The 139463-nt window shown below is 40.0% G+C and overlaps 6 protein-coding genes and 5 long non-coding RNA genes across 11 annotated transcripts; 4 read left to right on the top strand and 7 right to left on the bottom strand.

The window, feature by feature from the left end:
* Window positions 1-2645: 2645 nt before the first annotated feature.
* On the bottom strand, window positions 2646-5324 carry LOC145456346 (uncharacterized). The gene is made up of 2 exons (XM_080334416.1): window positions 4026-5324; window positions 2646-2852 (listed from the first exon to the last, which is right to left on the bottom strand). Exons 1-2 carry the CDS (start codon window positions 5312-5314, stop codon window positions 2846-2848), a joined length of 1296 nt encoding a protein of 431 aa, XP_080190542.1. The 5' UTR covers window positions 5315-5324; the 3' UTR covers window positions 2646-2845.
* A 7606-nt stretch (window positions 5325-12930) lies between these two features.
* LOC145455140 (dual specificity tyrosine-phosphorylation-regulated kinase 2-like) lies at window positions 12931-25244 on the bottom strand. The gene is made up of 6 exons (XM_080333097.1): window positions 25116-25244; window positions 18168-18987; window positions 17484-17612; window positions 16421-16555; window positions 15734-15859; window positions 12931-15241 (listed from the first exon to the last, which is right to left on the bottom strand). Exons 2-6 carry the CDS (start codon window positions 18843-18845, stop codon window positions 14531-14533), a joined length of 1779 nt encoding a protein of 592 aa, XP_080189223.1. The 5' UTR covers window positions 18846-18987; window positions 25116-25244; the 3' UTR covers window positions 12931-14530.
* A 32760-nt stretch (window positions 25245-58004) lies between these two features.
* Window positions 58005-59341, top strand: LOC145455434 (cell cycle control protein 50A-like). Its single transcript, XM_080333403.1, has one exon. The coding sequence runs from the start codon at window positions 58089-58091 to the stop codon at window positions 59133-59135; it is 1047 nt and encodes a 348-aa protein (XP_080189529.1). The 5' UTR covers window positions 58005-58088; the 3' UTR covers window positions 59136-59341.
* Window positions 59342-59476: 135 nt separating this feature from the next.
* Window positions 59477-59721, top strand: LOC145455437 (uncharacterized). Its single transcript, XR_013920332.1, has 2 exons — window positions 59477-59559; window positions 59618-59721. It is a non-coding gene; the product is annotated as an uncharacterized LOC145455437 (long non-coding RNA).
* Window positions 59722-61255: 1534 nt separating this feature from the next.
* Window positions 61256-68266, bottom strand: LOC145455436 (mitochondrial 2-oxoglutarate/malate carrier protein-like). Its single transcript, XM_080333404.1, has 8 exons — window positions 68068-68266; window positions 67207-67359; window positions 64893-65017; window positions 63958-64127; window positions 63637-63727; window positions 61675-61774; window positions 61562-61613; window positions 61256-61493 (listed from the first exon to the last, which is right to left on the bottom strand). The coding sequence occupies exons 1-8, from the start codon at window positions 68130-68132 to the stop codon at window positions 61341-61343; spliced, it is 909 nt and encodes a 302-aa protein (XP_080189530.1). The 5' UTR covers window positions 68133-68266; the 3' UTR covers window positions 61256-61340.
* Window positions 68267-70188: 1922 nt separating this feature from the next.
* On the bottom strand, window positions 70189-76073 carry LOC145455648 (cyclin-L2-like). The gene is made up of 10 exons (XM_080333632.1): window positions 75701-76073; window positions 74714-74889; window positions 74525-74654; window positions 74154-74218; window positions 72549-72648; window positions 72384-72488; window positions 72176-72323; window positions 71614-71719; window positions 71441-71551; window positions 70189-70836 (listed from the first exon to the last, which is right to left on the bottom strand). The coding sequence occupies exons 1-10, from the start codon at window positions 75926-75928 to the stop codon at window positions 70503-70505; spliced, it is 1503 nt and encodes a 500-aa protein (XP_080189758.1). The 5' UTR covers window positions 75929-76073; the 3' UTR covers window positions 70189-70502.
* A 5226-nt stretch (window positions 76074-81299) lies between these two features.
* On the bottom strand, window positions 81300-91511 carry LOC145455624 (28S rRNA (cytosine-C(5))-methyltransferase-like). The gene is made up of 9 exons (XM_080333605.1): window positions 91226-91511; window positions 88746-88865; window positions 88422-88690; window positions 88265-88360; window positions 85003-85155; window positions 84751-84942; window positions 84212-84317; window positions 82841-83010; window positions 81300-82012 (listed from the first exon to the last, which is right to left on the bottom strand). Exons 1-9 carry the CDS (start codon window positions 91316-91318, stop codon window positions 81943-81945), a joined length of 1269 nt encoding a protein of 422 aa, XP_080189731.1. The 5' UTR covers window positions 91319-91511; the 3' UTR covers window positions 81300-81942.
* Window positions 91512-95633: 4122 nt separating this feature from the next.
* LOC145456270 (uncharacterized) lies at window positions 95634-101498 on the bottom strand. Its single transcript, XR_013920551.1, has 5 exons — window positions 100922-101498; window positions 99657-99827; window positions 99509-99588; window positions 97669-97790; window positions 95634-95887 (listed from the first exon to the last, which is right to left on the bottom strand). It is a non-coding gene; the product is annotated as an uncharacterized LOC145456270 (long non-coding RNA).
* Window positions 101499-113077: 11579 nt separating this feature from the next.
* On the bottom strand, window positions 113078-114090 carry LOC145455951 (uncharacterized). Its single transcript, XR_013920466.1, has 2 exons — window positions 113335-114090; window positions 113078-113278 (listed from the first exon to the last, which is right to left on the bottom strand). It is a non-coding gene; the product is annotated as an uncharacterized LOC145455951 (long non-coding RNA).
* Window positions 114091-127478: 13388 nt separating this feature from the next.
* LOC145455229 (uncharacterized) lies at window positions 127479-130936 on the top strand. Its single transcript, XR_013920302.1, has 4 exons — window positions 127479-127989; window positions 129119-129506; window positions 129856-130048; window positions 130432-130936. It is a non-coding gene; the product is annotated as an uncharacterized LOC145455229 (long non-coding RNA).
* Window positions 130937-133820: 2884 nt separating this feature from the next.
* On the top strand, window positions 133821-135795 carry LOC145455230 (uncharacterized). The gene is made up of 2 exons (XR_013920303.1): window positions 133821-134258; window positions 134626-135795. It is a non-coding gene; the product is annotated as an uncharacterized LOC145455230 (long non-coding RNA).
* The last annotated feature ends 3668 nt before the right edge of the window (window positions 135796-139463 follow it).

Here is a 139463-nt window from a genome sequence, read left to right as displayed (position 1 = left end):
AGGATTGGGACTTGCAGTCTTTCTTAATCATTTGTTCGACCCAAACAGCTAAGCTACACTACAAATATTTTTAATTTTGTCAAATGGGAAGCATCGTTTGGTCATATTTACATATTTTTACAATTTTACAAAACCAGCCGATGCATTTTCTCTGTCACTGTATTATGGTATAATTCCAAAAATTGCATCAATTTTGACTGCATCGCGAAAACGCATCTTGCGATTTTCTTCCCCTCCGCAATTGAGTTGTAATTTGCAAGTCTTTTATCTATATCAGGGGTGGGCAACTTTTTCGGCGAAAGGGACACCTGAGATTTACGAACCATTGCGCGGGCAACGGGAATGTTGATAACCTTTTTTTAGTCGTCGAAAGGAGCGAATGGAATTATGAAACATTGCAAACAAGACTTATATTACTACGCTCTAAAATTGAGAACATTATGTCATCCAACTGTGCAGTGCGCAATCAGGCCCTGGTCGCGCGAAGCGCGAAATTTTTTTGCAAGATAACGACTGAATTAGCTAGCTATAGCTATATCAATAAATATGTCGCTAACATACATTGGGGGTCGCATCTGTATACCACTGGGCTCATTTGGCAAGGACAGGATTATTCGACGTTTGAACATAGCAAAATCGACGGTATCAGTGAACATGCTTCTATCATTTTGTGCAAATGTTTTGTCGACGATCTCGCTGCGAGTGCACAAGCAAAGCCGTATCTCCTAATTGCGAATATAGTTAGACTCAATTCTGTGAAGAATATGTATTTATAATTTTCAAAAGGGGGCTCAAATACTGAATGCAAGAAATCTAGTGACAATGAATCATGCGAAGTACCGAGAAAAATTTCAAGTCAAATAAATCTGCTATGATATATTCTACTTCATGGTCGTATACGAAGATCTGGGATCAATGTGGCTGACCCCTGGATACGTCAATGCCTCAGAACTGTTGTTTTAGTCATCATCAAATTTCTCGGCCATGCTAATCAAATTTTGGTTGGCCTTGCAATTGTACCTGATGTCATAAATAATTTCGAGAATTACCTCGCAGGCCACACCCTAACCTTCTCGTGTGCCAAATTTGGCCTGCGTGCCATGGGCTGGCCGCAGCTGATCTATATGCTTAATAATAACAGTGATTGGTGGTACATAAAAATTATATTGAAAATTCTTTGAGAGCAAATGTTTTCATGATAGAGAAGTTGGAGTCGGAGTCGGAGTCGAAATCATAGTCATTCTCACAAACTCCGACTCCGACTCCAGTCAGTATTTTCCCACCGACTCCGACTCCGACTCCGACTCCAGCTATTACAGTTTTCACGACTCCGACTCCGACTCCGACTCCATCAAGCGAAAATCACCCCGACTCCGACTCCGACTCCACCGACTCCGACTCCGACTCCACAGCCCTGGCAGCAACACAGAAAAAAAAATTGTACAGAAATACGGACGAACAGCTAAGCAACGACAACTAGTGTGAGATTTTAGGATTATACAAAAATTCTTTCTGGCGACAAAGGACCGGGTTGTTTAGTTTGATGAAAGTGGATTCCAAAGCTGTTTAATGAAATATGGATCTACCCTGGATAAAACTGAAAACATGTCGTCTGAATAGTTTGAGGCGCAAGACGGGTTGTCGATCAAATGCTGGCCAATTAAAGAACTGCATGCCAACACTTGGCTGTATGATTGGGATTTTGATGCGTGTTTCTGTTTACATTGCTGAGTGATATTTTAAGAATCAGGAGACTGCGATGCCGATCTTATCCCCTTAGGAACATGCTGTTTGATACGTTCTAGCAAGCGTTGGGATGTGCGTCCCACGTACCGACTGTCACAGTGGCATTTGTATTCATATATGACCATACTTTGATGAAAAGCAGGCAACACATCCTTTCGCGTGTTGGGCAAAATTTGTTTCGTTGTATATACAATCCTCGCATTAACAGTGTTGTAACATGATCCGACGCATGATCTGATTGATTTGGTGAATCTATTGGAAACAGAGCCAAGCCAAGGATTGTTATTATCTTGGATACAAGAATAAAAAATTCAAGTTGAAAACGGGCGGGTACGTGTCTTGACCATAGCCTTTACAAAGCCTTTACAAAGCCTTTGTAAAGGCTATGTCTTGACAGCCAGGCGTAAACGGCGTACGAAGCAAAGGTTCAACACAATACATATTTTCACTTGATAAACATAAAAATTCCTAAAAATCAATCTAAATAACTCGCTAATAATTCGGGATACCATTTCTAGTCTAGCAAGAACTGGCAATGCGTATGCGTATTGCGTACGGGCCTAGTAATTCAGCGAATAGTCCACCAAGCAGATACTATGACGAAGAATAGTTCAGATATAGTTACCATTGTGATATCATAAACATGGAGTCAACACTGGGTAGGGGTCACCAAAATTCGACAGATTATTATGTGAATAAAATATTCATATTTATTCCCGAAGCTTTTCGGCTGACCCTCGTCAAGGGATATCGTCAGCAATATTGCGAGAATTCGAATAACTATGTTCAACAACAATATATATCGCTAATTATGACGTCACACAGAAAATATACAAAGTTAGAAAACGAGAGAACTGAAGCGCTGGCATGGAGATAGCGAAGCAAAACAAGTTGCGCGATTTTCAAATGATACACAAATTCTTTCTGTTGGCATAAACTAGGTTTACTCATAGTGATGATGGTGGACTCAAGAACAGACAAATGAAATAAATTGCGACCCTTAAACAATACACAGAACATGTCCTCGTGGTAGTTAGCAGCACATATATGATTTTCTAGTAAATGTTTGCCGATAGAAGATTTTTGACCCATGGCCTGGTTATGTTCTAGAACAGGGGTTCTCAACCCGCGGCCCGCGGGCCGCATGCGGCCCGCATAGGATTTTTTTGCGGCCCGCGACATCTTTCAATATAATCACTACTGGCCCCGTATTGTTATGGAAGACCGATGTATCACGTTTGTCGAAGAGCAGTTGTTGTAACAAAGCCTAGAAGCTTGAACTGGTAGCACGATAGTTTCATCTGGAGTTATACATATCAAATGTTGCTAGCTTTGTTTCAAGCCCTGCAATCCATATTTTGAATCAGTTTTAAAATTGCCGACGACGTGACGGACGCATAGGTCAAAATTTCTTGGAACATCGCTAACCCCAAGAATCTGCTAGAGAAAGTATATGACTTCAATAAAACTTTAACGTGCTGTGGGAATATTCGCTGTTTCCGGAACTGAGCAGCAAGTCCTACATCACCTGACAAATTTCGAAGCTTCAGTTTTCTGATTCAACAGTCACCAGAAGAGTAACAGCTATCGCATGTTCTGTAACACGTTGCCACATAGATACCTTTAGTCTAGCATTGGACCTATCCATCGATGCACACAGTGCACGCACATTGCATAGCTAATTATACAGTTGCTTTTTATCAGAGTGGACATGGGCATATTTCCAGAGGAAATGCTGACGGGGCAAACGTGGGAAGGGGACCAGGACATCAATTTGACAAAGCTGACCTCTGTAACTACTATTGGTGCAGGGCTCCAGCCATGGAAGGAAAGGAGAAGTGTTGATTGATTTGCTCGGAAATGACTCATAACGTCTCAATTCTTCTTATGTCACGGAGAGCTCAAAGTGATAATGACCTTCGTAACGAAAAAGACACCGTAATTTTATATTGGCTCGCTCACGCATTGAAACAGAAAGTTTGGTTCTCTGGTGGTTGAGGGTTTGAAGGGTGCATATACTATACCGACATGGCAACGAATGGAATGTACGCTCCATGAAGAGATTTACTCGATATTCTCACAAAAAACAGCAACTGCAAACTCACGAACGCTCTCCATTAATGCTTTAGAATGGATAAAAATGTACTAAATGCCCGAATAAGACTGATAAATAGGCCTATATTTAATAGTAGCCCACAAATACATGATGATAATGTCCTGCGGCCCGCAGCGTCTTTTAGTGTGGAAATGCGGCCCGTTATACGAGGGAAGTTGAGAACCCCTGTTCTAGAACAAGCGGATTGTTATGCTGCGATTTCGATATATACGATTTGACAGACGGTGGGATGTGTTCTTTAATACGGCCCTGCAACCGTTTGGAAGTTCTCCCTACGTACCGACAATCGCAGTGGCACTTGAATTCATAAATGACGTTACTTTGTTGTAAAGCCGGGAGAACGTCCTTTCGGACTGCAGGAAACATTGGTATCGTGGTCAAAACAACATTGTTTTTCACCGCTGGATAACAGCGATAGACTGCTGAAGTTGTTTGTTTCTCAAATCGATAAGAAACCAGGCCAATCCATAGTAGATGAATGTACACATCCCTACTTTCACGAGACACTTCTTCAGGGGTTTCATTTGGTTTGGTATCATTCCGATGACTTAACTTATTATATATTGTTCGCTTGATGACATACTCTAAGTATCCGTTGTCAATGAAAATTTTACGGATGTACTCAAGTTCACTATTCAATTTGACCTCGGAACAAATCATCAACGCCCGGTGGACCAAGGTGCCGATTAAATTGATTTTACGACTCTTTGGGCTGAAAGAGCTCCATCGAAGGTAATGGCCCGAAAATGTGGGCTTCCTATAAACGGAGGTAAGGAATTGGCCATCCCGTTTCTCCACAAGAACGTCAAGGAATGCCAGCCGGTTGTTAATTTCTTTTTCCGACGTGAATTGCAATGCTGGATGTAATTTGTTCAAATTTTCCAGGAAACTATCACAGTCAGATTCATTATTGAAGATCACGAACGTGTCATCGACATAGCGATGGTATGATAAGGGCGGTTTACTACAAGAAGAGAAGAGTTTATCTTCATGAAATCCTACAAATATATTGGCTAGAATAGGACCCAATGGTGACCCCATTGCTAAACCGTCAGTTTGTCGGAACATGATATTGTTGAAACTAAATTCAACAGAACACACAGCGTTTCTCATCAATTCGATGAAGGTGGCTCTCGAGAAAGGAGGGGGTATTAGCTTACCGTTATATAGAGCATCAGCGCAAATATTCAACGTCTCATTTAGTGGCACGTTGGTGAAAAGCCTCTTTATGTCAAATGAACATAGGAAATTATCGCGCGCGGATAGCTGTGAGCGACGCATCTCATCAGCGAAGGTAAAAGAATTGCGTACGTAATGCGACACGTAAATTTCGCGAACAGGTTCCAGTATGTTGATCAGCCACTTCGCCAACTTGTGTTGCATTGATCGAGTCATGCTGAGTATCGGTCTGAGAGGCACATCGTCTTTATGCGTCTTCGGTAGTCCGTACATACGCGGTCGTTGGGAGTAGGGGTGGTGTGAACGCGAGGTTCACGTTCGCGTTCTGTGTGTGAACCTCTGAAATTTAGAGGTTCACGTTCACAAACGAACCTTGGTAGGTTCTGCACTGTGAACCTTTTCATATATTACAATTTTCGCGTCAATATAACATCTTTGGCTGAAATTCAACTTCAGATCACTCTGTGCATGACGCTTGCAGCATAAAAAAGTCAACACTAAATGAGCATGTACCGCTACTTTGCCGATCTCAACGATTTTACACGCGTTGTTACAAAAGTTTACTCGAAATATTCAGCTTTACTTTTGTGAATATTTTATGACTCTCTGCTGTGAGCTTGACCCGCAATCATACAACATCAAGAACGAAATACACTACCTCTAGCTAGGTAGTCAACGAATGATGCTTCTTCAACCAGTCAACAAAATTGATATATAATACATGTTTGTTTAATGTAAAAAATCTTGATTTGATATGTATATTGTATCATTAAATTCGAATCCGTGCGATTGGGCTGTTGGCTACTGTACAACTTGTTTATGGGATAATATCGGTAGCTACTATAGAAACCCGTTTTACACTCTGCTCAATATCTATGTAGCAATTTCAAACGGCGAATACATTGTCCGGTCTGGCCTAGACCGTTACGGCGTAAGCTTTTATTCCCTTGCAAGTCCCCGTCGAAATTGTTGGCAAAGCGACGGACGATATTGATTTTATGGAATAAATATAGCATATGATTGCTCCAGTTGATACATTTGGCCAAGTCACCATGTATTTCAGCATTGTGGCTTAATACACCATGTCGCTATAGGTATCGTGTAGGCGTACATTATATGATTTTACTAAAATGTAGGGCTGAAATTAGCAATATGACGTCACGTGACGTCATAATGTTCACGCTCGTGTTCACACAGAACCTTTCAAACAGGTTCGCGTTCACACGAACCTGAACCTTTCAGGGGTTCACACCATCCCTAGTAGGGAGCCAGCAGGCCTGATGGAGTCATATTCTTCAGTGGATATTACGTCATCGTTTTTCAAGTTTCGAAGGCGTCGCTGTAGTCGTCTTTCAGACTTTGCGGTATTGTCGTATTCCGAGACCGGGCCAAGTACGACGAATTTGGTTTTATCCTCGATAATAGTCATCATTTTTGAAACGTAATCTTTCTTGTTTAGAATTACCACGCCTGTACCTCTGGTTTTGTTATGTGGATATCAGGGTTGCTTCGCAGAGATTTTATGACACGGAAGCATTCCTTTGTCATCATGTGTAGTGCAACATGTAAATTCGACTGCCTGGCGTGCGGCAGGTCTAAAGAATATAGGGATCACTTCGAAGCCTTGTTTCGCCATTGCATTGTTTGCATCAGTCATGATATTGCCCTAACACTGGAGTAATCCTATCTGCGAATTAACTACACGTCGGAGAAGAGATAAGCATTAGATCCGTCCTGTTCTTCCTCTGTTCTGGATTCGGGTAAGCTAGGTTTCGTAACCAGAAGAAAATGACAGTGGAAGAGAAAAGTGCCCAAGCCCACTATGCTGCACGCCAGTGCTTTTCAATAGGATGTATCGTACAATCACGGGTGTACCATAATTTTATTGGGTGTAGAAGAATTTACCCGATACCGCATTACAATAGACCGGTGACTAGCTATCACATTACAAGTAGGTTGGTTTCTACATCACAATTTTTCATCATGCGCTTCTTGATATAAGAACCATGCAATGCCCACGCAATCTTGCTTCAGTTGGGATATTGCGGTACGTTGAGCATAACACCATGTCAACCATTTTTTTTATTTGAATGTTTATGATTCACAATGACCAGACAATTGGCCCACGACAACGGTAGGCCTACAAAGGCAACAAGCTGTAAAATGTCGAATGATAAGCTCACCGACAGTGCAAAATCTACGAGATAGAGGAAATGCAGGTTGCAAAAAAGTTTTAATTTTTTAAAAAACTTGGACATTTTTTACTTAACGCTTAAATCTTGACCTAATTTTGACTTTTATTGACATGTCAAAAAAATTGCTCTAGTTATAATACTGTGATAAATTGCTCCTGTCCTGGGTGACTCGTCGGCTTTATTGACTTTGTCATATCGATTGTCTACTTGGCATGTCTTAAATCGCATTTCACCTAGTTGTATTTTTGTTGTGCGTGATGTTGATTAGCAATGTGAACCTGGACAATGAAGACTCTCTCGTAAAATAGCTCCATATCTCTCGCACATGCTCCACGGTTATCAGAGTGTGCATGTTGAGGTACCGAGCTAATCAGTTACCAAGTGACATAAATAACATTAGCAGTTATAAATATTTCAAATGTCCGTACATGGAAGTTGAACTTCATTATAGTGCTCAATGCACCAATAATCTCCAGCACTTCCAGTCAATACTTATGTCCAGTGTAAAGATGATAGTGGAAGTAATCACCGATGTTACTCAGGTAGAATATTGAAATATTTCCTGGAAGAGTGTGGTCTTGCAGCGTTGATAATTTTGCTTTAATATGCACTATCCCGTTGATAAGTTTTACTATGATATTTCTAAATAGACTGGAAATAGTAAATACGCGACCTATGTAAGTGACGATGCTTACGGTCAACGATCGGGTTCCATTTTTGCCCGCCGGTTCTTTCACAGATGTCGTATTTTTTAAGCCGGTTTTGTTGCAAAAAGTCATTGAGAGTATAATTAGTAACCCTAACCCGTTCGCATAGGCTATGTCATAGAATTCTGTGAGGCAGTTCTGTAGAGTCGATGCGAACCGGCTGAATCCGACCACTGGCTATACAATGACCGTGCCGTAAAGGCTAACTGCATCTTTGAAAATACTTTTGCTCATTTCATAGATATAAGTAATGAGGATTGTAATTATGCCGTAATTTTGAAGTGATTCAAATTATACATCGAAATGCCGAAAACCGGACTCGAAATCAACCAGCCGTGAAATGACGAGATAATCATCATCATCATCATTGGTTTATTAGCAATTTTATCAGTTCAATACACCACAAAAAATGCGATACAATGAAAAGAAAGGAAGATGTCGAAGCGACAAGGAGTAGTCTATGGAATCTGGCACCCACCTTGGCCTATGCGATGTAAAGAGGAGGCATGCACACTGAATGAAAGTAAAGAAGATAGTATAGAAAAGGAAAGCGACAAGAAATAGGGCGGCATGTCATGGGAAGCGAGATCGATAGGTCAGTCATGGTCCGGTAATCTTGAGGATGGACTGTATTTATTTAGTAGTAATTGCTTGTATTTCGACTTGAATGTGGACATGCTCGTCGACTGTCGGATGGCCGGCGGGATACTGTTCCACACCTCAGGTCCGGCATATTTGATAGAGCGATGATCTTTTCGGTCGATCATATGATATTTGGACGACGTGGACCCGCGTGTGTTGTACTTGTGCGCTTTTGATTCAGAGGTAAAGAAGTCATTGAAATATTCGGGGCAACGACCGCAGTGAAACTGATACATAAACTTGGCGATTTCTAGTTTCCGCATATATTCTATGTTTAGGACGCCGAATCTCTTCAGCAGCGACTTATTGGATGGGCAGCCAGGCCCCTTTAGGGCCCTAGCTATGATTCGGAGTACTTTATGCTGTAGTTTCTGCAGTGGCTTGAGTGCAGTTTTACTGGCAGCCCCACAACAGAGGATGCCATAATAAGGATGACACGGCCAAATTATAAGTTACTAACCTACGGAGGTCCGGAATTTCACTGTTCAAACTGCGTCCGGGAGGAATTTCTGAAATATGCCTAAATGTCCGGTATTTTGAAGGTAATCAGCTTATCAAATTCTGAGCTGGGCTATGCCAGTGGTTCCAAACGTGGGCGATTTGGCGGTCTAGGGGGGCGAAAATGATGAAGGGGGCGAAAATGGACAAAGGGGGCGACGGGGGGGGGCGAAAATAGCGAAGGGGGCGATAGGGGGGCGATGACGCGTTAAAACGGCTATATTGGAGTCAGGTCGGAGAAATGACCTTTTTTTTTAGTCATCCCACGAAAATTCAGTTGCAAAAGAGTAAAATTCGACATCGAACGGCAAAGTTGACCTTTTTTTATGTATTTTCATTCAACCCGCCGGTGATTACAGTTTGTATACCCAGTGGTGGCTTTTGGGGTGGGCGGTCGTCCGGGCCCCCCTCTTTGGTTTAAGCGCTTTTTTCAAGGATTATAGCAAATAAATGTGTAAATCCGTGTACCAATCAAGAAGATGATTTCGTATATATATGTCAATGATCATCAAATCTCTGCATTTGTTAGAAAAGTCCCATATCCCGATAATCATCACGTCTCTGCATGCGGTAGAATTACTTAGTTTGGATGTAGTCTATAACCTTGCACTCATGCAATAGTAGATATGGCCTAATCCAGCACCTGGCACAAACCTTGACGTGGTGACAGATAAATAATAATACTAATATTATAATCTAAAGGGGGTGTGGGGGCTGGCCCCCCCAGAAGTTACGATTACATACTTATAGGGGGTCCCCGGGAAGTCTCGCCCAGCCCCCCCCCCCCCCATTCGTAGGGCCACCACTGTGTATAGTGTATACCGATTTTTCGGTTCACAAAATTTGGGGGGCGATGATCGGCGTTGAGCTTGAAAAGGGGGCGATGAGTCGAAAAAGGTCGGGAACCACTGCCCTAGGCTATACAAAACATTTTCAAATTGGAAATAGAGTCGCGACCATGAAAGGTTGAAAACCACCGGATGTGCTACCTGCTGGTGCGGATATGCATTTGGGCTCATAAATAGTCTTATCCGTGTGACATGACATGACTTTACGATGTATATAATTCCGTTCCCTGTATTTTCGAAGTCATCATCCTCCACCACCTCACCGCTAACTATAATCATGTAGGCGGAGAAAAGATCCAACCGATTTCATTCACAAAATTTAACGACCAGATGTATATAGTAATGCCTCAGAAGTTGCATCGATTACTCTATGGTGGGCTCAAGATCAGTGTTTATTTGGACGGGCGTGGCTGAAAAAATGTTCCGATCCTATGGTTACGACACACGACCACATAAATGCACCAACCTAACATTATATCGGCTCCTGATTCGGATCGTGAGTCGTGACCACCTATGGCAGCGGTTCTCAACCGGGGGTCCGCGAAGCAATTTCAGGGGGTCCGCGAGACCTCTAAATTTTTAAAATGGCTGATCACGCATAATTTTGTTTTATTTTTTAATTTGAGAAAGCAGTAGGCAGTTTCGCACCACAACTGCTAAAACCTCATGACTCATATCATCATCATAATCGTCTGACATGAACTATCGTAGTGCGGAAATTCATTTTTATTGCCAATTTTCCAATAACCTGCTGATACATACGTATTGCTGTTTAGAGACGTTCTGTTGGGGTTTGTGAAAAAAATAAAAATAGGGAGATAGTAACGTCCATCAGGGTGACTTCTTAGTGTCTGCGAAACCTTCTCGATTTGAAGTTGTCAGTCTCATCAAATTAGTGAACAGTGGTTTGAAATAAAAATTTCCAAAGTATTTCCCTAATTGGTCCCAATGTAGGGATTGAAACCTCGCCACGAAATCCTTTTTATCCTGTGATATACCTAACCACTATTTGAACAGCTTCTTGGAGGTACAGGACTTCAATATAGAATTGTACAGTATAGTCATATTGAAATGAATCCGATTATTTTCAGCTGACACTCGTCGTTAATCGGACAATGATATACTTGTTCTTAAAGCTCGGCTATCAGATTTGGCGCATTCTTCTTGCGGATGCCCTATCTTCAAGGCAAATTTTTTGATGCGCAAGGAGTGTTTCGTTGCTATCAAAGCATTACGCCCCAACCCTGAAATTCATATCACCAGTTATATTGGTACGCAGCCTTGTCTTGTTAATGTTCAATTGTTCATGGTCGAAAATGTTTGCTCGTAAATATATAAGTAAACCCGAACAGAACAAGTCGTTTCATGACAGTCCTTCTCAGGTTGGAAAACTTGGATCCATTCTTTGGCGCATAAAATTTGTAGATTAGATTAGATTAGGATTTCACTTTGACGGTAGAAACTCTCTGCAAATCGATCAAAATGCCATCGCGGACCGAATCCGGCCTGTGGTCCGAATGTTGCCCGTCCCTGCGCTAGATGCTGGACGTGATATGTTCATAAAATATACGTTTCTTCATTTTGTTGCCATAAATGTTGCGATCCCACCAAAAGTATCGTCGGAAGCGTCATGCGTTAATATTGCATTAGCCTCCATCTACCTTTGCGGAAATTGTTTCCGGCACTCCTCGTTCATATCAAAACAAAGACGCGGATTTTCAAGACACGACCACGTACTTCAAGAAACACAGCAGCAAAATTAGATTTGAAATAATAAAAGTCTACCAATTTCTACATAAATAGTATGATGTTATTTTCAAGAAAAATGAATATTTTGCTGTTTATCACAAGCCTATACAGTTCATAATTGCACAAAACAAATGAAGGTCGCACCATAATAGAGCTAAAATTGAACTAAATCTTGAGGGGGTCCGCGAGGGTCCGTGACGGTCAAAAGGGGTCCGCGAAGCCAAAAAGGTTGAGAACCACTGACCTATGGTCAATAGGCAAAGCTTAGCTAGTGTGACGTCATATTGACATACAATGTGTCATAGATTGGTAATCGGGAAAGGAGGACACTTTGTCAAAATTTTCAAACATAGAATACCGGAGGAAAATCCTGAAAAATTGATCAATTTTTCCCACTGCGTAGTCGGTTGACTAAAAAAAAAGGTCAACTTTCGCTCAGCTCCCGAAATATCCCTATACTTCGCCGGACTATGTTGAATCTGCTCGCCGTTTGCGACTTTCACAAATTCTGGCGAGTCTAGGTGTCGGCGGTACCCTACAATCTCCCTACAGAAGTACCACATCAATATGTCGCACTTCTTGTGGTTTTCGGTGTTAATGTGACTTGAAGTAGCCTGTACTGTCTTCCATACGACTTCTATAGATATACATCGCTTCTTGTAGTGTGTGAGACACCTCAACCCTGAAGTTGCGTTTAGTGCCAATGTATTCCTGTGACTCATGACATCACATACCTCTGTGTGTCTGAACTTTGTGCCGTATATCTTGCCCTTTGCGTTCACATAAATGCTCTACAGCGGCACAGAATATGTAATGTGCTCTGAACAGGATATCCTCTGGCACGAGGAGTCGACGTACATCATACAAAGATACAGATGGGCTACAAAGTACATATAATACGGAAAGATAGGGGTTTCAAACTTGTTCAAAACATCAATAAGTACTCCCAAAAGAGAAGTCAAAAATAAGTGTACAAGTCGTAAAAATAGGGACGACAAATTCTTCCACGACTTCGAAATAAGACAAATCTTCTAAAAATCTAAACGACAATGATATGGCGATCCTGGACGGAGTCTTCCAAGCCACGGTTTTGCAACTAACAGCGCGTGAAGCAGAATTTTCAGCAGCGCCGTTGGGGGAATTGACCTCCGTTTGATACAGATACGTCGATTCATTATCGGAGAGCTACAATCTCAGAAGTACAACTCACGGCAGCTGTTGTCGTACGACTCTAGACACACGCGACACGATTCATCGGCAATTGCTAATTTATTTCATCTCGCCGCGACGCGTGGCGCGGTTACAGAAAAATCAACGGTACATCGAAATTATACTCTTACACGGACTACAAACACTGATTTAATCCCAAGGTACTAAAGTACAGCAAAAGACGAAGGAAATATAGTTATGAACATGGCTTGTATGGGCACGCGCCGCGCCGAGACACGCCACGTCGAGGGCGAGCCCGATGTCCGCGACTGCCGCACGTACCTCAAATCATCACAGTGGAGGGTGTTTTTATTTCAAGGGTAAATTTGCGTCGCGCAGCGCGAGTGCTGCTAATGCTTGCGTTCTTCGCAAGACTAACCTTCAGCAACTAGTAAGAGCAGAAGTCACGTGACTATTGCAGTCCGAAAATAGACGACAGCATAATTCGGGATTGTTCGGTCACTTTAGGCTGACGAAGCTCATGTAACGGCCATAGTTACATCCCAGTCGCCACACAAATTCTACACGAGTATCATCATCATCACCCGCATACGACTGTTCGCTTGGACAATCTCGACACAAGCGTAAACCTACACCGGAAAAGGTAACAATGGCCGCGCATAAGAGTCCAGTACAATAGTCGAAATATATTAACATCTCCGCCCATCTTATAGAAAACGAATCGGCGCTGTTTGAATGGGCTAGATTTGAAAAGACGGTCGTCTTGCGCGTTGCGAAACGCGTTTGGTAACGCCGGTTTGACATATAATAAAAAACTCGCGCCCGTGTGACGAATATCCGTCGGCAAGTAACAAAGAGAATGTAATATGGCTATTCCGGTACCGTTACGTACCGTGGGGACCGAAGTAGTAGCAATATGTCGACTTGTCGAGTACCGCACGTTCGGCTGCTACAGAGGCCTCGATTTTGTTAAGTATAGTAATGGCGCTAGCGACGAGAAACAGACTTAAGATACAAGGCTACATCGCCACTGTTGGGACATATCTTTCTTTCTATCTCATTTGGGAATATGCATCCAGGGATCATTAATAACAAGGAGAAAAACCTATCATGACAGATGAATGCATCAATACGACATGTTCAATTGGTGGTTGGGGTTTGGCGACACGGTCGCACGCTTCTTGAAAATCGAGTCAAAACACATTTTCAAAACAGGGATGACCGCCGACTCGAGTACTTACACACAGCTGGTGAGCGAGTAAATATATCGTTTTGACAGTGGGGGTAGAATTACCAACTAGGTTCAACGTCATCTTTCAATCAGCCCCTTACTCTCAAATAAAACCGAGCTACGAAACACGGACCGAATTGCGACCAGTTTCGCACCTTTTACAATTATATACCATCAATTGCAGAATATTTTCAATAAAACCGCATTCAATTCAACAGCTTGGCTTAGCGAGCCTCAATAAAATAATTGCTAATCGGTACATTCATCTTAGCTTATGACTCGTACAAGAGAGTCTGTGCATAATATCACAGCGGATGATGTCGGTGATCCGAGATAAAATAGGCCAACGCCAGCCGACGAAGTAGCGTTTTCGAGACAAAGTCACTCGCTCGAAATGGCGACAATTAATATCCAACGCTAAACCGACAGAATACAAAAAGGGTGCGCGTTCAACTTACAATTTTAGGTAAAACCGTACGATTCGACGACTCCACGTCTTTGGCGGTAATGATGGGCTTACTCGTTGGACCGGGGGCATGGTGAAGGTGGTGACCGGGGTTATGGTGGACGGACCCGGTTTTACCGATATGATGAGAACTAGAGTTTGTCCCGACCCGAGTGGCGGTAGGCGGTTTCGGCAAACGCCTACGCAGCCAACCGTGCCGTAACGCTTGTCCCGGCGTCATACGCAGGGCCGGGTCCCATTCCAGGCACCTCTTCAAAAAGTCGATAAACTGGGCATCGTCGCACGCCTTCAGTGCCACGGTCCACTCCTTTGTCCCTGGCGGGCCGCGGAGTTTCCCGCGTCTGGACCGGCCCGCGTTCAGCACCGTGCGCCCGTCCGAAGTCGAAGTCACTTGACAGTATCTCGGGTGGCCTTTGGAACTCACGAAATTTTTCGCACGCTTGGACTGCTCGATAAGCCGCGCCGGAGGCATGCCCAAAAGCTCGATCGTGCAAGCCAGCTGGTCCCCCTCATCCTCACCAGGTAGCAACGGGTACCCGGTGAGCAGTTCGGCCAGGATGCAGCCGAAACTCCACATATCGATTGGCATTCCGTACTTGGCGCCTAGGATAACCTCCGGGGCGCGATAGAACCTCGACTGGATGTAGGTGTAAACGCGCTGATGCTCGTAACACGAAGATCCAAAGTCGATTACCTGAAAACAAAGCGGCACTTGAACGACATAGCCAGAGGCTGATTTCACACAGAAACGCATTGCATTAAAAGAACAATTATCCTATCAATGTCTGCGACTTGCGTCATGGCATTATTGTAGCTGTAAAATCTGTAGAGGCTGTAAAATTACACCAATTAGCACAGCATGGCAAGAAGTCATTAAATAAAATGCGTCCTTACTCCTCACCAGAAGGGTTGCTATCGACATAGACCAAATAAGGTGCAGTCAAAACTGAGTGGAGGAAAATTCTTATTATTAAGGAAAATGTAATTTTACAAGACATCGCTATTATAAATAAGGAATATCTTAGATATAAGGACAGTGCGGCAACCCGGCATGTAACAGATAAGGCGATCAATGTCATGATTGAAGACACCTGTATAAAAAGATATAATACATCGCTTCAGTGTATGATTTTAAAAGGTCACATTTCAATGCTTCTATAAACACCGCAGACACTGGCTTATTTACCTTTATGCCACTTCTTCCTTGCTGCTTCAACAATATATTTTCTGGTTTTAAATCACAGTGTATAATACGGTTTCGAAACAAAGCGTCAAGGCACTGAAGAATGGAGTGGGCGAATTTACGGACAAGCTGTAAAAAAAGACGGGTAGAGTTCAATGCATCTGTCGAATAAAGAGCGGTTTATAGCGACATGTTCCGCAGGCATAGTAAAATTACACAAGCGTACAGGGTCATCAACAGTTGTCGATAGATAACGAATGAGGTACTTGAATCACAATTCAACGAGACCATTAAAAACTGACAAAAGAGCTTGGATGATAAACCACCACTTGGTGGGCGCCAACACACAATTACAAAGAGCCAGTTGTATTCAACTTGTGGTCATGGAAAAGTCTTAAAATCGAATTGTAAGTGGAAAACTTTAAAATCACAGTACTATATTGGTACTAGTTTTATCGTTGATTCAATATTTAAGACACGTGCTTTGTATACACATCTCACTGCCAAGTTCCTTATGTTTGTATTTAACGAGTTGAAACATAGGCCTTTGTATTTATCACTTCACCATGGTTACTCCCGACTTAAAGTGAAGTTTCATTGAGTAGCACATAAAAGACGAACCGTTTCATAGCAGCAAAACACGCAGGATCAGTCGGGCGGAAAATATTCAGAATGCGCTTTAACGCTCACCTGAAGAGAGAATCCGTGAAACTTGTTCTTCTTAATAAGTTCATATAAATTTATACTAAGCAACTCAAACGTCATGCAGATATGATTCCGGAATGTAAAATTTTCCATCATATGAATCACGTTCATATTGTTTTCCTGGAAATGATGACAAAAACATATAATTCGGAAACGGCAATATTTGACCATTCGGTCATGACAAATAACATCATTGATATTGTTTGATTTGATGATGAGGAACAATTCTCCAATGCCCAGGATCACCGTTCTCAGGAAAACTAGAGTAGCTCATTTCCACGAAAGGCAACATAAAAAAGTACCGATTCATTGTCGTTTCCGATGACAATGCAGTAGTGAAACGCTTTTCCTCTGGCTTACGATAAATATTTGCTAGCCTATATTTGTATGGCAAATTACATAAAAAACAGGTGTACAGGGATCATAACTACAGAGCTTGGATGCCTGCAATTAAACAACTTAATGATACCGTCCGTATATGAAAACGAAAATAATTATATTGGTTTCAACTTCTAAAACTTACGATCCAATAAACTAGCTCAACTCAAGTCCATTAATAACACTGCATAAGTCAAAATTCTAGACTAACATATTATCTTGTGTATTTTAAAATATTGGTATATAAAAAAAGTATTCATTGGTAATTTTATACGGGTAAAAGAATGAGCATATCGTACACCTACGATGCAAAAGGTCGATATTATGGCTGAAGGATGAAACCACTCAAATAAGTTACGGTACCAGTAACAGGCAATATTAATTTTACACAGTCTAGGAAAAGGTCTTGATCTAATAAGCATGATACATCAGGAAAACTGCTGAATTTCATTGAGAATTGCAAATGGTGCACTGTCATGAATAATGCATTGGTCTATATTGAGAATACATACTCCGAGGAACTGTGAATGGACCAACAGCTCGCCAAATCGATGCAATGAAATTATAAGAACACGATCGGCGTCACGCATATCTGAGCAGTTGGTGGGATCACACTACCAAATCTTACAAGAAATTAACAAATCCCCGAAAAGAATCTGCACATAAATACCTTGTCCTGTTTCCTCAAATGTTCCAGAATTCTAATCTCTTCGGCAGCTTGTCTGTGAAATCGCTTTTCGTTTCTGACAATCTTCAAAGCGATGTGTTGCTGCGTTTTGTGATCGTAGGCTTTCAGAACCTGCGTACGAAAATGGAAACAAATTTCTCCTCCAGACGATTGGCGTTAAAGGGGCACTGCGCTCCGAACATGTGGCTCAAAAATGTGAAAAATTTCTGACTGTACAGTACATTAGCCTTTTCCTCAGAAAGACCCATATTTGAAATGCAGTTTAAAGACTTTCACAAGTGGTCCCATATCTCATTCCAATTCAATCTCTATGGCATCGCCGTCACGTACCATCGCTTCTTAACCATTTGCAAAATTTATGGAGAATATCATCTGACCACTATCGACTGATGACCCTTCATAGCGCCAGCTGACAACTATCGGAATGTTTTAGTCTGGGTGATGAGAATGTGCAACAATGGAGAAATGCGTGCCAGAAGCAATGACGCATGACCCCGATACCACAGAGATTGATGACATGCAATAGGACCGCTCATTAAAATCTTTAGCTGCAGTGCATGCAGCGACTTTCCGAGGAAAATGACTACTGACAAATTCAACTTTCATTTCCGACTCTGATTTGAGACATCATATCTAGAGCGCAGTGCCCCTTCAAAATATCAATACCTGTCCAAAACTTCCTTTACCGATAATCTTCAAGACCTCGTAACGATAGCATATATGATCGTGCGCGACTGGGATATAAGATCCTTGTTCATCATCAAAGCCGCTATTATTCGATCCGCCCACCATCCCCTGCCGTTTTTTGGCTGTGGGGCCGGTGTAAAACACTTGCGGATAACTGAATATCTCATGGTGCTCGAATGAGGTTAGTTTATGCATGTACTGCTTCATGGCTTGTTCCGGACTCAGATAATTGAGTTGGGTTTTCGACTTTGCCGAGCCGCTTGCCACCGAGCCGTTTTCGTTCGGAGGCGAACCGGCCGGGCCTTTTCTTTGTAACGCGGCATGAAGTGCTCTTCGGCTGGGAGACACGTACTGCCCGGCATGTTCGAATGTTTCGTGACCACGCGTATCTTTAACAATCGGCAGAGACGGTCGCCGTCCCGCGCTACCGTACGCTTGTTTTGCTTGCCGCGACCCGGACGCTTTGGCTCCGTCGCCGTGTTCCTCGTATAATTGCTGTACTTTCAACGCGCCGAGGCCAGATGTGATTTCAGTCATGCCGCCGACGTTCTGGCTTTTGATAGGAGGCAGGCCAACGCGGTTCCCATCCGGAACTGTCCTCGGATGGTGGTTGTGGTGATGGCCGTACATGCTCGAAAAAATGTTCTTCGTCAGCATGGTTCAACAAACTTGTCGGTTCGACTTGGTAAAGGTAGCCATCGTGAGTTGTTTGATAAGTGTTAAAAAATAACTTAAACGGAATAAACTCCACCTCCACGCCGAGCTCTTATTCTTTTCAGACGTGTTCCTTTATTTACATCTACAATAGAAAAATCACATTGTGACACACAACAAAGCAACAGAGACGCTACTTGGCTATTTCCAAATCGCTCATGAACGAGCGACCGGTTTTCTTAATGTCATCGGCCTTCTGACCTAAGGCGAAGAGTTCGATTGTAACGAAACAACAGCTGCCATAGTAAGCTCTTTGGAATATAAACTGTAACTGGATCGCCGCTGTCACGGCCTAGGCGAGGTTCGTAATGTAACAAACATTACTCTTATTTCACTGTCTCGGTTTCCTGGCGTATCATTATTGCATCTGTGGACGATGACCGAATGGCATCTTTTAAACGACAGCGAGTTCCCACAAGGAATTGAGATATTCAATCACGTCACTCAGGCTCTGTCATACAGAATAACATGTATTAGTAGTTTCCGCATGGCGCCGTGCGTTGAGTCGATTGAAGTGGGAGGCCACGAAGTTTCATATGAATAAATCTAATAACGGAGGAGGCGTCACGACAGAAATCAGTTGATGACCTGTCGCATTGAGATAATGTATATTCTAGTGACCTTTCCTGACATGCAAACCGCTGGTGTAACTCATGGCATGCGTCAACGAGACGCCGAAAGCTGCGGCCGACCATGCTATTCGTTCCGATGGGTAGGCCTATACGGCAGTAGAAACTTAGCTACAGAAAACAGTCTCGACGAAACTGTGAACGAGTTACTAAAGATATTCATCACTCCTAAGATGGTTTCCCTGAACTGCACACGATATAAAGTCGCAGTCGCTGTCTATGCAAATATCCGACTATACGTATAAACGCATCGGTGCCACTGCTATCCAAAGATATACAGGCCATATATAAACAATTAAACACGGCTGCCTATACGCTCTGGGCTTTAACGGTCTGCCTTCACGCGTCGCAGCGTTACCTGTGTGACATTCAATCAAACGCTATCGGCAATATCTATTGTGCAACGAGTTTACCAACGCGCAACGGAACCTCTTTGCTCTGTTAAACAAGGCGATATAATATTACGACATGTCTACACGACACGGCGATCTTCCCGGCTATCGATGTAAGGTACTTCGTCTAATGGCCTACTGTATACGAATCCTCTGTTCATTGCCCGCAGCAATTTGCGCATTTAATACGAGCCTTCCGAAATAGGAACGCTACTACACGTAGTTGCAGCTAATCCTGAACTTCTCGGGACTGTCACTGTATGTTTTCTTCTTGATATGTCGCGACATCGGCCGTATACCACGAAGCAACGTATCAAAGCTCATCGATAAAGCGTCGATCAAACCATAACTGCATCGGGCAGTTTGCCAGGACGTTGTTACTAAATATGGTAAGCCATAACACGCGCTGGACGTATCCATCAGAAGGTTACGAGTTGACAATATTTCGGTGTGAAGGCTAACATTGTCGCGTACCGGACGGGCGATAATTAGGACGCTTCATGTCGTTAAATAAGGACGCTGTCAATACTATACTGTGTGTTAATACAGACGATGACGGGTTTTCTGCGTCTTTGTGGCATTTCGAAAGTAACGAGCAAACATTTAGCCTGTCCGCGAAATCCGTTACACAATACACTGCGCAACACAGACTGATGGCAGTTCAAGGTACAAAGCTTTGTTATATTTCCGTAGTTTCGAAAATTTACATAGCCACGCGACAAAGGAACGGGTCTCTAAGCTTTTGGATACCATTCAATCTTTAAAAACAGTAGCTAGTGCTACCGCACATTACTGATAATTAGTTAAGATACAACCTATTACGCAGGCTGGGAAGAGGCAATATCAACAAATATCCATAATTCGTACGAACTACGAAGTAATGAAAATTTGTATGACGAACAATCGAATTCTATCCAAGCGCCTATGCAGGACACAGGGACGTAGCCAGAAAAAAATTGGGCGACCGAGTTATTTTCAGTAACGTGATCGCGTCGCGGGTTCATGGCATCACAAACAAGACAATATACTAATTCGGAATTTCTCAGTGGTCCAGTCCAGACAACCAAGCAATGCCAAAAGGTCATGCATGATCAATCGCTTTTAGGGTTCCCAAGGACGATAATACCAAACTGTGCGGTAGTTATTGAAAATTCAACAGTCGAAAGCCATAGTTATCACTATGTCACTATAACATTTAGTGGCCTGCGAAAAAACAGTCACAATATACAATATACTCCGTTTAAGCCACTCACGAATAATACCAACATCTCAAGCTGAAATGTCGGCACAACGGCAAAGCAGTCAAGGAAGTACGTACGTACAATAATATCACACACAAGTAGGCAAATGCCAATGCAATTACTCGACACCGAATACCGTCACACGAGCAAGTAAAGACCAGGTGCGGTTTCGTGACCTTCCAGACCCGAAAACAGGAAACTCAAACGCATTAGCAACCAGGCAATTATACTCTAGCCGCCGTCATATTAGAATATGAAATCGAAATAATTACACGCTTCTATATCAAGCGCACCAAAGAAAAATTAGCTATGCACATTGTACATAACACCGTACTGTGCGAAATGGCCGACCGACAACGGCCAAACGAGTCGAAAAATATCAAGTGCCCGGAACTGTCCGCTATATCCACGGGTCAATACCGTTCCCAACATAAGAGTCGCACAGTCAATTAGCGTGAGAGTGCCTCGCAAACAAGATCATTGCAACAATCATACTCGCGCATCGCCTCAAGTTCACAACGATTATGTAAAGAGAGCTGTCAAGATATAAACAGGAAACGGGTCAGCGCTCTGCTGTGTCGCGACCGCAACACAACGCCAAAAATCACAGCGCGAATGTGATACAAAACACTCCGAAATCACAGACCCGGGATAGTCTTTCCGGAATCCAAAGAGTACTGCGACCTGCAACATAAGATAATGCAGAGAACGCACGATCCAAAGCCCAAATGACACGCGATCGATAAAATATTCTGACACTCTCCGCTGTCCCGCCCACGAATATGACATAATATTACAATATTAACATCGACGCCGGAACAGATTTTGAAAGTGGTCAAGCCAGAGAGCGGCAACGCAACGCGATAAAGCTCATTTCACATCCGCGACGCACTTTCCTCGACGGAAATAACGCTCTTATTACCACGAAATTTACGCCGATTCGATCCATGATAAAAATCAACACTGAACCTCAGAACGCCAGCCGACAATAATCCTAAGGAAAGCCGAAATCGTTAGCGGTGGAATATATTGAGATCGCCGATGGATTGCCGACAACCGAGAAAATTTTATATGCTGTTGTTACAAATCAAGCCATTCAGAATCATTTTTATAAGTCACCAGCCACAAACGATGAGATATAGGTCAGAACAGGTAATTTCCACGACCCTGTGCTTTAGTTTCATAGCCCTGTCAGACAGTTACCGGTTACTGCATACAGACTACACACAATGCATTGAACGAATATCATGCGCCGTTGAACTGATATCTTTAAAAATCGATTATTCCCCCGATAGATTGTCACCGCACGAAACCGAATTGGACATAGCGTTCGAACGCGAATCTTGACGATCATTCGTCTTCGCACGCACGATTTGAAGACGCGTATAGATTAAGTGCCAGCAGCAATGCAGCTAAAAGCTTCCGTGCCATTACAATTTGCATTGCTCTACCTCCACACCGCCCTCACATCTAACACAATACAATGACTGGATAGTGGATACTTGACAGCATATTTTAAATTCAATCTCCAATCACGGCGAAACATCCACAACCCACTCCTAAACCAACACCACTCACCGCGTAATAACTAGAAATACGTAAAACGCAGCTACGCACAGAGCTAAATACCGACGAGCTAATGGTCCCGCGAACCTGCACGCCGTAAAACCCAATGAGCGTTCGAGTGCAAAAGGCACCACTTAATACTTCAAACTCGTGACACTTTGGTGAAAATGGCATTCGTCTGGAATGAATCTTAGTTAAACAAGGCAGCTGATAGTGATAATTGAGAGCAAATTGGAAATAATACCTAGCCGACCGCGATTGACTCGTGAATTATTAAGGATTCAATTCGATGTGACGCCGTCGCCGAACTTGGCATTGACAGACCTGCCGAAGCCAAACATAGTCGCGCCAACGACTTTGCATTTTCAATATCTTATATGAATATCTGTAGAAATACAGACTTTGCCCGATTACTATGATCAGTAATAAGCTTCATGAAATCACAATTTCACAGACATAGGTTCTAGGTAGGCAAAGTAAAGCAGTCAATGAAAAATTGCAAAATACAAGATTTAAACAGAGTCACTGTGAGATTGCTTGAATAATCATGACAAAATAATTGCCGGTTCAAGTGTGCCTTTACTCCCTGGCCTAGATTAAGCACATTCTGACAGGATACTGACGACAGCATTGTCAAAAGGGAAAGTAAGATGACAGCATATGAAAGTACTTGATCTACTCGCTCGTGTTTCTCGAGTGTAATTAGAAGCATAACTGCTTAAGTATTCTCCAGGAAGACCGACAATAGAAAATGGAAGGTCTGAGAAGTTCTGGAAACTGAATAGATTTGCCAAATAATTTGGGGCGATGAGCCAGATTTGTAAGCCATAGCCAGCGATGCTATAAATATAACAAGACCAATCTTGGTGGCTAATGTACGATTTTTATAGGTGATTGAACTAGGCGAAAGTTGGGCAAAATAAATTGCCACCCATCAGTGGTGGAAAATATTTCGACAATAACATGATTCCATATATATATCAACCAATTACCCATGTAAGGTGTAGGACTTGCGCACCTGGAGATACTACCGCAGAAACATGCTGTATAATAATATATTTAACAACAAATTGGTAAACCGATAACCTGAAGCAGTTTGCTTGCACTTGAAGTAGTTTGAAAATCCTCCCCATTAAATTCATTTTTGGCGATAAATTCGAGCACAAGTTGGTTTGTTGGAAACTAGAGATCAATAAAATGAAGGAAATCTGATACAAGCTTTGATGAATAATGCATTCAAAAATGGGTTTGCCAATAGATATCTGCAATCACAATTCCCAGCTTGAAATATCACCAAAGAAGACAGCGGATCAATAATTTCAAGCAATGACCCTGGTGTGTCTAATGAAATCAATATGAAGCAGTGAATTGATTGAGGTTCTGAGTCGGAAATCAATGCATAAAATCCCAGGTGGCAGGTTCAGACAATGCCAGATTTAGGTAGCTGATAGCAGCCATCAAAACTGAGTGGGGCTCAATTATATACCATAGTCACATTCCATTATGCCAGCTAGCTTTTATGTGATAGGAAGAATGATATTAGATGATTTGGAGATGTTTCACTAAAAAGGTACCGCAATCCTAGCGCTACTGGAATCTCGATACGTTTTGCCTGATATATCAGGTGAGCAGCGATGATTCTCTATGTTAAAGTAATTTATTAAAAACTGATAAAAAAATAAAACATAGTGTGATCACAGGACGATTCCATACAGAAATCCTAGTAGACAGGCTGCATCCGGCTACGTAGTTTTCTTTGTTGACTACACAGTACACATCCTGATCAATTTCCAGTCAAATTTCTCGCTATCATTGGATAATAAACACCTATAATATGATAATCACCTATTGCTGCCATATTGTTAGTTTTCGAATTACCCCCCATTGTGGCCATATTAGTTGCCACACCAATCATTCACTTTATAGTAGCGATAAATTTGTGGGGAAAATATATTTTATTAATAATAATGAGAATGACTGCATAAATAATGACCATCGTAAAAAGTTACCATAACTAAAAACATTATCAAAAAAATAATTCGCAAAGCATAACGTGACTAGCGTCTCAAGAGTTGCGAATGAGAATGAACCTATTATCATCCTCCTATATACACTGAGGCTCGACTAATCGCGGAGCACTTATGATTATTAATCATAATTACGGCACTGATGGCTAAGAAATGTTGGTGAATGGTGAATCTGACGGGAACTTCGGCAACAATTGAGACTTTTTCCATCTGAATATATTATTATACATGACCTGGCAGCTGGCACTAATCCTCATAATATATTATCAACGACATCAAACATGTCACTCCACACTGAAGTTGCTATACCGATATTCCTTAACGACACCCTCGTACCTTTCGTAATACTTATCTTTACCTGGTGTTTAGTAACTCTGTTCAACTAGATTGCAGATTGCAGAAACCTTGGGTTAATGCACAAGTAAACAAGCACGAAGTCAGGAAGCCATAATGAAAATATGTACCACTCCCGTATACCACAACCTACGCTACGATTTGTGAATACTGGATAGTACAGAAATCAATGAAGTGAAACGAAAGCACGAACGCCGTTCCTATGATAAACGTCACAAAACACTTCACTAATGTCTTAGCAACAGCCAACCGAAATGTTGCCCCAAGCTTGAATCTGCTAACGTCTTTTAAACACGGCTTTTGTCAGTACAGTATCTCCTGAGCTCCCGGTCTATGAAAAATGAAATTAATGACCCAAAATATTGAAGAGCACTTTAGAAGTGTAATATTTGAGATATTCAGATATTCAGAGTAAAATTTAATTTCAGAATTCACCCGTGCGGAACATTTCGCGACCATGGATGCAAGTGGTCCTTCGAATATAGCTCAGTGTTTGAATACCACTGAGCTATATAAACTTGCAAACAATACAAACGCCAAACATTTGTATCAACGTGAATCTGAAGACTTTGCGAACACGCACATGATCCTCCAGACTTTACTTGAGAACTTGTGGAACGATATTTCGAAAGCAATCCGACAGTGGACGAGCATGCACGATAGTGCAAAGTGTCAGGTGTCCCGTCCACATTCAAATCAAAATACAAGCATACTCAACTGAATAATTACTAGTTAGCGCTCTAGATTACTGAAACACCAGGGTTGTAATGACTCGAGTCATGACTCGACTCGAGTCAGACTCGAGTCACGATATTTTTGTGACTCGACTTGACTCGAGTCATTTTCTTGAAATGGGAAAATGACTCGACTCGACTCGAGTCAATATTTGGATTGACTCGACTTGTACTCGAGTCATTACGCATGACTCGACCCAAGTCATTGACTCGGCTTATTTTAGATGACTTGAAGATGAAGAAATTTACGAATCGTAATGGCTAGATCAACGCATCTGACGAATGCTGCCGACATCGCTCGCCACTGCTTTCGTTGCACTCGTCTGATATCAGATATGCCGCCGTAAAAACAACAGACGATGGTACACAGTAGCAATGCATTGTACAAAATCCTCCTGTAGTCCTGTGATGAAGAGGTAATAGATCATCCGCAATCAAAGTACTCAAGACTTTTCAATTATACAAACAATCGAAGCAAAGTTCAATTAGAGCCAATGAAATGACTCAGATGGTCAAGTACTTGGAATGACTGCGATAAGATAAGCTCATGTGTAGATTTGAAGGCGATGATTCTTTGCATTTTTGGGCGACTAAAGAATGAGTATCCGATGCTCTTCGATGTGGTTCAAAAATGCTTGTCAATTCCTGTATCTAGTGAACCAGTGGGACGTGAATTGAGTAGATGTGGATTTATTCCAAGGCCATGCCGCTATAACTTTCCACTTTAGTATTTTTGAAGTGTAACTCAATGATTTGATCTGCTGTCTGTGAAAACACACAATACTTTCCGTCCATTTGACGTTTTGTTAGGTAGGCCTATGTGCATTGAGCACGTGAGTAATAACGAATGGCTAATGTTATGTAATGTTTGTACAATAGGGCTGTTAAAAAATAACTTCTTTTTTATTTTACTGGGTGCGCTACTTGATAAAATTGTTATGGTGCATAAAAAGAACACTGAATCTGGCTTAATTTTAAAAAGTTGAATCAATGATATGAGAGGAGAAAATTTTATTTTTGAAAATAAATGGAGTGTTTTTAGTGAGAAATTCTTTCATATAATATAATTACATACTAGTAGTAAGCCGACTATTTTTTCATATCCAAAATATTCTACTCTAATAAATTCGCTTTTTCTAGTTGGAATTGAGCAAATTTTACTATGAATCATATTTTTACATAATATAACAATATCATGAGGTAGCCGATAAAATTCGAAAATCTCTATTTGTAATTAATCCAAAATTTTCTCTCATAGTACTAACGCTGCGGCGGCTATTTCGGGAGCTGAGCAGGAAAGCTGACCTTTTTGTTTAGTCAACCACCTGATAATGCAAATGAAAAACTGTACCTCTACATCAACATTCATCTGTTGATTCTCTATCAGCTGGTATCTAGACGTGAATTCGTTGATTCTCTATAAGCTATAAGCTAATTCGGGATTGAAAACATGAGTTGAACATGACTTCAATGCTGTGACTTGGACTCGGACTCGAGTCATAACACTATGACTCGGACTTGAGCCTTTAAACGGTGACTTGGACTCGACTCGGTGATGAATTGAAAATGACTCGACTCGACTCGAGTCAATACCACAAAAGTAAGATTGACTCGTCACTCGGAACCATGTGACTTGGTTACAACCCTGTGAAACACCATCCGATATGTCGACCTCGTCTTCCATCATATGCCTCCTTTTTTCGCTTGTCCTTTTTCATGTTATCTTCTATTACTTTTCATTCAGTGTGCTGTGCATGCCCCCTCTTTACATCGCCAAGGCCAGGAATTTCAATATTTTTTGGCCGTTGTCCATTTTCCAGATTGAATATGTTCTGTGACCCACCTTTTAGCCTGGATTCAAAGTTTTGCACAATGCGTGGTAGTTGCCGGCGCCGATGATATGCATATTTCTCTCATATTATGCGCCTTTTTTTTACTAATCGTCACAGTAAATAGCAGAGGTGGTCAAAGTAGTCAAGAAAGCTACTCAAGTAGAAGTAGAAGTAGCGACGAAATAATCTACTCAAGTACGAGTAGAAGTACTTCTTCCATAAGCAACCTAAAACTACTTGAAGTAGAAGTAGAATTTACTGACTTTAAAAGTACTCAAGTAAGTAAGTAGTTGTGAAAACGATCCTAATTCGTTCACATGGATTGTAAAAAGGTGCTAATTGAGCTATGCGAAAGGTGACGAGCTTGATTCATATTGATGCATACCAGCAGGTATCCAGTTTTCGATAGCATAAGCATTCGTCCACATCATAGGATGAAAATGATAGTATTGTTATGGAAATGCGATACTTATCCTCTGTTTTCTTGAACAGTACGTTTTAGAAAATAGCATGGTATGGCGCCATCCCCCATATTATAAGGCCCGTAGTTTGGTCGAAGAACAATACGGAGAAGTTGTATAGGATACGGTGTGAACACTTTGCGTGATTAGTAAACATTGATAAAAATATGGGGGACCGTAAAAAAGCTGTATTGTGTAGCTTTATTTCCGGAAATTAAAGGCATTACTACACTTGCTTTTATACTTCAACATGTATTTTATCCAGACAAAAGAACTGATAATTATAACTCAAAGTATATGATACTGGGAATTGAAAATAAAACAATACTACTTCAAAAAGCGAAACACGTTTTTCATGCCTTTAGTCCAGAAAGTTTCAAAGGCGGTATGCTAAAGCAGCACTAAAACTAACAAAAATGTCAGAGTTCACTTTTCCAGGTTATGACGTGCCATGGACATTGGACATGCTAGATTACGATATGGCAAGTAAATGATAGATTGCGAAACATCAGTTTCAAACGATATGATGAGCCATATATACTGTGCTGAATTATTTCATATGGGCGAAGGGCGACAATGTGGTGTGAACGCAGGGATATCTAGTTCTAGATATCCCTGTGTGAACGGAATCACGCCAACCCGCTACCTAAATTATATTCATCGATACTTTCGTGAAATCATACTGTTAACCCCGCATCCACTGCGCGCGAAGCGCGACGAAAATTCTGGGCTTTACTCAACTTTTATGAAAATTAAATGTGGATGCTCCATGAAAACAGCCCCAAAATTCCTCAGGCTATATTCCTGATTGGAAGATTGAACTACTTCTACTTGACAAACTGAAAATAGCGAAAAGTAAGTAAGTAGATCACAAAATATTACGAAGTAGAAGTAGAAGTAGCGAAAATCAGCTCTACTTGAGTAAGTACCAGAAGTAGAGGAAAACTACTTGAGTACTTCGAAAAAGTAGAAGTACTTCGTTACTGACCACCTCTGGTAAACAGACTAAAACAAAGAATTTTGGCACCCACCAACTCTGTTTTCGTGATTGGGGTTTTAGTTCCACTGTGGCGGGAACAGGGTCGTACCTCGTAACTGCTAATGAACTCAAAATGAGACCCAAACTTATTTCGCAAATCAATATAAATTATGGAACATTTTGTGGGAGATTTCCTGCAACTTCGACGCTGTTTTCCTCCCAAAACGTAAGAGTTTGGACGCTATTCTCCGTTGATTAGAGAAATGAAACATCACATTTGAAATTGATTTAGAAATTTGGATCATATTTTGTGCATGGTGTCCTAATATATCGAGCGCATGGTTGACTTTGGACTTAGCGTAGCCTACGTCACAATAATACTACAAGTGTTGTAGCCTACCACATGACATAGAAGATGACTTTTTAAACAAAATCGTTAATTTTAGAAGGTACGATTGGCAGTGTAGCGGGCAGCAAACAGCAGTCGTATTTCTTTAAAAAAATTCTGAGCAATCAAAATCAAGTTAGTGTTTTTAAGATGATTTCACCTTACAGTAGGGTTATAGTGCGGAGTGGATCGACAAATTTTCTGATCCGGCCCCAATCCGGTTGTTCAATTCTCTGGTCCGGCTCCGGCCGTATCAGGAAAAAGTACTGATCCGGCTCCGGCCAAAAATGAAAAAGTCCGGCCAGAAATCCGGCCCTACATGGTACTAGGGTTCCGTGAATTTATAAATATGCCTCTTTTATTTTCGCACTGGCTTACCGGTTGCTTGCGTGTTGTTGGTTGATACTTATTTAGTTATAAAAGTCATGCTTATCTATAAAGATCGTGGCCGTATTAAAAAAGTGGTGATCCGGCTCCGATCCGGCTCCGGCCGTAACAAAAAAGGTAGTGATCCGGCTCCAATCCGGTCCGGCCAAAATTGAAAAAATCTGTCCGGATATCCAATCCGGCTCCGGTCCATGCTCCGCACTATAGGGTTACCATACGTCCTCCTTTAGGAGGATTTGTTCTCCTTTTTCGGGTTTTTGAAAATGTCCTCTGAGGACGCCTAAATTATGCCCTCCTTTTTGGCAATTCGTTCTCCTTTACGCATTATAGTGGACAGATTGCAGTGAGAATGGGCATAAATAGTAAATTCGTGGTTCGAACGAAAGTGACGACCTTTTTTTTGGTCAACCAACTCAAAGTGATAAAGAAAAACTATATTTCTGTAGTTGAGCCGGATAGTTGACCTTTTATTTTAGTCAACCGACCGCAAAGTGAGAAAAATTTACCATTTTCCAAGATTTTTCTCCGGTATTCTAAGTTTGAAATTTTGAAAAGGTGTCCTCCTTTCCCGATTCCAAAATATGGTACCCCTACCTTACAGGAACTGCAATAGAGCCACCTATTTGACGCGTCTAATATGAAGAAGGCAGTATTAAATTACCACTTTGACTGCCAACAATCCTAAATATAGGATTTTACCCAGTCCCATAAAGTGCCAGCGATCCTTTATTTAGGATATTTTTGAAATGAGTACAGTAAAGTCCGGAATTGGTTCTATCCCCGGATTACGGCTGTATCCGAGGCTACTGAATAGGCTTGTTGTCATAAACCACCATTATCGGTGCCGGAAGTATTTTTTTTTAAATCACATTTGCATACAATAGGTCAACTTTTTTTTGATTTGGCCACTAGGTGGCTTTTCATAAAATGAGCAGCAAAAAAATGAATTATTTTTATAATTCCTTGATGTTGAAAACATTTTTTTTTTTCATAAGTTGTGCAAGGTTTTCTCTTATCAGCACGCCCGATTCCAGCCAAATATCCAGCTATGCGAAAATTCATTGTTTGCTGGCGTTTACTGGCAATTTCCATAATAGGCCTTGGCAGCTAAAGTGTTAAGCGTCTAATGCAGTGGTTCCCAAAGTCGGCGCCAGCGCCCCCTGGGGGCGTTCGCGAGCGTGAAGGGGGCGCTGGCCTTGAAATGGGCGATAGGGCACGCTGGATTACAAAATTGGGCGGTAGGGGGCACTGAGAGCAAGTGGAAGCGGTGTATGTTGAAAAGGCAACTGCTGTGTAGTGTTGAAACGATTGATAAATAAAGCAGCTAAATTCGCGGTAAAAATGAAGAAGGGATTCGGTCGGGGCAATTTATTGTCGTCCGTCTATTTTGTTCAGGTGTATCGCAAAAGTCCATTGTTACTTGACAATGCTGATCCTCAATGCTGACCCTCAATGAACTAATTTAGCACTAGGCAATATCCCTGAAAAGCGTATTTCATTGTGGGCTGTTAGAACTGCGAAGTATTTGAGCAATTGCTCACTGCAAGATGTGATGGCTTTTTACGAGAAACTGTCTTGCGTGATTTTATTCTCTATTTCAAGCGATCTTGGATTTTCAACAGTGCTGCGATCGTGGCCTTCGACACGGCGTTCTGGTTGCGAGAAACGATATCGCTTCATACATGACGGACATATTTTCCAGAATTTATGAGTAGAATATATCCGTTACTTAGTAATGATGAAACCTTATAAAAGTGAAAATGACACTGTCAGCATTCAGTGATAAGCCCGTGATATTTCACCAAAATTTTGCGACAAGTGAACTGTTCCACTTCTCAAGCTTGCATGAGCTACCGATCCAGATCGAATACCCGATTCTGAAGGAGAAACATGAATCAATCATTTCAGCTGACAATTGCACAAGGATATGGTGAATTTATAACTCCTAACGACACTAGACTGTGCACTTGTGCAGTAATGAGCACGTCGTTTCGAGTAGGCTACTTCTATATTTTTCATTGTGTCGTAATCCTGTGGTGTTTTTAACTGATGAAGATCGTAATAGATATAACGACAACGACGTCGTAATAGATATAACGACAACGACGGACGATACCGTCGCTTCTTCGGTAATTGCTAATTAGCTAACTCGACTGAGGAAACTATATAGATAGCTGATATCCGCAGTTTAGTTATCTACGGAGAAGTAGGCTATACGCATATCGCCCAGCGCCGAAAATCTCGATAAATTCGTTACTGGATAATTATAATCAATCCATTCAGTGAAGTTCCCGAGCATGAAATGATTGAGGAGCTGATGACATTGTAGTGTAGAACCATTTTGAGTTCAACCCAAAGTTCTATGTCTCCAATCATTCGTTCTGGATTCACAATTGAATCAATAGAAATACTCTCATTGAAATCTGGTTGACTTTTTCGTCGTTGCCCTTGCCAGCTCATATTTGATAGAGCGTGTTTTCAATGCCGTGACCAAGTTTCTGACTCAAAGCAGATACCTACTTGACAGTTCGGGACGTGGACACTGTAAATTTTAGAAAGATATTGTATCAAAACTCAAACCCAAAATGACGAGGATGATGATAATAATGCACCAGCTTTATCCGTCTCATTATTAGCTGTATACTAAAGGTAGAACAACTTTCGTTTTATGATTTAGGCGTGGTGAGAGGATTCGGGGGGCGCTGGAACTTCATCCGTTGTCCAAGGGCGGTAGCTCGAAAAAGTTTGGAAACACTGGTCTAATGTGCACTTTTGAGCTGGATATTTGTCGTAATTACATTTAGGTTTAATTTTGAAGTGTTCGAGGTTCCGCTATTCACAACATTTATTTTGAAGTTTTGTCGGTCCGCAAGATCAAGAAGTTTGAGAACGACTGATTTAGCTTACACAGACACAGTTGTACAAATTCAGCGACATATATAGAACTTATACATGTACTGTACAAACTGCTCATTTAGTTAGTTGATGGTCAACTAACTAACGTTTTTTTTTTGATTAGTTCTAGTTCTAGTTCTAGTTGCAGATTTTGAAAATTGAGTAATTCTAGCTCTAGCTCACATTTGAAAAAAAGTATTAGTTGCCGAACAACTAGAAAGCATCGTGTCGTCGTTCTGCGTGAATCGCGATGTGTTCTGTTGTTGTTGCTGTTGGTTGGGGGAGTGTTTGTCGACTACTATAGTCATTTACACCAGGCAGATATTTCTTATTTTTTGTTTCCGTATCTGCCGACTCGTAGCACGGCTCACTTCTAGGCTTTTAGTAACACACCGTTTACGCGGATGAGATGGCGAGGAGGTGCCCAGATAAACCTCCAACACTCGAGAAGGAATTCCGAAGTCGACCTCGGTCAGACTCGAACGCACAACCCCTTGGTGTTGTAGCTGTGAGAGAGACAGTTTTTATTGGGTAAAAAATTACATTCAAAAATAAAATGCAAGTTGCAGCGATACGATCCTTAGAGATCATCTAGTCAGCTGCATTTATAGAGTACAAAATCGTCTTTTAATAGAGTCTCGCGTCAAGAATAAATTAAAAACAGGTAGAACAGTGGTAAGATGGAATAACACCAGAGTAACAGGCAACGATAATATAGAAGTAACGAAAGAATGAAATAAACGAAAACAAAAGATAAATAGAAGATGAATAAATGTACAGAGTTGTCATTTCAAATTCTAGAGAGAAAAAAAATGGCGACAGATTATCAAATCCAATAAATGGCAATTACAATGAAACTAACTTCGATAAGACATGAGTAAATGAGATTTAAATTCGCGACCAAGGCTGAAAAGGGCATTTCCTTCATGGCTAATGAAATGCCATTCCATATTTTTGGTCCGTGATATATGATTGATCTCCGGCACTTACTATTCATGATTCGAGAAATAAATAAATTCTTGGAAGTCGAAGACCGAGTACGGCGTGTATGTACGACACTAGATAGTGCGAACATTTCACTAAACAAACTTGGGAGATCACATCGATCATTATACCATTACCAGGGGCCGGCAACCTTTTGTGTGCAACGTGCCAAAATGTCAAAAAATGTCAATCTTTGCCAGCTTGCGTGCCAACCATTCATTTTAGTTATATTTACGTTTCAAGGAATACCACCAACCGTTTTTCTGCAGCTGGCAACGCCATCCGCTTCGCCAGTGATTCTTGAATTATTATTGGTCGCGAATAGTTTGGTCGCTACCGCACCCGACCTATCGCTTAGGCTTCATGTACGTAATACTTACAAAATTTATTTCCAATCGAGCAATGATGGATTTTCTGTGGTCCATTTGGTCGTTTCCAAGTCTACTGTGTTCGGTACCATATCCAAAAGTGACAGGCCGATCAGTGTTGTTACGATGATATGATCTGATGATCATGGAAAATGTCCCCACCCCTGTATCACTCAAGTCGGTTTGGTGTCACAGTAAAGTTAGTGTGACACTGGTCTGCAAAGGTCGCCGTAAAAGCGCTGGATATTGTCGTTGCTCCAGATATATTGGAATCGTTTGCCCACCAGAGTTGGATCAATTACAATAATTCAGTTAAAATACAATTACAATTACAATTACTCCCTTGCATGTTTCAATTACATTACAATTACAATTACTCAATGCTAAAAATATCAAATTACAATTACAATTACAATTACTGTTAAACATGTAATTGATTCGGTAGAAATGTATTCTTTGACAACCGTAGCGACGTAATTAGCAACAATCTCAAGCTATTCAGTATCCACGTTTCATTCGTGTTACGTAAAATGCCCTTTAATTAAAAAAAACTTGAACGTATTCGAACTATTCCTCATCATAAGTACTGAAAACTACAAACACAGTAAAATATTTCAAGCGACTGTTAACAACTAACAGTTTGAGCGACTAACAGCGAATAGGCTACAGGACAGTCAAGGAAATGTAATCAAACGATTAAGCTACTCGGAGCTGAATGAGGATAATGAAATGTAATTGGCAAGGCGTCAGCGATAAGGATGATACCGATAAAATTTGAAAAATTAAAATAAATGCCAAAGGAAAGAACCTCCTGATAACTACGAATTACAACATTTTGGTTCGCATTTACATTTTCACTTGCTCGGAAACTGTTAGATTGCATTTCATGAACATTAATTGTGTGCGAAAATTTCTGTCCCCGTAAATTTGGCCAAGATTGGAGGTAAGATTGGGATAACATCTCAACAAATGCGTGATCAAGTTTGATGAAGCCTTTGGTTGGAAACTTGAATTTATTTTTGCAATTGTTGCAGCAAGCCTCGGTACTGGCCAGAGATTTAAAAATAAAACTCTGACTGTGGTGTAGGAAATGGTTCAGAACAGGTTTCAGAAGAGTTTATTTGCTGTTTATCCATTTTTGAAATATTAAGATTTAGTTTAGCTCAATGGTTCTCCAACTTTTTTAGACACGCCCCCCTTTATGACAGTGAAATATTTCGTGCCCACTTATCGTCATATCACACAATGAAACCAGAATTTTAGCAATCCTTACAGATAGTTTGATGGTGTGGAAGGTATGCAAGGTCAAGACTGTTGATAAGAAAATTCTCCAATATGAAATTCGGACTATACACAGAGCAATAACTATGAAATGGAGGTGAATCGCGCCAAACGTGGAAAAAATTTTAGTTTACCGGAGCTTCGCGCCCCCCTTCAGATGCTTTCACGCCGTCCAAGGGGGCACGCTCCCCAGTTTGAGAACCACTGGTTTAGCCTATAATGTAATTCGCATAGTTTTTTGTTGCTACTGAAGTATGGGAAACAGTTTAGCGTGGCTGAATTATCTAGTTATAACGCGGCACGCATAGAACACCGAAGTAAAGGCTAATAATTACAAGTGGCGACTGTGTACTAAGCCTTAAGGCCTTAAGGCCCCTCTTCGTCATCATGGTCCGTACCGGATTTTCACTGGTGTGATGAATAAATGATTGATTGATTGATTATTTTATGTTGTGATTGTTAGGTTTCTGTAACAATGTAATTGAAATTGTAATTGAGCAAAATTTTTATCAAATCACAATTACAATTACAATTACACAAAATAGGAATGCTTCAATTACAATTACAATTACAATTACATTAAGAAATGTGATTAATTACATTCAGCTCAATTATAAATTTCAATTGATCCAACTCTGTTGCACACCAGACGAAACTAAAAGAATATCTCATTCCGACAGACGAACACGATTCCAAATTCAAATTTCGCCACGGGGCTCAATATTATCCTCGACAGATCTCATTTGATGCGTGCGGCTCAAGCTGCGGGCGTTTGACTATTCGGCGCTGCATGGTCACTTCGGCGCCTTGATAGTGGGCATTAACATCTAGCGTTTTGGCCAGCATGCGGTTGTTTTGTTTCAAGGCCAATCATTTTGGCAACGCATACACCGCACGGTAGTCGCATGTTGCCCAAAACTTTATGTCTAGGTCGTGTCTTCTATACCGTGAAAATTCCACGCGCCGGAATGCAGGTTCATAAGTTGCTCTCTCGTAGGCTGCACAGAGAACACTCCTATACTAAAGCATCCAAATGGATTCATACGATATTCGGCTGGCGATTTTTCATAACTGCTAATACGGTTGACTCATTTCTGTATAAATTATGCATAGCTTTTAAAAACATTTTCTATGCACAGCAATATTTATTTATTGGTGGTTTCCACGTTGTAATCAAGACATCAGGCTCCAAAAAATCGCGCGAAGCGAGGAAGAAAATTTCAAGGTAAGTAAAATCTGCCATAAAAGACTCTATTTAAAGTTGATTTGCGAAATACTTTTGGATCGCATACGAGCTTTGTACATTTTAAAAACTTCCGTTTCACTTTTTGCAAAAACGTGGTCTCAATATGTCGTTTGCGCGAAGTCATTTGGCGTGCCATGAAAAATCATACTGCGCTCCACAAATGGTACGCGTGCCGGGGTTTGTCGACCCCTGCGACTACGCTATGTCGCCGCCTTGGTGTTCCATTGAATGATGTTAGTGCACTGTGCAGTGCAGCTATTCCTAGCTCAGAGTCATCACAACTAACAGTGGCGTATCCAGCGGGTAGGTTTTTACTTTTTGAGGTCGAAATCTCTCTCATTTCAAACTCGTAACTCCGTCCTTTTGAAATGTCTATTCTATGTCTTACATATCGGACATAGAATAGACATTTCAGGGATATATAGATAAAATAAAAGTTAATGTGCTGCCTACGAATGAAATCCAGTTGAGTACGGTCCTTAACATTTAATGACTTGGGAACCCCTACGCCAGAGGTGGACAATTATTTTTCTGAGAATGAGAATCAGGAAATACGTTGGCGGTCTAAGTCAAAAGTTTTCACTATATTCTAGGGTGTATAATTTTTATATGTCGTTAGTTCTAGTTTTAGTTCCAGTTGGGGTATTTGAAAAGTGAATTGGCCTATAATTCAATTTTTAGTAGTTTCAGTTGGGAGTTTTAAAAGTGAGTATAGTTCTAGTTCTGGCTCAGTTCGGTATATTAACAATTTTTATCCGTTCAATACACCCAAAAATGCGATACAAAGAAAATTTAGGAAGGTGTCGAAACGACTTGGAGTAGTCTTTGAAATCAGACACCCACCTTGGCCTAGGCTATGCAAAGAGGAGGCATGCACACTGAATGAAAAGTATAATAAAGATAGTGTAGTATAATAAAAAGCAAGCGACAAAAAAGACGGGGTGGCACGTTACGGGAGGCGAGATCGATGGGTCAGGTCGTGGTCAGGTAATCCTGAGGGCGAGCTAGTATATATTTTGTAAAAATTGCTTGTATTTCGACTTGAATGTGGACATGCTCGTCGACTGTCGGATGGCCTGCGGGATACTGTTCCACATGTCAGGTCCGGCATATTTGATAGAGCAATGATCTTTTCGGTCGATTATATGGTATTTGGACGACATTGACGCGATTTGTTGTAGCCTACTTGTGCGCTTTTGATTCCGAGGTAAAAAAGTCATTGAAATATTCGGGTAATGACTGCAGTGGAACTGATACCTAAACTTGGTGTTTCCAGTTTCCGCATATCATCTATGTTTAGGACACCGAATCTCTTCAGCAGTGACTTGTTGGGTGGACAACCAGGCCCCTTTGGGGCCCAAGCTGATAGGGAGTACGTTATGTTGTAGCTTTTGCAGTGGCTCGAGTGCAGTTTTACTAGTTTTTCTAGTTGCGGATTTTGAAAAATGAGTAATTCAAGTTTTTAGTTCTACTTGCGAGTTTTAAGAATTGAGTAGCTATAGTTCTAATAGCGCTTTTTGAAAATCCAGTAGCCGGCACAAGTCTCTATACGTAGGCTTATATTTCGATATGAATTTTGAGCGAATATCACAACAAATATACCTAAACTGTCACTAAATCTACAATTTTCCAAATAGCTCTGGGGCCCACCACCGCGTACTGGTTGAAAGCCCTTGGTCTAGCCCAGGGGTTCTCAACCCGCGGCCCGCAGACGTTTACTTTGCGGCCCGCGACATCTTTCATTACGGAAGCAATTACTATACTGGCACAAAATTGTTACATATTAATTTAGCTCCTTAGCTTTCTTATCGCACTGTCTATTTCGTTTGATTACTCATTCTTTGATGTGTTCTGGTTTCTTGATATAGGCCTGTGCTGAAGTTTAGATTGTTATTGTTTTGAATCGGTATTCGGCTTCACTCTGCTTCAAGAGAATCCCGCTGCGTAGAACACTTTTGAAAAGTGTTTCACACATACCGTGAATGGTTTGAGCAGAAACAAGTAGGCTACTAGAAACGAGTAGGCCTACGTCGAAAGCTGGGTTTGTAACTCTGCGTCGAGCAATGAATTTGCTTTCCCAGATATAAATGGAAAATCGATATGTCATATTTGTCAAAGAACAGTTGTCGTAAGTAGTATATACGATCGCTCGCATGACGCAATGGGGTTCTTATGGGTGCACCCGACCGGTGCCGCGAAAACTCGTCCTGAACCGGTGACCCTTTCAGACCCCCCTTCCACCCGACCGGTGCCTGGGTTGGTATAGGCATCTCTCGACCGGTAACCCTTTTCGGTATAGGGATCACTCGACCGGTGCCTCGAAACTCGTCTTGAACCGGTAACCCTTTTCGGTATAGGGATCACTCAACCGGTGCCTCGAAACTCGTCTTGAACCGGTGACCATTTTCGGTATAGGGATCGCTCAACCGGTGTCGTAGTGGTGATTCGTACTTTCGGGTGTAGGCATCTCTCGCACGTCGTACTTTCGCATGTCGTGCTTTCGCGTATAGGTTGTGTTGGTGATTCGCCGTGTGTTCTTATGGGTGTGGCGGTGATTCGTACTTTCAACCATCTCTCGCGTGGTGTTGAATAGTCACCAACAATAACCGCACAAACGGAAACGTGGCTTGTTGTGAGGATTAAGCAGTGCGACCTATATTCCGAATGACCTGCGCGCTGAATTATTTCCCGTCCAGCTGTGTGCTACTATCGATTATTACACTAGGTCAGTCAGTGCGAAATAGTTTGCTAAATCTAGGAATCACTTCCAAGGTAATATTTTGGTAATTGGTTTACTGCAGAGCCGGCGTAGACGGCGATTCGAATATCGACAATAACCGCGTTCGCATACTAACACTCTAAAAAGGTGTGAAATATTTGTAAAAATCCTACGACCACTCACAAGATAACACATCAGAATAGTCATCTCTCGTGGTTTGGTGTTACAAAGGTAGGAATTACGCATAAGTAATATTTTGGACGACAATGATATATCGTTATTCTTATGGACGCGACGACATGATAACGTTACAGGTATAGGCTGTGGTGGTGATTCGCCGTGTGTTCTTATGGGTGCGCTCGCACGTCGTACTTTCAAGTATAGGTATCTCTCGCATGTCGTATTGGAAACTCGTGTTGGCTCGCTCACGCGGTGAAATTTTAGTAATCAGTTTGTCGCAGAACTTGATTTCACTCGTAAGATTTAATAAGTAACGAATAACAGACCGCGGTAACTTGAATAGCGACAAATTGTCACTTATTTCCGCTCTAACTCTAATCCTTTGTGAAGTGAACGCTTATTCAAAAGGGTGTGATATAATTTTAAAATCCAACGACCACTCACCGGATAATACTTCAGACATAGCAATTCCGCATACCCGCCTACAAGGTAATATTTCGGTAATTAGTTTGTCACAGAACCGTCGCAGGCGGTGATTGGAAAACCGACAATTTGTCACTCGCCCGCGATCGCTATATGTTTTGACACTTCAGAAGAGTGGTTGACTTTAGTTGCGTGATACAAATCATGAGAATATTCAATCAATGCGTCAATTTGTCAACTCGAAATGAAACTCACTACACAGTTCAAGTTGATTCGTATCTGAATGTTTTAAATCGACACAACTCAAATCCTTTGACAAATCCCTTAACGCGTTTTTGTTGAATCGAACGTAACCCGAATATTACTGACGCCGACTTTCAGCCGCATCGAATTATTCGCACATTCCGAGTCGCTGTTTCACGCCTATAGAATCAATACCAACTATAACTCTACAAGAATCAAGAATCATAAGTATGTGCATTATACAGTTATTGTCTTTATTAACTTGAAATCAAACACTTAACAAAACACGCAACTAATCATTTGGCAACTCTAGCATTACCAAAAAATTCCAGTATTGTTGATTGAAAATCCTTGAGTCGTTATTATCAAAAATGTTAAGTACCGCATCGGAATCCATTCGCGGGATGTACTAAAGGTAAATCCAGATAATCCAAAATGAAATATTTGGACTTTGACAAACATGACTACCAACTTTGATCCAGTCACCTTTCAAGATACTGTGAAACAATCCTTGAAACTTACAACTGTATTCACGACTGAGTTTTCCATTTGTCAAATAGAGTTTCAGTAAATACTATCGCGATATTTTAATGTGTTACTACACACAATAGAATCAATCAATGAAATAGCACCTGTTGTAAATATTTCTAACTTGACAACCACTTGTGCATACCGCGATCGACTTGTGACGCGATGAGTTAAATCGGAATATTTCAATCTATTTGTCGAAACCTTGAACAAACTATCAGGTTATTTTTTGTTGTAATCGAGTGAACGGAAATAGTATTACGTCTCAACATTTTACCATCTTACCATACACAAAAGAGTAAAATACAAAAACCTTGTCAATTCAATCCGTTTTTAACTTACCCAACCAACTCAACAGTATCCTTACGAAAAGTAGACAAGACTACGCCAGTAATCACTACAATCCAAAATCCATAACAAGCTCGGTTGTATTCATATCCCTACGACGCGTCTTTTGTTTTTCAACTGTAAAAGTCGTTACTATTTTACAAGACAAAGTAATTACTACTTGATATATTTTATAAACCAAAGTAAATACTACTCGGTGTGTGGTTTGAGATTAACATATTACATTTGAGTATACCGGATTTGAATGCCTGACCAACGTAGTTGAGAATTCATTTCTTACAATCAAACGCCGGTTTTACATTGAAAGGTATCATACTGTAGACATAAGGATTGACACATTGATTTGATATATGAGATTTTGTAATGCTCGACCACGACTTGATTATTAAATCATTCACGATAATTAGACCCGATGTTGTGGTAAAGGTTATTAGAAAATATCACTTTTGGCATCGAGTACCAATCGAAGTGGTGAACAATAACACCGAAAATGATAAATGCGTTTCGTGCTACTATTGATACAAGTTCATTTCTATCAGGTGAAATAAACGCCATCATAAAACTCAGAGCATGCAAAGGTCTTGATTGATATGAATTTCGATTTGTGTCTTATGATACCAGCAAGCGTTTTAGAAATATTATGATTCGTTAAACCAAAGTCGTATGTCCGATTAATAATTGATTGGAAACTTGATCATGTACCTCGATAATTACAGAAGATTATAACGCCATTGTCCGACAATCTTTTACAAAAGGATCGAAACCAAGTAACCCAAAGTCGTTGCCGTCGCATAAACAATTTGTACGACGTTTGATAAATGTACCCTATACTTTGGTGTACTAGAAATATTTGTAAAACACACTCTGGTAAAGAAATCGAAAAGATATCCTACACCTAAATCTGATAAAACCATTTTGCACTTTTTGTTCGTCAGTAGTATCCATTTGAATTTTTCCATTTCCTCTCGTCAAAGTAGATGTAATCATAGTCGCTAAAGAAATTACTTGGATGTGTTTGAATTCTAGACATAGTTCTAATTTACTCGACGCAAGACCCAAGAACAACCGTAGTTTACAACCGTGCACACATATCCAAAATATCGCACACTATGCTATTCCTAAAGTACAAACACCCGATACAAAATATTACTTGTTGTGTTGTTGCGGCATCATCTTCACAATATCACCCTCAATACAAATGATGTTTATGTGTAACATGCTATTGATTTGAATCACACCCACCTGACGGAGGAGGATTTACTCAATCTTTACAAAATGGATATTGACCAACATCACATCATCGGATTGTATCTGTTTTGTTGGATATGAGTTATGTTAGTTTAACAGTAAACAAATTTCACCCTCTTGGATTATGAATTCAATGCGTTAGCAGTCATTCAATATTTTGTTTGTGTCAACTAGTTACTTTGTATGTTACTCCACAACTCTTACAAAAGTACGAAGGATATTAACATCGCACTAAGTAATTAACTTTACTCGATATTCTCGCATTACGAAACTAAAGAATGGTTGGTTAGACTCTACAAACTGTTTCGATATCACAAGACCTTTATTGTCTGAATGGGTGTTCATGTATCTTAATAATCAAATCGTTCAACACAGAACTAGTACTAACAGAAACATCAGAGTTGTTTACACAAAAGTTTGTATATGTGCACAGTATGCGAATACCATGTGTAAGTCCAGCACAATTGCGGTATCCATCCGAGTTTAGTTAACACAAATTTATTTCAACGGAGTCACGTAAACTTTCGTGAAAGAAAAGCATACTCACTCCCAGAAGGTTATGTCAATGCCATAGCAGTACCCCAACAGCAAAGTACATATGTTTTCTAGTCACGGTCCTTACATCTTTCACATAGATCAATCTACTTTGCTAACGAAAAGTGCTGAGTCATCACATGATCGCCCTCACAACAAAACAGCTAGTAGATATTATCATTCAAAAAATTTCTAACCCTTTACACACCAGTGACAAATCATACAACGAATATGTTTTGTGGGTCGAATTGTTGTTCAGCGTCAAGTCTCCATGTTGGAGCGTACATTAAAACAGCGCAGTCACAATCCAATTAAAACCACGAATCCATTTTCATTTCGTCACATACAGAAAAATAAATTTAATTTCCCAAAACATACTTGTAACCAATCGCTTTTATTAAACATACAACACCATAAAAGTATTTACTTTCTACGACATAGACATTCCGATGTAGTCAAGAAATATTTTTATTAATCAAAATCATCGACTTCTGTTTACGGCGTTAGTGTGTGCATGTCATATATGTGGGATCCGTATTAAAATGGACACGACGCGACTGAATGTAAGGAGATAGAAGTCTATCGCATAGATTTACATGCGGTCTTCGCTACGGTTTCAAAAAACTAATCATCTCTTTTGCATTGATCGAGACCGAGCAAGTTAGTTAATGGCCATGATTGTGTTTGTCATATGCGAATGATAGGGTTACTGTCAAATCTACATACAACAATCTTCTGACGATCATAATAGCAATTTCATTTTCCGCCCCTTCATAATTGTACAACTCGGTAACTACGTTTAACAAGACCAATCACACTACCGGCGCTGAACACAAGATACCTACCCAAGTAAAAATATCATTCTGGTTTGGACAACTGACGTTTACCTGTGTAAAATTATCATTTTCACTTGGAGGTCCACCGTTACCTAACTAAAATACCATTGTCCTTTGGAGATTTATCGTTTACCCAGTGTAACAATCCCATTTTCACTTGGAAATCTATTTTTGGCCTCAATAACAAACCCCTTTTCACTTGGAAATCTATTTTTGCCCGTGATAACAAACCTTTTTCATTTGGAAATATATTTTTTCTCTTGGTAACAAACCTTTTTCACTTGGAAATATATTTTTTCTCTTGATAATAAACCTTTTTCACTTGGAAATATATTTTTTCTCTTGATAATAAACCTTTTTCACTTGGAAATATATTTTTTCTCTTGGTAATAAACCTTTTTCACTTGGAAATATATTTTTTTTCTCTGAGTAACAAACCTTTTTCACTTGGGAATTTATTTTTTCTCTGGTTAACAAACCTTTTTCACTTGGAAATATATTTTTTCTCTGGGTAACAAACCTTTTTCACTTGGAAATATATTTTTTCCCCGGGTAACAAACCTTTTTCCCTGAGCAACAAACCTTTTTCACTTGCAAATATATTTTTTCCTGGGTAACAAACCTTTTTCACTTGGAAATACATTTTTTTCCCTGGGTAACAAACCTTTTTCGCTTGGAAATATATTTTTCCCTGGGTTACAAACCTTTTTCACTTGGTGATCCGTCGTTTACCTGAGTAAAAATATCATTTTCCTTTGGGGATCTGGCGTTTACCCAGTGTAACAATACATTTTCTCTTGGTCATCTAGCTTTTCCTAGAGTAACAAAACCATTTTCATTTTGAAATCTGACAACCACACCGACAATTTGATATTTTTGTATTTTCTTACAGCGAACAGCGACAAAATATACACCAACAACGACTCCGATACATTTGTCTAATCAAATATTCACTTGTGTTGGTGCATCCCATCAAAATCGTCAGTTACCCACATGCAATGCGCTCTTGTACACAGAAATACATGTTTTGGAAAATTGGACAATAGGCTTCGATAGTTCTGTGATGTCCGGGTTCGTGCTTTGGATTTTCCAGAGTCAAAATGTCTGAATAAAACACCTCCTTGACGATGTTTGGTATGTGGATAACGGTGTTCGGAAAACGGTTGGATTTATGTCACCCATCGCGATAACAATTCCAGGTCGAGTTTTCCCCCGCGCGTTTACTATATTGTGTCTTCATTGGTCAATGTATGTCTCGACATTCAGTTTGAAATCGGAAACCCTGATAAGTATGTAACCGGATCCGGATATCAACTCTGAATCGATAAGCCAATGAACAATATTCAAAGTAAACATGTTACATTCCACGAAAAAATACCATCCAGACATACGTCGCGCTTGTTTGCCCACACCAGTATACGCGTAAATGGAGGTGTGCGATATTGCATGCAATGTGTTGGTATACAAACATCGATCCACAGACATTATCATAGCCGGTAATTTTGATGCAGATCGAATGTCATCACACCCGATAACAATGTCATACCAATAAGCCACATTGCAATGACTCTGAGTCCGCGCTATTACATCGATATTTCGACACCGTTCACTGATTTACTCGATGGTGTTATCGTGTTGTAACATTACAAGATAGTCATGGCCCTATCTCCGGACAGACCACCCAGACCAATTGGATACATCGATCAATGTGTTGTCCACACCGAAGTTTTCTGCTGCAGCGTTTGACCATGGTGAACTATCGAAGTGGTGCTCGAAATGATTGCGATCAGTCTTTCAGTCACGATGCATGGATGTCGCTACTCCCACATAACGACTCCAGACAAATATCGTGAACAGTGATTATGCAAATCTCGGATGATACTGTGATCCAATAAGGTGTGTTTCTGTGAAGACTGCAATCGTACACCACAATAGAACACTACCTCGCGATTTCACACGCAATCATAAAACACATCATCGTAAGGATTCAGTTCGTCCGGTGACATTTCGAAACGGTCATCGCCACAAGAGATCGGTATCATTTTGAAAAGACATCGTCACAAGGCTATTGACGTCGATTCTGTTGGTCATGTCAATCCGTTTCACAATCTGCCGTTTTTCAACTCCCCGCACCATAGTGTTACGACACAGACAAGAAGCGTCGGTGGAAATAATAAAACACGGAAAGCACACTTTGGTGTTATTTGACATGGATTTTACACCAGACGAACCTCACATTCGAGTGATGCATTTGAATGACGCTTGTATTATTGACGTAGAAGGAACAGAAATGTATCGATTTATTGGTTTCGTACATATCCAACAAAAACCAGGGTATGCGATTGTGCTTGGTTCGCATATTCGACTGTGAACGCTCTATTGGTATATGCTGTATAGTTCACTTTCACCGTCGTGCGAATAACCCATGTTACGGTTCGATGTTTGTGTGTCTGTATGTCACGCTTCAGATTGACTCAGAGGCATTGCAATGTGGCTTATTGGTATGACATTGTTATCGGGTGTGATGACATTCGATCTGCATCAAAATTACCGGCTATGATAATGTCTGTGGATCGATGTTTGTATACCAACACATTGCATGCAATGTCGCACACCTCCATTTACGCGTATACTGGTGTGGGCAAACAAGCGCGACGTATGTCTGGATGGTATTTTTTCGTGGAATGTAACATGTTTACTTTGAATATTGTTCATTGGTTTATCGATTCAGAGTTGATATCCGGATCCGGTTACATACTTATCAGGGTTTCCGATTTCAAACTGAATGTCGAGACATACATTGACCAATGAAGACACAATATAGTAAACGCGCGGGGGAAAACTCGACCTGGAATTGTTATCGCGATGGGTGACATAAATCCAACCGTTTTCCGAACACCGTTATCCACATACCAAACATCGTCATGGAGGTGTTTTATTCAGACATTTTGACTCTGGAAAATCCAGAGCACGAACCCGGACATCACAGAACTATCGAAGCCTATTGTCCAATTTTCCAAAACATGTATTTCTGTGTACAAGAGCGCATTGCATGTGGGTAACTGACGATTTTGATGGGATGCACCAACACAAGTGAATATTTGATTAGACAAATGTATCGGAGTCGTTGTTGGTGTATATTTTGTCGCTGTTCGCTGTAAGAAAATACAAAAATATCAAATTGTCGGTGTGGTTGTCAGATTTCAAAATGAAAATGGTTTTGTTACTCTAGGAAAAGCTAGATTACCAAGAGAAAATGTATTGTTACACTGGGTAAACGCCAGATCCCCAAAGGAAAATGATATTTTTACTCAGGTAAACGACGGATCACCAAGTGAAAAAGGTTTGTAACCCAGGGAAAAATATATTTCCAAGCGAAAAAGGTTTGTTACCCAGGGAAAAAAATGTATTTCCAAGTGAAAAAGGTTTGTTACCCAGGAAAAAATATATTTGCAAGTGAAAAAGGTTTGTTGCTCAGGGAAAAAGGTTTGTTACCCGGGGAAAAAATATATTTCCAAGTGAAAAAGGTTTGTTACCCAGAGAAAAAATAAATTCCCAAGTGAAAAAGGTTTGTTACTCAGAGAAAAAAAATATATTTCCAAGTGAAAAAGGTTTATTACCAAGAGAAAAAATATATTTCCAAGTGAAAAAGGTTTATTATCAAGAGAAAAAATATATTTCCAAGTGAAAAAGGTTTATTATCAAGAGAAAAAATATATTTCCAAGTGAAAAAGGTTTGTTACCAAGAGAAAAAATATATTTCCAAATGAAAAAGGTTTGTTATCACGGGCAAAAATAGATTTCCAAGTGAAAAGGGGTTTGTTATTGAGGCCAAAAATAGATTTCCAAGTGAAAATGGGATTGTTACACTGGGTAAACGATAAATCTCCAAAGGACAATGGTATTTTAGTTAGGTAACGGTGGACCTCCAAGTGAAAATGATAATTTTACACAGGTAAACGTCAGTTGTCCAAACCAGAATGATATTTTTACTTGGGTAGGTATCTTGTGTTCAGCGCCGGTAGTGTGATTGGTCTTGTTAAACGTAGTTACCGAGTTGTACAATTATGAAGGGGCGGAAAATGAAATTGCTATTATGATCGTCAGAAGATTGTTGTATGTAGATTTGACAGTAACCCTATCATTCGCATATGACAAACACAATCATGGCCATTAACTAACTTGCTCGGTCTCGATCAATGCAAAAGAGATGATTAGTTTTTTGAAACCGTAGCGAAGACCGCATGTAAATCTATGCGATAGACTTCTATCTCCTTACATTCAGTCGCGTCGTGTCCATTTTAATACGGATCCCACATATATGACATGCACACACTAACGCCGTAAACAGAAGTCGATGATTTTGATTAATAAAAATATTTCTTGACTACATCGGAATGTCTATGTCGTAGAAAGTAAATACTTTTATGGTGTTGTATGTTTAATAAAAGCGATTGGTTACAAGTATGTTTTGGGAAATTAAATTTATTTTTCTGTATGTGACGAAATGAAAATGGATTCGTGGTTTTAATTGGATTGTGACTGCGCTGTTTTAATGTACGCTCCAACATGGAGACTTGACGCTGAACAACAATTCGACCCACAAAACATATTCGTTGTATGATTTGTCACTGGTGTGTAAAGGGTTAGAAATTTTTTGAATGATAATATCTACTAGCTGTTTTGTTGTGAGGGCGATCATGTGATGACTCAGCACTTTTCGTTAGCAAAGTAGATTGATCTATGTGAAAGATGTAAGGACCGTGACTAGAAAACATATGTACTTTGCTGTTGGGGTACTGCTATGGCATTGACATAACCTTCTGGGAGTGAGTATGCTTTTCTTTCACGAAAGTTTACGTGACTCCGTTGAAATAAATTTGTGTTAACTAAACTCGGATGGATACCGCAATTGTGCTGGACTTACACATGGTATTCGCATACTGTGCACATATACAAACTTTTGTGTAAACAACTCTGATGTTTCTGTTAGTACTAGTTCTGTGTTGAACGATTTGATTATTAAGATACATGAACACCCATTCAGACAATAAAGGTCTTGTGATATCGAAACAGTTTGTAGAGTCTAACCAACCATTCTTTAGTTTCGTAATGCGAGAATATCGAGTAAAGTTAATTACTTAGTGCGATGTTAATATCCTTCGTACTTTTGTAAGAGTTGTGGAGTAACATACAAAGTAACTAGTTGACACAAACAAAATATTGAATGACTGCTAACGCATTGAATTCATAATCCAAGAGGGTGAAATTTGTTTACTGTTAAACTAACATAACTCATATCCAACAAAACAGATACAATCCGATGATGTGATGTTGGTCAATATCCATTTTGTAAAGATTGAGTAAATCCTCCTCCGTCAGGTGGGTGTGATTCAAATCAATAGCATGTTACACATAAACATCATTTGTATTGAGGGTGATATTGTGAAGATGATGCCGCAACAACACAACAAGTAATATTTTGTATCGGGTGTTTGTACTTTAGGAATAGCATAGTGTGCGATATTTTGGATATGTGTGCACGGTTGTAAACTACGGTTGTTCTTGGGTCTTGCGTCGAGTAAATTAGAACTATGTCTAGAATTCAAACACATCCAAGTAATTTCTTTAGCGACTATGATTACATCTACTTTGACGAGAGGAAATGGAAAAATTCAAATGGATACTACTGACGAACAAAAAGTGCAAAATGGTTTTATCAGATTTAGGTGTAGGATATCTTTTCGATTTCTTTACCAGAGTGTGTTTTACAAATATTTCTAGTACACCAAAGTATAGGGTACATTTATCAAACGTCGTACAAATTGTTTATGCGACGGCAACGACTTTGGGTTACTTGGTTTCGATCCTTTTGTAAAAGATTGTCGGACAATGGCGTTATAATCTTCTGTAATTATCGAGGTACATGATCAAGTTTCCAATCAATTATTAATCGGACATACGACTTTGGTTTAACGAATCATAATATTTCTAAAACGCTTGCTGGTATCATAAGACACAAATCGAAATTCATATCAATCAAGACCTTTGCATGCTCTGAGTTTTATGATGGCGTTTATTTCACCTGATAGAAATGAACTTGTATCAATAGTAGCACGAAACGCATTTATCATTTTCGGTGTTATTGTTCACCACTTCGATTGGTACTCGATGCCAAAAGTGATATTTTCTAATAACCTTTACCACAACATCGGGTCTAATTATCGTGAATGATTTAATAATCAAGTCGTGGTCGAGCATTACAAAATCTCATATATCAAATCAATGTGTCAATCCTTATGTCTACAGTATGATACCTTTCAATGTAAAACCGGCGTTTGATTGTAAGAAATGAATTCTCAACTACGTTGGTCAGGCATTCAAATCCGGTATACTCAAATGTAATATGTTAATCTCAAACCACACACCGAGTAGTATTTACTTTGGTTTATAAAATATATCAAGTAGTAATTACTTTGTCTTGTAAAATAGTAACGACTTTTACAGTTGAAAAACAAAAGACGCGTCGTAGGGATATGAATACAACCGAGCTTGTTATGGATTTTGGATTGTAGTGATTACTGGCGTAGTCTTGTCTACTTTTCGTAAGGATACTGTTGAGTTGGTTGGGTAAGTTAAAAACGGATTGAATTGACAAGGTTTTTGTATTTTACTCTTTTGTGTATGGTAAGATGGTAAAATGTTGAGACGTAATACTATTTCCGTTCACTCGATTACAACAAAAAATAACCTGATAGTTTGTTCAAGGTTTCGACAAATAGATTGAAATATTCCGATTTAACTCATCGCGTCACAAGTCGATCGCGGTATGCACAAGTGGTTGTCAAGTTAGAAATATTTACAACAGGTGCTATTTCATTGATTGATTCTATTGTGTGTAGTAACACATTAAAATATCGCGATAGTATTTACTGAAACTCTATTTGACAAATGGAAAACTCAGTCGTGAATACAGTTGTAAGTTTCAAGGATTGTTTCACAGTATCTTGAAAGGTGACTGGATCAAAGTTGGTAGTCATGTTTGTCAAAGTCCAAATATTTCATTTTGGATTATCTGGATTTACCTTTAGTACATCCCGCGAATGGATTCCGATGCGGTACTTAACATTTTTGATAATAACGACTCAAGGATTTTCAATCAACAATACTGGAATTTTTTGGTAATGCTAGAGTTGCCAAATGATTAGTTGCGTGTTTTGTTAAGTGTTTGATTTCAAGTTAATAAAGACAATAACTGTATAATGCACATACTTATGATTCTTGATTCTTGTAGAGTTATAGTTGGTATTGATTCTATAGGCGTGAAACAGCGACTCGGAATGTGCGAATAATTCGATGCGGCTGAAAGTCGGCGTCAGTAATATTCGGGTTACGTTCGATTCAACAAAAACGCGTTAAGGGATTTGTCAAAGGATTTGAGTTGTGTCGATTTAAAACATTCAGATACGAATCAACTTGAACTGTGTAGTGAGTTTCATTTCGAGTTGACAAATTGACGCATTGATTGAATATTCTCATGATTTGTATCACGCAACTAAAGTCAACCACTCTTCTGAAGTGTCAAAACATATAGCGATCGCGGGCGAGTGACAAATTGTCGGTTTTCCAATCACCGCCTGCGACGGTTCTGTGACAAACTAATTACCGAAATATTACCTTGTAGGCGGGTATGCGGAATTGCTATGTCTGAAGTATTATCCGGTGAGTGGTCGTTGGATTTTAAAATTATATCACACCCTTTTGAATAAGCGTTCACTTCACAAAGGATTAGAGTTAGAGCGGAAATAAGTGACAATTTGTCGCTATTCAAGTTACCGCGGTCTGTTATTCGTTACTTATTAAATCTTACGAGTGAAATCAAGTTCTGCGACAAACTGATTACTAAAATTTCACCGCGTGAGCGAGCCAACACGAGTTTCCAATACGACATGCGAGAGATACCTATACTTGAAAGTACGACGTGCGAGCGCACCCATAAGAACACACGGCGAATCACCACCACAGCCTATACCTGTAACGTTATCATGTCGTCGCGTCCATAAGAATAACGATATATCATTGTCGTCCAAAATATTACTTATGCGTAATTCCTACCTTTGTAACACCAAACCACGAGAGATGACTATTCTGATGTGTTATCTTGTGAGTGGTCGTAGGATTTTTACAAATATTTCACACCTTTTTAGAGTGTTAGTATGCGAACGCGGTTATTGTCGATATTCGAATCGCCGTCTACGCCGGCTCTGCAGTAAACCAATTACCAAAATATTACCTTGGAAGTGATTCCTAGATTTAGCAAACTATTTCGCACTGACTGACCTAGTGTAATAATCGATAGTAGCACACAGCTGGACGGGAAATAATTCAGCGCGCAGGTCATTCGGAATATAGGTCGCACTGCTTAATCCTCACAACAAGCCACGTTTCCGTTTGTGCGGTTATTGTTGGTGACTATTCAACACCACGCGAGAGATGGTTGAAAGTACGAATCACCGCCACACCCATAAGAACACACGGCGAATCACCAACACAACCTATACGCGAAAGCACGACATGCGAAAGTACGACGTGCGAGAGATGCCTACACCCGAAAGTACGAATCACCACTACGACACCGGTTGAGCGATCCCTATACCGAAAATGGTCACCGGTTCAAGACGAGTTTCGAGGCACCGGTTGAGTGATCCCTATACCGAAAAGGGTTACCGGTTCAAGACGAGTTTCGAGGCACCGGTCGAGTGATCCCTATACCGAAAAGGGTTACCGGTCGAGAGATGCCTATACCAACCCAGGCACCGGTCGGGTGGAAGGGGGGTCTGAAAGGGTCACCGGTTCAGGACGAGTTTTCGCGGCACCGGTCGGGTGCACCCATAAGAACCCCATTGCGTCATGCGAGCGATCGTATATACTACTGTCGTAACGAAGCGTCTAAGCGTCTAAGCTTGAAATGATACTAGCCTACGCATGTTCCTTCTGGAGTTTCACATATCGCCTGATCTTAGAAAAAAACGAAGCTAGCTTGGTGGCAAGCCCAGCAATCCATATGTCAGGCATTGTTAAAATTGGCAGCAACGTTACAGACGCATCTTTCAAAATTGCTTAGATATCACTAAACCCTAGAAATCTGCTAGAGAGGGTGCGATTTCAATAAGACTTCAACATACTGTGCGAATATTCGCTGTTTCCAGCAGCGACGCCAACATGACCTGACAAATTTCGAAACAGTTGTCTGATTCAACCGTGACAAGAAGAGTAACAGCAATGCCAGTCGATCTTTTATCGCATTTTCTGAACCATGTTGCCGCGTAGACTACTTTGGCCAAGCATTGGACGAATCCAGCATCCATCTGTTTAGAGTCAAGTGTACCTGTTTGATGCTGGTGTGATCAGACTAGATGACCCTCACGGTCTTATCGATCATTCCTATCTAATACCGAATACTGTGCATGCATATTTTCTGTACCACCACCACTGCCGTGTGTTATGTATTTTGGTTTGATGAAAAATAAAGACTCTCTCTCTCTCTCTCCACCGACTCCACAGACATAGCATAGTTAATTATCTGGGTGCATTTTATCAGAGTAGACATATTTGCAGAGGAAATCCAGAAAACAACAAATTTACAAAGCTGGCTCATCATCATCATTATTGGTGCAGGGCTGCATCAGCCATGGAAGGAATGGAGAAGGGTTGAATGGTTTGCTCAGAAATGACGCCGAACAACAGACTTCTTCTCATATCACTGAGAGCTGAAATTCATGATAATGGCCTCTGTAACGAAGGAGTGACCTTTATTTCATACTTGCTCAATGCTCACTCACGCATTGAAACAGGGAGTTCAGTTCTCTGTTGGAAGGGTTTGGGGTGCATATACTTACTTGGAAACGAATGCAATGCAAGCTCCATATGGGGATTTACTTGCGCCGCTGGAAGATACGTATTCTCACCAAAAAAAAAACAGCCAATGTAAACTAACGAACGCTGTCCATTAATGCTTTAGAATGCATGAAAATGTACTAAATGCCCGTATACGACTGGTAAATAGGCTATAGTGGCCTAAATTTAATAGTAGCCCACAAATACATGATAATAATATTCTGCGGCCCGCAGCGTCTTTATTTGTAAAAATGAGGCCCGTTGCACAAGGGAAGTTGAGAACCCCTGGTCTAGCCCAATGACCTTATAAACACACGGCCCTGAGAATATTTTGTGCGGCCCTCGTCGAAAGCTTAAGTGCAAAAGCGAAAGCAAAGTCATCCAAATATTTGAAAATGTGATTTTTTTTCGTGGCAGGCGTGAATTGTTACTTTGTAAATCACATTTTAGCGATGGGTGTGGATTGTGGAATGTCATTCTACAAGTTCCCGCCAAATAAAGATTACTTGCCTAGTCTTGGAAAGACATTGAATCCCTATTATTGACGGTGCAGCGTCACCAAAAACCATGGTTGTAATGACTCGAGTCATGACTCGACTCGAGTCCGTCTCGAGTCCGACTCGAGTCACGATTTTCTAATGAATCGACTTGAGTCGAGTCATTTTCGCAAAATTCGGAAATGACTCGACTCGACTCGAGTCAATCTGTGTATCTACTCAGCTTGGACTCGAGTCATTGCGCATGACTCGGACCAAGTCATATGACTCCATACTCAAACGGCCAAGACCGACATTTCATTGTAATTTCGAAGAATAGTAAAGTTACCACATTATTGGGATTTCGTCTATCATTGGTACTGGTAGAATACTTGAAAATGCGACGACAAAATGCTAAAAGTGAGGAAAATTAGTGCGGACCATTCGATATCACCAAGCAGAGTGATAAAAAGTGATGGGTTAACAAGACTTCAACTGAAAATTGAGCAGTTAACACAATGACTTGGACTCGGACTCGAGTCATAATACCATGACTCGGACTCGACCCTCTCATCGCTGACTTGGACTCGGACTCGGACTGGACTCGGTGGTGAATTGAAAATGACTCGACTTGACTCGAGTCAAAACTATAAAAGTGAGATTGACTTGTGACTCGGAGCCTTGTGACTTGGTTACCCCCTGCCAAAAACTAGGAAATTGGCTCGCCTGCAAATTTGAGGTTGAGACTCCTGCTGGCCTAGTTCCAGGTGGATCTCTCATTTCGAAGACTACTCCAAGTCGTTTCTATAGCGGTACCATATGTCCTATTATATGAGGATTTGTCCTTTTTTTCGCAATCCGTCATATTTTAATAGAGCTTTGAGAGTTATGCGACTGTACTAAAACAACTGCAATTTAGACTCTTGTGCATTTAAAAAACAATGTTTTCATTCCCTTATCTCTAACTACGGCTAAATTGTACTTGCATTGTATTTCGAATTGGTCCATGATACTGTGTCTTATTTTTCTTTTCGTTCGTTAGTTAATTTTTTGTTTTGTTTATTAGTTATCAACTGCGAAAATTGCTCCCGTCCTGGGTGGCTCGGCTCTGAAGACTTTGTCATATCGAGCCTCCCGTCTACCTTGCATGTCGCATTTCACTGTTACATTTTTGTTGTGTAATGTTGATATGTAATGTATACCAATAAAGATTCTCTCTCTCTCTCTCTCTCTCTCTGAAACGTCATATTAGACTACCTCAAAACAGATGTTAAGCCAAAGGCGCTATGGTTTTGATTTTGACGGTATTCTATACGTATTTGGGAGACAAGATTTCGTACGGTAGATCTTGACTATATCAGCCAACGATGTTTATAGTTTCAAGGCTATGACTAAATGATTAAGGTGGTAATGGCCTTGTCGAAGTAGACTATGCAATGTGTACGGCTGTGCGCTAGACTGAAACTATAGAAATTAAACATGGAACGGCAACGACCGATTTTGCAGCTTCGTTCCGCTTCGCCGACGCTGGAGTAGAGAATTGTTTTGCGTAAGCGACTGTAGGATTTCTGGCAATCCAAAAGCTATCGTCCCAAGCGCAGAAATTATTGAATCTGGACTTGATCGAAAGCTACTGTTGCACCGATTCCGAAAATATAAATTAAAATAATGATCAGGTACTGATCCACCTAGAATCCGTCCTCCAAGTCTGAAATATCGGCATTGTTCGAACAATCGGAGAGTCGCAACGGGTCATTGTTATGGCCATTGTGTTGAGTTACCCGATTGTTCTCAACAATGCCGATATTTCAGACTTGGAGGACAGATTCTAGGTGGATCAGTGCCTGAACAATATTTTAATTTATATTTTCGGAATCGGTGCAACAGTAGCTTTCGATCAAGACCAGATTCAGTAATTTCTGCGCTCGGGAAGATAGCTTTTGGATTGCCAGAAATCCTACAGTCGCTTACGCAAAACAATTCTCCACTCCAGCCTCAGCGAAGCGGAACGAAGCTGCAAAATCGGTCGTTGCCGTTCCATGTTTAATTTCTATACTGAAACTATGCTCTGCATAACAATACGTAATAGTCGGTCTATTTTGACGGTGTTCTATGGAGAGTTGTGAAACAAGATTTCGAATGGCATATCTTGATTATATTGATTATTTATTGGTAGTGAGTGATCCCAACACACTGAACACAGCACCACAGCGTCCCTTTTTTTTTTTTTTTTTTGGCTGTCCGCCAACATATTTATTGCTTTAATAATTTCAATACATATAATTTCAATTTATATTTTATCGCGCGCACTCTCATTCACACGCATGAAATATGCAAACACAAAGCACACACTCTCACATAGACATTCATATTTCGCCGCGTTCTTTTCCGTTTCGTCCATCATCCTTCGTCCGTTGGTATTCCCCATCATCCTTACTTTCGTCTTTCGTCTTTCCTTCTTTCGTCATCGTCCTTATTGTCGTTTCCTTCCCCATCGTTTTTTCTTTCTTCGGTTAAGAATGTTTGAATTTTTTTCGTCCAATTTTTTATGCTCTCATTAATGAGACTTTCTTTTTGCAGTTTGATTCTCTGCAAAATTTTCATCAGGATGACTTCCGCCGTGTTCTTCCTCCATGCTTTTTCGTCTGACAGGTATGCATTCGATATGTCTAGGTGTTGTTTATATCGCAGCACCGTACGCTTGAATATCGATATCAGCGTCAATTTTACACTGTCTTCATTCAGCTTATTGTGAAGTATCATTTCTCTGTTCGTATGCCCCAATTGGAGGGCCTTTTCTATATTCTTCAGTACTCCTCTTGTTACTCTGCAGTCCCTGTAGTATACTCTCGTCACTAGCATCAGTCAGTTACTAATGTCTCGCGCTTTATACGCCCATGATAGAGTGATCCTATGACGTCAGATTGCGAAAGAAAACATCACACGGATATTCTATTCTCGACGAATTATGAGCTTATTTTCTTTCCTTATTCGTATATACTTTGTGTAATAAGAGTTGAATACTGTTGTCGCTTCTTGTAACAAGCACTTCCAAATTTATGTTCTGGAGGATTACAGATACCTGTAATGGCAGGAAACGGTACCGATCTTGAATAATCTATGGTCTGGTTCAGGAAGACTTTCGATCGTGATTCGTGATAGTGTTACATCGCACTTGAAGAGTCCTTATGTTCATGTCAACTGCAGTTACTTAGGGTTACCATGCGTTCCCTTTTAAAAGGATTTGTTCTCCTGACCTCTTTTCTGAGAATTTGCCCCCTTTTTTAAAATTATTTGTTAAATGTACGTGGAAACCAGACTGGAAACAGTGGTTGTTTTCGGCAATAAGTTGCGCGTGACAGAAGGGTTTCTTTTATAGAATAATTAAGGAATTAAATGGAAAGTTGTGCGTGACGTCGCCACCAATTCCTCTCTGGCGTGGAAATAGGACTGAGATATAGGAAATCAGCGCGCAAGTAACGGTCCCGCGGGCTTTTCGGGACTTGATCCAGAAAAACGACGAGTTTTTTTAGTCAACCAATCACGAAATGGGGAATAATTTAGTAATAATTTTTTCCGGATTTTACTCCAGTGTTGAAAGTATGAAAATTATCAAAAAGTGTCATCTTGAGATTCCCAATGTATATGATAACCCTATGGTTATACTTGATTAACTAGCCTAAATAAGTTGAAGATAAGTAAAATTCTGGGCAAGTCTGAATAACATGTACAATGTATATCAATGTACATTTATGAGTTCGAATATTTCTTATAATTTATTGATGGGATATCCTTGTCTAAATATTTTTAATGTTTTAATTCTGAATTTCTGCATCTGCGACGGGGAGGTGTCATGAACGATGTTAAGTTTTTGTTCCTAAAATTAGTTGCTCTATCCTTAGCAACATAAAAGTTTATATTCTCTTTTTCAAGAAATTTATATTTTTCTGATTAAGGCAGCAGAATAACTCCAGAAATCAACGCGGAAATATGCCTAGTAATTCCGGCAGCTTCACACCGTCCAGTCCACCTCAAGACGAAACGGATTCGGCAAGGACAAGGAAACCAGACAACACCGCCTTCAAGCAGCAGCGGCTTCCGGCATGGCAGCCGATCCTGACCGCCAAGTCTGTGCTACCCGGATTTTTTGTGATTTCGGTTATCTTCATCCCATTGGGAATAGTCCTGCTTTTAGCTTCAAATGATATCGTCGAAGTGTCGCAGGAATACACAACCTGCACGTCTACCGGCAATGTGTCCTGCGACCAACTCCGTTCAAATCGGTCGTCGGAGGCAATGCAAGAGTCTTGCACCTGTTCCTTTAACATCACAGTGCCAGCTATGACGGGCGAAGTTTTTGTCTACTACGGCCTGACGAATTTCTTCCAAAATCATCGGAGATACGTGAAATCTCGTGATGACGTGCAGCTTAATGGACAGTCTGTTTCAGCAGCCACGATCAGCACTGACTGTGAACCGTATGATAAAGTCAACGACACCTTCTACTATGCACCAGCCGGTGCTATAGCCAACAGTCTATTCAACGATACATTTGCTATACAAAATGCGGATGGCAATAATCTCACTATTAGCCGAACAGGTATCGCTTGGCCCACTGATAAGAACCAAAAATTCAACAATCCAAATTCATTTGCAAACACCGTGAAACCACTTTACTGGCAAAAGCCTGTCACGGAGCTTGATACTGACGCGGCAAATGATGGTTATGAGAATGAAGGCTTGATCGTCTGGATGAGAACAGCTGCATTCCCGACATTTCGAAAACCGTACGGCCGTATAACAGGTGGGTTGCAAAGCGGAATCTACACTGTCACTGTTGATTACAACTTCCCAGTGACCTCGTATGATGGTACAAAGCGCATCATTCTGACCACTACAAGCTGGATCGGGGGGAAAAACATATTCCTCGGCGTCGGATACATCGTCGTTGGGGCGTTATGTTTTGCGACTGCTGTTGCACTGTGCGTCGTGCACAATATTACAAAAAAGAAAAGTGCAACCACAGTCCCGCGTTAAGCAAGATGCAAAGTTCCTGTATCTAATTTATGATTGCTGTTGCGTGGACATTAAATTGGCACCGGTCCTCTCCTTTCTTACTTCACCAATCGTCACTGTATAAGTTCCGACTCCGGGCAATTTGTGCAGCTATTTTGTCCCGAAGCAAATAGGAGTGATATATATTTTTTCCGTATAAAAGTATTTATCGATGTTTCGCAAATTAATTTGTTACTCCTGTTTCATGTTCGTCTTGGGTAGGCATTCGTTGGATCACATCGCAATTCCTTTGCGATGTGACAATATGCTCCAAATCAGTAAGTTAACTTGACTGTGGACTGTGCTCAATTTGTTCTACTTTTAAGCAGTACGTACATGGGTAACCCCATGTTGGATTGCATATCAATTCCTTGGCAATGTGGCAAATCTTCATGTTAACGTGACTGTTGACTCCTTAATTTGTTCTACTTTTTAGCAGTTCGTACTTAGGCTGTATCTAAAAGTTGTAACAGCTCTTTGAGTTTTTACCACACTGCTATTCTGTACCGGATTGATTGCAGCTTTAAGACTGTTTGATGTTGTGTATACAGGATGAAAACAGGCGTAAGCTGTTTCCTGTTAGCAAAGCTCTCAACTTGCTTTAGTAGACATTTATAGTAGGATTTGCAACGAGTGAATTCGTCAACATGTTGGATATTAATCTATTCACACCTGGATCTGTGCATCAGAGATCGGGCGAAAGCCTATGCTGACATTCTTCGCCATCTTCGTACGGCAAGGATGAGGACTTTACGGTACTGTGGGGCTATCGATGCGCAATTTCGTGATTTTATAATAGTCGGTCGTTGGTTATGTGTAAGGCTTGCGAGGAGTTTTTTCTACCAATACATAATTTGTGTACATCGACTGTTTTTTCATAGCATATAGACGCTGAGGCTTGATGACCCAGTACAGTGACCGAGTAGCCTATGACATGTGACTCGAAATGTAGAGAAACTAGACTTAGAGGTCATGGAAATTTGGCTTTCAATAGAACTGATGTAGCTTTATTGACTGTCTGTCTTTAATAGTGTAAAAGTAAGCTATTCGAACTGCTAATTCAAGTGTTCACGTTTTAGAGATGGAACTAGCCACTTTACATAAATACTTGTAGGAAATAGCTTTTATATTGTTGCAACGGTTCCCTCATTACAACGTTCAATTTGTACCACCACTCATTCGGCAACACTCCTGTACGTGCTATAGATTAAGATTTCTATTTTATCTGACACTGTCACCGACAATGAAGTAGTTGCCCATTTCTGTCTCATACAAATTTCTCTTCATATCACCAATCGAATCCCGCTTTTCACCGCTTCATCCTCTATTTCTGCATCACTATTTGAAATTGGCGGCAACACTTACTTGGACCAGCTCCGAACACTTCGCCTGTTACAATGGCTCTCACAACCAAAGTCAGGCATACGTTGCCATCCCAATGTTTAATTTAATGCACGCCATCGCAGACAATTTATCAATTCACTTCTTTCATGATAATACTGCATTCAAGCAGAGCACGTGAACACAATAATTGAAGAGATATGAACATGAATCATGGAATCATGGAAACACAAAACTGCAAATGACTGTCAAATAACACCACGTAAAGCATGTACCGGTTCATATTCAGGAGAAATTTTGAAACTGCTTCAAAATACATACTGGAACTTACGATGCAGGTTAGGCCTAACCAAAACATCACCACACATTCCCTTTTATAGCAAGCTGGGCCTACATCGTAGCCACCAAGGCCATAACAGCACTTTACTGCCAGGCCCCCTAAATGATTGTCTTGGCTTCACATAGGGTGATCAACTGAGCTTCACAACCCATATCCCCATTTTTTCAACAACTCATTTCATCACAATTATTCGGGAGGAGGGTATACCTATACTTGAATCAAATAAATCCAGCGACACTAAATCCCGCGAAGCGCCAATAGAAATCTGCTCGAAAACAGTTGATGTTGACATCAAATAAGTTGGGTCACCCTTCCAGTTTGCTACTTTCACAATTGGGGGTGGCAGTTACAGCCCTGGAGGCCACCGCCAGGATGATTGTTCTAGCGATTCGATAGCAATTTATGGAACTAATGGATATAACAAACTTGATAAATTTACCTAATAGGGAAAACATTTATACCAGATATATTCATACTAAAGGTTGGATATTTCGCCATGCAACAGCCTATTCTCTTGCAAAATTTCGATAAAGTCTATTGAGCTGTTCCAAAAATATGAAAGTTAAGACTGTATGCGGTCCGAGTCGGAAATAGTAGGGCGTGAATCCTTTCCATAAACTCAACACCCCTTCTTGTCGAATTGTTTTGGAGAGAACATTCTGAAATAGAGTGAATCGGAAAACACAGTTAACACATACAGATGTGGAAAATTTCAATGAAATCTCACCAAAGCTCCTGTATATTCGGGTTTGCCATCGATCACTTTCATACTTTGAATCCTATTTAATAGATCGGATATTACTTCAAGAACGGTACAAAATGCCAATGCAAGCTACACACCTAGTTTTGGCGATATCGACTGGCATTGAAGCGACTGTTGTGACAAATCCACTGATCATGCTTGCGACGAAATGGCAAAATACATTGTCATTAAAATAACCTGGATAACGAAATGTTGATTGTAATAGGATCATACTATTGAGTTATTGCAAATAAAGTATTGCTGGAATGTGGCAAAATTTGTCATAATTGACATAGACGTGCACACTGCACAGTGCACATGCACATTGATTTGACTACAATTTGAGACAAGTAGATTGTTTGCGATGCATATTGAATTTGCTTCAATTATGCAGCTAAACACTGTGTGCACTGTGCACAGGGTTATGGAAATAACATTTCATAAATGAAAGACCGGCATGTAGCATTGTCACAGGGCGATAGGTCACCAAATGCAAGAACTAGTTTGATAAGGTATTAGTGCTATCATTCTCTTTCCACAAAATTACTAAATTGGAATTGTTTGGTGTTTTTTGCAAATGTATGGAACATGGATGATAGCCAAGCCAAGGGTTAATTTCCACGTAGCATCGCTGTGGCATTTGGTTTTGTCAACCTCTAGCCCAGGGGTTCTCAACTTCCTTGACATAACGGGCCGCATTTTAACAGCAGAAGACGCTGCGGGCCGCAGAAAATTTTTTATGTATTTGTGTGCTACTAATAAATTAAGACAACTGTAGCTTATTTACCAGTTGTATACACGCATTTGGTACATCTTTATCCATTCTGTAGCATTAATGGACAGCGTTCGTAAGTTCGCAGTTGCTGTTTTTTATAAGATCAGGCGATATGTAGAACTCCAGAAGAAATTGTCGGGGTATCATTTTAAGCTTCTACGCTTCGTTACAACAACTGTTCTTCGACAAATATGGCACATCGGTTTTACATAACAATACCGTGCCAGTATAATAGTTGCGTTCATAATGAAAGACGTCGCGGGCCGCAAAACAATCGCCTGCGGGCCGCGGGTTGAGAACCCCTGCTCTAGTCATTCAATCAAATATAAATATTGTCACCAGCAGCAATTAATGTTTAGCACAAATGAAATGTCAATAGTAGGCCAACTGCATTACGGATTAGAGAACAGAAATAGAGCACCGATGGAAGAGAAAAGTGCACAAAACTGACTAAAAATCGATCAAGACTACAAGCAAACAACAATTACAGGAAGTCGATGTCATTTATCGGGCCTGATAAAATGAGATGACATATTATATTAGTTACTTAACTGACAAGATGAATCGATACGTGAACGGAATTTGGGCTGCTGTAGTAATGTCTTGGATTTTTTAAATCAAAAGTGCAGTCAGATGCCGAAATACTATGATTTCTCAGATTATTAAGATCGTCGGCTTCCAAATTGAACCCTGTTAGATGTATTATATCTAGGGCAAGTTTTTGCAACTTTTTTTTACAGCTTCCGGCAGCTTCCTAAATACTCGTAAGATATGAAGAATGCTGTTTTAAGCTGTTTGAAGGAATCTTATAGTGAAACTTTTTACAACTTTTGTCCATTTTTTTCATGCAACTTTTTGCAACATTTTGCAACTTTTTAAATTTTTCATGAAAGTATTTTCGATTTTGTTGAAATACACGGCTAAAGTCGACTGAAACACCGTAAATCAGCACCGAAGTAACGCTTTTACGGGTATTTCAGGAGCTGACCGGAAAATTGACATTTTTTTTTAGTCAACCGAGCAAAATGATTTATTTTGCTGTTCGTAGCGTAGTTAAGAAATGATAACTGACAAGTGGACTAAAATTCATGAATTTCATTCAAAATTTACTTGTGTTTGAACACACAATTTGAAGAATTGCTGAATTAATGAAGTGCTACTGAAGGGTACGGACGAAGTAAAGTATCAATGTATGTATCCCTTTAACACTTCACAATTGCATCAACCAAAATACATTTGACACATCTTCAGCGAGTACTATACCGCACACGCCAAAGTAACCTACCTGTACCAAGCAGAGACTGCTTCGCTTGTGAATACGATGCTAATTGTGCCGCATTAACGACAACTGCCCTTGAAACTGTAGGCCCGCATCCCTGAATGAAAAACATGTGATCAATTAGAAAGTAACAGGCGTGAATAATCATGCGATGTTGAGACACATAGCAGGTGGCATTCTACTCGAGTTTCGCAAGTACCGTACGACTTCCTGTAAAATTCAGCCATATGCAATATATCCTATAGCACATCCACAGTATTCTACCATCCAACGAGTGAGTGCGAATTATCTTTCATAGCTTGAAAAACGTAGTAGAAACACGCATACCCGCCAAAGAGTGAAGAGGCCTTCCTCCCTTACAATACGGGAGAGGGCGTTGAAAACACTGGTGTATCCTCTCCTCTGCTCCGGAGGAAGTCGTCCGTCCGATGTCATTCTAATCAGGGAAATTTCCGCAGGAGTACCAACAAACGCGCCAACCGCCCCAGCGGCCATACCTGAGAAAGTACAGGTTTGTGTACCGCGATGAAACGAAAATAAGATTGAAATCAAAAATAACTGTGGTGCAGCGGTGACAATGTGCCAAGTACGTATATTTCTGCGCCGCTGTGGATATGGAAGTGTATTGTACAGATTAGAGCTTGGCTCTAGTCTGTGGTTGATGAACTCCGGTCTGACATGTCTATTTCGCCTACAGATGTTTGTTACTTTATTTATATTATCTTGTCAAGCTTAATTCGCTCAGCATGCATCTTATATGGTACAAGGTTTTACAATCTATGACCATGACGATGTTACTACCGTTTCGAGTTCAACATACATAAATGAATTCCAGAAAGCAAAACCTTTTCAGCATGGTCAGTGTCACCACAAAGTCAACTACTATATTACTACTGATATATCAACCAATAGCACCACAAATTTAAGATAATTTAGAATAGTGGCAGTAGCGATTACACTACTGACACGCCGATATATATCGACAGGAATTAGCCGACATTGATATTGCCACGGAGACAGATGTCAATCGGGCTGAAGTGTACCACCAAGCACGATGAAGAACTCGGAGTCTCTTTCATGTCAATTCAAATATATAAGTTACATATGCAGCTGGATGATCAATCCCAATTTGAGTCACACATACCAAAGTTTATGAAGCCTTGACAACCGCAACAAGATTTGCTTACAACAGGAATGGTTTCTTAAAAGTGCAGGCCGAAACAGTGCCACACACAAAAGACCAAGAATAACGAATGTAATACCTAATACAGCTTTGGTAGCGAAGTTCGGAGGTGTACCGTCTTTTGATGCCATGTCCAATAACGTGTTGAAGACCCCCAAACGCGTTGTAGTGTAGGATGCTTGTCTCAACAAGCCAGCGGACAACCTTGAAGTGGTAAGAGCAACAGGTAAGTATTGGCAAAAAACGAATTGAAATTGGAAAATTCCCCACAATAATACGTGGGTGCCAGTAATGGAAATAGAACATTTCAGCAATGAAATGATTGAACCGGGTCGTTTTAACAGTATATGCTCAATAGGGTTGTTCAGATTTGAAAAATTGTCAGGAAAATTCGATGCTTGTGACCCAAATGAAGGTTTAGTACATAAAAACACTTTTATGAACAATTTTGGTCATCTTCGTCGTGATCTTCTATCTCCGAAAACCCCCCAAAGATCCACGGGGCAATTCTCCTTACTACTGGATATGTAATGTTGACCACGTCACCGGTTTATAGCTTTTGTGACGTTGTCAATTGAAAACGGCCGTGTAGAGATGATATATTGCAATAAAATAGCCATGATTTCAAAATCGTACTTAAATGCAGTCTCATAAAGGCCACATGCATAACGATTTCACTCTGCACAACCTGTCTATCATGCTCATGGGAATCATGTATTGGTTGCACCATTGACATCTGCTTGTTTTGGATCGTACATTGAAGAAGCGCCGTTGGGTTGCAATTCGTGAACAAATACTGATATTCCCAGCTAGTTTCCAGCCATAAGGTATTATTCAAAGGTATATAATATCAGTAATACTTTTCTCAACTTCAAATCATCTGTAAAGTACCAAGTTATCTTATTTTATGGTAGACTGCAATTTAGTTGCAGAAGAATGTGTGAAACAAAGCGGATATGGGGTTTGCGGACCAACCATGAACAAGATTCAGGTCTGCCCACTATTTGGTCTGATATTCTGGTCACTATTCGGAAGGATATTTATCTGAGTGTATTAGTCACTCCAAGTTACCGACTCTAGATGAGGTTCTACTACATCCGCCATATCTGAAAGAATATTGCCCCGAAACTACCACAACGCAAGACTGTGTCCTTCTAACTGTTGAAGACGTTGACAACGTATAGAATATGACAAGAATATCTATAAGGAAAGCGCTGAACATTGTGTTGATGCATTGTTTCAGGCATTCTTCTTCAACTAAATTGCAGTCCACCATAAAATAAGATATCTGTGTGATTATCTGCGACTGTTCTTCTGTATTTCAGTTTGATCATTTATTACGGTATTTAACCTATGAATAAATGCAAAGTTGCACAATATCTCGGTATTTTACAGATGATTTGAAGTTGAGAAAAGTATTACGGACATTACATACCTTTGAATAATATCTTATGGCTGAAAACTAGCTGGGAATATCAGCATTTGTTCACGAATTGCAACCCAACGGCGCTTCTTCAATGTACGATCCAAAACAAGCGGATGTCAATGGTGCAACCAATACATGATTCCCATGAGCATGATAGACAGGTTGTGCAGAGTGAAATCGTTATACATGTGGCCTTTATGGGACTGCATTCAAGTACGATTTTGAAATCATGGCTATTTTATTGCAATATATCATCTCTACACGGCCGTATTCAACTGATAACGTCATAAAAGCCATAAACCGGTGACGTGGTCAACATTACATATCCAGTAGTAAGGAGAATTGCCCTGTGGATCTTTGGGGGGTTTTCGGGGATAGAAGATCACGACGAAGATGACCAAAATTGCTCATAAAAGTGTTTTTATGTACTAAACCTTCATTTGGGTCACAAGCATAGAATTTTCCTGACAATTTTTCAAATCTGAACAACCCTAATGCTCAAGACCTTGATAGCTTCCACACCCTATTTAACGTCCACTTGTATGAATATAACTTTATTAGTTACACGAGCTTTCGGAGCTCTGCTCCTTCATCAGGTGTTAAAGCGAAAGTGGAGTTAAATAGGGTGTGAAAGCTATCAAGGTCTTTCGTTTATATATATATATATCGTCTGCTATCGGCGCAACAAAGTAGCCTACTCAGTATAAGCTTGTAAGACAAGAATGTTATCGGCCTTGTATAGGCTACTAAATGTCCCATTGGAAAATCAAATCGTAAGTAGTCACACTAACAAATTTAATGCTGATTGATTTCACCGTAATCGAGTCAATTGTATAATTTTATCAACTGGATTAGATAATTCAGAAGGCAATGATCGGCCAATGGCTAATGTAAATATCGAATGATGAATAGCGTAAAAGTTATCAAGCCTGCATCCCAAAGTCATTACATCAGGAGAATATAATACCCAGTATAAATGCCGATGACACCTTCATTTCGTAAGATAGTGGTGATGGCGTGAAAGCTGTTCCTGTACATCTTCTTTCCACCTCCCTCTCCGCTCAGCTGCATTCTGTTTTTCACCAGATCAAGAGGTTGGACAAACAGGGTGGCTGCCATTCTAAAAGATAATTTGCATTACTTATTATTATTATTATTATTGCATTAAAACATAATTTGATATACAATGATGAATGCGACGCAATTACGATTAAACATAATCTAAAATAAGTGATTGCTTTCAAGTTACACATCTTTTTTAGGGATGTCCAAAAGGTAGTAGATTCAAAGTGGCGTCCATTTGAATAGCACGTTTAGATCTCGCGTGAATAAATCTCATGTCACAAACATCACATACAAGTGGTTTGTTACAGAAGTGTCACATGCTCAAAATTACATTGATACGGTATCAGTTACGACAGTTAATTGATTTTAGAGAACAAGCAGTCCTTGACTTAGATTTTCACTAAGCCTCACATTCGAGTCTCAGTGCATCACATTGTGTGGTTTGCGTGGTTCAAAACTTGAAATGAAGAGCTTTAATCATCGCTATTTGGCTCTGCTGGATATGCCTCAGAATAATGCAGGTCTCAGGTGGTACCATTATGCTGTCCTATATATATTCACATTATACTCGTAACTCGTATATAGATTCGCTTCCACTTCAGTCATTCCATATAAGTGCTACTCTGGAATTGTCACTAAAAATCACAACATAGCAAATCGAGAATTTTTGAAGCTTTTTGACAATTTATTCAAACTCAATTAGTCTATATGCTACTGAGTTACTGTGACAGCATATGCCGGTATAAAACAATGATTCACTTACCCAGCACTTCCACCAAAAAGAAACTTGAAGCCATTAGGAATCTGTTGCTGCCTCTGAACCCCCATATTACATGTAGTGTACAAGCTCGGATACCGTATTGATAGTTACGCTGTTACGCTATAGTTTTATGACTCCAATGCTCTCTTTTTCGTGCAAAGTTGCAGTTGCAAATGACGATTGCAGAGAGTCAAATTGAGGTCATGCTTGAGGTGACGGACCACTGAGAATTCTGCAAACAGATTCCGGTTATCAGAGATGAGCGGATTTGAAATTTCTATGTCCTAATCCAATCCAAATCCGAACCTTCAAATCCTAATCCAAATCCTAATCCATAACTTCTTCATATTCAAGTCCATGTCCAATCCTAATCCGATTCCAACTGGAAATTCAGAAAATATACTAATTTATGCAATGGAGGGATTCGAAAATTTTCTTTCACAACCAATGATTCACTTGATTCAAGATAACTTAGTAACCATAAGTAGATTAATAACTGATCTGAATAAAGTTTGTCGCCATTCGCCACACGACATTTTAATCTCCCAGAAAATAGGTAAATCCAATCCAAATCCTAATCCGTTCCGAAAAAAATGTCTAATCCAAATCCAATCCAAATCCGAAAAAATTTCACAAATCCTGTTTTTTCAAAACCTAATCCTAATCCATGCTCATCTCTGCCGGTTATATGAGATTCAGAGTCAGCTGAACCGTATAATTTTTAGCTAGTAGCCTGCATTGCACCAAGGAATGTAGTGTAGAAGTCCTTCTACATTTTTGGCCTACTCAACACCAACCGTCCAACCGTTGAGTTATTTACATGTGTTTGATCATCATAACTTTCCTGTAATAAATTAGACGTGACCGATTCGGTAGCGGCTGCAGTTATGAAGGTGCAAGCACACTTTACTCAGACTGCTCTTATTAATATAACGCGTCGTTTAACTCGGTACACTGGCATCCCAATACCACGTCTTATCCAATTCTTCACGTATTAACGATACCCGTGATAAATCAAATTGACATCATCGTAAGGAGTAAAGTTGGCATACCGTCGAGGTCAAGCATGTTTTTCGACTACTCGGGAGCTATCACCTGGAATGCATTACCACCACATATCCGTGAATTGCCCTATAATAGATTCAAAAAAGCCCTACTTGATCACCTCTTATCGTTACACTAACACCTTTGCCCTACCTCGCCCAGACATTGCTTCATTGATCATTTGCTACCATCGTTTAATTTTTATTTTTTTTAACTACTGTAACATTTTTTACAGCCAGACTGTTTAGAGTCAAGTGTACCTGTTTGATGCTGGTGTGATCAGACTAGATGACCTTCACGGTCTTATCGATCATTCCTATCTAATACCGAATACTGTGCAAGTGTGCATGCATATTTTCTGTACCACCACCACTGCCGTGTGTTATGTATTTTGGTTTGATGAAAATAAAGACTCTCTCTCTCTTCGCATGAAACATGAATTAACTAGCCATAAAGACCATATATACACCATCATCTCCTCTATAAATACGTTGCCTCGTACTCACAATGCTAATAGAACAATAGTTCTGCATACAGTGCGACATCACAAGCTGATAGCTGACTACATGATCCAGGGTTGTAACCAAGTCACAAGTCAATCTCACTTTTATATTTTTGACTCGAGTCATTTTCAATTCCTACCGAGTCATGGTATTATGACTCGAGTCCGAGTCCAAGTCATTGTGTTGACTGCTCAGTTTCCAGTTAAAGTCTTCCTAAACCCACTTTTTTACCTCTGATTGGTGATATTGAATGGTTCGAATTTATAATATATCAATTTTCCTCACTTTTAGCAGTTTCTGGTCGCATTTTCAAGCACCAGTACCAACAAACGAAACCCCAATAGTGTGTTGGCATCGAAATTTCAATGAAATGTCGGTCTTGGCCGTCTGAATCTCGAGTCAATGACTTGCTTCGAGTCGAGTCATTTCCGTATTTTGAGAAAATGACTCGAGTCATCACAACCCTGACATGATCCGGATAATCTGTCGAATTTCTGTAATATTCTCCCTCGCCTCCTTACCAGGATTGAAACACCTACATCCCAGCACACCAGAGTCTCAATAAAGCACCGTAACGTTCACATCCCTGCGTCCGACCGGAATTTTATTTGGCAGCAGTAGTACTTTATTCAAATGCGTAGTAGTAACGAATCAATGTAGCGCTAGAAAGGTGTATACAAAAGTAAAAAGAAACCCCCATCGCCTAGCCATCACAATCCCCAGAATTTCAAGTTTCTTATAAGACCAGATGGTAGTCTGATCCTACACGATGCGCATTTGGAAAACACGAAAAGGAACTGCACGCTTCAGGACCGGACACTGCGGACAGGAAGGCTGTTCATAATATAAGAAGCGGGTGAAAGCCGGCCGGCACGCTATCGCGTGAAGGGGTCAGCGTCGCTTCTTTTTGTGCGAATCCCGGTGCCTGTGCTTTTTACCGGGGCTGTGCGGCGACCTGTCGTCGCCGTTAACGCGATATGATTTAGCGCCGGGCGAATCCGGCGAAAGTTTACGCTTATGTTTTTTGGAAGTGTCGCGCCCGTAACTGCGATAGTCTCGGCCCTTGTCGGAATTCCTGTCCTCCCGTCGGCGGTGCCGCTTGGTCGTGTGTCTCTGCTTTCTGTCCTTCCTGCCCTGACGCCGTTTATCGCCTTGGTCCAGGTTGCTGTTGTGTTGCGAGTAAGATTTCGGCAGCTCATTACGAGACCTTTTACCGATTGGCGAACTGAAACCGAATGAGGGACGCGTTAAAGCACTCATCGTTGGAGCCCGAGTAGAAATAACGTCATAAATTTCCACTCACGTACAAGTATACAGAGTATTCAAGTTTTGCCTAAAAACTTGAAAAAAAATAACTAAGTAAAGCCATTAATTGAAACTCAACAGTATAAGTGGTGGCAATTTCCAAATATGTATTCTTCTACGCCTGGCTTTGCCTACAACTGAAAACTGTTAGGTGAAGTGGAAGCAGTGTAACATCACAGCTACTTGAGTAAGTAGTGCAAGTACGCAAAATCTACTTCAGCATTTCGAAAAAGTACAAGTAACTGATTACTGAATATGCCCGTTGCTTGTGTCTCGCGATCAGAGGCGGTCGATTCAGCCGCCGCCGGTGCTCAAAAAGTAGATGTAGTGATTTCGAAACAAGTAAAAACGTAAGATATCCCAACCTAGTTTTCCCTAAGAAACCGAAAACTGTTGAACAGCAGTAGTAGTTTAGAAACAAAACCACTCGAATAGACTAACTAGTCCTTGAAAGTAGAAGCACCTTGATTCACCAGAACATATTTGCTAAGAAACAAAGCGAGACACGACGCAAACCAACAAACCTTCCGCCAGAGGAAGACGAGGAGGACCGCCGCTTGTGCTTTCCGCCTCGATGTCCCGACCGCGACCGACTCCGAGAGAACCTGTAACCGGACCCCTGGCTTCTGCGCAACCTGAATTATCATCCACGCGTTATAATGACCTCAACCTCGCTACGGCCGTAAACTAGCATTACCCTTCGTTTTTCTCGTTAGTACCGTTCGTGACGCGCCCGCCGTCTGAGTTTACCGGAACTGTTGACGAACGCTGGACGCTTCCGTTTCTCTCCCTGCTCGGAGAACCTGCGATAACGGGGATCAATATCCGGACACATCCATTCCGTCACTAACAGAGTACTTCTACTTATCTGGAGTACTCAGGTAGGTTTTTCCTACGTGCATTACTTACTTATGCGGCTAGAATACCTGCATTTTTACTTACTTCGGAATCCCCACTACACGTCCACTATTTCAAATTACATACCAGAGCACTTTTCAAAACATCATTTTGCTTGTACTCGGGTGGAAATTTGCTACGTTACTTCCAATTTTACTTCAGTTTTCAGGCAAAACTAGGCCTAAAATTACTACTTTCTACTTCGAGGTGCCCACTACGTCTACCGACTCAAGTACTTCTGAAATCTTCATTTTCTACTTCCACTTGAAATAATTACATATCTTACTTGTACTTGCACTTGAGCTGAAATATACGTTGCTTGTACTGTTGTGCTAATTTGATCTGTTTTGTCGGCGACTTACCTGATGTCGGACTAGCTTGTTTCGACGCCGGCGAATTGGCAGCAGATTGCGAGGCCTCTTCGATCTGCGATATCTTGGCTTTCAACTTTTCCTGTTGCAATTTTTCTCGGCAGGAGTTCACTTTCTTCTCCAACTCGTCGTAAGGAGTCTGAAAGCGAAACGCCGGTGTCATGTCTTTCAGAGAGAAGAGCATATTTCGGGAGCCGACCTTCACAGTCTGGTAAACGCATAGTAATGTCACGCAAATCTTCTGCAAATCCTCTTCCGTGGAATTAAAGAGGTAAAACCAGCTCGGACGACTTGGCAATGGAATCTGAACGGAACGTAAAATGTATAAGACACGACATAAAAAATCGTCACGAATTGAAGCCACCTGTAGTACACGTGCCGCGAGGTAGATGCAAGCACAGGCTATCGTTTCTGGCGGGTATTGCACGAAAACCGTCGTTTGCAATGAGTCGTTCATGTAATTCCTGGAAAAACAAATTTAAAACTATTGCGGCCTAATGTCATTTACCCCGCGATTGCTATAGTTAAGCCGGTCCATTGCACAGGATTCAAGTCTTATTGTCATGCCCATAATGATTCAACGTTCTCCGTTTCATGTTCGGCACCTCATGGCCAATAAATATGTCCCATAAAATTGTCTTTGGCGGCCCATAGCACAGCCAGAGATCATCGAAGCGTTTTCCACGTATATCCAAACAGTTGTCGCAGAACCAACATCCGGTTTCGTAATCGTTGAAACGTATCAGTCCTTGCGAATAATAACGTCATCAGCAATCCTGATGTAGAACCAACAGTCATGTTTTTCGACCGCAATGTGATTTCGAAATCGTCCATCGATCGAATAAATCGCACAATGTTCGCAGGCACAGAAAACTAATGCCGGAAATCTCACCGGCTATGCACAAGCAGTATACAAACAGAGCGTGAATGGTACTGTCTACAAACACATGAAACAGGCAGCATACAAGAATATACAAATGGCCACCGATAGCAAAGACGTCCCCTCTCTCCACGTTGGTGCTTTCGGCTTTCTCAGCTGTGTCGAGTTCACTCCCAGAAGGATGAGGCTAGTCACCATCTGCCGTTTCTCACACACTGATCATGTTTGCCGAATACTTCACCAGGCGAGAGGAGAAAAGCAGAATCGGGAAATAATAAATACACAAGTTAGTAAAAGTAAATGATTTTGGAAAAAATATTTTAACAACGCGTGCAGTCCGGGCATGACAATATGACTCTCCACCTATGCAAGGGATTCAGTACCATCAATTAATAACAAGTGTGCCTCCTGCATTCAGGAGACGCGAATAGCAATAATAGTAAATTCTTGTGCAAGCTCAACAACTCTGTAATACATGTCACCACAAAACGGGCGTTCTATCCCAAACTCAGCAGGGGCTGTCATCTGTCAACCTATCAGATTGGGAGGCACTGTTATAGTGGATGACTTAAATTAGTCAACAATGGGCTTTGATCTGGTTTTCATAAAGTGTAATATGACTTCATACCGATCTGAGCAAATCCATTAGACGCTAGACACCATTCAACAGAGCCGGCTCCCCAATTACAAATACAAAATGAAAGTTACACATTATGTAAACAGAATAATTATCTTTTAGTTTCAATGCAGAATTCTATCATACAATGTTGCTTAGTTCTGTTACTTGAAGACAACTTTAAATAGTACACTACAGCTATAGCCTATTGTGTGAGGTTTTATCATTTTTTTTCATATTTAGACCTGTCATCGAATGCAGTGCTTGTAAGTCAACTGCCTTAGTCAAGAAGAATCAACAATGATCAAGACCGAATACGATGTAAAGAACCGAAATCAAACTGACCGATGTTTCAACCAAATCATAATTGTCGCAAAGAACATTTTGTTCCTTTGCCCGTCATGACTTTCTCTATCTTCAAATCTCTCACAAGGACAAAATAAACAACAGAAAGACGCAGAAAAGCAACTTACCATGCGGTTTGGACTAGCTCCCGATTTTTCTCCAGTTCCAAAACTTGCAGATAAACAACAATTATCTGCAAGACACAACAGCCAGTTGAGGAAAACATATCAAAGTTCAGATACATAGTCAGACCTAACACCTGCACAGTGCACATGCAGACGCATGAGCTAAATAAGTTACATGTTACAAAATTAAAACCATTGAATTAGTACAATTCATCCCATTGTCTATAGTAAATTCCTTTTGAGTGGACAAAAGCTTGGTGTCAATCGAGAAGTAGGAAATTTTGACGAAGCATACAAAAGGATGGGCAGATTCTTGCGATGAAGAATTGTCAAATATACATCAACATAGGCAAAAAATTATAAAAATCACAAACCTTATGGGGGTGCTTCACATGAACACAAAAACCGAGTTCCTTCAAAACTCTCCTCTCCGCTTTAATAACATTGTTTTTCAAGGTAACATATTCTTGGTCTAAAACCATTGGCGCAATTGGAATTTTATTTCTGCAAAAAGAAGAATATGTTAAAATATGATAGCTTTAATTCTAGACCATTCAAATTACCTTTGTAATCTCAAATAGTGGAAAACATTAATTACATCACGGAGTCGTCTGGGACATTCCTCAACTTTTGACGCCAGCCATATACAGGCCATTGCAATCTCCTCCATTTTATGTTTTACGAATGATTTAGCAAAGAAAAATCTTTGAAACAAAACCTGCGCTGACGCCATTGCAACCTTAAAAGAAATTGGCTTTTAGAAGTACACAACTTCAATACTGCTCATAATTGCCAAATTTATTTCACTAGCTTTTCAACACTGACTCTCAACAGGAGCGAACGTCAGTAAATGTGGATAACCGAATTCGTAATATGTATATAGGAAGTCTTTTGTCGTGACGTAATAATGACAAGTACGCCATACAGAGTCGCGAACTGCAGAACGCACAGTTACGGTACAACAGACACAAATTGGGCTAAAAAATAATCGAAAGACAACACAATAGTGATTGATGGAATATTGTCGACAAGATTTTACACAACATTCACCAATCATGTAATGTACAGTATTTTAATCATTGGACCTTGGGAGGAATAAAATTCAACAGTACAAACTAGCACATATAGATTTATGATCTACATGAAAAATGACACAAAAAGACAAGCTTCTAATTCACAGGCAGATTTATGCGTGAAATATACCTAACACATGTGGGAACTGGCCATGATGATTGGAATCTCGCTTCATTTTGCACAATACAGAATGGCAGGATCAAATTACACATGTGGCAACTTTTATAGGGAAGTCATATTAGGCCTAAAGTTCCAAGTTGTCCTTAGAAACCAGGTCAATTTGTGTATTCCATAGTGATAGTACATGATTACTACATCTAATACTAGCCCAATAAGTATGAACCCACCTGGGTGTATTACATGTAAACGGATTACGCTATCATTATGCTACAACTTTCGTACCGTCAGCATCAGGCACTATAGTATACATAGTTGACAAGAAAATGAATTAGGCCAGCCATATGTGTACAACATACCTGAGGCACTTTGAGCATTATTCCGGCAATCTGAATAAACTCACATCCTATCCTTCTAAGATCATCTTCCGCGCTTTTCTCAAGACCATCCTTTTGTGATGGTGTCTCATCGAGAATTTCTTGAGGGAAGAGGCAATTTTCTAATGAAATTTTCACGCCCGCATATTCCTTTTCTACGGGAGTATTATTTGTAGGTGGTGTTGGTGTGGCTCCTTGAGATCGCTCCATGTATTTCAGTATAGATTCAATCTTGATTCTCGGAGTACCGCAATTACCAACTTCTCAATCCGGAATCAAATGTATATAGCAATATATAAGTATATTGACTTGACTAGAAATATTTCGATCTGCATAATGGATAAATATAACCGTATTTACGAACATAAAATCAAGGTAATTGAGAACTCGAGACGGTATGTATACACCCATCACCTACCTTGTGGCAATTTCAGGCAGATTACAAGTAAATAACATTCTAAAATAATCCATATCCTTGGCGCTTTACCCAAAAACCGCGACCATATAATCAAACCAGTTCATGGCGAACAAAAAACGCAACCAGAACGCATTTCACCATCGCTACTTTTCAAATGACGTCATTTGAACAATGTATTCATCCGCTGGATGTTCAGTGTTCACTCGCTTTCACCTTCAGCGAAAGCAGTTGATAAATCATGCAAAACACGCGTATGTCACGTCGTTCGGTTTGCTATGATTTATTGAATTATGCTCCACAGCTAAAAGGAGTTCAACATCGCATGAAATCACTTGTTTTTTAATCACCATGTACCTCACCAGCGAGGTCAACTCATGATGAAAAGAATGGTTGCCCGACATATGAGCATGCGACACAATGGAAAACGACAGTTCAGCATGGAACACATCAGCATGCGTCACTTCAGTATGTGACTGTATAACCCAAAAATTTACCCTAACCCGAAACATAGCCTCACCTAACCTAACCTAGCCTAACCTAACCTAAACCCTAACCCTAACCCAACCATAAACCTAACCTAACCTACCCCTAACCCGTAATTTAACCCACATGCTCATGTGTCGCATGCCAAATTGTCGCATGCTGTAATGTCGCATGCTCATATGTCCACGGACCGAAAAGAATAGTACTGTACCCTGACCAAGAAAGTTTCAGCTGCGATGCGGTCGCTGAATGCGAGAATGATATTTTTAAGATCTTCCATAATTTTTCTGCCGAAATTGCTGAGTGGCTTCTACGTCAAGCCATTATAACCACCATCTAGCAAGAATGATGCGGTGCTAATAATCGCATCAAAAAGTTCCTTATTCACGAAGATTTGAGTCACCAATAGTAGATTTGTGTCCCCTACCATATCCCATCCAGACATTTAAATGTTGACGGGAATAATCCGACTCGCGGGTCGCATATGTGTGATAGGGTTTGGATCACTTTAAATAAGCTTTACGCACCTGTTCATAACAGTACGCAGGAAACCCATAGGTAAATTTTATATTCCAGCAACACGTTGTTTAGAAGACTCAGTTTTCAACTGAAATATATCGACAGAGCGCTCACACAGCAGCCCAATAGATGAGTAACACTCAGTGGCGGCTCGTGACAATATCGGGTGGTGGGGCAAGGGCTGCAAGCGACTTTTTATCAAGATGACGTCACAATGGCGTTTTCCACGTAAACAAGTAACTTAATGATGGTACGGTAACATGAATTTCCCGGCAACGGTGATTTTAACGTATGTGCCACGAGAGGTCCGCTGGTGAGCTGTGACTTGAAGTGTGGTAACTGCGTAAACGGCGTACGGAACAAAGATTCAACACACGGTTCATGTTCGCATTAGACCTGACTAATTATCTGCAGAAATGGAAATGACTATAACTCGAGAGATAGCGTAAGCCTAATTGGAAAGGTCAACTAATTCGGACAGATACGCAATTGTTATCTCATAGATTGGGCCTGTCCTATTGAATCCAAAACATCATTGTAAAGGACTAAGAATAGCAGCCTCGGAAATTTGGTCTCGGTACAGCATAAGAGATTTTGGCCTTGAAACTGGAGACTGTAACACGACACATACGTTTTTATTACTGTCTTATAGGTCTGCTGCGAAATCGCCTTTGAAAAATATATTACCGAATAAATACGTCGATGAAAGCCCTCAACTTGGTACACTGTTACATGACATTATCGAGAAGTGGCCTCATGGCCCTTTTCGGTATGGTACACTGTCAAAATTAATGCGAACAGACCAACACCGAATTTTGCGTAAAATTTACTGAGGAATAGGCTGATCAAGTGACGGGGGGGGGGGGGGGGTTGTACGCAAATGGCTTGAAGGCCACAATTTCACGGTGAAATTGACATTGGAGAATATACGATCAAAGTAAATATTTGAATGCAAACTGAGAATGATATCATCATCTCACTTAACGTTACCGCAGATACACCGGCTTTTGCGTGAAATCCGCAATGTGTTGTAGGCTAAAGTGTCAGATCGGAGCACATCTTTACCATACTCGACCTTGATAACGAAATTACTGCCCTATTAATCATTGAGTGTCAACCTTGAGACTTGGCACAGCGTTCGATACTAAAATCAAGACATACCGTGCAAAAGCTTATGACGGATCTAGGTAAGGAGCATCGTTAAAATCAATAGAGACCAATACCGGCTTTGCGTATAATCTGTTAGCGATAAATGACGAGTCAGCTCTCACTCGAATTAGGAAACGAAATTACCACTAACACAGTTCAGTGACAAACTTAAAACTTGGTACAGCGTTCGATACTAACATTAAGACTTACCGTGCCAAATGTCATAACCGATCTCAGTATTGAACACCGTCAAAACCAATGGATACCAATACCGGCTTTTGAGTAAAATCTGTTTGCGATACATCACGGATCAGCACACACTCAACTTCGGAAACGGAATTACTACCCTAAACTTTAAGTAGAAACCCTGAAACTTGGGGCAGTGTTAAATACCACCATCACGACATGACATAACAAGTTTCAAGAGTTTTCATAGTGTGAAACCCCATTAAAATCGACCTATATCAGCAAAGGTCGACTAAACGCATATGACGGTAACAGAGTTCAGCTATAGATACGATTGTTACATCACACCTTAAGGGCACAGAGCTATCGTGCCCCGGTTGCTCGGTAATTTTATGAATAGGAGAGAGTAAATCACCGTTTCTTTATTGTGCGCGGTTTTGAGAGAATAGACAGTGAGAGCTTGTTATGAGCGCTACCGGGGCAAGCCCCGGCTAGGCATCCGCAAAGCGAAAACACAGAAGAAAATTCGATTTTCGCATAGACTTCGCTATATATGGGCATTTACAAGCGAAAGGACAAGAAGTATACGATTTTCGCTGTGATTTCGGTTTATATAGATAGGTGTGCGTCTATAAATGGTAAAGAATTGTTATTGAACAGAATTTTAGGTGGGGCAATGCCCCAGTTGCCCTATAGGACGAGCCGCCACTGGTAACACTACTGAACAGTATCCATAACATTCAACAGTATTCCAAGAAACGTCACGCGAACGAAGCCAGTTTGTCTTTTGCTTATATAGCCTGCTACTAACACACAAACTGCCTCTACGGACCTGGTTCAACTGAATCAATTTGGAGATTGATGTCCTTCTCATGTAGCCGCGCGCTTTCCGTTAGTTCGTCAACTGCTTTTCCGAGATGCTTGTCTACAGCTCTACACTATGATAGAAATATAATATGCCATGATAAGATAAGTTTATTCGCTGCTGTGGACTGCGCCATTCTATCTCAATTTATCTTCTTAATTCAGCAATTGGATTGAATTATCTTCTTCGCAGACATCAATATCCAGGTGCGAAGAGCCATCACAGCGCATATTGTGTCGTTATTATCAGTCGCTTAATTATGGTGTGATAGTCGGAATCGTATTTGTAGACCGGGGGTTTTCAATTACGCTAAGGTGTTATCCAACAAAAGCGACCCGAGCAATTATGTAGAATGAATTTTCGAGGAAAATTCTTCATGCATCAAATACGACTTCATGAGAGTGAGCGTTTTGTCTTTAAATGACATGTGTTTTTGAACTAATCAACTTATTAATGAATTGAACCAAGAAATCAGAAACATAAAATGTAGGAGTAAAGGCATCTATTCTAATTTATGAGAAGAATACGTGACCGTAGTGATTCTCGACCTTTATAGCTCGCGGATCAGTAAAATTTCAAAACAAATTTTGCCGACCGGCGAACTTTCAAATATCAAAATATATCCAGAACGCAATTACGCAGCGCCAGGGCTAAAATTCACTGATATACCCCTACAACCTTAATACATATTACCTAAACTCCTTTATATGCCGGGAGAACAGTTTCCAACCGTTATTTCGTAATTCACTAATGCTGTTGCCTGGACGATACGCGGAAGCTACTACGCATCGTATCGAAATAGATGGCAGTGTATTTTGATTGCAATACTTGTTCAATAAAACTGTCTGCCTGTGCACTAAAATTACCTTTGTCGTATATCTTCGAGCAATTACTACGTACTGTATACCAGTGTTGGGATGACTCGAGTCATGACTTGACTCGAGTCAGACTCGAGTCAACTTTTTCGTATGACTTGACTTGACTCGAGTCACTTCGGGAAAATGACTTGACTTGACTTGACTCGGAGCTTTAAAAATGGGCATTGACTTGTGACTCGGAGCAAAATCTACGAGTCAATTTCAAGTCATCAAGTAAACGGTGTCGAATAAATCACTGTATGTGTGTATGTTCGGATTGTTCGAGATACGCCGGTGTCGCAAACTAAACGATCACGGCTTACGTTGTCGAAGTTGTAGTAGATGATTAATCTAAACAGCAATGTGTCTCAGTTTCTTAGACGACTCAATGCTTACGTTGCACAGTGCTCACATTTACCAACCCTCTTGTATGATTTAAATCGAACAAATATAGTTTTTGCGTTTATATTCTCACGGATGTGTAGAGGGGTAGTGTATTAGGATGTTGTACCATATCAATTTGTTCCAACTTCTCGAAGCTTCGTATTAGGTCCTATATTTTGGCTGATAATAACTGACCGTAGCACGTAGGTGTACAGTTACTCACGTATTTTATTAGCACTTCCACGTGTGCGTTGACGAATACAACGTCTTTTTGCATGTATATTTAACTAAATATACGTTATTTGATACAAGATAACTGGTCAATTATTCTGTCTTTCACACAGCTAGCAAAATGTAATGACTTTGAATCATCACTCATACTTCGAAAATTCAATTTGACTTGAATTGTGACTTGACTCGTGACTTGACTTGACTTGACTCGAGTCACTTCCAAAAAACGAGTGACTTGACTTGACTCGAGTCAACTTTGAAAATCGATTGACTTGACTTGACTCGAGTCAAAATCTGCAGTGACTCGAGATGACTCGTGACTCGAAGGTAGTGACTTGATCCCAACACTGCTGTATACACGATAAATAGTCATTCGCTATTTCGTACGTACGTACTAGTTTCTGTGGTCGCGATATTCCAGATGCACGATACAGCTATAATGGGTTGAATTAGCTGATACAAGACATAATAACAACGAAAACAAGCACAACCAGTTAATCACTTTTCATTTTCAATAATTCAGTCGTTTTCAAGATCATGTTTTATTTTGATCGCTAGACATAATTGAGGGCTTTATTGTCCATAGATTTATGACAAAGATGTGCGTGCGGATGTTGCGGTCTTGACTAGAAAGCAGCAGCATAGGCTTAGCAAGGTTGAAATTCAAGAGGGGAAGATGAAACATTTGGGGTTATAACTTTTCTAGCAATAATGTGACACATAAATGACTTACCAATGTCGAACTCAAATATTAAGAGTGCGGGAGCAGCAAATGCCATGCTAGTCACTCGCACTATTCGGTTGGTCAGTTATGAACAGAAGGGCATAGGGTCTTTTGAGTCTTTCGGAGGATTAATGCCTGTCACATCCCCCATCACACCTGAATCCATACGATTGCAGGAGTAGAACTTTCAGAATAGCAAATTTAGTACCATATCATCGCATTGAAAATGCTGAAGATCACAATGGTATCAACAGTTTCAACCACCCTTCACCAGCATGTACTTTCTTCCTGCATATGGCTGTTTAGCAGAATCGAAAAACTCTGAATAGCATTTCTACCAGACAATGCAAGCTTTTAGTGCCGCAGCGTCCAATTGCATCTTCAGAAGCTTTCCTCAGTCTGGTTCCTTTACTCTGAACTTTTTCTCTCAAATAATGCAACAAAAAAACCGTTTGTTGCGTTGGTTTCTGGATCACATCTGCAAATCACAAATATGTTGCTAGAGCAGCATTGGTCTGACAGTAAGACATGTACAAAAGTTATAAAGTCACATCTAGAAACACAGGTAAGCACATCGACAGCAGGTGATTTCGACATATTTTGGTGCGACTGAAACGGAGGCATATGTGTATGAAGAGAAATGATTCCGCATGAGCAGCACTGATTTTTTGACGGAGTGACAAATTTTCTCCATGAATCCAACAACGTTTGGTGAGCCATTATTATATTTGTGGATCTTTAACGTCCAAATTTCTATGAAGGAGAACAGATAAAACCGTGTAGGCATATACACAGATGATATGTTCTATAGAGCGGGTGAGTATGGTATTGAGGGTTTCACCAGCAGTCACTGATATCGTCATAATGACTCGTACAACTATCCCAGTTCACATCTATGCAACTTGGTGCTGAGCACGCGCAATGAAGTCATAGCGATTATCATGGTCTTGGGGGCTCATAATTGTCCTTGTGATGTCCACCAGCATTACTGAACATTGTGAGCTAGTTCGGAGTCCTGGTAAAATTCTACCCTATCACATTGAGAAGTAGCGATTTTCAAGAAATGCTAACAGTACTTCAAGTAGATGCAGAAAACGAATGGTCTGCAGCAGTCTCGAGTAATTTGAAGGAGAAAATTAGGACGGGCCTGCCCACTCGCAAGTCAATCGCCGGTGACTGGTTTTGAAATATGTTAAACGCCTCTTCGTGACCGTCACTGGTAATGAGTAGGTGGGATATTGTAATGTACAAGTACATGGGGCCATTTGAGCAGTAGACCCTATACGTCACAGCCAAACCAACTCACCTAATGCACTTGCTTCCATCGGGAAACTCTGCAGACGCTATTCCTCGATTTCCCCATCCAGGCATAGCACTGGAGAGTTGGAAATTCTGATTTTCATCCAACGCCCGTTTGACAACCCCTTCATTCTCTTCTTCATGAACGGAACAAGTCGAATATACCAGCTTGGAAACCTGTGAAATATATGGAAGAGTGATCTAGTGCTGGAATGTCAAACTTCATTATGGGTGGTGGGTCGGATTCTGACATTTCGATCACTTGCGGGCAGGGCTGGTCGAATGACGCCAAAATCTTCGTTTTTCAGTGGAATGCTTCATTATAAAGTCTATACAGTATACAACTATACATACTATATAATGTTACAGATTTTTGGAGCTCTATTCCAGAAACACCTTCATTGGAAAACACTGGAATTGGTCACAGTACACTTATTTACTGATTAAAACCGGTTATACCTTATAAACCAGGGGCGGGCAACATACTGCCCGCGGACAGTTTCCCGTCTTACATGGTCATTTGGCCCGCAGCCACAGTCCGCCGAGATTCTTGCTACTTGCGTAAACATCAAATTTTAGTGACTGTATGTTATTATATAAGTTATTATATCACAAACAAAACCCTAACAAATTGATATCTTGGTAAATATGGGGTACCAGGTTTATAGAACGCCTCGAAATCTTATTTAGTGATTGCACCGTGGGTTAATTGATCAGAGAGAAGCAGACATGGCGGAGCCTGTTTAACAATGCTGTTCTCAAATCCACAGTGTCTTGTTATTATCGGCGAGATATGGCTTTGCAGTGACATTGCTGTCGTTAAAATACATTCATTAAATACGATTTATTCCTTGTATATGTGGATAAATGGGCGAATAATGTATCGATTCAGCAATCCGGCCGCCAAGTACTTAATTTTCCTTTATCCGGCCCGCCGACCACAGAAGTTGCCCACCCCTGTTATAAACTTTTCATGGCAGTTTTGAAGAGATAGTTTGAAGCACATAATTTCATTCTATATTACCGTTATTAATAAGATCACAATGAAATATATCGAAGCATCGAAATAACTGATACTTTTCAAGCTGACATTGCGAGAGGAATCATTTACTTGGATGTACTTCTTTTTAAAATTCTCGACTTATTATACAAATGTGCTGGACGATACTCGCATTTTTTTATTTACTCAGCATCGAATGATTGGATGGTCGTACGTTTGAAACTGCTGTCTCAGTAGCGAGCATAGTTGGAGCAAAAGGTGGACGGTGGAGTACCTCGCGCCAAGCCATGGTCGCAAATTACGATCAAATATGGTTGAAGATCTGATGCCAGAAATTTGCGTGTAAAATCGCTGTAGAAAATTCTCGTTGTATGCTACCTTTGGAAATTGCAAAGCATGATTCAGCACTTTCAATTGGAAGTTGGACAAAGATTCAATCCTCTTCTCAGAGTTGGAATTGTCATCATCGGTGAGTTTATTCAACCTGGTAAACACAATCAACATTGAGTTCTCAGAAAGGAACCGATCATGCAATGAAATTGTTCCAAGTGAGGGTGCTGGATAAACGGCGTAAAAATCAACATCAAGTAGATGTGTCACAGTCAAATGTGCATATCAAAGTAAAACAGGATTGATAAACTATGTGTAAAAATTACATAAATATTAATAGTTACCTGAGTTGAAGTATACACTATCACTGACTGTTACATTTAAAAAGGTGACTGGTACTGTATTACTAACATAGCACATAGGAGCAGGCAAATTCAATGACTCAATTGACCGTAATCACGTAGGTATCGCTTGGGACTGATGATATATATGATAATCCACTGATCGCTTCTATTATAAAGCAGTTATTCTTAAAATGAGATTGCTCTAGAAACTGCATCATGACTCATTACATGCGAGTCAGTTACCTGCCAGCTATTCCCGACCCCGAACAGGATGGATCCAGCAAGATATGGGTAGCTTTTGAATACCGAGGATCGTCATGATTCACTTTCAAGAAGTCTCGTGCTTGCGATTCGCAACACAGAACACCGGCTTTCAACAGCATTGAATCCATGACACTCAACCTTTGAACATTGATATCGAACGCGAATATCTTGCTGCGAAAATAGCACGACACAATGAGGAAAGGACATGTCGTGGTTATTGAATCAGAATACCCGTTATTCGACATCAACGAAGCGAGGTGACTCGTTTTATTTCCAGGTGCCGCACACGCGTCGATCACAAACGACCCTGGCTTGGGCGACAGCACGTACGCCGGCATGCAGCTCGCCTTGTCTTGGAAGATTATCTCGCCCATCTTGTACAGTCTGTTGGCAAGCAAAATGATCAAGAAAATGCTTGCAATCGAAGATCTGATAGTTGAGTTTGAGAAGCATCGGGCCTTCGTATTCATGCGTCATAGAACAAAAATCAGGGGTGGTCAAAGTAGCCATCTACTCAATAGAAGCAGTAGTAATGTCATAAATTTCTACTCAAATACAAGTAGAAGTAGCAATTTCCAAGACAAATCAAAACTACCTCAAGTGGAAGTTGAGAATTACCGGTCTCAAAACTACTCAAGTAGTTTAAAAAAGTAGGTTTGCTGAAGAGGCTGCATAATTTCAGCTGTTAATCGGCGGTAGCTACTTCCAAGATTTCCAGATGTATATTTGCCTCTAACGCTAAATGACCAATGACAGTACAAACAGCAGAGCTGTAACCAAGTTCCAAGATTCCGAGTCACAAGTTAATCTCATATTTATAGTTTTGACTCGAGTCAAGTCGAGTCATTTTCAATTCACCACCGAGTCAAGTCCGAGTCCAAGTCACCGAGTAGAGTGTCGAATCCGAGTCATAGTGTTTTGACTCGAGTCCGAGTCAGTGTGATGACTGTTCAGTTCTGAATTAATGTCATGTGAAACCTCTTTTTAGAACTCTGCTTGGTGATACCGAATGCTTCACATTCATAACATATAAATTTTCCTCACTTTCAACAGTTTCTGGTAGCATTTTTAAGTACCCCTAATAATTGACGAAATAACAATAGTGTGATAATGATAACTTTACTATTCTTCGAAATTATAATGAAATGCCTGTCTTGTTAGAGCAGGGGTGGGCAAACTACGCCCGCGACCCGTAACTAGGGCTGGGCACAATGATTCGAGTACTCGAATCTGAATCGAGTAGTAATTTTAATGATTCGAGTCGAGTAGTAAAATACGATTTTTTCGAGTACTGAAATTATACGGTCCTCGCAAGTGAAAGCTAATTTACTGACGAGAATTATAGTTTTGATACTATTTTCCACTGAGGAAGCCTTGAAACCTTGATAGGCCGTGTCTCAGCATACCAGGCACAGTACAAAGCTACGAACGTTACTGGAAATAACACATTTCCGAAGTCATGATCATCCCACAACATTGTTAAGTTGTGAAATGAAATCGATATGGTCGAGAAAATACCAAAGTATCTTTAATGTGACGGATAACAAGCATTAAGTTCTTTGTGGTGGCATAAAAGGTACATATTTGGACTTTGACATAGCACATTCTGTTGTGACGTCATAATGAGTGATACTCGATTACTCGACTCGACTCGAAGCATATTACGTGATTCAGAATCGAATCACTCAGGTACTCGATTTTGCCCAGCCCTACCCGTAACACCTTTCTGTGCGGCCCGCGAGGGTCTAAAGCAGGGCTGGCCAACCTTTTCAGCCAAAGGGCCACATTCGATTGACGAGCTTCAGCGCGGGCCACTATCCGCGCGAAGCGCGAAAATTTTTTGAAGTTCATAGGTCAATAATATTGTCACTTGACTATATTGCGGGCCTGCTGTATATCGCTAGGCTAAGTTTGCGAGGACTGGGCTATTCGGCGCATGGACATATCGATATCGAAAGCTGCTACCAACATGCGTCAATCATTTCGTGCCTATAGGTTTCATAGTCGACGGTCTTACTGCGAGCGCAAATGCAAGGTCGCATATGTTGAACGACACTTTGTCTCATGATAGCTAATATAGTTCGACTCAATCTGATACATTGGGTGTTCTTCAATTTACACAAAAGGGCAACAATATTAAGAACAAGAAATCGAGTGACGACATTGCGCTAAGCTTGGAGAAAATTTTTACCTTTGATAAATCTATCGCAAATTATTCTGCTTTATTGTAGTGTACGAAGATATACCAATATATGAATGGTTGATGGATCTGTCAATGAGTCGAAACTGATATTTTAGTCATCACATCTCAAGTGTTGCGGCCAGACTAATCAAATATTTGGTCGGCCTTGCAAGTTCACAATCTGTGCAATCCGTTTTTTATGATATTAGAAATTTCGGAAATTACCTCGCGGGCCACTCAAAACCTTCTCGCGGGCCACATGTGGCCCGCGGGCCACGGGTTGGCCGGCCCTGGTCTAAAGAAACTTACTAAAAACAGTGATAAAATGCGTAATAAAAATCGAATTATTGCAGGGACTTGATTAAAATTTTTCTTAGTATATTTCACCATGATAATTCGAAGGCGGTGCTTCTCAAATTAGGGTGGGCGCACCCCCCTTGGCGGTGTGAAAGCATCTGAAAGTTGGCGAGAAGCTGAGATGAGATGAAAAATTTTTTAGCTCTCCGTGAGAATTACAACCAATTCCTAATTATTGCTCTGTATTTAGTCTCAATTTCATATTTGAAAATATCTCATCCATATTCGTGACCTTCCGTGCGTAGAATTCGAGTATTTATATTTTATCTACAAATAGTAGAAGCATGTTTGAAGCTAACATGGTTATGATTCTGTCAGCTTTGTGTGTCTTGGAACTGAACCAAAAGCGGAATTAGTAAATACATGAACAGATCGCCGCTCACATATTTAAATTTCAATCCTGCTCTAAGAATCGGGACAAGCGACTTTCATCTCTATAGTTTTGACAAATTGGTTATTGAGGTCGACCAGCCTATGAAATCTCGCCACTGTTTCTGACGCGTGTACGATATCATCAAAGCAATATTTGTTTTAAATAAGCATATATATATTATCTCCGTGTCATCACTATATAATGAAATACTAATATTGGGTTTTGGTTTATAATCCCCATTTTATATAGTGCGACCCGCGAGCTCAAAAGTTTGTCCACCCCTGTGTTAGACCCAGTCTCGAGTCAATACACAAATTGACTCGAATCGAGTCATTCTTCATTTTTAAGAAAATGACTCGAGTCAAGTCGAGTCACCAAAAAATCGCGACTCTAGTCATTACAGTCCTGACAAATAGATGCAACCTTGAAAAATTAATTCAGTTACCGTGATATGAGAAAAACTCTTGCCCTATTTAATCAAACAAATTTCATTCAAAATAGTTAGGGTTGTCCGATTGTGATGATCTATTCTAACAATATTCATCTTTGAAATGTATTTTCTACAATTAATAGACATATACCTGTCGTTATGTAAATCCGTCGAATGGTGGAATATCAGAAGATTCGGGATGTCACCGTCAATCATATATTCTTTCTTTTGGATTTCGGATGCGACACTGTCAAAAGATGGCATGAAGTTAATAGTATTAGCAATTTCGCCAGGTGCACAAATATTACCCAGGCGACACAAACGTGTAACCTTTTTTCCTGAAGTATTCCAACACATCCTCTTTGTTGGTTAAAAGAGTGTTGATACGGAGGTATTTTGGCAGTTGAAATGTCGCTTTACAATTTTCCGCAATCAGCTCTCGATTCGATTTCACTTTTCGCTTCACTTTTATCAACGTCAGCGCAGAATTGAGCTGAGACTTTCGGGAATGGATGATTTTTTTGTACCTGCCCCCGCATTGTACTCCTCGGCCGAATAAATAGTCGTACGCCAGAACCTGCATTAAACCTTGGAAAATTGCGATAGTTACGAAAAACAAGACATACAATTACCAGAGCTTCATGTTTGGAAATGTGTGTTCCCTGTAATAATTTTGTGGTCACTATAATTTCTTCCAGAACACTTTTATATTTCAACGTTTCCACCACCAGAGCATAAAGTTGCTTGATATTCTGAATAATAAAAACTTATTGGTCATTCAGGAAAATTGCTACCAGTTATTCTGCTCAAAATACGTAAATCATAATAATATTGGGTGTTTGTTAATAGCATAAGCTCACATATTACGTATACAAGTCAGAGCTTTTTACAAACATTTGGGTCGAATTCTGTAATACAAGAGTGGGCAATCATTTTATCAAGGGGCCTCTATTGTCGTAGTTTTACCGGTTAATAATTTGTTTTATAACAGTCCTCTGACTGCAAGAATGCCGGCAGAATTCACGCTAATTAAATCCTCCTTGGTCCGCGGAGAGTATACCGTTCCAATAAAACAAGGGTCGCCAACCTACGGCGCGGGCTGGATCATACTGCCGCGACATCATAATAAGATATCACAAGAATACAGCCTGCCGTTTGTTGTCGACTTACAACTTCAGTATTAGCACTGTGTACAAAAATTGTTTGGATCACATCTATTCAAATTGAATTGTTTATCTTCCTGTCGACATTGCAGATATAGGCTATATCTATGTCAATGCGAGTTTCACGGAAGATATATATATATAATGGTGATTGTACTAGTCTATTGTTACGGCATAAAACTGGTGAGTAGCCGGTATAGTAGGCCTAGTAGTAGGCCTATGTTCCACAAACTCAATCACCGACACTATGGCGATGTCCTGTATTTCTGCGATGGTCGCTGGCTACGACAAGGAACTATGCTTGCATGAGTGTGTGAATTGAGAAATGGGACCAACTTTCCTTGAAAAGAAAAACAATAACGCCACAGAATTCCGTGACCGTAATAAGTATCCAAGGTTGATTTCTTAGTATATTCATTGTCACATCACCACAAATTGCATTTGCAACTTTCGGGTCAGAAACAACTGATAAATGAGATGTGGAGGCACATACTCGCATCTGAAACAAAACAGCGACTCTGGGAAGTAAATTGGACAAAGAAAATTGTGCTCACTTTCCTGGAAGAGGGCAAACCTAGTTGCAACACTGTAGGCCCTATTTGTCACTGTGATCTAAATTTGAGTTACTGAATTTTCCTCACGCTTTTCCGACTATTGTTCTCTAGAAAATAAATTCAGGCTATTCAGTACTCCGTTTGATGTGGACGTCAATACCATCCCACAAAATTTCAAATTGATTCTATTGAACTGCAAGGCAAATTGTGGCAAGTGACAAATTGAAGGGAATTTTTCATACAAATAGCATATCGCTGCTTGACTTTTACAAAAGTACCTCCTTGAAAATGGTCTTCATCCCAGCTTGACAAACTATGCAAAAGAAATAACATCGATGTTTGGTAGCACGTACACATGCGAACAATTATTCTCAACAATGAAATTCACGAAGAGCAAACTATAAGATTGCGCGTATTCGACGCCCATTTAGAAAATGTTCTGATTCTTGTTTGATCTGACTGACTCGGTGTGACAGATGTTAAAAAACTTTCAAAAGGAAAGTGTCACATTGTGGCAAGTGACAAATTGAAGGGAATTTTTCATACAAATAGCATATCGCTGCTTGACTTTTACAAAAGTACCTCCTTGAAAATGGTCTTCATCCCAGCTTGACAAACTATGCAAAAGAAATAACATCGATGTTTGGTAGCACGTACACATGCGAACAATTATTCTCAACAATGAAATTCACGAAGAGCAAACTATAAGATTGCGCGTATTCGACGCCCATTTAGAAAATGTTCTGATTCTTGTTTGATCTGACTGACTCGGTGTGACAGATGTTAAAAAACTTTCAAAAGGAAAGTGTCACATTGATGCTGTGTCGTTAAGTGTGAATACATTAGCTCTTTTTGTGATTGGTATGATTGAGATCGAAGCGAAGAGATGTAGCTTAATATCTGAAGTGAGTGTGAATTATAGAATGAAAAGTCCAGCCCGCGAACGAGTTGTACATGTACACTCGAGATTTGGCCCGTGGCCGTGACTATAGCAAAAGGTTGCCGACTCCTGCAATAGAGGATATAAAATATGATAAAATGAGTTGATGACACACTACACACGATGGTGTGATGCACAGGGGTGCCGGTATGCAACAACACATGATTGCGTGTCACCGTGTCGGACAAGTAACCGTCAGAATTTTCCAGGGTTGTAACCAGTAAGTCACAACTTACAAGTCGATCTCACTTTATAGTTTTGGCTCGAGTCATTTTCAATTCACCACTGTCCATACCAGCCCTACTAGAATCTCGGTACATTTTGCCTAATATAACATGTGAGCAGCGATGATTTTCCAATTTAAAGTAATTTAATAAAAAATAGAACATAGTGTGCGCACAGGACACCGATTCTATACAGGCATACCGGCACCACCTTTGGCGCGTCTTTCTTACCTTGTATTTTGACTCGATAGACAATGTCTTTATGGATCCTTTTTTCTCATCAACTTTTTGAAGGATTTCTGCGGCGACTTTATACAGCACCATATTTGTTAAAGTAGTACCAATTCTTCAATTTAAATGTAGGATAAGCTTCACCCTCGTGCGAGTCGTGCGTCGTTGCAAAACCGGACTTTCGTGTTCGTTCGTACCATTATTGGGAGAGTACCCGAATTCATCCGGTCGGGTACCAAATTTGTGTATTCGCTATTTGGTAAACAGTGAATCCGACCCTTGCGTTTAGCTATTTGGTAACCACCAGTGAATCCGACACGGCCCCGTGGATATACTCAGCTATCGTAGCTATCACTTGTGGATATACTCAGCTATCGCAGCTATCACCAAATATCGCAGACATACAGGTCATTTAAAGGTCACGTATCGTCTACTCTAGGGCGCAGCTCATCATCATCATCATTGGTTTATTAGCAATTTTATCAGTTCAATACACCACAAAAAATGCGATACAATGAATAGACAGGAAGATGTCGAAGCGACTTGGATTTGTCAATGGAATCGGACACCCACCTTGGCCTAGGCGTAGTAAAGAGGAGGCATGCACACTGAATGAAAGTAAAGAATACAGTATAGAAAAAGAAAGCGACAAGAAATAGGGCGGCATGTCATTGGAAGCGAGATCGATAGGTCAGTCGTGGTCCGGTAATCTTGAGGATGGACTGTATTTATTTAGTAGTAATTGCTTGTATTTCGACTTGAATGTGGACATGCTCGTCGACTGTCGGATGGCCGGCGGGATACTGTTCCACACATCAGGTCCGGCATATTTGATGGAGCGATGATCTTTTCGGTCGATCATATGATATTTGGACGACGTGGAAGCGCGTGTGTTGTACTTGTGCGCTTTTGATTCAGAGGTAAAGAAGTCATTGAAATATTCGGGGCAACGACCGCAGTGAAACTGATACATAAACTTGGCGATTTCTAGTTTCCGCATATCTTCTATGTTTAGGACGCCGAATCTCTTCAGCAGCGACTTATTGGATGGGCAGCCAGGCCCCTTTGGGGCCCTAGCTATGATTCGGAGCACTTTATGCTGTAGTTTCTGCAGTGGCTTGAGTGCAGTTTTACTGGCAGCCCCCCAACAGAGGATGCCATAATGTAACTTCGATTGGATTAAGGATTTAAAGAGTATCAGGAGAACCCATGCTGGCATGAAGCGCCCAAGGCTGTAGAACAGGCCGCACTTCGGTGATAATTTATAGTTTCTAGGGATTGAATATGACTCTTCCAGGACATGTTCGAGTCCAGTAAAACTCCGAGATATTTGGCATTATCTGTGTTGGAAACGGGCTGACCAGCGATATTAACGGTTAGGTTATTTTTTGAATTGACTGTCAGCAATTGCGATTTCGAGGCGTTTATGCAAAGGTTGTTCTGGGCCGTCCACTCATGGACTTTGGGCATTTGGTCACCAGTCAGGGCATCCAGCTCTGCCGTCGAAGATGCGGAAGAGAGGAGGTGAGTATCATCAGCGAACAGTGTGGTGTTCAATGAGGAGGTTTCAAAAATGTCGTTGACATATAAGGTGAAAAGGACCGGTCCAAGTACTGAGCCCTGGGGCACACCACAGGTCACCGGGTGAGGAGAGGACAAGGTGTCTGAGATCGCAACCATTTGTTGGCGTCCAGTGAGGTAACTTTTCATGAGCTATCAGCGCTGGAGCTTGTCTGGGTTGAAATAGTGCGCAGCTATCAGATCCGGAGCACGTCTGAGTTGAAATAGTGCGCAGCTATCAGATCCGGAGCAAGTCTGAGTGGAAATAGTGCGCAGCTATCAGATCCGGAGCAAGTCTGAGTGGAAATAGTGCGCAGCTATGAGCTCCGGAGTACGTCCGGGTTGAAATAGTGCGCAGCTATAACTATCACTGCTGTGGATATACTCAGCTATCACAGCTATCACATCCATCACCAAAAATCGCAGACATACAGGTTATTTAAAGGTCACGTATCGTTTAGGGCGCAGCTATCAGCGCTGGAGCTTGTCTGGGTTGAAATAGTGCGCAGCTATCAGCTCCGGAGCACGTCCGGGTTGAAATAGTGCGCGGGTATCAGATTCGGAGCATGTCCGGGTTGAAATAGTGCGCAGCTATCAGATCCGGAGCAAGTCTGAGTGGAAATAGTGCGCAGCTATCAGATTCGGAGCACTTCCTGGTTGAAATAGTGCGCAGCTATCAGATCCGGAGCACGTCCAGGTTGAAATAGTGCGCAGCTATCACATCCGGAGCAAGTCTGAGTGGAAATAGTGCGCAGCTATCACATCCGGAGCAAGTCTGAGTGGAAATAGTGCGCAGCTATCAGCTCCGGAGTACGTCCGGGTTGAAATAGTGCGCAGCTATCACTATCACTGCTGTGGATATACTCAGCTATCACAGCTATCACATCCATCACCAAAAATCGCAGACATACAGGTTATTTAAAGGTCACGTATCGTTTAGGGCGCAGCTATCAGCGCTGGAGCTTGTCTGGGTTGAAATAGCGCGCAGCTATCAGCTCCGGAGCACGTCCGGGTTGCAATAGTGCGCGGGTATCAGATTCGGAGCATGTCCCGGTTGAAATAGTGCGCAGCTATCAGATCCGGAGCAAGTCTGAGTGGAAATAGTGCGCAGCTATCAGATTCAGAGCACTTCCTGGTTGAAATAGTGCGCAGCTATCAGATCCGGAGCACGTCCAGGTTGAAATAGTGCGCAGCTATCACATCCGGAGCAAGTCTGAGTGGAAATAGTGCGCAGCTATCACATCCGGAGCAAGTCTGAGTGGAAATAGTGCGCAGCTATCAGCTCCGGAGTACGTTCGGGTTGAAATAGTGCGCAGCTATCACTATCACTGCTGTGGATATACTCAGCTATCACAGCTATCACATCCATCACCAAAAATCGCAGACATACAGGTTATTTAAAGGTCACGTATCGTTTAGGGCGCAGCTATCAGCGCTGGAGCTTGTCTGGGTTGAAATAGTGCGCAGCTATCAGCTCCGGAGCACGTCCGGGTTGAAATAGTGCGCGGGTATCAGATTCGGAGCATGTCCGGGTTGAAATAGTGCGCAGCTATCAGTTCCGGAGCACGTCTGGGTTCAAATAGTGCGCAGCTAGCAGCTCCGGAGAACATGTGGACTCGAATTATGCGCAGCTATCAGCACCGGAGCACTTCCGGATTCAAATTCATTCATTACATGTCATGCAAGGACTATCTTCGTGATTTTCAGTGTACAGGCGGGCAACTTTTCCAGCCGGCGGGCCGGATATAGGAAAATTAGGTACTTGGCGGGCCGGATTGCTGAATCGATACATTATTCGCCCATTTATCCACATATACAAGGAATAAACCGTATTTAACGAATGTATTTTAACGACAGCAGCGTCACTTCAGAGCCATTTCTCGCCGATAATGACGAATGCAATGTGGATTTGAGAATAGCATTGTCACACAGGCGCCGCGATGTCTGGTTCTATCTGATCAATCAACACACGGTGCAATCCCTAATTAGATTTCAAGCCGTTCGATAACCCCGGTACTGCTAATTTACAAAGATATCAATTCATTAGGGTTGAGTAAGTGACGAGATATCGTCGTTGTTCAACTTTGTGTGGCCTGATTAATCTCGATACCCAGCAAACACTCGACGTCCAGTTGACTTCCGGTGGAATAGCAGGCCGGACATCCGGTTACTTCCTGCCGTTACCTCCCTGGATTGGATTTGTCGACAACTAGAGACGTCCTGTCTGCCCTCTGAGTACGTCCACAATGACGTGCTGTGGACATGAAGCGACTCCTCACGGACGCGTGTGGCCTAGCCTGGACGTCACGTGGTTCCCTATGGACGCGCCTGACGTACTGTGGACATGGCGTCACTCCCTATGGACGCGCCTGACGTACTGTGTACATGACGCCACTCCCTAATGGACGCGCCTGACGTACTGCGTACGTGGTGCCACTCCCTATGGAAGTGTCATTCGCCCTCTTTCTCATCTCGACTCCATACCTGGTTCAACGGCTAACGGCTAACAACATGGGATACAACATCATATCAGCTCACACACTGCGTATATTGGCTGAGCGAGCAACGAAACTGGCAAAATACAAATACGATATTGGTTATTATCAACGAAGCTATACTACTATTAACGAACACACAAATGTAAAAGGCGAGAACTACTACCACTTAACACAGTCAAGGATGAAGTGAAAAATCATATTGCAACAAGTAATCACAGAAAATGTGTCACAGGGGTTCAATAAACAGCAGCTGCTAAAACCACTCAATGCTTTTTTACTTAGACTGTTTGTCATTAGCTTAAGTACATAAAAAGGTGTCGCAGGAATATAAGACACAGTAACTGCTAGGACAACTCGAAGCTAATGGAACAGTCTATGTGAAAAAAAACATTGATTGAATGAATATCAAATAGAGTTAAATAGAATGGTATCACAAGACTAAAGAAACAGCAACAATTTGAAACGAGCATGACAAAACGGGTTCAGTAAAAAGTCACAATGCAAGAATTAAATCAAAGCACCGTTTGCTGATGTTGAGTGCCTATTCTTTTTCTTCGGCAATCAGAAGTTGTTGCGCCAAAACGCTTCTTCTCGGCGCTTGTGCCTGAAATAGATACAGCAATGTCAGTGAATTCTTTACGTCGACTGCTTCCCCTCGAAGTAGTTGAACATCGCCTTGGAAAGCGCTACTTATACTTCACTACAGATTCACGTTACTTAGATGTCTACTCGAGAACTAACTACTCCTTTTCGACGAATACTACTTTTTCAAACTACTCGAGTACTTATCAACTTATATTTCTACTTCCACTTGAAATAATTGACATATCTTGAAAATCCCTACTTCTACTTCAATAGAAATTTATGATGTTACTTCTTACTTCAGCTTAACTACCAAAAACGACCACTTCTACTTCGGCTACACATGTTCGAACCATTACATGGTAAAAGAATGAAACATTACAACCACATTCACTATTTTCAAACCACTCGAGTACCTTTCAACTTCAATTTATACTGGAGTATGCTGTGATTTACGAAGTATGTTAAAACTACTCCAAGTTACTTCTACTTCCACTATAGTCCCAATGTTGAATACTTCAATTTGTTAATCGCCACTAACAGTTATATGCTAAAATCAACCGGCACCTCGACCAAGTTTACGACATCACACTAACTGCTTCCTCGAGGTAGGTTTAACACTACATATACTTCAATAGAAATGATGTATTACTTGAGAGTACTGACTACTTCAACTTCAACTAACCAACCCATGTTCGGAAGAAGCCACATTCCATTACATCAGGGGTGTCAAAGATACAAACCGCCCAGCAATTCTGTGTAGATTGAACAATGCGTGTATTATGCAGCACTTTTCTAATGTTTGAAATTTTCATAAGAAATAATTCCATTAAATAATCCCTCAACACTGCAAATGTCGAGTACGGAGAAAATTGCTTATTGTGTTGCATCACAAAAGACTCAAATGGTATCCGGCCTCGAGGGAAACCTAAATCGCCTTCTAAGGCCATGAAGAAAATTCCAACGTCCGTATTTACAATTAAATACTTTGTTTACCTCAACACATACCCAGGTTTGCCGCCATGTTCGAGTAAAACATCGGTAGCATAGAAAAATACCGGCTTGCCGACATCATATTAGAAGAGCTACTGTTTCATTGATTTTCAACTGTATTCTGCCGCTTAATCACCATATTATTGACAATTTCGTTGTTTGCTAATATAGGTGCAACTAGAATAGAACCCATATGATCCGAAATATAATTCATCTATTACACTACTGTGTTGAAAGGCCTGATAATCAAGTTTCAAATGAAAAACTATTGCACGGATTTTCAGGTAATAGTTTGGAATCACTCCATTGGTGGGGCCCGAGCGATCTGAAGCTTTTAAGTCCGGCATGCGACATCAGACGAGTTTGTCGCCACTGTGTTTCATATTTAATGAATGCGATAATACGCCCAAATCAACTTCCATCCAACTACAGAGTACTTGTTAACTTCCACTGGAAATAGGTATGACATAACCGGTAAATCGCTACTCATACTTTCAGTACAGTTTTGATATACAGTCGACTCTACTTTATTCAGTGTGGTTCCGCCCATTTTGGCCGAATTAACCACAGAATTGGTGTTGTCCGCATTAACCGGCCGGAGTATTTTAAATGCAATTTTACTTCTTTCCTGTACAAGCATTTTTGGCCGAATAAAGCGGTTACACGGTCTCTGAATTTAGCGGACACGACTTTACCTTGTAAATTGCTACTTATGCTTGGGAGGGAATCTGTGACATTACTTCTACTTGGGTACGGACACCGACTACTTTGACCCCTCCCCGGTTTCATATGAGCTCAACTGATTGATACCTTCAATTTCGGCTTTTTGACTTTTTCCGGGGCATGACGTAACAAAGAATTCACTGCTTCCTCGTAGTCCACTTGTGTTGCAGATGAATGGACTTTGCAGCAGGCAGCGGAGAAGTGATTACCTTTTCATTGATTTGCGGATTAGTTTGGTATATGGCGTACATGGATTACAAGAAATAATACATCATAGCATCGTAATGCCAGAATACACAGCATCCTGGTTGGGAACAATTATATATGCTCAAAGAAAGCGACACCAAGACCAGATCTACTTCTTTGAACGACTTACTCGACTAATTTTCAAGTTCATTCTCTATTTCCACTTGAAGTAGTCTTATCATGTCTTGTAAATCGATAGATATTTATGATGTCAGGTGTCACCTCTACTTCTACTTGGGTAACAATACTACTTTGATAGCCTATTTGAAAACAGTCATTTACAATTACATGCTATGATAATGCAACACCTAGATCAGGGGTGGCCGAACTTTTCGGCCAAAGGGCCACATGAGATTTACGAACAACTGCATGGGCCACTTTAATGTTGATGTCCTTTTTTTAATCGTCCGATAGGAGCGAACAGGATTAGGTAATGGTATAAACAGGACATATATTAATATTACTATGCATCAAATTCGATAACGAACATGTCATGAAAACACTATGTGCAAGTCCTAGCCGGGCCAAGAGCGAAATTTTATCAATGTTAATGAATGAATTCGGGCAATAATAATGTTGCATATATTGTGGGTCGCCTCTGTATACAGCTGGGCTCAATTGACCAGGACATGAATAATCAGGGCTTGTATATATATCAATAACAAAGATTTCAGTGAACATATGTCTATCATTTTGCGCAAAGGTTTCATCAACGACTATCTTTCTGCGAGTACAGGCGCGAAGTCGCATGTAGGATAATACGTTCTCACATAATTGCGAATATAGTTAGGCTCAATTTTGTAGAATGGGCGCATATTTAATTTTCATGAGAGGGAAACAATACTAAAGAAGCTAGAAATCGAGTGACAATGAATCGCGCGAAGTGTCAAGAAAAATATCAAGTCAAATAAATCTGCGACGAAATATTCTACTTCATGTTCATATACGAAAATGTGGATGGCCCTTGCCTCCGCCAATGAGTCGGAACGTATATTATCGTCATCAACATCATAAAGTTCGCGGTCAGGCTTATCATATTTTCGGTTGATCTTGCAAGCTCGCAATAAGTTACCTGCCTATTTTATTTATTGATATTACAACCAAATTCGAAAATTAACTCGCGGGACACTGAAAACCTTCTCGCGAGCGACGGGTTGGCCACTTCTGACGTAGACCAAATCTACTCTATCAAACAAAGTACTTGAGTTCTTTCAACTCCATTTCTGCTTGCACTAAAAGCAGTTTTTACATGCCTTATAGATCTCTACGTACACGTGATTAGAAATTTGATGCTTTACTTGGGTTCCAATTTTATTTCCGCTTGTAGTCTTAACACATCTTGTAAACTGCTGCTTACGCTGGAGCAGAAATTTAGGATGTTGCTTCTAGTGCTACTGGAGTACCAATACTGATATACTTTCACCTTGACTATACCTATATTCGGAAATGGTTATTGGTCACTTACGATTACACTCTAAAGAATTCGACAATTCGAGCTAATCCACTTCTTGATACTCGTGCAATTTTCAGAACTTGATTCTCTACTTCTACTTGAACACTCGGTCACTACTGCTACTTGAACTTGAGCAGGAATGTATGACGCTATGACTGATTGAGTACCAACCAAAAATTCTTCAACCACCTTCGGTTTTTGCAAATTGTATCCTAGTATTTATGTTACCTTCGTTTGCTCTCCAACTTTGATACCGGGGTATGACGCAACACTTGACATTGTTGATGAATGGATTTTGCATCCGGTGCCTGAGAATAGATTCTGATTTTGAACATTGATTTTCGGATATGATAGGTAGGATCACCATGTAACTCACAGAAAATGATATTATACAGGCACCACTTGTTCCGTGCTCTTTTCTATCGAGTTGAAGCCGATGCTGTAGTTTAGTACTTCATTATGTTGACGTTACACTGCGCACTCTATAATGCATTCTTCGTACAGTCGGCTTGACTTGGTCATCACAAATGGCAGATATTGCTGATATCTAAGAAATTGAAATAATCAGAATGGTTGTATTGAAGTCATCTGACAGTGCGCGAAACAAAAACAAACCGATGTGGGTGGAAGCATGCTGCCAATAGTACATTTACACACTAATCATTTATAAGGTTATTGTTGGCGAGAATATTGGCTACTGTGAAACACCCGGAATATGATTACATCATCAATGGTAATTCGATAATTCATTCTGATAGCCGCGATTTGCTGGGCAATATAGGCCAAACCGCGGCTCTGAGTTGAGGGTTTGATTGCGGCACATGCATTTCCTTACCTTGCAGAGGGGTTCAACCCAATTTTAAAACAATGCCTTCTATCACGTTCAAACAATATGCTTGTATATCACATCAGTTACCTTGCCGTTGACGTTACTGGACAATTTACACCGGTGCGGCTATATATACAGGGTGAATTTGGCCACGGCAAGAGCGTTTCATGTACAAAAAAGGTGCATAGTCATCAATAATGAACTTGATAATAATCAATCATGGTATCCTATCAAAGTATATAACTTGCACTTGTTCATACTCAATTACTCATAGAGGTTGTATAAGAGACAATACTATTCAGTAAATGTAATAATTTTATAAGGTTTTCAAAGGAAAAGTCAGCAGAATACTTTCAAGTTCAACAAGAGTTGTAAATTGGGAACAATCCACAATGGCGGCAACCAGTCATAAGCGCTATCAAACTAGTATAAATCATAGGGTTAGCCATGTGATCAAGCAATATATAATTGCCTCATTACATAAATTACTATATGACCACGCAAATACACAAGATATTTTTATCAATATCTTGAGGAACATTCAGTCTACCGACCAGCAAAGCATTGCTATTGGAATGAATCAGCAAATCGGTGTTTATCGCGTTTCAATCATATTCGTATTCACATTCACAGTATGGCGTATCTGCATTCGAAGAAATAATGAGGCGCAGCAAACAATTTAATGTTCTACCATACATCGATATTGAACACAAACTATCAACGAAAAAGGAGAAGCTAAATTACGCTCACAAGAAATGTATACGGTATAGTTAGGTCTATTTACGCATCATTCTAAAGATTAGAACTCTTACCATTTCAAACTGTTTCTCTGTTGGAGCGGTTCAGGTAGAGTTTCTGAATCAACAACACTAACCACAGACATCAACTCTTCTGTTTTTGCTTCGTACAGATTCTCAATCTAATCAATGACTGTTTTGTCTGCGTCCATTATCTCTAAGAACCTCGTCGCATCAGTCACACAGACATCAACTCAGATTCAAATGTCAGATGCACGCGCCGTCGCGCTAGACTGCGCAGGTAACACGTGACGGAGAAGGAAGAAGGCTGTCTGGTTTGAAGATGTCTGTCTGGTTTTCACGATAGGGCCGCGATTGTAGAATGTAGAGACGTGCTATGTGCTACAAATAGTCATGGCGTATCATCCTTAGTAAATCGCGTTGTGATACCGCCACTTGCATCACAATTTCACATTGATGCGCACATTTGTTCCAGTATTTCGCTATATCGGGATATATATTCAGAACACGTGTTTCGCCATGATGTGCACACTGCACAATTGTGCAGTTGTGCACGCTTATGGGTCCAGCTATATGCCTCTTTATAATTCAGCAATTTATTCAAATCAATACAACGCAGGATTGCGATATATTTTCATAAAACCAGTACACTGATAAATGGCTATAAGCCTATATGTCTTACGATTTCGTCCGCGATGTGCATGGGGAAGAATAACAAGCCAGCTGGACCCCATGAAAGCGATATCCAAGTAGGGGCATCCTGATGAACTCCTATGTACGTGGCATCCAGGTGACATACTACTATGACATCCTCTGGAATATTCATTGGTGATGCGAATAGGAATATTCTAAAAATTTCTTCCACTGGAAGTCATCTGGAGTTACATAACTGGACGTCCAGTTTGTGACAAACTGAGCAAGTCCTCAGTAACTAACCGTGGGAGGTGGGATGGGTTGGAACAATTGTGGACATACCAGTAAATCCATGGGATATCGGGTGTTTGCTGGGTATTGAATTCATGGGGTCCGCGTCCTCTACGAAATTTGAAAAGCGGCCCGCAACCCGTTTTGAGTTGGCGATCACTGGTATAAGCGGTGTCTTACTGGGGTTACCGTTACCATACGTCCTCTTTTAAGATATTTGTCCTCTTTTTTGACTTTTTTGGAAGTGTCGTCGGAGGACCATCATATGTCCTCTTTTTTGAGATTTTCCTCTTTTTTGAGAATTTTTGTTAAATATATGGCGAAATCGACTGAGAGACAGTAAATTAGCACTGAAGTAACGCTCCAGCGGCTATTTCGGGATATGAGCCGGAAAGTTGACCTTCTTTTAGTCAACCAATTGATAATGTAAAAGGAAAAACTGTATTTTGGGCGCTGAGAGAGAAAGTTGACCTTTCTTTGATTTAGCCAACCGACCACGAAGTGGGAAAAATTGACCATTCTTCGATATTTTCCTCTGGTTTTGCAAGTCTGAAATTTTGAAAAAGTGTCATCTTTTCAGATTTCCAAAACATGGTAACCCTACGTCTTGCAAAAGCCTAGAAGTGTGTCGTGCTACAATTCGGCGGTTACGGAATGAAAAATAAGAAATATCAGCCTGGTGTAAATGACCATTGTATAGTCGACAAACACCATGATTACCACAAACGACATTAGAGTTGAGTACATTGTAAATGACGATAACGCAAGTCTTCTCGCTTCGACGTAAGCTCCACTCTCGCACGTTGCGCATGCGCGCACACGTATATCATAACACTGTGCTCTTCAACCGGGGTTGTCGTACACCCTAGGGTGTACCAGAATTTGCAAAGGGTGTACCACTCGGATGGGGTGTACAGGGGTGTACCAGATCCGAATTACAATGAGCCGATGGCTAGCTATCACAAAGGCAGGTTTATGGGTCAGTCAGTATACCTATACATACTGTATAGTATACAGGTTAGGGATGGTGTGAACGTGAGGTTCACGTTCGCGTTCTGTGTGTGAACCTCGGAAATTTTGAGGTTCGCGTTCACAACAGAACCTTGGTAGGTTCTGCACTGTGAACATTTTTCTTACATTACAATTTTAACTTCATTATAACATCTTTGGTTCACATTTATTGCATTTCAACTGCGAACCACTCTATGCATGGCACTGGCAGCAAAAACAATCAACACTAAACGAGCAATTCGAGCATGCACCTTGACAATCTCAAAAATTTTACTTGCCTTGTTACAAAATTTTGCTCGAAATATCCAGCTTTCCGTTTGTGAATACACTACATGTAGTCAGCGAATGACGCTCATTCAACCAATCAGTGAGATTGATATCGTTTTATGATGTAAAAATATAGAAGGCGTACGGCTCAATCTTGACTTCATATGTTTACTGCATCATAATAAGCAAATCCGTGCAATTAGGGTGTTGGCTATTGCTGTATAACTTCTTAATGGGGTAATATCGGTAGCAAGTATAGAAACCTGTTTTGCACTCTGCTCAATATCCGTGTATATTGTCCGGTCTGGCCAAGACCGTTTAGGCGTAAGCTTGTATTCCCTGGCAAGTCCTCATCGAAATTGTTGGCAAAGCGACAGAAGTTATTGAATTTATGGCATTATAATATCATTTGATTGCCTCAGTTGATATATTTAGCGACGTTTAAAACGTCAATACATACTTCGGCATTGTGGCATTATGTGACACGAGTCGTCGCTAGGTATTGTGTACATTACTACAGGCTATCACTTCATTGAAATATAGGGTTGAAATTAGCAATATGGCGTCACATCAGTGTTGGGATCAAGTCACTACCTTCGAGTCACGAGTCATTTCGAGTCATTGCACATTTTGACTCGAGTCAAGTCAAGTCAATCGATTTTCGAAGGTGACTCGAGTCAAGTCAAGTCACTCGATTTTTGGAGGTGACTCGAGTCAAGTCGAGTCACTCGATTTTTGGAGTTGACTCGAGTCAAGTCGAGTCAAGTCAAGTCAAGTCACGAGTCAAGTCACAATTCAAGTCAAGTTGCCTTTTCGAAGTATGAGGTATGATTACGTCATTGCATTTTGCTAGCTGTCTGAAATACTGATTGCGTCGTCATTGATTTTGAACAGATGAACGAATATAGGGTTGAATAAACACGCGAGAAGGCATTGTACCGCTCACATATACGTAAAACTGCTAATTGCATAGCCTCAGTTTATAATTACCAGCCGAAATAGAGAATAGAGAAACGAATTGATAAGATGCAATACATTACCCATTTACAAACTGATATGATACAATTCGAGCCTGCGCCAATGGCTGAGGACTATATAAACTATATTCGAAGTCAATTATTAAAACAAGAGGCTTGGTTAAGGTAAGAAAAGAGAACAGAAATAGACATTTTGCTATTAAATTACTTTACTATACTAGTTTACGACAACGTAAGCTGTAAGCTTCGATAACTTCGTTTGCGGTCAATTTATTTGTGAGATAACAATGGAGGCTCAGTAAAACGCACGATCATTGAATGATTGGTCGCTCTCACGGGTTACACCAGCGTTTCACGAACAATCCGAAGATAAGCAAGATACAGTGATTTTTATCAACACCTATTACTTGATGACTTGAAATTGACTCGTGAATTTTGCTCCGAGTCACGAGTCAATCCACTTTTCTGATACGACGAGTCAAGTCAAGTCAAGTCAATTTAGCAAAGTGACTCGAGTCAAGTCAAGTCATACGAAAAAGGTGACTCGAGTCTGACTCGAGTCAAGTCATGACTCGAGTCATCCCAACACTGCGTCACATGACGTCACGAGGTTCACGTTCGCGTTCACACAGAACCTTTCAAAAAGGTTCGCGTTCACACGAACCTGAACCTTTCAGAGGTTCACACCATCCCTATTACAGGTTGACGCACAGGTTAATGAGCAATATGGTACGATGTTACCTCAAGTGTAATAATGTACAGCGCTTGATTGTGATGTCATAAACAAATATTTCTCCTATTCATTTAGCCGTCGGCAACAGACCAATGGTTCCGTTTGGTTTTGGAAAGTATGCAGTTAACAAACATGTGTCCAGCAAGTCATTTGTCTTTTAATGATTTTTGAGGAAACCGCCGTGATAGCTCAGACTTCTTGAATCGGTACTTCCTACCCGACGTTAATAAATACCGCAATGCACAAAAATGAAGTGACGTTTGCCAGCCAGGGTCGAAACAACTTCCATGTTGAAATCGAAACCCTTTCGTTTTAAAATGCCGATTTTATGTCCAATATTTCGCCAGACATTTGCAATTTAGTATTTTGTTATTTGTGATGCAAATTAGCGACAATAGACTGTGTATAGCGGCATACGGTCTGAGGTTACTGACGTCTCTTGCAGCTAATGTGCTACTATCGACTGTGTGTGGCGTGGGGCAGGCCTGATACGCAGTAGGCTGGTGCGCCTGCTATCATCGCTGATCTGAATTACCGCTTCTGCAGCAGTAGCTTTACCTACTCTCTCCCCAATACTGTTACATTTAGGTTGATTATCTTTCGTAATGTCATGCTGTTTTTGGGCTGACACGAAATAAATTCCAATTTGCGTGGCGGGCGGCCTAACTAGCTGCGAATAGACTCTATGACCAAATACTATTTTATTCAAATCCAAATTTTTGACGGCAATAACTCCGCTTCTACTAGTTGGAATTGAACCAAATTTGAATAACATCGTTTTTATAGACAACCTAATACTTTCATGGGGTGAACAGAATAATTTGAAATTTTTCGTTATTTATTTTTCTATAATAAATAGAAACTTTCTTCTCCCGTAGCAATGTGGCTACTGGTTGGAATTGAACCAAATTTGGTGTGTAGGCTTAAGTTAGGTAACCTAGGTAACCTAACAATTTTATCAAGTAGCCAGTACGATTTGAGAAAAAAGTCATTTTTGAAGACCCCTAATGAACATGGGTGTACGAGTTTTGAGCAAACGTTAAAAGGGTGTACCACGTCGAAAAAGGTTGAAGAGCACTGTCATAACATACAGTCACTAAAATTTGACGTAGTAAGCAAGTATAGTTGGAAATCTCGGCAGACTGGGTCCGCGGGCCACATTATCATGTAAGACGGAAAATTCTCCGCGGGCCGGACAAAATCCCTTCGCGGGCCGGATCTGGCTCGCGGGCCGTATGTTGGCCGCCTCTGAGCTACACCTATGACTCGACTTGACTCAAGTCATTTTCTCAAAATACGGAAATGACTCGACTCGAGCCTATATGTGTAATGACTCGACTTGGACTCGAGTCATTGCACATGACTCGAACCAAGTCATATGACTCGACACTCAGACGGCCAAGACTGACATTTCATTGCAATTTCGAAGAATAGTAAATTAGTCATCCTATTGTTACTGATACTTGAAAATGCACTATTTCAACCCGGACGTACTCCGGAGCTGATAGCTGCGCACTATTTCCACTCAGACTTGCTCCGGATCTGATAGCTGCGCGCTATTTCAACCTGGACGCGCTCCGATGCTGATAGCTGCGCACTATTTCAACCTGGACGTGCTCCGGATCTGATAGCTGCGCGCTATTTCAACCTGGACGCGCTCCGATGCTGATAGCTGCGCACTATTTCAACCTGGACGTGCTCCGGATCTGATAGCTGCGCACTATTTCAACCTGGACATGCTCCGGATCTGATAGCTGCGCACTATTTCAACTCAGACTTGCTCCGGATCTGATAGCTGCGCACTATTTCAACCCGGGCGTGCTCCGGAGCTGATAGCTGCGCACTATTTCAACCTGGACATGCTCCGGATCTGATAGCTGCGCACTATTTCAACTCAGACTTGCTCCGGATCTGATAGCTGCGCACTATTTCAACTCAGACGTGCTCCGGATCTGATAGCTGCGCACTATTTCAACCCAGACAAGCTCCAGCGCTGATAGCTGCGCCCTAGACGATACGTGACCTTTAAATGACCTGTATGTCTGCGATTTTTGGTGATAGCTGAGTATATCCACAGTAGTGATAGTGATAGCTACGCACTATTTCAACCCGGACGTACTCCGGAGCTGATAGCTGCGCACTATTTCCACTCAGACTTGCTCCGGATGTGATAGCTGCGCACTATTTCAACCTGGACGTGCTCCGGATCTGATAGCTGCGCACTATTTCAACCAGGAAGTGCTCCGAATCTGATAGCTGCGCACTATTTTCACTCAGACTTGCTCCGGATCTGATAGCTGCGCACTATTTCAACTCAGACGTGCTGCGGATCTGATAGCTGCGCACTATTTCAACCAACACAAGCTCCAGCGCTGACAGCTGCGCCCTAGACGATACGTGACCTTTAAATGACCTGTATGTCTGCGATTTTTGGTGATAGCTGCGATAGCTGTGATAGCTGAGTATATCCACAAGTGATAGCTGCGATAGCTGCGGGAGCTGCGATAGCTGAGTATATCCACGGGGCCTCCGACACTGCGTTTCGCGCAGAATGGTCATTTGTGATTTTGGTAGTCAGCTTTCGATTGATACCCGTTTTACCAAATTTAATGCTCGGCAAGCTGGTCAAAAATGACCGTCAAATTGCCTGTAGCCAAATGGAAATTGTGACGTGATACAATTTCACTGAGCCGTGAGATTTGCTGGTGTCGACACCATATAGGACCATAGTGTTCTAAGGTGGTGTAGACACTAGCGATCGTTCCGCTTCGGCAGTTTGGGAGGCTGTCGCCAAGATGCATTCTCTGCCGCTTGAGCATAGGGAAAAGTTGCGTTCTAATCAGATGTAGGAAGTTAATTGGTTAGCGCGGTATGTTTTCTGTGCGTCATTCGTGATGATGAGATATCAATTTATAAATTAAGATGTCGAATTTTGCTGCCGGTAAGGTTTTTCAGGCAGTGTAAGCGGCATGTTATCGTGTTACCTTGCAACTGGAGTAACCTGTCCTAGCTTCCTTGTTAATGTTATCATTATCATGCTTATGTACGCCAACATGTCTTTTGTATCATATCAGGCAAGTGATATATCCGACGATTCTATAATTTGTCAAAATGTGACCTGTGGCTGGTACCAAGAATACTGTCCGTACAGTGAGAGCTGAGAGACAAAAGAATCGCAAAAGTTGGAGGAATTTGTTGAAGAGCTACTGCGGTGAAAGATGTGTGTCAGTTAAAAGAATTCAGCCTTATATCTTCTATGACATTAATCACTTACATGAGGAAGTGGAATAATTCGCGCAACAGAATCATCAGAAACTTCGTCTTTTTGTGCGAGAGACTTATTCGGGAGATGGATTTTGTGAGCTGAGGCCATGCACATTTTCTCACGGTATGTTGGAAGCTTTTTTGGAACCTGTGGCCCTAATGAGAAATTTTATGCGGCCGTCGACCAGTAACTCAATTAGTACTATGCGCTGGAGGCTGTAAACATGTGTATTTGGCGTCCATTACTGAGATGCCTTGGGATGCGGCCGTAGGCTACATAAGTAATCGAAATAAGGCCGTGAATAGCAAAACGGTTGCTCCCCCTGCTTTTAATAGATAATGTTGGGAAAATTTGTCGCAAAATTCTGACATCCTAGAAGTGGAATTCAAAGAGAGATGAATAGAGCTAATGCAAAATACAGTTACCGCAGCACTTAAAGTACTGTATGCAGAGGTGGACAAAGCAGTCAGCCCTGCTACTCAAGTAGAAATAGAGATGACGGTGTAAATATCTACTCGACTGCAGACGATTACCCCTGACGAGAGTGCCCGCTGAAAATATTTGAGTTCATTTCAATACCGGCATGATGTAACAGGTACCGGGTAGATTCCTCGAAAATCTACTCAGTTACCTTGATACGGCTATATCGCGTGGTTCTGAAGAAAATTTGTAAATGTGATGCAAACTTTTCCCAAATCAAATTTATACTTTTCGAAATCCATATTGTGAAAAGGACTTTTGACTGAAAACTGTTCCATGTAGAACTGGAAGTCTTCCAAGACATAGCCACCTGAATAAATAATAGTGCAGATAGGCAAAACGTTTACTTATGTAGCCTACTGTGAAAATGTAGAAATACTTCCTGACCAACACCAACTAAATGTGATGACTAGGGCGATTTATTTACCTTAAAAACATAAGATTTTGACATAAAAAATCATAATTTTCACATTTTTTGACCCTAAAAATCTTGATTTTGACCAAGTTTGACCTAGCGTATGCAAATTGTAACACTCCTCTTCATTTCTGGTCGGAACTCTCGGTCCTTACAAAGTAGTTTGGCCTGAAACATAACTTTTTTGCCTCAAAAACTGACAAATTTTTACATGAAAAAACTTCATTTTAACGAAAACTGGCCTATGAAAAATTCCAACAGTTACATTACGCATTATGGTACAAATAATTCATTACGCATTATGTTAGAAATATTTAAAAAAAATTGTAGTTCAACGGAAGATACTTTCCTACATTCACGGGTAGAAAGAGTCTGTCTGTCCCCTTGCCAAATAGCTTGCCAAGAGTGGAGTAAACGTTCAACAGCAGTAGTTTTTGGCTGACAGCACTGAAGTTGTGCGTACACTGCTGGTAACAAACCGTGTTGCTTCATTCTGGCAATGGTGTCTACATCACAATTTTCATCATGCGCTTCTTGATATTAGAACCATGCAATTCCCACGCAGTCTTGCCTCAGTTGAGATATTGCGGTACGTTGAGCATAACACCATGTTTCATTTGAATGTTTATAATTCACAGTGAGCAGACAATCGGCCATCTACAACAGTAAGCCCATGCTACAAGTTGCCAAATGTCAAATGATAAGTTCACAGACAGTGCAAAATCTAAGGTACAAACGAAATGCAGGTTTCAAAAAACTTTTAACTTTCTTGACACTGTTTGACCTAACGCTACAACTTTTTTTAAATGTCAAAAAATTCGACCTAGTTATGAGCTTTTACCGAAGCGCCAAAAATATGATGGTTAGCCAGCAGAGACCAAAGGTAGTTTTGGTATGGTTGCTCGCTTACATCTCATTCATTTTAGAAATTCCTCAATCTTCTGCCGGTGTCAACTGATATCTGCATATGAGAGAGAGAGAGAGAGAGTCTTTATTTTCATCCAACCAAAATACATAACACACGGCAGTGATGGTGGTACAGAAAATATGCTTGCACAGTATTCGGTATTAGATAGGAATGATCGATAAGACCGTGAAGGTCATCTAGTCTGATCACACCAGCATCAAACAGGTACACTTGACTCTAAGCAGTCTGGCTGTAAAAAAGGTTACAGTAGTTAAAAAAATAAAATAGAAGACAAATTAAACGATGGTAGCAAATGATCAATGAAGCAATGTCTGGGCGAGGTAGGGCAACAGTGTTAGTGTAACGACAAGAGGTGATCAAGTAGGGCTTTTTTGAATCTATTATAAGGCGTATCTTTGTCATCCAACAGTCGGTTCTTGTGAAATATATGTGTCGAAGATAACTTGCATAGTAATCAGATAGAGATGTTTGAGTTACAATTTATACTTCCTGCTTGAGTACACTATAGCACTTGTACTTGAATAATTGTTTCTGCATAAATGGCATAGGCTACGTAACTACATTCACGCATTTATATAGCATAAATCTTTTGTCCAAAACCGTGCAGAACAGAGCATTAATTTTTGTGAGATTAGTTCAAAAAAGTATTGCACTGCACTTTGATCATTATGATTGTATCATACAATTTATATATATGCTTATTGAAATTTCCTCATACAACTTGGAACTCTGAGTATGCCTCTGGTCTCAACTATTTTGTCTACTGGTCTCAACTATTTTGTCTACTCGTTGCAATATCTCTTGAATATGTTTAATAAAGCCAATATGAACCCTGACTGGTGTTTGAGCCAACGCCACCACAATATAGTGCAGGTAACTATAAGTGGTTCTAGTTGGAAGCTTATAACTTGGCAGTCTTGTTCATATGACTATGAAAAATGTCAAAAAGATCTACCGCTGCGATTAGAGATCCCCTCAAGTGAAGCGAATGAAGGCATTTACTACATATATGCTGAAATATATTTTTGCAAATCCATTTACCATGAGGAATTACCAAGGTAACAACATGCAATATAATCTCTGCATTCAAGCCATGATAGTAGCCTTTCAAATTGCATCTGAGCTCACTGGTGAAGATAGTGATATCTATCTTGCAGTTCCCTTCTTGAAATCCTCACTCACTATCCAATAAAGTTTATTCAAAACCTGATTGGTGATTCCATAAAAGTGATTTGAGCTTTCACGTTTTAGTTGACAGTTCAAACTAGCCATGAATGAGCTGTTTTCAGATGCGGATACGGATACTGTGCAAATCCCTTGAGTGCAAATGTAGAAGATTGCCACATCCATTCGTCTGTATTTCCGTGAGTCTTTCATTAATTCCAATGGGCATTGATAATTGGAATTGCTTTAGAGATTAGAAGTAGAGAATGATGAGGATCATCATTATATTCATCAGTATCTTTAAAATATTACGAATGCTTCAAGGTATAGCTTGCTTTGCTCTTGCTGAGTAAAAAGCCACAGTTTTGTGCCAGACCATAGTCATGCATCCACATTTTGACATTTTGTAGTCCAAACGATTTCCATACAATGTGTTAAGAAACCCTGACTTCAAAACAAATTTGTCGTCATTTACTTCCGGCATAGATATTTCTCCACGATTAATGCATCTGCAAAATGTCTTCATCAAGCATCAGTAATTCAGGGGTAATGGGCCGTTCTGTTGGTCGAATCCATTCATTTCCTCCCATAAGCGATTAATGGCATGGAATTCTTGTAACCGATACGCATCTTGCAACACAGCTTCTAGCTCTTCAATAAATTCCTTGAACTTTGCAATTCTCTGAGGTGTCTGACTCTACGAATAGGATTCTTGGTGCCAGTCACAGCTCGCATTTTGAAAATTTATAGAATCGTCGGATATATCACTTGCCTGATATAATACAAAAGACATGTTGGCGTACATATAGCATGATAACGATAACATTAACAAGGAAGCTAGGACAGGTTACTCCAGTTGCAATGTAACACGATAACATGCCGCTTGCACTGCCTGAAAAACCTTACCGGCAGCAAAATTTGACATCCTAATTTATAAATTGATATCTCATCATCAAGAATAGCGCACAGAAAACTTACCGTGCTAACCAATTAACTTCCTACATCTGATTAGGACGCAACTTTTCCCTATGCTCAAGTGACAGAGAATGCATCTTGGCGACAGCTTCCCAAACTGACGAAGCGGAACGATCGCTAGTGTCTACACCACCTTAGAACACTATGATAGGACTATAGATAACTAACCTACGGATAGATGGGCAACACGTGATTCACGGTCGAGAGCCCAGATGCCGTCAGATTTGTTGTCGCTTCATAGCATGAAGCGGCAGGTTATTGGCCAGATTGATGTTTGGTGCAGATAGGATATAGGGCAATCACAACAGGTTATTTAGTGATACAGTACACAGGCACTGGCGCGGCTATCATTGCATTAATATCAGGAGGATATTTCATGAGCAAAATAAGTCATGATATTCACTCCATTATTAATTGGTTTCAATATTGACTTCGGCTGAGATTTCCTTGAACTATTTTGGTTTGTATAATCATTAGAGCGGCCATTTTTTGACATGTCAAAATTTGTCAAAATCGTAGTGGTAAAAAGTTGCCTATTTCTGAGCCAAAAACGTTTTTCGATGCTAAACTACTTCGTTAGGACAGCTATAGTTCCTACCAGAAATGAAGATAAGAAGTTGGCTACAATTTTAACATTATGTGGTCAAAAAAACGCCCTAATAATCAGAGATAGGTTTTAGTATGTATTGCTAAATAAAGAGAATATGTTTTCATAATCCAGGCATAATTATTATGGAATAATTATATTTCGAATACTGACTGAGGATATCATGTGTGCGTAGGGCTTGGCACAATGATTCTCGAATCTGAACATAATATGATTGCGGTGGAGGATGCATCAACGAGTCACAACTGGAGCTATTTCACTTCGAAGTCAGCTGTCATAAAATAATCCAGTTTTTGGGCAACATAGTCTTCTTGCTTTGCATGTTGATACTGCCTAGCCATGCAAAGATTCCTCCTATGTAAAAAAGAGGTAAACCAACACTATGGCTGAAACCTTGACGTTGGTGTGTTGGCTTTTGTCCAATATCAGCTGGCAGTCCACTTCGCAATGGTGACATATCAAACTGACACATATATCCTCAGTATTTATTATTTTCAATATTTAATATTATCTTATATATATTATTCAATCGACTTTCGCTTGGGTATTGGGGATGCATCGTAGGGCTTTGCCGATCTTTTCATTGCCTTTGATTGGGTGACATGATGGATGTCGTACGCTAGCTGTGGAATATCCGGATTTGTCCGTCTTCTCCCCATTTGTCTCTGCAATCACAATCCCAGTCAATAATCTAACGCCTTATTACGTTTAAGTATCTTACTAAATTTCCAAAAAATGCCTCTAGCACATCTTGCGTGAACGTTCCAAGGGCCAACTTGGGCATTTCTTCGATGAGACGATCGCATAGACCCACCATATTCCGTGACGTGAAAATTAGGCCCAGGTTATTGCTGGGACAAAGAAGATTCCATTAGATGGACTCTTTACTGATCCAAATCCGTAGGCTCCTGAAAGGCCAATTTTTCTATGCTCCGATCCTCACCATCTCCTCAAGGTAGCTTTACCTGATAATTTTAGATCATATTATATTGTAGTACGGTGAGCACTACCAGAGGTGGTCAAAGTAGTCAAGAAAGCTACTCAAGTAGAAGTACAAGTAGCGATGAAAAAATCTACTCAAGTATGAGTAGAAGTACTTCTTCCATAAGCAACCTAAAACTACTTGGAGTAGAATTAGAATTGACTGACTTTAAAGCTACTCAAGTAAGTAGTTTTGAAAACTATCGTAATTCGTTCACATGGACTGCCAAAAGCTATGAGGAAGGAGTAAAGAGCTTGATTCATATTGATGCATCCCAGGCGGGGTCAATTTTTGACAGAATAGGCAGTCGTCCATATCATGGGATGTAAATGATAGTATTGATATGGAATGTGCTACTAATTCTTTGTTTACTTGAACACCCCGTTTTAGAGAATATCATGGCATGGTGCCCTCCCCCATATTATAAGGCGCCTAGTTTAGTCAATGAGCATTGGTGACAAGTTGTGTCGGATACGGCTTCAACACTTTGCGCGATTAGTAAACGGTAATTAAAAATATGGCAGTTCATTTTCAATTCCCACCGTGCCAGGTAGCCCGAGTTTCAAGTCAGTGAGTAGCGGGTTGATGACTCGAGTCCGACTTGATTTCAATTCGGTTCAACCTACTTTTTCCAACTCTGCTAAAGTGATATAAAATGGCTCGGATTCATAATATTGTAATTTTCCTCAGTCCTAACATTTTCTGGCCCTATTTTCCAAGTATCAAGACTGATAGACGAAATACCAATAATGTGGTGAATTTACGATTCTTCAAAGTTACAATGAATTGTCTTTCTTGGCCGTCCTAGTCTCGAGTCATGAATAATGACTCGAATACAAGTCGAGTCAATACACAAATTGACTTGAGTCAGGTCATTTTAAACGTTTAAAAAATGACTCGAGTCAAGTTGAGTGACTATAGTTATTACAACCCTGTACAGCACTTCCGTTGTTACACGAATTCTTAGCTTATCACTTGCAGGTACGCTGATATTTTTTGTTAATTTGAATAGATCATAAGATTTCAGTTGCAGTTTTGTAGCTTTGTGATGATAACATGTGGTTTGTAGTTGATGCTTGTCTCTGTTGATCAAGCTTATAATATATAAAGTATTGCTGCAAATGTAATCCTGACATTCTTCTTTACTACATTATTAGTCAGAATGCCTACACACCAAAAGGATTAAAATATGTAATGATATAGTTCTCATTGAAAAGTTCACATAAGTAATCCATCCTTATGCCGGGTCAGAGTCTTCAAATCCCTTGTTTTTAAATCACAGATGTGATATTGAGCTTTCAAGTTTGCAAGATAAATCTTTGCCACTTACAAAGAATAACTCCTATGGAACCAAATCATATGTGCCTGGTGTAGTTATCCAAATTATATTTTTCAACCATGCACAGCTGCTATACCGCCAGACTGTTTGAAGATTTCATTTATAGAAATGATGGTATGTAGCTAAATAATCTATGCACGACTCACTTTATATTCCTGCTTTTTATATTTCATATTTTAGTAAGCCCTGCCCCAAGCTATTTAATATGCTTAATGAAGCATTAATCAATCATACATGTCAAGAATGTGTATAAAATATATAACCAAAAATACCTTTGGACACATGGAAAATACCTGAATATAGTTTTCTTGCTATAAGGCAGCTTAGATCCTTGAAATCACTAGTGGCATTGCTTTTATTGGACAGTGCTCATTCTTAGCTTTCATATGACACCTTACTCAATAAATTTGAAGTATACCCTTTTTCACAATTCAGCCTGGAAAAATTCATCACGCATGACTGATTTTACTTCTGCCCCACATTTAGCCCCCCTTTTAACCCCAAGCGGATAGGTTATTATCATATTAAAAATATTCAAAATGAGTGTTAGGCTATGTACTTTCTGAAAATGTACTCCATTCAAAGCCACAGAAAAAGACTAATTTACATTAAAATTCTAAAGTTCATGTTCCAAAAATCATACCTTTTCACGGTTGACTGGGCACAAAAAGTGGTCTTTTTCAAATCCCCATAAATTCTAAACCGCTGAATCGATTTCCGCAAAATAACTTTTGTTCAGTTTGAAATATGTCTACGTTGCTGGGGAATTGCATTTGATGTTTATTTTGAAACACGTGGTTATCTGCATCAGTTGATTTGGGCTGGAATTACCCAATTATCAAGGTGAAATACACTAAGAAAAAGTTGATCAAGTCCCTGCATTAATTCGATTTTTAGTACGCATTGTATCAATATTTTTAAAAAGTTTATTTAGACTCTCGCGGGCCGCACAGAACGGTGTTGTGGGCAGCATGCGGCCCGCGGGCCGTAGTTTGCCCACCCCTGCGTTAGATTATTGACTGGGATTGTAATTGCAGAGACAAATGGGGAGAAGACGGACAAATCCGGATATTTCACAGCTAGCGTACGACATCCATCATGTCACCCAATCAAAGGCAATGAAAAGATCGGCAAAGCCCTACGATGCATCCCCAATACCCAAGCGAAAGTCGATTGAATAATATACATAATATAATATTAAATATTGAAAATAATAAATACTGAGGATATATGTGTCAGTTTGATATGTCACCATTGCGAAGTGGACTGCCAGCTGATATTGGACAAAAGCCAACACACCAACGTCAAGGTTTCAGCCGTAGTGTTGGTTTACCTCTTTTTTACATAGGAGGAATCTTTGCATGGCTAGGCAGTATCAACATGCAAAGCAAGAAGACTATGTTGCCCAAAAATTGGATTATTTTATGACAGCTGACTTTAAAGTGAAATAGCTCCAGTCGTGACTCGTTGATGTATCCTCCACCGCAATCATATTATGTTCAGATTCGAGAATCATTGTGCCAAGCCCTACGCACACATGATATCCTCAGTCAGTAATTCGAAATATAATTATTCCATATCAATTATGACTGGATTATGAAAACATATTGTCTTTATTTAGCAATACATACTAAAACCTATCTCTGATTATTAGGGCGTTTTTTTGACCACATAATCTTAAAATTGTAGCCAACTTCTTAGATCTTCATTTCTGGTAGGAACTATAGCTGTCCTAACGAAGTAGTTAAGCATCAAAAAACGTTTTTGGCTCAGAAATAGGCAACTTTTGTACTACTACGATTTTGACATATCAAAGCATGGCCGCTCTAATGATTATACAAACCAAAATAGTTCAAGGAAATCTCAGCCGAAATCAATATTGAAACCAATTAATAATAGAGTGATATCATGACTTATTTTGCTCATGAAATATCCTCCTGATATTAATGCAATGATAGCCGCGCCAGTGCCTGTGTGCTGTATCACTAAATAACCTGTTGTGATTGCCCTATATCCTATCTGTACCAAACATCAATCTGGCCAATAACCTGCCGCTTCATGCTATGAAGCGACAGCAAATCTGACGGCATCTGGGCTCTCGACCGTGAATCACGTGTTGCCCATCTATCCGTAGGTTAGTTATCTATAATAGGACACTATGATTCCACACTTCAGGTCCGTCAGGTGACGTTTGGGGTTCACATTATTGTTCGTCGTGGAGAAAGATCCAAGATAAATTATTGCTCAATTACAAATCTTTCTCTTCACGCGTGTTTGTGCTGTATTATTACCCGATTTACGCCTAGGGCAAGCTCCAAAGCAAAATGGAGCATCAGAGAATAATCAAATTTTAGAAAAGTTCGATATTCCATGGCAATGTACAGATTGTACATCGGGCCACGCAATGGACAGGCTCAGTAGTCGCCATCATCACCAAGCGTTCTTCATTTTACAAAGAGAAATTACGAAGTGAAAGCTTGTTGGTGCACACTAAGGTGCGATATCGTTTCAAGGGAATCCGTCTTGCGCGATACCTTAGACATGACTTTCTGGTTACGAGAAACGATATCGCTTACTTGATGGGCATATTCTCCAAATTTATTGAATCGAAACTATCCATTTTTGTTGATGAGGAAAATCTGATCACGGTGGAAATGGCATTCACCGGATTCCGTAGCCATTCATTCATGTTTATTATTGGGTATTGGGCCCTTACCGCGCCACGACCCACCAAGACATATAATCAAGTTTTAGGCCATATAACATGCGACTCCATGAAGTGCGCCAGAACGATCGGCAGTGAGAAAACCTTGGCCGAAAAGGTCTATGCCCTTATGCTGACCGAAGACTTCGTTATATATACAAAATACATATAGGTTTAATTGTCCATAGGCGCATAAATGACTGGCGCCGAATGTTCCTGTCTTTTGCAATCTGAACCTCACAAGACAAATACCATCCCGCTGGGAAAAATTTTATGCCAGTGAAGAAATACCAATTTGAAATTGTGTGCGTCTCTTAGTTTAGAGGCCTACGTTAGGGCGATTCTTTATTTTTTGATATAGCAGACTGGAAGTCACGAAATAACATCATGTAACGAAAGTAGTAGTATAGATCGCTCGTGACGCGCCATAGGGTTCTTATGGGCGGGGTGGTGACTCGTATTGAAAACCCGGGGTGGTGACTCGTACTTTCAGACCCCCCTTGTGGTGGTGACTCGTAATGGGTTCTTATGGGTGCGGCCGTGATTCGTACTTTTGGGTATAGGCTGCGGCGGTGACTCGTATTGAAAACTCGGGGTCGTGACTCGTACTTTCGGGTATAGGCTGCGGCGGTGACTCGTATTGAAAAATCGTGGTCGTGATTCGCACTTTCAGGCATCTCTCGCACGGCGTTGAATATGTATCAAGTAAATAGTCATGTGAATGAACCTTTGTTAATGTGTATATCGTAAATTATTATATATGATGTAGTTTAGTCGTGACAAATGACCGATCGTGTTCTAAGTCTTTCCTCGCTATTGATTGCTAGCTGAATAATACTTTCAGATCGAATTATTCGCACCTTGTATGCCGCTGTTTCGCACCTACAGAATAGTCTGCTGTTCACAGTCGTGACTTCACCGCGATAGCGCGATTTTCGAATCAGTCGCATGGTAATGTTTTGCTATTTAGTTTACCACAGAGCGGTGTAGACGACGATTCGAATACCAACAATAGCCGCGTTCACATACTAACACTCCAAAAAGGTGTGAAATATTTCCTACGACCACTCACAAGATAGCACATCAGAATAGTCATCTCTCGTGGTTTGTTGTTACAAAGATAGGAATCACGCACAAGTAATATTTTGGTAATAAGTTTGTCACATAACCGGCGTAGACGGTGATACCAACAATAGCCGCGTTCACAAACTAACACTTCAAAAAGGTGTGAATTAGGTTGCAAACCCCGCGATCGCTGACAAGATATTGTCTCGGACATAACCATCTTTCGCGACTTGCTGTTACATACATCCCAATCACTCACAAGATACTATTTTGGTACTTAGTTTGTCACAGAACCGGATTTCACTGGTAAAATTTAATAAGTAACGAATAACAGAGCCGGCGTAGACGGTGACTCGAATACCGACAAATTTTCACTTATTTCTGCCCCAACCTCTGTGAAGTTGACGCTTATTCAAAAAAGGTGTGAAATAATTGTAAAATCCTACGTCGGTGACGCGATAATGCATCAGACACAGCGATCTAGTTATAGTACGGTGTCGGAATCCATTCGCGAGATGTTCTATAGGTAAATTGAGATAATCCGAAACGAAATATTTTGACTTTGGCGTAGTGTGAATTGAAATAGGATTGACAAACATGACTATCAACTTTCCCACAGTCCCATATTGATATTATACGCACATTGATTTGAAACAAGTAATGGAACATTACAACTCTATTCGCGATCCGACTTTTCGTTTGTCAAAGCGACATTTTAACATCTTACCATACTCAAAAGAATTATTTACAACATTAACAAGTGTTCAAAATCCAGTTTTCACTTACTTGATTATATCACTGCAACTCACAAATTTGAATTAATTCATCCTGGTTGTATTCGTATGATCGGTCTTTTTTATTCAATTGTAAAGGTCGTTACTATTCTGAAGACAAAGTAAGCTATTTACGAATCGATACATAAATGACTTGACATAAACATATTATATTTTGAGTATACGAGATTTAAATGTCTGAACAATAACTGAGAAATAATTTATCACAATAAAATACGTATATTACAGCGTAAAAGATGTTTGAATGTCAGCAACTCTGTACGGTCATAGCTACTACCACTAATTTACCCGACCAACTCGTCATGATCATTCCTGAAATCAACACAAATATGACCACTGACTTGAGTTAACCACAAAACAGCATCAAGTTTTAAATTCACTCGTAGCTTACGGATTATTTGAATGCTGGTTATGTTTTGTTGTAATTGAGCTAACGAAATAGTATTACGTCTCGACATCTTACCATATTCAAAGAATCAACCACGAAAACATTGTCAAGTAAATCCGTTAACCGACCAACTCAAACAGTATCAATACGAAAAACAACCAAACACACGAATCCATACAACCACTAAAACCTAAAATCCATAACAAACTCGGTTGTATTCATATCCCAACGCATCTTTTTTATTCAACTTGAAAAGTTGTCACTATTCTGTAAGATAGAGGAATTACTACGCGATATATTCTGCAAGACAAACTAATTATTACTCGGTATATTTTGTAAGACAAAGTAAATACTACTCGGTGTGCGGTTTGGGATTAACATAATATGTTTGAGTAAACGAGATTTGTCAGTCTAACCGTCGTAGTTGAGAATTCATTTCTTACAATCGAACGCCGGTGCTACATTGAAAGTTATCATGTTGTAAACATCCTTATTGACACATTGATTTGACATATGTAATAGTTGATCATGACTTGATTATTAAATTATTTGCGTTAATTAGATCTGCATTGTGGTAAATGTTATGACAGCAACAAACTTTTCAGAAACATTGTTATTAACATATTGATTTGTAAAACTATGCGTGTCTGAAATGTTTTTGATTTGAAAGATATTCCGTGTTTGTACAAATCACTTTACGTATTACGGATATCAGAAAATATTTTTACAAATGTAGTTGTTTCCAGTAACCAACACTAAAGATGGCACAACAATTTCGTTATCCAAACATTGAACACCCGATGCAAAATGCTTTATTGGTCAAATTCGTGACGGCTAATTGAAACGACTACGTATAGAGTCAGTATATTACAATTTCATGTCGTTACTATTAAATCCAGCAATTGATACAATTTGTTGTCGGAGTTGTGACAGCGCATTGAAACATACACAACTTACAGAGTGTGAAAATATCACTTTGGGTATCGAGTACCGTTTGAAGCGTGCGATCAATACATAATTCCGTTCGCACTCTCTAAGACGTTGTGAAGTCTACAGATTTACACTTCAAGACTTTGATCAACACATATGCAATTTGGAATATCTTTACTGGATGCATCCTATTCGACTAGATTTGAGTAATACACAAAACTCATAGCATTAACAAAATCGCAATAGGCGCTACACTGAAATCTACGAAATGTTTTTCTATTGTTGTTAGTGATCATAAATTATCATTTGAATAAGTAATTGTAATCATAAAACCAAACTTGCGAAAGTCATTACCATAACAAAAGAATATTGTAGGTTGCTTGCTAAATGTATGCCGGAAATATTTGTAGAACGCTCACGACCAAAGAAATTGGAAATTTTCCCATTGTCATCCGTCAAAGTAAATGTCGTCACAATAATCAGTCACTAAAATACCTTACTTGTATGTGATTGAATCGCCGACAATTAACTCGGTAAATGAAACCCCTGAGAAATTTCACTCAGTCATTGGATAGGAAACAGCGGCACTTAATCGGTGTGAGTCGTTTTTTCTAAATACTAATCATATCTGTCCACCCAAGAACAATTTTCACTCACTTGGGTAACGAAACCAGTGTCCAATATCAATACAAGATATTTTCGTCACACAAAAATAATCACCTTCACTCGATATTCCCGTACTACGAAACTGTACAATGGTTTCATATTTTTTGTGTGACATGGAATTAATACCGATCGAAGTAACCGTATTGGAAATAACTTTTAAACAAACACACTCTACGTGGTTAACATTCTCGTCGATTCTATTGTGATTAATGTATACTTCATGTGATCTGGATTCATTTCGATATGGCTAAACATTCAACCTCGACGGATACGAATTGTCACACACTCAAGTAATATCATACCAAATAGTTATTTACAAGACACAGAAAATTTGTTTTGGTCGTTTCGATTTTATTACTGGAGATACTCATAACTTCGCTTAATACAATCTAGATTTAAACTCCGTCGAACCTTTGGTGTCTATCGTTTGCTGGATACGAATTATGTTAGTCTAAGAGTACACAATTTTCACTATCTTGGGTTATGAACTCAGTGTGTTAGCGATCATTCAATATTTTGTAGTATCAACTAGCTACCTCGTAGGATACGAATGATCATCCTCACAACTCTTACAAAAGTACGAAGGATATTTACATCACACAAAGTAATCGACTTTACTCGATATCCTCACACTACGAAACTGAATGATTGGTTTGACTCTACAAACTGTTCTGATGTCACAAGAACTTTTTCATACGAATGGTTACGTATCTAAATATTCAAATAATCCAACACACGACTATAGTACTTACAGAAATATCATAGTTCTTGTAACAAAGTTGTATAAGTATAATGTTTATCGTAAGTCCTACATAGCCATGATATCCGTCCGAGTTTGACTTTTAGAAAACATTATACCGACTTCGCGACATCTTTCAAAATTAAAACCACGGTGACTGCTTCAGAGACCTACCAATGATATTGCAGTAATACAGTTACTTCCACAAAAGAGTATGTATTCGACTTACTTACCACAAATCTAACGCACAAAACAATTTACTTTACTAGCGAGAAGCGCCGAGCCTCACATCCAAACAACTAGAAAGTTGAACTATATTAAAAAACGTCGCTAACCTTTGTGCACCAGCTGTAAATCACACAAGCAACATGTTTCAAGATTCTGGTTATTGAAAAACGTTAAAGTGTTTCTCCTGCACCAAGTCGTTATGTTGACGAAAGCGTATATTGTAATACCATGATCGATTTTCATTCGTTGGTCACAAACTGTCACTACTCTAAATAATTATTTTTCACTCAAACACGAAAGCATACTTGTCACCAATCGTTTTCATCAAGCACGAGTTCAAGAAGCTTACTTACTACGACATGAATTGTTATTTTTATGTTGTGTAAATAGGTAATAATTTATTTTAGTAACACTACATCAACATCATCGAGTTGTGCGAATAGATTTACATGTGGTTTTAATCGAAGTACACAGCACGAACTAACTGTAGACTCCTCTCTGTTGTACAGCTACTCGGTAATCGAAATGCATTAACATGTAAACAACGATCTTGTTTCGTCACACCAAAAATATGTTCACTGTCGCGATACTCCGCACAAGACGTGCATAGCCTTTTCACACTCGTAATAGTATACCAACGTCAAGCGATAACGTTTAACAAAACCAACGACACTGAACCCACGCCGTTTACCTATGTAAAATTACCACTTTCACTTGCCAGTCCGTCGTTTACGTGACTAAACATATTATTTTCCTTTGGAGATCTGACGTTTACCCAGAGTAAGAAACCATTTTCACTTGTAAATATTTTTTTCCTCGGCTAACAAACTTTTTTTTTCACTTGGAAATATATTTTTTCTCTGGTTAACAAACCTTTTTTCACTTGGAAATATATTTTTTCTCTGGTTAACAAACCTTTTTCCCTGAGCAACACGCCATTTTGACTTGGTGGTCGTCGTTTACCCGAGTAAAAATATCATTTTCTTTTGGAGATCCGGCGTTTACCCAGTGTAACAATACATTTTCACTTGGAAAAACACTTTTACCTAGAGTAACTAATCATTTCTCCTGGGTAACAAACCCTTTTCGTCTGGAAAACTATCATTTGCCTGAGTACCAATACAGTTTTCACTTGGAAATCTATCTTTCACCTGGGTAACAATACCATTTTGAAAACTGACAACCACACCGGTCAATTTGATATTTTTGTATATTGTTACAACGGACAGTGACAAAAATACACCAACAACGACTCCAATACATTTGTGTAATCGCATATTCACTTGTTCTGGTGCATCCCGTCAAAACCCTCAGTTACCCACATGTAATGCGCTATACATCGATGTGAATGTTTTGGAAAATTGGACAATAGGCTTCGATAGCTCTGTGATGTCCGGGTTCGTGCTTTGGATTTTCCAGAGTCAAAATGTCTGAATAAAACACCTCCTTGACGATGGTTGGTATGTGGATAACGGTGTTCGGAAAACGGTTGGATTTATGTCACCCATCGCGATAACAACTCCAGGTCGAATTTTCCTCCCGCATGTTTACTATATTGTGTCTTTATTGGTCAATGTATGTCTCGACATTCAGTTTGAAATCGGAAACCCTGATAAAGTATGTAACCGGATCCGGATATCAACTGTGAATCGATAAACCAATGGACAATATTCAAAGTAAACATGTTACACCCTGTGTTTCCACGAAAAAAATACCATCCAGACATACGTCGCGCTTGTTTGCCCACACCAGTATACGCGCAAATGGAGGTGTGTGACATTGCATGCAATGTGTTGGTATACAAACATCGATCCACAGACATTATCATAGCCGGTAGTTTTGATGTAGATCGAATGTCACCCGATAACAATACCAATAAGCCACATTGCAATGACTCTGAGTCAATCTGAAGCATGACATACGGACACACAAACATAGAAACCGTAACATGAGTATTCGCACGACGGTGAAAGTGAACTATACAGCATATACCAATAGAGTGTTCACAGTCAAATATGCGAACCGTGCACAATCATATACCCAGGTTTTTGCTGGATATGTACGAAACCAATAAATCGATACATTTCTTTTCTCTGGACATCAATAATACAATCGCCATTCAAATGCATCGCTCGAATGTGAGGTTCGTCGGGTGTAAAATCCATGTCAAATAACACCAAAGTGTGCCTTCCGTGTTTTATTATTTCCACCGACGCTTCTTGCCTGTGTCGTAACACTATGGTGCAGGGACTCGAAAAACGATGGATTGCGAAACGGATTGACATGCCCAAATGAATCGACGTCAATAGCCTTGTGACGATGGCGTTTCAAAATGATACCGATCTCTTGTGGTGATGACCGTTTCGAAACTGGACAAACCCTTACGATGATGTGTTTTATGATTGCGTGTGAAATCACAAGGTAGTGTTCTATTTGTGGTGTACGATTGTAGTCTTCACAGAAACACACCTTATTGGATCACAGTATCAGTCCGAGATTTTCAGAATCACTGTTCACGATATTTATCTGGAGTCGTTATGTGGGAGTAGCGACATCCCGTGATTTAGTGAAAGACTGATCGCAATCATTTCGAGCACCGTACTTCGATAGTTCGCATTGGTCAAACTTCGGTGTCGACAACACGCTGGATATTGACCGATCTGGGTGGTCTGTCTGGAGATAGGGTCATGACTATCCTGTAATGTTACAACGCGATAAAACCATCGAATAAATCAGTGAACGGTGTCGAAATATCGATGTAATAGCGCGGACTCAGAGTCATTGCATAGTGAACGGTATCGAAATATCGATGTAATAGCGCGGACTCAGAGTCATTGCATAGTGAACGGTGTCGAAATATCGATGTAATAGCGCGGACTCAGAGTCATTGCAATGTGGCTTATTGGTATTGTTATCGGGTGACATTCGATCTACATCAAAACTACCGGCTATGATAATGTCTGTGGATCGATGTTTGTATACCAACACATTGCATGCAATGTCACACACCTCCATTTGCGCGTATACTGGTGTGGGCAAACAAGCGCGACGTATGTCTGGATGGTATTTTTTTCGTGGAAACACAGGGTGTAACATGTTTACTTTGAATATTGTCCATTGGTTTATCGATTCACAGTTGATATCCGGATCCGGTTACATACTTTATCAGGGTTTCCGATTTCAAACTGAATGTCGAGACATACATTGACCAATAAAGACACAATATAGTAAACATGCGGGAGGAAAATTCGACCTGGAGTTGTTATCGCGATGGGTGACATAAATCCAACCGTTTTCCGAACACCGTTATCCACATACCAACCATCGTCAAGGAGGTGTTTTATTCAGACATTTTGACTCTGGAAAATCCAAAGCACGAACCCGGACATCACAGAGCTATCGAAGCCTATTGTCCAATTTTCCAAAACATTCACATCGATGTATAGCGCATTACATGTGGGTAACTGAGGGTTTTGACGGGATGCACCAGAACAAGTGAATATGCGATTACACAAATGTATTGGAGTCGTTGTTGGTGTATTTTTGTCACTGTCCGTTGTAACAATATACAAAAATATCAAATTGACCGGTGTGGTTGTCAGTTTTCAAAATGGTATTGTTACCCAGGTGAAAGATAGATTTCCAAGTGAAAACTGTATTGGTACTCAGGCAAATGATAGTTTTCCAGACGAAAAGGGTTTGTTACCCAGGAGAAATGATTAGTTACTCTAGGTAAAAGTGTTTTTCCAAGTGAAAATGTATTGTTACACTGGGTAAACGCCGGATCTCCAAAAGAAAATGATATTTTTACTCGGGTAAACGACGACCACCAAGTCAAAATGGCGTGTTGCTCAGGGAAAAAGGTTTGTTAACCAGAGAAAAAATATATTTCCAAGTGAAAAAAGGTTTGTTAACCAGAGAAAAAATATATTTCCAAGTGAAAAAAAAAAGTTTGTTAGCCGAGGAAAAAAATATTTACAAGTGAAAATGGTTTCTTACTCTGGGTAAACGTCAGATCTCCAAAGGAAAATAATATGTTTAGTCACGTAAACGACGGACTGGCAAGTGAAAGTGGTAATTTTACATAGGTAAACGGCGTGGGTTCAGTGTCGTTGGTTTTGTTAAACGTTATCGCTTGACGTTGGTATACTATTACGAGTGTGAAAAGGCTATGCACGTCTTGTGCGGAGTATCGCGACAGTGAACATATTTTTGGTGTGACGAAACAAGATCGTTGTTTACATGTTAATGCATTTCGATTACCGAGTAGCTGTACAACAGAGAGGAGTCTACAGTTAGTTCGTGCTGTGTACTTCGATTAAAACCACATGTAAATCTATTCGCACAACTCGATGATGTTGATGTAGTGTTACTAAAATAAATTATTACCTATTTACACAACATAAAAATAACAATTCATGTCGTAGTAAGTAAGCTTCTTGAACTCGTGCTTGATGAAAACGATTGGTGACAAGTATGCTTTCGTGTTTGAGTGAAAAATAATTATTTAGAGTAGTGACAGTTTGTGACCAACGAATGAAAATCGATCATGGTATTACAATATACGCTTTCGTCAACATAACGACTTGGTGCAGGAGAAACACTTTAACGTTTTTCAATAACCAGAATCTTGAAACATGTTGCTTGTGTGATTTACAGCTGGTGCACAAAGGTTAGCGACGTTTTTTAATATAGTTCAACTTTCTAGTTGTTTGGATGTGAGGCTCGGCGCTTCTCGCTAGTAAAGTAAATTGTTTTGTGCGTTAGATTTGTGGTAAGTAAGTCGAATACATACTCTTTTGTGGAAGTAACTGTATTACTGCAATATCATTGGTAGGTCTCTGAAGCAGTCACCGTGGTTTTAATTTTGAAAGATGTCGCGAAGTCGGTATAATGTTTTCTAAAAGTCAAACTCGGACGGATATCATGGCTATGTAGGACTTACGATAAACATTATACTTATACAACTTTGTTACAAGAACTATGATATTTCTGTAAGTACTATAGTCGTGTGTTGGATTATTTGAATATTTACACTGTAAATCCGCAAGGTCGTATTGAACACTTCATAACACTTTTTTCTGCGTACAGACACACTTTTTGGGCATATAAACGCATTGGGCCATTATCGTCGCAACGCTTCTGCGTATTTCTCCGTTTACTTGTAACACTTCGTCACTGCGGCTTATTTTCAAGAAAATTTATACTTGGTAATTTATCATCAATTTTGCATTCATAAACCATCGCTACGTTTGGAGATCACATTAAATCACGGTATATGTAAAATAATATTACTCACTTGACCCAACACTAAGTTTAAGGGTAATATTTCAATGAAATATACATATTTCCCTGTGACGCAGAGGGGTCACAACCTTCGTCGCGGTAGAGCGCGCTCGATTTCAGTTTGGATTTGAATTGGTGGTTCGTCAGGCTTCAGGCAGAGAGTAAGGTACACGAAAAAACTTGGCGAAATGGATATATTGAAGCAGTTTCTGCTACCTGATGGCGTAAAGGATCATAAATTCCATGTACTGTAAGGTATGGAGATGCGGTAAATGTTATTGAATGTATGTAATGTGAGAATAGTCATAAAATTAACTCGTTTTGACATTGCAGTAACGTCGTTTGTTTTAGATGATTTAGCAGGCTACTCATATCCCTTATTCATAAGAATGTTCTTTAGATGTTTTGTAGTATATGATTCGCCTGATATTATTGCTGGATGATCGAGCTTCGAATCTGATAATATACCAGGCTGCGACCAGGTCCAGTACTACGGTACTGATGGGAAGCTGCTATAAAATTAACTTTTTTGACATATGGATAAAGGGATGTTCTCTCTATCCATACTGAAATATCACTATGTAGGCGATATTGTGGTCCATTGTGGACAAGTACTGCAATGTCAGCAATTGAATGCCGGTATGACAGTCATGCAACGGTTTTGATTGTTTTTCAACTGCAACACGTTTTACACTGTAGGCCTACTGTTTATTCCAAGTGGTAAGGTGTTAACTAAAGCGATTTTTAAAATGTCAAAATAGGTCAGAATTTTGTCAAAATTGTACCGTTAGGTCAAAAATTGCCAAAATTCTTTACAAAATCAAAATTTTGTTGGCAACTTGCATTTCGTTTGTATCATAGATGATTGCACTGTCGGTGAACTTATCATTTTACAATTTACATCTTGTAGCCTACTTTATAGTCCTACCGTTGTAGACGGACCATCGTCTGCTCATTGTGAATCATAAACTGTCAAATGAAACAAATACTCAACGTAGCCTATTGCACTATCCTAACTGAAGCAAGACTGGGTGGGCATTGGTTCTTCGATTAAAAACCGTATGATGAATACTTGCAATGTAGACAACTTTGTCATAATGAGAGAGAGAGTGCAGTGTACGCACAACTTCAGTGTTGCCGGCCAACAACTGCAGCTGGTGAACGTTCTTTCTTCATTCTTGCCAAGCTACTTAGTTAGGACAGACACTTTCTACCCGAAAATGTAGGAAAGTATCTTTCGTTGTACTACAACAAATTTTTAATTATTTCTACCATAATACGAGATGTAACTAATACTAGAATTATTCATGGGTCCAGATTTCGATAAAATAAATTCTTTTTCATGTAAAAATTTGTCAATTTTCATGCTAAAAGATTTTTTCAGATCAAATTACTTCGGAAGAACAGAGAGCTCCAGCCAGAAATAAAGATAAGTTCTGGTAATACAATTCTAACACTATGTGAGAAAAACCTAATTTAAGTACATGGGGTCAAAATTAAGTTTTTCATCATCAAAATATGTGTGAATTTGAATTTTTTAGTCAAAATCTTACCTTTTTAGGTCCAAAAAATCGCCCCAATAATAGCACAGCCAAACAAACAATCTTTTCAACAAACCATGGATCACAAGGGGTAGTATTTGTTTTGCCCAATCCCCAAATTTGACTTTTCTGAGTTTATTGTGATACGGTAACTGAACTAAACTCTATTTTGCAAGTAGTATGTATTGAACTTGGCACCTTTTTGAAATGCATTTGCTGTATGGAATACTGGTAAGCATCACGTTGTTTTGTAAGTGAACTGGTATATCCTTAGAGAATGAATTTGATTCTGTTGCAATCGGTTATCTTTGTGATAAAGATTTTTATGAAAGTTTACTGGTAAAATTTCACAAAAATTGTTAACAATCCAGGAAGTATACTAACTGTGCCAGAGTAAAATTGGTGGTAACGTCATGTGCAACTTTCCATTCCATTACTCAATTATTCTATGAAATACACCCTTCTGTCACGCACAACTTATTGCAGAAAAAAAAAACTGTATCCAGTATGATATCTGCGTGATTACTGAGCAGTTCAATTGAATTGCGAAATTTTGCAACAAATATTTTCTTTTCAATAGTCTTGGATTGATCCTCAAATTCGTTCAACTGATGTCCACTCTTTAAAAAGAGCCCCCTGGGTCTACCGTGCCTGCGCTATCAGACAATGTTGACAGTGACGTGAGGAGTCGTTCGTAACGGGTTTTGTGCCGGCACAGTCATCTTATGTGATACAGACCTTTGTCTCAAGAGCCCATGGATACATGTGATTATGTAAGCCTATTTTTCCATTTTATATATCACCATTGATTATGTAATTTGCTGGTTTTTGCAGTCCTACTTTTCTCACGAACTATCTCGCAGAGTAGCTTACGGGCTATTCGATATGAGCTGAAAAAGGCTTCATCTGTGTACACTGCACAGTAAAGTGTATCCTGAACTGTTTACACTGAACAGAGATGTAGTTAAACGTAATGAGCTCGTGTAACTTGTACTTTAACTATTGCTTACTGAACTATAATGGGCTAGGTCAGTGGTTCTCAACCTGGGGGGCTGAGCACCTCTCCTGCGCTTCTGTAACCTATCTGTGTGAAATATTTATATTCACTTCTGCATCAAATTTACAATTTTCCTTTGTAATGTTTCGTATTTTCTAGGAGCAGCATTTGGATTTGACCAGTAAAAAAAAGATCCGCCATGGCACGCCACGAATCAGGGACTCATCAAGCCTGGGTTGCGGCTGATGGAAAGAATATGAAAAATACACTAATGTGCAGGTAGTATGTATTGCAATTGGCACCTTCTTGAAATGCATTTGTTGTTTTAAATACTGGTAAGCATCGCGGTATTTCGTAAGTAAACTGGTATATCCTTAGATAATGAATTTGATTCTGCTGCATTTGGTTATTTTTATGAATGTTTGCTGGTAAAATTCCACTAAAATGATTAACAATCCAGGAAAGTATGCTACTCGTGCTGTAGAAAAATTGGTGGTACGGTCACATGCAACTTTCCATTACAATAATTATTTGTTCTATGAAAGACACCCTTTTGTCACATACAAATGTATCCAGTGTGATATCTGCGTAATACTGAATGCCGGTGACGTGATATTTTGTGATACGATTGTTGATGTACAACGTTCTTTCGAGTTCTCTACTAGTTACTGACGATTACCCCTGGCGAGTCTAAGCCGAAAATATTCGGGCTCATTTCAATATGCATATACTATTCAATTTTATATTGAAGTTTTGCACCTCGGAGAAGCTGTTCGAATATTGAATGGTTCCCTTGTATTGCAAATTTTTGAAACAAGTATTTTCTTTTCAACAGTCTTGGATTGATCTTCAAATTCATCCAACTGGTGTCGACTCTTCGAAGAGACCCCCTGGTTCTACCGTGCGTGTGCTAACAGACAATGTTGATAGTGACGTGAGGAGTCATCTGAACGGATTTTGTGCCGGTGCAGTCATCTTTTGCGATAATACTTTTGCCTCAAGAACCCATGGAAACATGTGATCATGTAAGTCTATTTACTCATTTCATATATCACCATTGATCATGTAATGTGCTGGTTTTTGCAGTCCTAATTTTCCTAATAACTATCTATATATGCGATATGAGCTGAAGAGAGGCTTGATCTGTGTACATTGAACAGAGGCAGGGCTGTGGAGTCGGTGGAGTCGGAGTCGGGGTAATTTTCGCTTGATAGAGTCGGAGTCGTGAAAACTATAATAGCTGGAGTCGGAGTCGGTGGGAAAATACTGACTGGAGTCGAAGTCGGAGTTTGTGAGAATGACTATGACTTCGACTCCGACTCCAACTTCTCTATCATGAAAACATTTGCTTTCAAAGAATTTTCAATAGAATTTTTATGTACCACTAACCACTGTTATTATTAACCATACATGCAGATCAGGTGCGGCCAGCCCGTGGCACGAAGGCCAAATTTGGCACACGAGAAAGTTAGGTGTGGCCTGCGAGGTAATTCTCGAAATTATTTATGACATCAGGTACAATCGCAAGGCCAACCAAAATTTGATTAGCATGACCGCGAAATTTGATGATGACTAAAACAACAGTTCTGACGCATTGACGTATCCAGGGGCCAGCTACATTTATCCCAGATCTTCGTATATGACCATGAAGTAGAATATTTCATAGCAGATTTATTGGACTTGAAATTTTTCTCGGTACTTCGCATGATTCTTTGTCACTAGATTTCTTGCATTCAGTATTTGAGCCCACTTCTGAAAATTTTAAATACGTATTATTCACAGAATTGAGTCTAAGTGTATTCGCAATTAGGAGATACGGCTTCGCTTGTGCACTCGCAGCGAGATCGTCGACAAAACATTTGCACAAAATGATAGAGGCATGTTCACTGATACCATCGATTTTGCTATGTCTAAACGTCGAATAATCCTGTCCTTGCCAAATGAGCCCAGTGATATACAGATGCGACCCCCAATGTATGATAGCGACATATTTCTTGATATAGCTATAGCCTAATTCAGTCGTTATCTTGCAAAAAATTTTCGCGCGAGTGCTCCCCACTTGACAAAATTGAAAATATTTGTAGTGTAGCTTAGCTGTTTGGGTCGAACAAATGATTAAGAAAGACTGCAAGTCCCAATCCTTGAATACTTGATTAAGTACATGCAGACTAGACATAGGCTATGGTCTTTGACTACTTAACTAAATTCCATTTCTGACCAATGTCTATTGTTAGCAGTAAGACTGTATGTGCTTGTAATCAGGATAGTGTGCAATGACAAAATTAGTAAGTTCAATTTCTTTATTAGTTGCTGAGTCATACGTAAGAGCTACACTTGGATTTTTTATCTACATTTTTACTAAACAGGATTGGATATCTGCCATATTTGAATGATTCATACATTTCAGGATATTAGAGAGTCCATGTTATAAAAACTTGAATAAGGAAGGATATTTAGCAAATCTTTATTTCATGTTAATTGCAAGTGGATAATTCGAGTTGTGCCACAATGAAACAATTTAGCATGCCACAGTTAATCATATGTTTGCATATGTTTAATGGTTGTATGATAGTCATTCAACCGACAATGTGGCATATGATTTTCGAAGTAAATTGGTAATAATGCTGGAGTCGGAGTCGGTACGTTTAAAGACCCAGGAGTCGGAGTCGGTACGTTTAAGAACTCAGGAGTCGGAGTCGGTATATTGAAAATGTGTGGAGTCGGAGCCGGAGCCGGTGGTAAAATTTACCGACTCCACAGCCCTGAACAGAGGTGTTGTTGAATGTAAAGAGCTGGGGTAACTTGTATTTAAACTACTGCTTACTGATCTATACTTGGAACATCAAATTGAGATCATTTCCCATTTCGTGCTAATTCCAAATAATTTCGTTAATTAAATTTAATCTGGAAGGAAGTATTTTGAAAGATTGAGAACAATTACAATTACTGCAATGAAGGAAAAGTATTCAACACCTTCGATAAGATGTCACAAAGTTTTTTGTACTAAAGACAATCAATGTGTCCTTTGTCTGGTCAATTATTGTAATGGAAATCCAAACCCATAGGAATAACGATTCTACTATATTTATTTTCGGATCTTGTTTGCAATCAATTACATTTTCAGCAAAACGAGGTTGATGAAGTCAACTGTCTTCTTCTCCAAGCCAAATTGAGAGACAAGCAAATACAATCCAAGACCCAAGCGCATGTCTTATTGAAACAGGTATCGTAATCTTTCTGTTTTGTGGACCATGCAAATATACATAGACCGTTCATAGACGTACATAGACGTTGTGCTATAAATTTCATCCTGAGTTACAGTTCTGCATTCTCACTGTGGCCTGTGCGTCTGAATGTCAATGTAAATGTCAAAATGGCCGAATTGAAAAAAGCCCGAACCTAATTCAAGATATTTTTATTAGTCGTTATGCGAATTTTAGTCCTTCTCAGTGATAGGATTTCACATGTACCCGAGCGCCTTTCCTGCGCTTGTGTAACCTGCATGTGTGAAATATTTATATTTATTTCTGCAAAAAATTTAGAATTTTCATTGACATATTCAAAACTTTGGAATTTAATCACATTTTCAAGGAGCACAACTTGGAGTCGACCAGTAGAAAAGAAGCAAACACCATGCTAATTCCAAATAATTTCGTTAATTAAATTTAATCAGGAAGGAAGTATTTTGAAAGATTGAGAACAATTACAATTACTGCAATGAAGGAAAAGTATTCAACACCTTCGATAAGATGTCACAAAGGCTTTACTAAAGACAATCAATGTGTCCTTTGTCTGGTCAATTATTGTAATGGAAATCCAAACCCATAGGAATAACGATTCTACTATATTTATTTTCGGATCTTGTTTGCAATCAATTACATTTTCAGCAAAACGAGGCTGATGAAGTCAACTGTTTTCTTCTCCAAGCCAAATTGAGAGACAAGCAAATACAATCCAAGACCCAAGCGCATGTCTTATTGAAACAGGTATCGTAATCTTTCTGTTTTGTGGACCATACAAATATACATAGACCGTTCGTAGACGTACATAGACGTTCTGCTATAAATTTCATCCTGAGTTACAGTTCTGCATTCTCACTGTGGCCTGTGCGTCTGAATGTCAATGTAAATGTCAAAATGGCCGAATTGAAAAAAGCGCGGACCTAATTCAAGATATTTTTATTAGTCGTTATGCGAATTTTAGTTCTTCTCAGTGATAGCATTTCACATGTACCCGAGCGCCTTTCCTGCGCTTGTGTAACCTGCATGTGTGAAATATTTATATTTATTTCTGCATAAAATTTAGAATTTTCATTGACATATTCAAAACTTTGGAATTTAATCACATTTTCAGGGAGCACAACTTGGAGTCGACCAGTAGAAAAGAAGCAAACATCATGGCACGCCACGAATCAGAGATTGACCGATCCTGGATTGTAGCTGATGCCAAGAATATAAAACTGCTTCAGTGAAAATGAAGTATTCAGAAACATTGTTGACGTTTTGAGCTACTATGCATTGGATTGTCATACCCTGAAGGAGTGGTTCTCAAACAGGAGAAAGCATTTGAAGGGGCGTGAACCCGCTGTCAACTAAAATCTTTTTCGCACATGGCAGCTTCTACTTATTTCTCTGTGTATGGTCAGAATTTAATATTTGAATATTCTCTCATCAACAACTATTACCGTCACTGCCATCCAACTATCAGTTGGGATTTTTAGCGTTCTGGTTGCTTTTTTTAATTTCATGATACGACGATAAGGGGTGTGTGAATTTTTTTTGCTATCATAACGGGGCGTGTCCAAATATGTTCATGAACCAGTGCCCTAATGACTTCCAGATTTCATATTTTGCAGCAGACTGGCAAATAACAACAAAATCTTTTCTGTAAATCTGCAAAATTTGTATGGACTGAAAGAAACGATTTCTTTGTTATTTAAACAAAAGTGATTGGCATTAACCTGATATAAATCCTTGTAATGCAAGCCCAAGAATATTTTTGATGCATGGTTAGCAGGCCCAATTTCATTAAGAGTAAAAAAATACTTTGTTACTTGTTTATCGTGGTAGTGGTAGTGAAACTGATATATTCATTGTTTGTTTTTTTACAATAAAATTAGAAATTTACAAGCCATAATTTGATCAATTATAAATATGTTTTAATGATTTGTGTTGATCATGTTTTCCGTTAACGGACGTAACCAATGAATTTGATTCCATGCCATTGTCACGAAAGTTGAAGATACTAAATGATATTTTGTTATCACTATCCCTAATTCCCTATGCATTCATTTTCATGATTGAACGAGTTGCATGATATTTGTAGTGAGTTTGCTCTTGATCATTTGTGATGTTCGTGATTTCATGGACTATTCCGGAAACGGTTTCAACTGCTGATCTGAATTTATGAAACCCTGTCACAGCAGCTATTGGAAATTTCAATGTTTGCACGTATTTAATCACCCAGGTTGGGTATTATAAGCGTCATCTATTCATGAATCAATAAAATCTGATTTTATTTTGAGCCCTGCGTTCCGGTGACTAGTCAACCAGCCACTTTGAGGCTGAACACTTTTTAGGTAAACACTTTTAATTTAAACACTTCGCAACACTTCTAGGCGTTCAATTTTTGGATCACGTTTCGTGTTCAATTTTCCGTGTTGAGCAACACTTCAGAATTTACAGTGTAGATACGTAACCATTCGTATGAAAAAGTTCTTGTGACATCAGAACAGTTTGTAGAGTCAAACCAATCATTCAGTTTCGTAGTGTGAGGATATCGAGTAAAGTCGATTACTTTGTGTGATGTAAATATCCTTCGTACTTTTGTAAGAGTTGTGAGGATGATCATTCGTATCCTACGAGGTAGCTAGTTGATACTACAAAATATTGAATGATCGCTAACACACTGAGTTCATAACCCAAGATAGTGAAAATTGTGTACTCTTAGACTAACATAATTCGTATCCAGCAAACGATAGACACCAAAGGTTCGACGGAGTTTAAATCTAGATTGTATTAGGCGAAGTTATGAGTATCTCCAGTAATAAAATCGAAACGACCAAAACAAATTTTCTGTGTCTTGTAAATAACTATTTGGTATGATATTACTTGAGTGTGTGACAATTCGTATCCGTCGAGGTTGAATGTTTAGCCATATCGAAATGAATCCAGATCACATGAAGTATACATTAATCACAATAGAATCGACGAGAATGTTAACCACGTAGAGTGTGTTTGTTTAAAAGTTATTTCCAATACGGTTACTTCGATCGGTATTAATTCCATGTCACACAAAAAATATGAAACCATTGTACAGTTTCGTAGTACGGGAATATCGAGTGAAGGTGATTATTTTTGTGTGACGAAAATATCTTGTATTGATATTGGACACTGGTTTCGTTACCCAAGTGAGTGAAAATTGTTCTTGGGTGGACAGATATGATTAGTATTTAGAAAAAACGACTCACACCGATTAAGTGCCGCTGTTTCCTATCCAATGACTGAGTGAAATTTCTCAGGGGTTTCATTTACCGAGTTAATTGTCGGCGATTCAATCACATACAAGTAAGGTATTTTAGTGACTGATTATTGTGACGACATTTACTTTGACGGATGACAATGGGAAAATTTCCAATTTCTTTGGTCGTGAGCGTTCTACAAATATTTCCGGCATACATTTAGCAAGCAACCTACAATATTCTTTTGTTATGGTAATGACTTTCGCAAGTTTGGTTTTATGATTACAATTACTTATTCAAATGATAATTTATGATCACTAACAACAATAGAAAAACATTTCGTAGATTTCAGTGTAGCGCCTATTGCGATTTTGTTAATGCTATGAGTTTTGTGTATTACTCAAATCTAGTCGAATAGGATGCATCCAGTAAAGATATTCCAAATTGCATATGTGTTGATCAAAGTCTTGAAGTGTAAATCTGTAGACTTCACAACGTCTTAGAGAGTGCGAACGGAATTATGTATTGATCGCACGCTTCAAACGGTACTCGATACCCAAAGTGATATTTTCACACTCTGTAAGTTGTGTATGTTTCAATGCGCTGTCACAACTCCGACAACAAATTGTATCAATTGCTGGATTTAATAGTAACGACATGAAATTGTAATATACTGACTCTATACGTAGTCGTTTCAATTAGCCGTCACGAATTTGACCAATAAAGCATTTTGCATCGGGTGTTCAATGTTTGGATAACGAAATTGTTGTGCCATCTTTAGTGTTGGTTACTGGAAACAACTACATTTGTAAAAATATTTTCTGATATCCGTAATACGTAAAGTGATTTGTACAAACACGGAATATCTTTCAAATCAAAAACATTTCAGACACGCATAGTTTTACAAATCAATATGTTAATAACAATGTTTCTGAAAAGTTTGTTGCTGTCATAACATTTACCACAATGCAGATCTAATTAACGCAAATAATTTAATAATCAAGTCATGATCAACTATTACATATGTCAAATCAATGTGTCAATAAGGATGTTTACAACATGATAACTTTCAATGTAGCACCGGCGTTCGATTGTAAGAAATGAATTCTCAACTACGACGGTTAGACTGACAAATCTCGTTTACTCAAACATATTATGTTAATCCCAAACCGCACACCGAGTAGTATTTACTTTGTCTTACAAAATATACCGAGTAATAATTAGTTTGTCTTGCAGAATATATCGCGTAGTAATTCCTCTATCTTACAGAATAGTGACAACTTTTCAAGTTGAATAAAAAAGATGCGTTGGGATATGAATACAACCGAGTTTGTTATGGATTTTAGGTTTTAGTGGTTGTATGGATTCGTGTGTTTGGTTGTTTTTCGTATTGATACTGTTTGAGTTGGTCGGTTAACGGATTTACTTGACAATGTTTTCGTGGTTGATTCTTTGAATATGGTAAGATGTCGAGACGTAATACTATTTCGTTAGCTCAATTACAACAAAACATAACCAGCATTCAAATAATCCGTAAGCTACGAGTGAATTTAAAACTTGATGCTGTTTTGTGGTTAACTCAAGTCAGTGGTCATATTTGTGTTGATTTCAGGAATGATCATGACGAGTTGGTCGGGTAAATTAGTGGTAGTAGCTATGACCGTACAGAGTTGCTGACATTCAAACATCTTTTACGCTGTAATATACGTATTTTATTGTGATAAATTATTTCTCAGTTATTGTTCAGACATTCAAATCTCGTATACTCAAAATATAATATGTTTATGTCAAGTCATTTATGTATCGATTAGTAAATAGCTTACTTTGTCTTCAGAATAGTAACGACCTTTACAATTGAATAAAAAAGACCGATCATACGAATACAACCAGGATGAATTAATTCAAATTTGTGAGTTGCAGTGATATAATCAAGTAAGTGAAAACTGGATTTTGAACACTTGTTAATGTTGTAAATAATTCTTTTGAGTATGGTAAGATGTTAAAATGTCGCTTTGACAAACGAAAAGTCGGATCGCGAATAGAGTTGTAATGTTCCATTACTTGTTTCAAATCAATGTGCGTATAATATCAATATGGGACTGTGGGAAAGTTGATAGTCATGTTTGTCAATCCTATTTCAATTCACACTACGCCAAAGTCAAAATATTTCGTTTCGGATTATCTCAATTTACCTATAGAACATCTCGCGAATGGATTCCGACACCGTACTATAACTAGATCGCTGTGTCTGATGCATTATCGCGTCACCGACGTAGGATTTTACAATTATTTCACACCTTTTTTGAATAAGCGTCAACTTCACAGAGGTTGGGGCAGAAATAAGTGAAAATTTGTCGGTATTCGAGTCACCGTCTACGCCGGCTCTGTTATTCGTTACTTATTAAATTTTACCAGTGAAATTCGGTTCTGTGACAAACTAAGTACCAAAATAGTATCTTGTGAGTGATTGGGATGTATGTAACAGCAAGTCGCGAAAGATGGTTATGTCCGAGACAATATCTTGTCAGCGATCGCGGGGTTTGCAACCTAATTCACACCTTTTTGAAGTGTTAGTTTGTGAACGCGGCTATTGTTGGTATCACCGTCTACGCCGGTTATGTGACAAACTTATTACCAAAATATTACTTGTGCGTGATTCCTATCTTTGTAACATCAAACCACGAGAGATGACTATTCTGATGTGCTATCTTGTGAGTGGTCGTAGGAAATA

The sequence above is a fragment of the Botryllus schlosseri genome, chromosome 14 (assembly GCF_051294905.1).
Source record: "Botryllus schlosseri isolate E-star chromosome 14, Bs_hap1, whole genome shotgun sequence".
Taxonomy (NCBI): Eukaryota; Metazoa; Chordata; class Ascidiacea; order Stolidobranchia; family Styelidae; genus Botryllus; species Botryllus schlosseri.
This window is presented reverse-complemented; position numbering and strand designations above follow the sequence as displayed.

Bases quoted from the DNA above. Each gene is read 5' to 3' on its own strand.
- LOC145455648 (XM_080333632.1), bottom strand. From the start codon at position 75,928: ATGGAGCGATCTCAAGGAGCCACACCAACACCACCTACAAATAATACT. The intron at 72,649-74,153 runs GTAAGTTGCTTT...TTGTTTTTCCAG, and splicing joins GAGCTAGTCCAAACCGCATG to GAATTACATGAACGACTCAT. The intron at 71,552-71,613 runs GTAATGCTAGTT...ATGATAATTCAG, and splicing joins ACTAACGAGAAAAACGAAGG to GTTGCGCAGAAGCCAGGGGT.
- LOC145455140 (XM_080333097.1), bottom strand. From the start codon at position 18,845: ATGCTGACGAAGAACATTTTTTCGAGCATGTACGGCCATCACCACAAC. The intron at 16,556-17,483 runs GTATTTATGTGC...CATCATTTCCAG, and splicing joins ATTTGAGGAAACAGGACAAG to GAAAACAATATGAACGTGAT. The intron at 15,860-16,420 runs GTGAGCGTTAAA...CTTTTTTTACAG, and splicing joins TTCACGGATTCTCTCTTCAG to CTTGTCCGTAAATTCGCCCA.
- LOC145455436 (XM_080333404.1), bottom strand. From the start codon at position 68,132: ATGGGGGTTCAGAGGCAGCAACAGATTCCTAATGGCTTCAAGTTTCTT. The intron at 63,728-63,957 runs GTATGCGTGTTT...TTTTTCATTCAG, and splicing joins GCCTCTTCACTCTTTGGCGG to GGATGCGGGCCTACAGTTTC. The intron at 61,494-61,561 runs GTGAGATTTCAT...ACTCTATTTCAG, and splicing joins CCGAATATACAGGAGCTTTG to AATGTTCTCTCCAAAACAAT.
- LOC145456346 (XM_080334416.1), bottom strand. From the start codon at position 5,314: ATGTACGGACTACCGAAGACGCATAAAGACGATGTGCCTCTCAGACCG.
- LOC145455624 (XM_080333605.1), bottom strand. From the start codon at position 91,318: ATGGTGCTGTATAAAGTCGCCGCAGAAATCCTTCAAAAAGTTGATGAG. The intron at 84,318-84,750 runs GTAACTGACTCG...TGTGTTTACCAG, and splicing joins GGGTCGGGAATAGCTGGCAG to GTTGAATAAACTCACCGATG. The intron at 82,013-82,840 runs GTGAGTTGGTTT...TGTGATTTGCAG, and splicing joins GATGGAAGCAAGTGCATTAG to ATGTGATCCAGAAACCAACG.
- LOC145455434 (XM_080333403.1), top strand. From the start codon at position 58,089: ATGCCTAGTAATTCCGGCAGCTTCACACCGTCCAGTCCACCTCAAGAC.